At 43.2% G+C, this 144179-nt stretch overlaps 2 protein-coding genes across 6 annotated transcripts; both read left to right on the plus strand.

Moving 5' to 3' along the window:
- Positions 1-34612: 34612 nt before the first annotated feature.
- LOC147443345 (uncharacterized) lies at positions 34613-88339 on the plus strand. Of its 2 annotated transcripts, XM_086529226.1 has the most exons (12): positions 34613-34911; positions 34989-35106; positions 82580-82762; positions 82836-82947; positions 83036-83081; positions 83508-83539; positions 83707-83756; positions 83905-84057; positions 84161-86033; positions 86111-87686; positions 87777-87863; positions 87936-88339. In XM_086529226.1, exons 2-12 carry the CDS (start codon positions 35048-35050, stop codon positions 87995-87997), a joined length of 4233 nt encoding a protein of 1410 aa, XP_086385352.1. In that variant the 5' UTR covers positions 34613-34911; positions 34989-35047; the 3' UTR covers positions 87998-88339. The 2 variants fall into 2 exon arrangements, with proteins under 2 accessions (XP_086385352.1, XP_086385353.1); XM_086529227.1 differs by lacking the exons at positions 34613-34911; positions 34989-35106; positions 82580-82762; ... (2 more) ...; positions 83508-83539; positions 83707-83756 and having other exon boundaries at positions 83949-84087.
- Positions 88340-90251: 1912 nt separating this feature from the next.
- Positions 90252-104529, plus strand: LOC147443346 (uncharacterized). Of its 4 annotated transcripts, XM_086529846.1 has the most exons (8): positions 90301-90324; positions 90405-90577; positions 100128-100273; positions 102585-102852; positions 103259-103443; positions 103536-103627; positions 104050-104268; positions 104416-104529. In XM_086529846.1, exons 1-8 carry the CDS (start codon positions 90301-90303, stop codon positions 104527-104529), a joined length of 1221 nt encoding a protein of 406 aa, XP_086385972.1. The 4 variants fall into 4 exon arrangements, 1 of the variants encoding a protein (XP_086385972.1); XR_015190319.1 differs by lacking the exons at positions 100128-100273; positions 102585-102852; positions 103259-103443; ... (1 more) ...; positions 104050-104268; positions 104416-104529 and adding an exon at positions 99451-99942 and having other exon boundaries at positions 90252-90577; XR_015190320.1 differs by lacking the exons at positions 100128-100273; positions 102585-102852; positions 103259-103443; ... (1 more) ...; positions 104050-104268; positions 104416-104529 and adding an exon at positions 99460-99942 and having other exon boundaries at positions 90252-90577.
- Positions 104530-144179: the final 39650 nt, after the last annotated feature.

The raw sequence follows: 144179 nt of genomic DNA on the forward strand, positions 1-144179 counted from the left end.
GACAACAGAGGTGATGAGGACATCCTCTGCGAAATGGATAAGATAAAGCAAGGAAAATTATTAGCCAGAAGTTATGTTGAGAAAATCAAGGAGCTAACCAGGCAGCTGGTGCAGGAGCCACCATCAAAAAAGAGGTTGCGAGCATGGTTTTTAAATGGGTTCCACAATAAAAATCTTAGGAAACAAGAGGTGTCCGCACCAACAAATAAATTCAATGATTTGGTCTAGCGAGCCCTGAAGCTTGCACAACATGCAAAGAAGGAGAGGAGTCACAAGAAGAGGAGGTCCACTAGCAGCAGTTCTTCCACTGAGAATTCTGATTCCAGTAAGACCTCCAGTAGCTCTAATAGCAGCTTAGATGAAAAGAGCAAAGACAAGGCCAAGGAAGGTTCCTGGTCCAGAAAGATTGATGAGATGGCCCGAAAGATTGCTGAAATAGCCAGACCAAACAACCAGTTAGAAGAATAGAAACCTGGTGATCAAAGCGTAAATCTAAAGATCATGTTTCCAATGAATGTTCACAGTGTACCTATTGCAAAGCATATGGTCATTTATGAAACAATTGCGACATTCGCATTCATCACTTCAAGAAGGGAAAAGATTTGTTTGTAGTTGCATTCACCAATGCTAAACCAGCTAGAGTGGAGACAATCAGTGTACTTCAAGAGGAGAAATCAGGTACCAGTGGTAGTGGTATTGGGCGCGCGGTAGGTACTAGGGACGTATTGGCCGGGACCAGGGTTGTGGTAATTTCTAGAACCGAAGCCTAAACTGTTATTCTTGTGGCAAGTATGGGCATTTTGCGGCTCAATGTCCAGAAAGACCTACTACTGCGACTACTGAGGCAAAGGCCCCAGAGCCAATTCCTGTACGAGCAGTTACATGCAGCAAAGGGGTGGTCATTGAGGAAATTCTAGATGACCCGACAAAACCAATCAGTCCTGGAATAGCAAATGGGCTCAGCAGAGAGAGATGTGGAAGGGAAAGGGTAAAGAAAAGGTAGTTGATGAATGGCAGGAGCAGAGAGAACTAGCTGCTAAGATCATAGAAGATTTAGTCAAGAAGCTATTAGAGCAGCCAAAAAGTTTTGATGTCCGGGTCATTCAGAATATACCAGCTCAGTCTTCTAAGAAAGCACAACCAGATCGGTCAGGGTCTGGGATTCCTGAGACTATGTTGGCTGCAGTCCAAGGACTGCTGGAGGAATTAGGGAACGTTAAATCAAATACAACTGCAATAGGAAACACTGAAAGAGGCACCGTAGGTACCAAAATAGAGGAATGGCACTGTGCAGATAGTTTCGATTCTTCAAGTTTTGATAATAACTATGATCAAGAGAGAGAAGAAATTCATGTCAAGATTTGTGACAAAATTCAGAAACTCAGAGTTCAACTAGATGATATTAGAAAAACTTTGCCTAAAGCAGCGAAATTCATTACACAACGAAGGAAGCCTGAAGCGGAGGCCAGATCAATTGACTTGGTTGCTGTTAGAGATGATGAAGTGCTGGTGATCTAGGTAGACTACAAGGTTAGGAAATAGTGGGAGCCACTATCTGGTGTCATTTATTGGATGGAGGAGCAGGACTAAATATCCTGGGGACACACCTTCAGCAAAGAATGGATATCACAAACCTGAAACCAGCACCTTTCAAAGTTCAAATGGTGGATCATCGAGTTGTGTAGGCAACTAGGATGATAGAGAGTATGCAGATAAGGGTGGGCAAAGAAAAGTTCAAGACCAGCTTCCTAGTACTAGATGTGCAAGGCACATATGGGATGCTACTCGGGTGGCCATGGTTGCAAACAGCACAAGCTATTCATGACTATGCCAATTAGACTCTCACAATACAAGGTGCTAGTAAGCAGAATTCAGATTCAGACGAACAACACTAGGAGCTGGAGAAAGGAGCTGCGACCAGAAGAGCTTTGCCAGAAGTATAGGGTGAAGAAAATTGAGAGGATGCTGGCGGCAATGAATATTTTTCCACTAGCTGAAATAGATCTAAACACGGTATTATTGGACAAAGATTAGGCTAAAAAGCAAAAGAAGCAATTTCCAAATCAGTTCACTGAACTGAACTCTGGGGAACAACCAGTGTAGCTAACTGGAAGGCCAAAAGAACCAGTTAATTCTAGTACGTCAGCAGTCTCTGAACAAGCACACTCTGGAGAAGTTACTAAAAATCAGAATAGCAGTTCAGAGCTCAAAGGTCCGTCTTGGGATTATGCTAAGGATTATGCCTAACTGGTTGCTTCCAGATGATCAAGATATAGAGGAATGGAATCTGGGTTTTGAGAAAAATCCTAGATTGATCAAAGTCAACAAGCATCTGAATCTAGTAGTGAAAGAGAAGGCCCAACACATGTTCCAACAATACAAAGATGTGTTCACATGGGAACATATTGATCTTAAGGGAGTAGATCCAGACGTATGTCAACATTGAATACCATTGAAACTGGATGCCAGACCAGTGCGGTTGCAACGATACAGAATGAATCCAAATTATGCTAAGAAGGTCAAGGAAGAGATCGATAACCTTCTGAAGGTTGGGTTCATTACTGAAGTAGCCAGTAGTGATTGGTTATTTCCCATTGTGGTGGTACCCAAGAAGAATGGAAAGCTTAGAGTTTGTGTGGATTTTCAGAAGCTGAATGCTCGGACCATCAAGGATCCCTTTCCATTACCCTTTACAGACATGCTGCTTGACAAAATTGCACGTTATGAGATGTATAGCTTTATGGATGGTTATAGTGGTTATAACTAGTTACAGATTGCTTCTGAGGACTAGAGTAAAACTGCTTTTATTACTGAGTGGAGAGCATTCATGTCTCTGGTTATGCCGTTTGGTCTTTGCAATGCTCCAACAACTTTCCAATGATGTATGATGGAAATATCCAGTGAATTTCTCCACCAATTCCTTGGCGTATTTATGGATGACTTCATTGTATATTCAACAAAGGATAAGCATTTACTTTTTCTGCAAATGGTTTTCCAGTGTTGTCAGGAAAAGCGAATCTATTTAAATCCATTCAAATCTGTTTTCTTGGTCTAGAAAGGACAACTACTGGGACATGTAGTGTCTAGAAATGGTATAGAAATGGCCAATGACAAGATTCAGTGTGTCCAACAGGCCAAGGCGCCCCACAATGCATCAAAGCTAAGTTCTTTCTTGGGATATGTCAATTTTTATAGAAGATTTGTGCACAAGTTTGCTTCCCAGGCATTACCTTTATATGAGCTCACGAAGAAGAACAGCAAGTTCAGTTGGACTGCTGAATGTGAGGAGAGCTTTCAGAGTTTGAAGAATGCTATTATCAATAAGCCAGTACTTTGACAACCGAATTCGGAGGTCATTTTTCATGTACATGTAGACGCTTTAGGACTGGAGATGGGAGCAATATTAGCTCAGCCAGAAGGGAGGACTGATTACCCAGTGTAATTTGCCATCCGACGAATCAGTCAAGCTGAATAAGGATATACAACTACTGAAAGAGAAGCCCTAAGAATGGTTTTCAATGCTACTAAATTTCGACACTATTTGTTGGGCAAGCTATTTCATTTTTATGTGGATCATCCACCATTATTATTTTTTATCAACAAAGTCATTATTCAAGGCAGACTGATAAGATGGATGATGTTCTTGATGGAATTTGAATTTCGCATTTTTCATAAGCCTGGTAAAACCCATTGTGGTGCAGATTTCCTATCCAGGAGTACGAATGGCTACTCTAAGGCATCCTTGAGAGATGAGCCAGTGGATGCAGGATTGTTTCAGATGACAACTGAGGAAACAATTGATCCTGAGTTGTATGATGTATATCACTTCCTTTCTAAGGGAGGACTCCCAGAAAACTTGACTCAAAATTAGAAGAAGGCTCTGATTATTAAGAGTCTGAAATTCACCATCATTGGCGGATCACTTTACAGACTGGGAGTAGATGGGGTTCTTTGAATATGTGTGCCTATGGAAGGGAGAATGCAAGTTATTTCAGAGGCACATGATGGGGATTCTGGAGGACATTTCTCCACTGATATTACTTATAAGAATATTTTGCAGGCTAGATTGTGGTGGCAAACTTTAATATCTGATGTTAGAAGCTTTTTTGAAACATGTGATACATGCCAGAGGATGGACAGACCCACAGCAGCAGACATGACCTCTAATTTCAATCCAGTCACTAGGAGTATTTATGAAATGGGGTATGGATTTCATGGGTCCATTCAAGAAAATTACTCCAAGGAAGAATCGGTATATATTGATGGCCACCTGTTATGTCACCAAATGGATGGAAGCTAAGGCTCTTCTCGACCAACACCACGAAGTCCACTCTTGTATTCTTATTCAAAATATTATCTGCCGATATGGATGTCCTGTGGAGATTGTGTTTGATCAAGCAACACACTTTATAAATGATACCATGGACATTCTAATGGAAATGCTTTCAGTAAAGCATCAAAAATCAACACCATATTATCCTAGATGCAATGGGCAAGCAGAGAACAGTAACAAAACTGTCAAGACTATTCTCACTACGATTGTGCAGAAGGAGCCACACCAGTGGATTTAAAGCTCCAGACTGCTCTCTGGGCATATAGGATAGCTTATAAGGTCACCACTAGACTAACACCATTTAGAATGGTGTATGGCACTGAAGTTGTCGTGCCTATGGAATTTTTAATTCCCAATCTCAGGATGGCTAGTAGAGTATGGATTAGATTTTAATCACAATCTTAAATAGAGACTGGAGGAGTTAACACAGTTGGATGAGTTAAGACAAAGGGCTATGTTGGAACAAGAAATTGTTCAGCAAAGAAGGGAACACTGGGATGATAGAAGAATCAAAGTTAGGGAGTTTTAGAAAGGAGATTTGGTTTTGCTCTATCAATCTAAACTGAGTCCTAAGAAACCAAACTTAAAGATAGCTTGGGCTGGTCCATATGAAGTCGATTGGGTGTTTTCCAATGGCACTGTAAGGCTGAAATATTTATCTGGATTACTTCTTCCAGGTGTTTATAATGGGGCCAAAGTCAAGCTATATTATTTGAATGACAAAGAGACTTCCAAGCATACTGGTATTCTGGGAACTGAAGGCTAGGAAAATTCAAAATCAGCTATTTTAAGCCTTTTCCATGTACAACTAGTACTAGAGCCAGTCAAAGGGTCAAAAAAGTCTCCGCACGACAAAACCATGTCAGTAGCAGAATCGGTAAAGTGTCAGAGCCAGTATTAGTTTTTATGGAAAAAAGGGCCAATGGGACTGTCTGTGATAATCATTTCAAGGAACATGGAGAGTATTAGCCAATGCATGAATGCCACATCATTAGCAATGCACAGAACTCTAGGAGCGGTAAGTAGTGGAGCTTTTATGGCGCGAACGCGTATAACAGTAAGGGGAGTATGCATTTTTCCTCATAAGTCTCCTACGTGACATCTACCTGCTATTACACATTCGCCATCGCCAAGCTCTGAAGCCTCCATTACAACCACAAATTTCTTCATCCAAAGCATCAGTCGATTGTTGTCTGTCTTTACCAGATACACCTGGATACAGATTTGAATATTCAGGTAAGTCTTCTTCTTCTACGAAGTCATCGTCTTCACCTTGTATTGGCTAAAGAAAAATGTTGGAGAAGATGGAAGACACTATAGACGAACCTTCGGCACTTATCACATCTGTCAAAGCTTCTGTACCACTTATTCCCCACAGTAAGATACAACGGTATGTGTTTACTGAGCAAGCAGAAGCGTTGCTGCAATTGTGGGATTTGCATGTGGTTGTGCAAGCCACAAGAATCAAGTTTGACACGGCTATAATTAAGCAGGTTCTTGATTCCTTTATTGTTGATGAAGGCAGCGCTGTAGTGTATGGTAGAAAAGTGTCAGCAACTCCAAACGACATTGCTTATGCTTTCAAGATGCCAAATGAGCCAAAGCTGACAGTTGCAACTGCAGAACAGATTAATGCAGCTCTTAAGAAGGATGACGCAGCCACAAAAAAACGCAAGGCTAGTGCACAAGGGGTTCCAGTAGGTCTGGACGGACTTGTTGCTTACCGGTTTGTGGCTGAAGCTGTTAGTCTGAAAAATAACCCCACAGATGTCTAAGAAAAATTGTTTGCCATGTTGCTTGCAAAGAGACTAGATGCCACAGCTTTGATCAACTTATGTCAAATTCTGTCTCATAATATGCTTCAACTGACTGCCAAGTTGAAGTCTCATACTGTTTTTAAAGCCTGGTATGTATGGCAGTTTCTTTATTGGGCAACTTCTCCTGATGCTCATGACCAGGTACGGATGGCTTGGAGTCAGAAACCCATCCTAGCGACTAATAATGTTGACTTATTTTCAGATGAAGAAGCCCTAGGTACTCAGCTGGCTCTCATTGGACAGAAGAGAAAGGCCACACAGGTGGAAGCTGGAAGTTCAAAGAAACCGAAACCTACATTGGCCAAGAGTAGTGCTTTCTTGAAGCAACTAGAAAGTCAGGTTAAAACTTTGTCTACTGAAAAATCTTCAGCATGCCAGACTTCAATCGGCTAGGCAGAATAGCTTCCAGCAAAGATTACTGTTGGGACCAGCCAACAAGCAGGGTAGAATCCAGCAAACACTATTGCTGGAAAAGACCAGCCAGAAAACACTGATATTGAGAAGCTGGCAGTTCATACTAATAAAGGAAAAGGTCCAGAATCTGTCAATCCGGCCAGTAAAGTTCCTATTCCTTTTAGCGAATGGGCTTTAGATTTAACCAAAAAGGATAGATTACAATAGCTACAGAGTCACCCCCTCAATGGACAATTAGTTCTGCACAAACGTGACTTTACGACATTACCATATATGGCTCTTGTTTCGATTTACGAGCCAGTAGATTCTGACTCAGCGACAGTAATTGCTCACTGCTTATCCAGTCATCTTGAAATACAATTGTCAATGCTTTGGGACAAATGGTGGATGCCTCAGCGTCCCCACTGATGAAGTGACCAAGTTAAAAGAAGAAATGAGGATCAGTGAGCAGCAAGTTCGTAAGTTGAAACAGGATAAACTTGTCAAAACCCGTCTGACAAAGGGTAGATGCACATTGTATGATCCCGACACCAAAACCTATAATCCTCTCACGCCTTATGAATTGGAGATGTCCACTGCAAGGCGGGATCATCTTGAGCAAGAGACCTGGTAAAAGATATGTCATGGCGGATCTTTTGTCTCGCATACAAAATGGTGAAGCCCCTACTGAGTCGATGATGAATTGCCCAATACTTCTTTATTTCTAGTCGAGACCATGCCTGAATGGAGGTGAGAAGATCGTGAACTTTCTAGTTAATGGTTTTCCACCCAAGAAGCTTCGTAAGGATATAGCTCAAAAACTGTTAAAAGAACGTGAACCTTATTCTCTCATTGCAGGAACTCTCTACAAGCTAGGGAAGGAAGATATTCTTCGATGTTGTGCCCGTGAGGATGAGTTTTTATACATAATCTAAGAAGCCCACATGGGTATAGCCAGAGGACATTTCTCAGGGGAACTAACTGCTAGAAAGGTGTTGCAATCAGGCTATTGGTGTCCTACCTTATTCAAAGGATGCATCACTTTTTGCAAAAGGATGTGATGAATGCCAACGTTACAAGATCACACAACGAAAGGATAAGATGTCCTTACATCCTGTTAAGTCACTCAACCATTTGAAAAATGGGGTTTAGACTTTGTAGGTCCAATTAGTCAGGCAGCTCGTAGCACTCAATCTTGATATATTATCGTTGCCACTGACTATGTGACAAAGTGGGCGGAAGCCAGGGCGACACGTAAGACTGATGCAAGGTCAACTGCCAAGTTTCTCTTTGAGAACATTATTACAAGATTTGGTTGTCCCTTTGAGATTGTGAGTGATAATAGTACTCATTTTATAAATGGAGTGATAAAGGAACTCACGACAAACTTCATGATAGCCCATCATAAGTCCACGCCTTATTATCCACAAGCAAATGGCCAAATTGAGAGCACTAACAAGACCTTCATTTCTATCTTGACCAAAATAGTCGAAGCTCATCACACAGATTGAGATTTGAAGCTGACATCAGCTCTATGGGCTTATCGTACTTCTTACAAAGTGGCTATTAATTGTACACCATCCAAAATGGTATATGGCCAAGAAGCGGTTATGCCATGGTAATTCGTAATTCCTAGTCTGCATGTAGCTTCAAGAGAAGGTTGGGATGGTAACCCTTTAGTTGAGTGCTTATATATCCTTGAGAGATAAGGTGAAGAAAGACAATTGGTTGTGCAAAATGCACTTGTTGGAGAAAGATGGAAGGAAGAAATGGTTTGACCGTCATCTAAAGAACAAAGATATCAATGTTGGTGATAAAGCCCTTATGCATGGAGTGCAAAACAAGAAGAAAAAGTTGAAATATGCGGAAAAGGACCGTATAGAGTATGTGAAATCACCCCACAAGGTACCATTCATGTGGAGACTCTTGATGGAGTTGAAACCATTGGATTCCTCAATGGGAGAAAATTTAAAAGATACTATGATCCTTTAAGCCAAGAGAAGCTACATGCCATCCATCAAAAAAAGGTAGCCAAGGCACAAACAGAATTGAAGAAGATACAAGCTCAAGCTGAGGCTAAGGAGCGACAACAATGCATAAGACGCCAACGAGAGGCCAACCTTGGAGTTACACATGCATTCCACGTTGAAATAGAGGATGATTGGTTGGACTTTGACACACCTCTATGATACCCTATTGAACTAAATAGCACCTATGTGAAAGTGCTATATAACACCTTGCTAGACACGGGTGCTAAATATAATCTGTTGTCATATGGGATGTGGTGTCAGTTGGGAAAGCTATCCCTATCTGAGAGTTCTATCCAAGTCAAGGGTGTCCACAAGAAAAAAGCTGTGATTTTTGGTATCTGGCACACTTCTGTCGGTTATGACAATAGGGTTGTAGCTCAAGAATTTTTTGTCATGCTTGTTGGAACTCTTGAAGGTAATATACACCTAGGACGCACGTGGATGATAGCAACAAAATGCACTATTGATTGGGGGACAGGGAGTGTCACAACGCAGAAACAATCCCTTAGCCCTACCACTCAAGCCATAGTCCTTGAGATATTACCTCCTGAGGAAATAAAACAAAAACAATGCATGTCCAAGAGGTTGAACCATATGTCTATATAGCTCAACTCTCTAGAGCTTCAACTTCTGTAGTTGAAACAAAGCTTGAGACACACAAGACACATCCTAATATAGCAAAGAAAACATACAAGTGGATCCCTAAAGCTTTTTAGCGACCATGGCTGATGCTAAAAAATAGGTGCCTTGTAAGAAACGCCCCACTCGCTCCCAGAAATGTAAGAAAACATTGCGTTGGATTCCTAAACGACTATTGGAGGCCCAAGGCTACTATCAAGAAATGATCAAATTTAGGTGTCAAAATGTAAATTGTGTTCTTACACGTCACCTAACCCATGTGAGTCAAATCCTATGAAGACAAAGCCGATGGAAGATCGTGGAAAAGGAAAAATCACAGAACACTATACACCAGATCCAGAGCTAGTATGGGTTCCTAAGTAGGAAAGGCTTGTTTCACTCAACTCAACTATAAAGAAACTAATGAAGCTTCTTGCTCTTTATGTAGTTCATATACAAAAATAGAAGCTTTGACATAACTTCAACCTACCATTGTACATATCCATACAAACAAGAAAGAGTTTGCACCTCCTGTTGTAAGTTCACCATCTACAACAACTTTGCAAACAAAATCATGGGAGAGTAACTTACTACCTTTGCAACTAGATGAAATGCCTAGGGCAGTCAAAAACTATTGGTCAAAGTCTTCACCCAAAAAAACTTGGAACAATTAGATTCAAAAGGTAACGACATCATTCCAAATGGTATGATCTATCCAAGCAAGGGGGGAGTGTTTGTTGACATTCATCATTCACTCACTCCCCTCTTAACCTTCCTCCTTGACCTCTCAATCTTACAATCTATGTTTATATAAAGCCTTATACACTCACAAGAACAAGATGAAAAAGTAAAAGAGCAAGGGCCACCAAACAATAATCTGGAAACTTACAAGTTCTATATATGACACAAAATCATAAAAACTCATTATGCACAAGGACACAACCTTTTGACACAACTCTTATAATATGTGCACTCTAACCATCATCTATCTATGTGTACAGATATGGCTAGTACGATAGAGTCATCCACTCCTACCTTGGATCAGAGGTATCCTCTTTACTTTTCACAAGTGTTTCAAATAGTCTACCCGGTGCCTGCATGTGAATGGGATTTGGTAGATACACTAGCATGTGAGAGGAGTTTTGAGGAGTTAGAATGGTTCATACGTCTCTTGACCACAACTGATCCATACTCAGTAGAGAGCGTCTCTTCGATTGCACAAACTTACCCTCTTGACCAAGATGACTATAGACATATGACTATAGACGTCTAGTGATGTTCTTAGTGAACATTTGTGCCTCTAATGATGAGGAAGAGTTACATGATTACACAGATGGCACATATGGTCTCATGGATGATGACTTCCTTTTTCTCGATGATGACAAGGATAGGGGTTTAGTCTTAGAGTTACCTCCCCATCTCTACAATATCATGTTCCCTTGACTCTCTAGGGGGGAGTGCAAATAATTAGGTTAGGGTTCCTTATGTTATTTGATTGCGTTCAATAAGGGTTGGTGCCTCTTTCCACAAATGTGCCTCCTAGAGGTATCCTTTGTGTTTCTTAGTGTGTACATGAATGGGTTGTTGTTGTAAGATTTTGAACATCATGGAATCTTTCTCTCATTCATTCTTCGAATTGAGCAATATGTGTTTTTTGACCATTAGCATTGCATCCATGTTTGTCTGCTTTAATTGGATTGGTAGCACAATATTCAGCACATTTGCTTAGATAAAACATTAGATTCTATATAATTTTTTGTCATAATCCCTTGTCTAGGTTTCAGAATCAAGCAGTCTGACTAAGCTAGTTTGACCAAGTTAGGAGTTAAAGATCTTCTCTTAGTACCATGGGGAATGTCTTCCTAATAATCAATGGTTACTTTAGGTTCTTAATCCTATTTAGGCAGCATTGTGTGCAATGTACTAGGGATTTCTAGTGGGCTTAGTCTCTATTGACCTTTAGCTTCAGTATTATAAAAGGATTTTACTAGTGTGATAAACCTGGAGAGAGTAACAGTGTCATATGACCCCCCAAAAGTTACAAAATTCAAATGCTAAAAATAAACAAAAAAATGCCACAATGTAAAATCTTAATTTGATACTTCACTCAGATGCATTACCTATGATACTAGAGCCCTAGAGGTTTCCATTGTGGGCACTTTTCCTTGAAAAGCAAAAAACCCAAGGCATACAAAATAAGCACACACATCAAACTTGATCAATGTGATAAGAGTTTTGGGGTCAAAGAAAAGGGAATAAGTCAGGTGATGATTTCATGAGCAATTCCTTTTATCGTAGCTTAACTACAAGGTCTTCTAGGTATAGCCTCTAGTCAGCCCTCGGACATGAAATACTTGGCTCTCACGATTAAACAGCTAATTGACCATAGAAAATTGAGAAGCTTGTCCATGATATTAATAGTTGACCTCTAGTGCCTTTAGATCATTAAATTAGCAATCCCATACTTGTTTAATTTTTTACCTTTAAACTGTTTATGCATTTGATTATATTACAGTTTAATGTTTTGCTGAGAAATTGTTTAATATTCTGTTACCAATCAATTTGTCTACCTACATATGCTTTTAAATTGTATATGAGAATGCAGTAACTGTGCCAATTTTGGTTGATTTTGCAGTGATTAGAGAAGGCTAAGGAAATTCAATCTTGGATGCTCTTCCACCTCGATGAACGGGCTTCATCTCAATAGCTTCCAAGGACGGAATCTACATCAAGAAGGGGGCCATCTTGACCCTCACGGACACCCTATCACCTTCCACGGACTTGATTGAGTCATGGACCGGGCTTGTTGGTCCAATAGGTGTGTAGGTGATCGCTGATGAGAGGTTCACCACTTATCTTATTTTTACGATAGTGTTGGAACGACCGACCATTGTGGGCGCCCATCTGTGAATGGGTCAAACTCTTATAAAAGGTCCATTTGAGCTAAAAATCCTCATTCTCTGAGGTGTAAGCTAAGAAGTGCTCTTGCTCCATCTCTGTCTCCTTCTCCTTCGTGTGCTCACAGATGTGTGTGTGTGTGTGTGTGTGTGTGTGTGTGTGTGTGTGTGTGTGTGTGCACGCTTGAGAGAGAGAGAGAGAGAGAGAGAGAGAGAGAGAGTGTGATCGAGCATTGTGGCGGCATCGGCAACGGCATCGACGGTGGCTCCTTCTTCTTCATAGCACACAATCCTTCACGGCGGAAGCATTGAGCGGTGAGTGACACACCCATACCCCTTTGAGCTTGCTAGGCTCTTCTAGTTGTGTGTTTGCAGCCTTTCGAGGCTCGCACACAGTACACATGCAAGTTCCCAGCTTCGACATGTACGGCAAAGCATACGAAGATTGATCATATGAAAGAATTTTTCAAATCCTTTTGCATCAAAACGCCCCAAGCATATCAATCCCTACACTTGGGTTGACATAGAAGGTTTCATCCCACTTTGGTGGCTAACACTTCTTTAACTTCCTTGAAATTCTACTCATTTTCTTCACTCCAAGTGAAGACACCCTATGAGTGAGTTGTTGCAAGGGAAGAATCATCTAAGAGAGCAGAGACACAAGGAATTGAATGATCCTTGGTTTGGCCTCAATGAAATGTGACACTTATCTACATTCAATTGCCCACCTAATGATTGCAACCTAATTAACCCTTCACAGACCTTCTCCAAATGCAAGTGATGAGAGCTGTTTTAAAAAATCATTTATGCATACCCTTATGGAATTACCAAGTAAGAGCTTGAAAACATAAATTGCAAAGCGATGAAATGTAGTAGGTGCATTAGTGATCCAAAAGGCATCACTCTATAGGCAAACCATCCCCAAGGTGTGATAAATGCATATGTGAAGGAAATGTCTCTGCAAATCCACAAAATAGCATGCTATAAGTGTTAGAACCAACGAATCTGCATACCTAATGAATCATTCATACACACAATTGGACCTGTATACGATTTGAGAGAGGAAGAGAGTGATAAAAGCACGAAAGTGTGTACATGAACACCTCCTAGAGTAGAGTGCTATGCATCCATGAAAGCAGAGGGGTGTATAAGAAATACACAAAGCACTAAGTACAATCTTCCCTCGTGCAAGGGTGAGAATTTCCCTTTTGCATGTATTTATTTAAACATAACAATGAATGCTAAAAAATGAAGACAGCTATCTTTGTGGACATAAAATTATCCTTGATCATAAAGAGGTGGTCATAAACTATTTATCCATTGTTAAATAATCCAATGGTCCATGATGCTTTCCAATTGTTTACACTAAATAGTTGTTAAAGCATCATAATTAAATATTAGTGCTGCAAACCTCTAAAAATAAAAATTAAAAGGTATTCGTAATGGCTTCAAAAAAATTGAAAGGTGCTCTTAATTCAAAGATTCCACTCAAAAACAAAAAAAACGATGTGTTAATCTATAGCACATAACGACAGGCAATAACAAAGCACATAGATTTGCAACAATATTACCTAAGAAAGATGAATACAACATTTTGAGAGAGAGAGAGAGAGAAAGAGAGAGAAACGCTAACGAGAACTTAGAAAAAAATGCTAAAGGAAAAATGAAGAGTAGAGAAACACCTATTTATATGGACACAAAAGGTCTCTTGACTTTTGATCTTCATATTTCTTTTGACTTTCCACCTTTCGTTTGTCTTTTCATTTCCTAAACTCACCCTTCACTTATACACTTAATATGTTTTGAAATAATTTTTATTTTTCTGAGATTGGGGAGACCTAATGGTTAAATTTATATAATAGAAAAATCAAAATTAAATATTACAAACTTAAAAAATTTAATTTGCCTTATGCCATCAATCATCCATACTACACATTCTCATGTCCCATACCACTAAAATAAGTAGTATGCATCATATCATAGTATATGTGGATATCATTGGTCACAATCATCATTCAATATCCAAGTACATCAATACCAAGTACAAATCCATAACAATGTTATAATCATTATCGTAAACCAAAGCCAATTCCATAGCAATATAGTTCAAATCAGGTCCATCATATATCCGAATTCACAAAACTAGCAACAAACAAGAGTGCGGCACCGTGTAAATGCACAAAATAGCATGTTGTGAGCAATTGAACCAATGAATCTGCATACACATGATTGGAGTTGTATATGATTTGAGAGAGGAAGAGAGCAAGAGAGAGCATGAGAGCACGTGCATGCACACATCTTAGAGTCGATTACTATGCACGCACATGAGCAAAGGTGAGAGGGACGATGAAGAGATATATAAAGCACTGGGTACAATCTCCCCCATTGCAAGGGTGAGCATTTCCCTTTTGCACATATTTATTTATAAATAGCAATGAATGTTAAAAAATGATTACAACTATTTTCCTTAACATAAAATAGCACTTTTTCATAAAGAGGTGTCCATAAACTATTTATCCATCGATAAATAATCCAATAGTCCATGCTGCTTGCCACTTGTTTACAATAAATAGTTGTTAAATCATCACAATTAAATACCATTATAACAAAGGTAGTTAACCATTGATCCTCCTTAGCAATTCTTATTTTAAAATAACCTGAGTAGCCATCACGTGTAGCACTCCTATTCTGCCACCTTGTTTAAGATTTCATCTTGCAAAGGGAGGGAAAAGTGGTCCGTCTTAGTGGCTGCATTTAAAGTTTTGTAATCTACATAAATGTTACCTGGGAGTCCCTCCAAATATACATGAGACAACATGCTACATGCGATAAAATCCATTGATATACATACGTGGTGAACCGTAATTGCATATAATCAAAGCTATACACGATTTGAGAGAGACTAAGAGTGGGACAAAGCATAAAGGCATGTGCAAGTGCACCTCAAATACTGAAGAAACCCATTTTGAATCTTCCATAGGATAAATAAATCCCATGATTAAGTAGCTTCTTACCACATTGAGAAATGTTTCTTGTTGGGTGGACTATGCCAAGTCTTCTTAGTCTCTACATAATTGGCTTGGTTCCTTCCCTCAAGCTGATGTGGTTCTCTACCACTAAAAAAACAATTATCTTCTCGTAGCCATCAATGAAGAGTGTTGAAAGACCCTTCAATATCTTTGTGTCATTTGCTAGTTCCTCAGTATACAAAACATCAAACAACATCTATCATAACTTACCTTCCTCCACCAAAGATTGTATATTTGGTGGGCCTTCCTCATTTCCATCCTCTATTGGTGGTATGTCTGGTGGGTCATTGTTTTTGGGGTCTCTCAACATGACTCCCACTACCTCAATAAAGTTGTCACTCTCATTATTGATATAAAATCCTCCTTTGAAATAGGTGTTGAATCAATGGTGGAGAACTCATCAGTGAAGCTTCCAAGTCTATCTCTTCTATTGATGTACAATCCTCCTGTGAATTAGATGTTGATTAAATGGTGGAGAACTCATCAACAAAGCTTCCAAGTCTATCTCTTCTTGTCTACCTATTTCAAGTTATACAAGATCTCCTTACCCTTGATATGTTTCATCTTGAGCAAACCTTGTAGCCCAGTTTTGTTTTGCCTCCATGGCATTGAGCCATGGTCTCCCTAGGATGATTGGATATCCCTCCCCCTTTATTGGCATTACAAATACATCCACACCTACCTCTATGGAGAAGGCTTTTACTGGAATAGCATTAACTACACCCGCACAACATATCCTGAGGTTAACCATCTTCGCTACTCGACAAGGTTCCAGCCTTCCAAACTCCAAGCCTAAGTGATGCATCATTTGTTCACTCATAACGCAAATATGTGCTCCTCCATCCATGTAGACACTTGAGACCCATTGACCTTTGATGTGGACATCTAAGATGACAATATGTCATCTAAGTTCTTCCCAAAGATAGCACCTTTGATCTTGGACTTTGGTCGTCTACTGATACTCACCATCTTTGTTCATTGCCTTCTGACTTTAAGTGCTAAGTGGAGTAGTCAGGGCCGAGTAATCTTAAGCCCCTATAAAGGTACATCATCAACCAAATCATATGGTCGAGTGATGACTCACCAAGTGTGGTATAAAATTCCTATTTCACATCGTGGCTTAAACTTTCTCTTACTAGACTCGCTTTGAGTCCGCTTCCTTTCTTTTGCTTGAGAAGTCTCCTCTTGTCTAGCCCTCTTTACTTGCATGGCTTCCACTTCATCCATCTTAGCCTTGCCTTTTTCTTGGTACATTCTCCCTTTTCAAACTTACCTTTCATCCAAACTGATGATTCCAATTACTTGGTGTCCAACAGGCTTTGTTGGTGTTATGCATGCTCTTGAAAGTAGAAAAAAATTGTTTGTGTATAGGAATGAATTTATGCCATATACTTACAAAAAGTGATGGGTCCATTCTGTATTAGGTTTATGGTCATTTGGTGACGATATATTATACATGGACCTTAGAGAACATATGTGGATGTGCCGTTTTCCATCTTTCTAGGTCAAACTCTATGTGAAAGGACACTTGAATTGGTGTTTTAAGAAGGTATTTACTCACTAGATGGGAAAATTTTATGCATAGAGACAGTGTCCCAAGAGCCATGTGTGTATTATGAGTCTACTAACAGTGTGTGCAACTAAAATCCAAGTATGGGAGTCATGTCTCGAAGAAGATTTAGTTTATAGTAGCTAAGTTTTGGAGTTCTACTTATGGTTATCGTTGTGATAGCTGGATGTGACTCTTGGATTATTTTTTTGGATATGGTTGTGCTATCATTTTTTTTTAGCTAGGGATGGTTGTGCATCACCCAAAGAAGGGTGGGATGCTTACATTTTGTGATGTGGTTAATAGATTTATGGTTTATGGTTTGGATTATGGATAATGGTTTTGTCTCTTGGCCATATCCAAGGTATGACGATATGAGTTGTGGGAGCCAAACATACGGTTTATGGTTTGTGGTAAGGGTAGAGACATGATTGATTCTCTTTGAAGGAAACGTTTGATGCATATTGTGGTTGCATAAAGAGGACTTATGTTCATATGCAACATTGTTGGATAACCACTTAGCAATCCATGGTGCACAACAATAAAGAGGAGGTTGTTAGCAGGTCATCGTGAGACGGACGTCTGTAGCATAGCTATCTGGCACTATCATAATATTTCAATACTCAGGGAAGTGACTCAAACAGGGTACAAAGACTGTTTGAGGGTGTCAACCTGAAGAAGTGAACCTAGTAAGCAAACCTAGTGAACCTAGTGAATCTATGACAAGTTTTTAATCTACTTAGGAAGCATGCCTTATATGCCAAGAAGAGAAAAATGTTCTTTTATGCAAATAGAGGTGCAATATCTCGGATATATTACTTTTTTCAAAGGTCTTAAGATGGATCCTAACAAAGTCAAAGATATTTTGAAATGGCCTTCTCCCAAAAAATTAAAAGAGCTTCAAATTTTTCTCGGCATGGTTGGCTATTAAGTTCATTCAAAATTATGCAAAGATAGTTGTCCCTATGACTGACTCGCTGAAGGGTCAAGGTCATCTATTTACTTGGCAAAAAAGCAATTGAGTAGCTTCAAGAAGCTTAAGACAGCATTAGCTACCGCTCCCCTATTGAAGTCATTGATCTAACAAAACCTCTTATTTTAAACACCGATGCTAGCAATAAGGTTATTGGTGCATTACTACTTCAAGGGGGTAGACCAATTGCTTTTACAAATAAAAAATTAGATAGTGCTCAAAAGAAATGCTTCGCATATGAGTGCAAGTTGTATGCCATTATACATGCCCTTCATAGATAGAGGCATTATTTATATGGTGCAGAGTTTGAGGTTGTGTTTGACCATCAGAGCATTAAGTGGTTTACCAATCAAAAATAGGTGAGCTAGACCAACAGAGATCCTTCGCGAGTATGATTTCTCTTTACGGTATTGTAACAGTCATTACAATTTGGTCGCCGATGCTTTAAGCTACATGCCAAAGATAATACTCTTTCTTTCACAAAATTGAGAGTGAATTTTTGACCTCTCTTTGAGGGAGGTGCGAGTACAATCGATTGTACAATATGTTGTGGAGTCATGTAGAAATGAGGGATCCTTCTCACACTAATGTAGGTGTAGCAATCAACTCTACACACAATTCTTTTTTTCACAAGCAGAACTACAATGATGGAAGTTTTTTGTCAATGGTGGATATCTACTCCACAAGGGGAGAGTATATTACCCATGGACTTAGACGCCAAGCACCAAATTCTTTTTTGGGCATCATGATAGTCCAAGTGCAAGTCGTCCTGACATTGGGAAGATATATGTAGGCAATTTTAATGGCTAGGTTTACACAAGGCCATACACAAGTATGTGATGAATTGCCAAACATTTCAAGAAAAAAAGGTTGAGCATTTCAAGGTAGGTGTAATTTTACATCCATTAGAGATTCCAAATAGAAAATTGAAACTTATGTCTATGGGCTTTATTGTTGGTCTACCTATGATAGTTCATGACCATGACTCTATTTAAGTAGTTAGTAGACCAATTGACCAAGATGAGTAGGTTTATCCTACAAAGACTATGATCAAGGCTCTAGAATTAGCAAGGCTACTCATGGAGGACATGTATAATTTATGTTCCCTTCCATCTAATATTGGTAGCAAAAGAGATAAGGAATTTGATGGTCATTTTTCTAGAGTAGTGTTCGATAAGCTCATGACTACTATTAACTTTAGCTCAACTGATCATCCTCAAATAGATGAACATATTGAGCAAGTAAATCATGTACTAGAAGATATGCTATGAGCCTATGTTACTAAAAATCAAACAGATTGAGAAGACCATCTGCATATTTTGGAATTTGCCTACAATAGTGCAAAGCATGTTTCCAAATGATTTAGCCCATTTATGTTCACGCATGGTTGTCAACCTCGGTCTCCTGTTGCCATAGGATTAGCGAATGAATGCAAATATCTAGCAAGGGATCTTTTCAAAGAATATTTTTATAAGTTGAGGATTGATAAGAGCAATGTTAAGCAGGCTCAAGACTATTATAGAAACTTTGTAGATGAGAAACACAAACAAGTCTCCTCCGCAAAGGGAGAGTGGGTGTTTTTGACGGTCTGAGAGCATTCAAAAAGTCAAAAAATTGGCCCTATGACTAAAATTTCACAGGTAGTGTGACTTGTTTCAAATTCTTAAGAAGATTGGTGAGCATGCTTACAAATTAGATTCACCAGCGCACTGTTTGTAGCAGGGCTACAATGTCACTTGTGTAGGACAGACAATTAGTTTAGTTGGTCACAGTTGGTCAGAAGTTCACACTAGACGGACATTCGCTTGGACAGTGACATGTGGCATGTGTTACGAGTGGTGGTCCAATGGACACCGTGGCCAGATCGCCACCACCGCAGTTAGCTGGATTGGGATATCTGCCAGCTATTGGTGGCTCTTTAGGAGATACATATGAGTGGTTGGTTCCAGTCGTGGGTACGTATCATTATCGATTTTGTATGGTTTAGCATCTAGTCTTGAGTCCTAAGTCTAGAGTTTTGCACGCCACTGCTGGCACTCTCCCTGCACATTGGAGCTTCGACACCCCATTACCTTGAGTCCTAAGCTTGGAGCTATGTGTGCTACCAGCCAAAGTCGTATATTCTTTGAGCTTCTCGAGTTCCATTGAGTTGAGTCTGGAGTTGTGTTCTCAGTGATATCGTGTCTCAAGTCATATTCCACTTCTGTGTTTGAGTCATGTTCATGTGTGATGTTTCTTCTGTTGGAGTGAGGTTTCATGCATACTGCACTGAGGAGCAGCCACTCTAGAGAGCATGACACCCTTTCCTCTCTACAAGTGCTCTCATTTTTGGCATGCCTAGTGGGACCTCGATTGAAGTCTCACTCCGTTATGCCTACTGGACAAGGAGCTAGCTAATTAAGATTAAGCTCTCATCTGTGTTTGTCTTAGATTTTTGATCTAGTTTGGTCTCGTCCAGATTCCCTTTGCCATCTTGAGGTAGTCTCTTGTCTAGGTCCAGCCTGGTCTCGTCCAAGTCTAGCCAGGGGTCTAGTCACTCGTCCTGGTCTAGCTATCTCTCGTCAAGGTCTAGGAAGGTCTCTTCCAAGTCTAGCCCGAGTAGTCACTCGTCCTGGTCTACGAAAGCCTAGTCCAGTGTTCAGTCAGTTCATGTCCAAAAGCTTGGGTGGACTCTTGGTTACTATATGACACATACAAGGTAGTCAAAGGAGTGACAAAGTCCACTACTAAGTCCTCTGAAGTACTACCACAGAAAGCGTCAACCATTTGTGCCAAGTAGAAGCCCAACAGACCCATTACCCCTACTTTCACCCTCAACCAATTCTACACCTCCCCAGCCACCCCCATCAATAAACTTCTCATCCCCTATGCTACAGCAAGCCCCAGTGCAACAAGTTCCTCCACAGACAGTCATGGAGGAGCTCACAAGCATTCTAGCTAAGGTGACTTTCAAGGGTCTCTCCACAGAGAATGTAGATGACCATGCCAGGAGATTTGTCTCCCTCCTCAGGGTTCTTGGGCTCAACAGAGAAGACGCTTACCCAGTGCTCTTTCCACCAACATTGGATGGCTTAGCCGATAAATGGTATAGTCAGTTTGTTGAAAACAAATTTACAACTTGGGCCACATTACGACGATAGTTTTGTGAAGATTTTAGGCCAGGGGACTTCCAAGAGAAGGTTTTGGATGAATTTTGTCCAATCTGATGCTCCAGCCAAATGAGACTTTTGCAGAACTTGTGGCTAGAACCAAGTCTCTGGTCGCTATGCTTTCTCAGCCAACCGGGTGAATTTATGGTTAAGAAATGGGTAGAGAAGGCTCTTCCCAAAACCTCTCACCAAAAACTCTGACAGAGTCTCCGACCTGAGCCACTCTGGAGGAATTCATCGCAGTGGCTACTCGGATAGAAGGAGCTAGGAAGATGTTCACCGACTCTCCTCAGGTAGAGACCCCCTCAATGTTTTTGGAAAGTCCTTTTGATCCTTTACCTTCTTTACACAAGGAACTGGAAGCCCTAAAGTTACAGCGAGCTATTTAAGAGGAGAGGTCCTTCTCTCTCAGACAGGAGAAGCCTCCACATCACGGGGCTTTGGACCAGATCGAGCGCGAGCTAGAGGAGCTCAGCTTGCAGCAGGAGACTAAGGCTATGGTCTGGTGTAGCTCATGCCGCTCTCCAGGGAACCCTCCACAAGAATGCCCCTTCGGGCTTATTGCCACTTCTGTGAAAAGTCTGGACATGTTCAAAGTGACACCCTTGCAGTTATTTAGTCACTTTACTCAGGAGTAGGTCCTAGTGGGTAGGCACCTCCAAGTGCAACCATGAGAGTCCTATATGATATCACACCCCGCCGCTCCTCTTATAGATTATAGAAGCCCTCATCTCACCGTGTCCATCTTGGGGTGACATTTATTAGGAGTGATAGTGGATAGTGGATAGTGGATCCGACATCAACCTCATGCCTGAGTTCACTATGTTAGCTTTAGGTCTGTAGCCTACACGACCTGCTCCCTTCACAGTTACGTTGGCCAGCTAGGGGACAGTCTACCTAGTGGGTATAGTGGACAAGGTGCCTTTGCAGGTACCAGTACTTCACCTTTACCTTGGATTTTGTTGTGGTTCGTCTTCCGCAAGTTGAGGGAGGATTTCCCTTGCTCATCGGTAGACCATAGCTACGCCACACTAAAGCGCTTCATGATTGGGGAAATGACGCTATGTGGATACACAGTCCTAGATCCCAAATGCAACCTATTCGCCTAGAAGGAGGCATAGATCCCGTAGTGCAGCAAAGTTTCTTGTCAATGAAAACCAACCCTGAACAAGAACAACCTACTCCACCTGAAGGGTCAGATGAAGATCTGTTGGAGTGGTTGGACGCTACCAAGTCTATTCCTTGTTATAGAGTCTCTATTCAATCTCCACCTAAACATACATTCTCCTCCAACACTTCTATTGTAATTGAACCCTATCATCCCCCTGAGCCACTAGCAAGTGTGCCACCCGAGCTAGTAGCCAGTGTGGCAGTCACAGTGGTAGTGGAAGCCTTCACCTCGACCTCCTCGATGTCTGATTCTCCCACCAAACCAAAGCTCTCCTTTGTAAATGATAACCTTCCCTTCGACAAGCTTCCAACAAGATGGTTACAAGAGGTGTATGTAGTCTTTATCTCTATTGCCTTTCTAGTCGTTCTCTGCAGCATACAACGCTTTGGAATTGAGAAGGTGACTTTGGTTTTTGCTTCTGCTCTAAGGCCTTTGTCACCTGGAATCCTACCATTCTGTCACCATCACCACCCCCACCTAGTCCCTTACCTATCTCCATCCCCTCTCAGCTTGCCTGTATCTACCCTCCCCTTGTCCCTACCCCCTCTCCTCTTGCCCCTATCTAGCCCAACCCCCTCGCCCCTACCCACCCCCTCACCCTCGCCCCTCTCCAGCTTTCCCTTGCCCCTACCCACCCCTTCTCACTCCCTCGCCCCTACCCTAATCCCCCTACCCTCCCCCTACTTGCCCCTACCCCCCCCCCCCCCCTCTCCACCTTTCCCTTGCCCCTACCCACCCCCTCTCTCTCCCTCGTTCCTACCTACTCCCTACTCACCCCCTACTTGCCCCTACTCGCCCCCTCCCTCCCTCCTCGCCCCTCTCCACCCCTCTTGCCAAACCCCCCTCGCCCCTACCTAGTTCCCTCACCCCTATCTAAACCCCCTCACCCACTCTCCCCTACCCACCCCCTCCTCCATACCTACTCCCTCTCGCCCCTACCCTCCCCCTACCACCCCTTCTCTCTCCCCTCGCCATATTCACTCCCTAGACCACTATCCACCCCCTCAACCCTCAAGTGTTAGAAGCAACTACTATAGGCGTAGAGTGTGAGCATTGGCTTGAAGAAAACCAAGAAATTTTCACAAAGTTTCATTGCGCTCTTTTGGTTATGTTTACACTAGCGTCGGGACTTGATGGGAGTTGTTCATCTTGGTAACTTACAACATTGAGGCGGGGTTATTGCTTCTTCAACATATCTTGCAAATATCTACATTGCAATCTTCACCGATACCTTCCTCCTAGGAACTCAAAATCTTCTTCAGTCAGAGCGTACTACGTTTTTTCTGCTTGTTCATTGTTCTCTCTAGTTTCAACGTTCTCTCTCACTGGGACGGTGAGTGGTCTTGTGGCGTGCAACATGTAGCAGGGCTACAGTGTCACCAGTGCAGGATAGACAGTTCGTTCAGCTAGTCAGGAGTTCACACTGGACAGACTCTTGCCTAGGAAGTGACACGTGGCAAGTGTTACGAGTGGTGGTCCAATGGACACAGTGGCTAGATCACCACCACCTCAATAGGGAGATAGGCTTAGCTGGATTGGGATGTATGCCAGCTCTTGGTGGCTCTTTAGGAGATACATATGAGTGGTTGGTCCCAGTCATGGGTACGTATCATTATTGACTTTGTATGGTTTAACATCTAGTCTTGAGTCCTGAGTCTAGAGTGCCAGTGGTAGTGTTGCCTCCTTCGACGCATTTCACCTGGACCACTGCCGATCGGAACAACACTCCACCTTATGCCGCTATGCAGGTGACAGCCCCACCACAAGGATGACCCTTGATTCACCACCATAATCATCAAGTTAAGCCTTTGCCTCTATGGCCGCAAGATGCATCCCTTTCTCTTCTGTCCTATTGACCTCCATTAAGGCTGAATGCTTAATCTACTATTTGGTGAACTTCCCATAGTCCCCGCACCCCTACTACAACAATAGTTTAGCACAACCACTTTCTATGGCTAAAGTCACCATCCCAACAACACCCAAATATGTTGCACTCTCCATATTGATTGAACCACAACCTCTAACGCCTGCAACATCGCCAATTAGCCACCACTCATATGGGGACAATTACATGTTTGCCATTCACTTTGCCCCATTCTTCCTATTGTATCAATCAGCCCTACATGCACCCTTTCAAGCATAACATTTTTTTGTTTTCACGTGCATTGGCTTTAGATTCCACCCGTCCTCATTGTGTTGGCCAGTGCCAACCACTTGCACATTGGACCTCTTGCACTAGGAGCGTCCGGTTATGAAGCACCAAACTTCTCTAATGCATGCCTCTGCAACCTCCTCTTATTGGCCCATTTTCACAAGGCATGTCTCTATCGGTTGAAAATAAATTTCAAGTGCTCGCTCCCCAATCCTATGCTACTTCTACTTTTTTTATAAACAATTGTCACCTATGCGCAACACCACCCTCAAGGCCCTGCCACCTAAATCTCTCGATGTTGGATTGCCTCTCTTTGCCTTGACTATTTGGCTACCCCATTGTCCTCTAAGTGCCACCCTGACCTCTACCCCTACTACTCCCATCTCCATTAGCCCTAGTTCACTTCGTCCATCTACTGGATAGTGTATGCAGGCCTCGGGTCACACACTACACATGCCCTACTTGGAAACTGGCAAGTCGCATGTAGCAAAGTCGATGGTTGCAAAGAAGTGTAAGTGGCCCATGGTCGAGCAGGGAGCAAGCTATGGCAGGTGCATGCTAAGACTTAATCCTAGAAAAAGTGAGAGAAAGAGAGAGTTGACCTAGAATAGTTGTGGCAAAGCAGGAGTGTAGCCTAGGAGGGCTCACAAAGTAGGGAACACACCTACACATGCACGCTCAACTCCACCACTCCCTTCTCGAAATCCGTGAGGGCCGCCGCTCGGCTACGTGGGTAAATTTTTCATGTTTTTGACACTTCGTCTTTTTGGCCCTTATCCATGCCCTTAGAGGCAGTTCCCACGATCCCGACCCCTAGCCAAGTATTGTGCATATGCCCTAGCTACTATAGGATACTTCGCAATATTGGAACTTGAAAGCACAACATTAACTTTCCCACATCATAGAAAGTGATCTACTCAGTTGATCCAATATTATTTTTTCTAAAAAGACAAAAATATAATCTCATTTTTCATTAGCAAAAGGGTTAGGGACTCTAAAGCCTTAGCCCTTTGGGTAGGCCAAAAAACCCAACCAAACACTAAGACCTTTGCCACAGGCCGGGCAAAAAACTATATAACTCTATCACCTAGGAGGCTTTCAAAGCTCAAAACCTAAATGAAGTCTTTTAACACCAATCACAAATATCTTACACTTCACCCAATCTTTTAACATTTGAGAGAAGAAATTACATCTCGGATATTTGTTTTCCTTTCATTTGTGAAAGTCTTCTTTGTTTTTATGTTGCATGATATGCCTAACATTCTAATCTCCTCATCTCATCGCAGGAGAGGTTAGAATATTCAATGAAAGTCTCAACAAAAAGCACTTTTTTTTTTTTTTGCATAACTCACAATTGTGAGATCATTCCAAGCCTATATCCATTTTCTCAAACTCATATACAACTAGATTCAAAAGATAGTCGGGTATCATAGTGTTCAAAGTTGAAGCAAAGAAGGTGAGAGCTCACCAAGATCTACCAATATTTGATAGACAAAAAAAAAAGGGAGGTCAACAAAGAAAAAGTAAGGTGAGACACATCAATGGCACGATGTGTTTATGACAACTAGTATTGTCGGCAGTCAAAGCAGAGTCTCTCTCTCTCTCTCTCTCTCTCTCTCTCACTCACACACACACACACACACACACACACACACACACACACACACACACACACAACCACCAAGTTGCAGGGCACACACCATCGGAGTTTACCGATTGAAAGAAACGATGCCGCGTGTCCGAAAGAGGGGGCCAAAATCCCTCCCCCTTTTATAATAGTATAGATGAAATTAGTGGTTGATTGGCCTAATCATAAAACTATAGTGTCATTGTCTCCTCCTCAAATCCTCAAAACATGTAGATTCTTAAACCAAGAAAAAAGTGTATCCATGTGCCTCTTAAGGATGGCCATTTAAATAGGCCCGAGCTATTGCAATGTTACTCAATTGCCAAGTGTTCTAAAAATTTCTTAATGACCTTTAATCCAAGCAAAATGAATTTTCCTCCTTGATTGCTCACTACCAAAACAAACCGTAGGAGCTCCCATTAAAGTTGTCTAATGTGGCAATATTGTCTAGTTAAGGCACCATTTAGATGTCATGTCTTGATAAAAGGACTTTCTATGATTCTACATTAGTATATTTACATCGTATGTAAAGGTGACATTATGTCCACCAATAGATTGATGGCGTAGTTAGATCAAAACCCTTAGCCCATGAGAGGATGGTCTAAGCTTATGCTTTTATTGATAAGAAGGTACCCGACTATTAATGAAAACATTTTGCAATAGAAAATATGCATCATTTAGCAATGGCAAAGTAAAGAAATCACATTGTGAATAGATGGTGCACCACTACCAAGACTCTTATGAGCTAAGAGAATAGGAAGAATGCTTTCCTCAAGCATGCAAGTTGACAATTACATGTGGAACAACACAACGTATAAAAGGAATTTTAAAGTGAAAAGGATAACAAAAGGGTATCTAATTCCTACAAAGATTCTATATCATCAAAAGAATGTATATGCAAATGAATGAAATAGAGAGAGCATGTATTAGCTTGGAGTAGTACATGCTCTCTCTATTTCATGAAGTTGTATACACATTCTTTTGATGATGTAGAATCTTTGTAGGAATTATAGAAGGAATTTAAAAGTGAAAAGGATTCCTTTTCACTTTTCACTTTTAAATTCCTTTTATACGTTGTGTTGTTGTTGTTCCACATGTAATTGTCAACTTGCATGCTTGAGGAAAGCATTCTTCCTATTTCCGTTAGCTCATAAGAGTCTTGGTAGTGGTGCACCATCTATTCACAATGTGATTTCTTTACTTTGCCATTGCTAAACGATGCATATTTTCTATTGCAAAATGTTTTCATTAATAGTGGGGTACCTTCTCACCAATAAAATATAGCATAAGCTTAGACCATCCTCTCATGGACTAAGGGTTTTGATCTAGCTACGCCATCAATCTATTGATGGACATAATGTCACCTTTACATACAATGTAAATAGACTAATGTAGAATCATAGAAAGTCCTTTTATCAAGACATGACATCTAAATGGTGCCTTAACTAGACAATATTGCCACATTAGACAACTTCAATGGGAGCTCCTATGGTTTGTTTTGGTAGTGAGCAATCAAGAAGGAAAATTCATCTTGCTTGGATTAAAGGTCATTAAGAAATTGTTAGAACACTTGGCAATTGAGTTACATTGCAATAGCTCGTGCCTATTTAAATGGCCATCCTTAAGAGGCACATGTATACACTTTTTTCTTGGTTTGAGAATCTACAGGTTTTGAGGATTTGAGGAGGAGACAATGACACTATAGTTTTATGATGAGGCCAATCAACCACTAATTTCATCTATACTATTATAAAAGGGGGAGGGATTTGGCCCCCTCTTTCGGACATGCGACATCGTTTCTTTCAATCGGTGAGCTCCGATGGTGTGTGTCCTGTAACTTGGTGGCTGAGTGTGTGTGTGTGTGTGTGTGAGAGAGAGAGAGAGAGAGAGAGAGAGAGACTCTGCTTCGACTACCAACAGTACTAGTTGTCATAAACACATCGTGCCATTGATGTGTCTCACCTTACTTTTTCTTTGTTGACCTCCCTTTTTTTTGTCTATCAAACATTGGTAGATCTTGGTGAGCTCTCACCTTCTTTGCTTCAACTTTGAACACTATGATACCCTGCTATCTTTTAAATCTAGTTGTATATGAGTTTGAGAAAATGGATGTAGGCTCGGAATGATCTCACAATTGTGAAATTATAGTACAATCACTCACAATTGTGAGTTTTTCCAACAACCAAAAAAAGTGTTGTTTGCTAAGACTTTCATTGAATATTCTAATTTCTCCTGCAATGAGGAGATTATAACGTTAGGCATATCATGCAACATAAAAACAAAGAAGACTTTCACAAATGAAAGGAAAACAAACATCCGAGATGTAAATTTTTCTCTCAAATGTTAAAAGATTGGGTGAAGTGTAAGATATTTGTGATTGGCATTAAAAGACTTCATTTAGGTTTTGAGTTTTAAAAGCCTCCTATTGGATAGAGTTATATAGTTTTTTGCCTTGCCTATGGCAAAGGTCTTAGTGTTTGGTTGGGTTTTTTTGGCCTGCCCACAGGGCTAAGGCTTTGGTGTCACTAACCCTTTTGCTAATGAAAAATAAGATTTATATTTTTGTCTTTTTAGATTAAAAAAAATAATATTGGATCAACTGAGTAGATCACTTTCTATGATTACTAAAAACATAGTGGGAAAGTTAATGGTGTGCTTTCAAGTTCCTCTATTGCGAAGTATCCTATAATAGCTAGAGCATACGCACAATACTTGGCTAGGGGTCGAGATGGTGGGAACCGCCTCTAAGGGCATGGATAAGGGCCAAAAAGGCCAAGTGTCAAAAAGATGAAAAATTTACCCATGTAGCTGAGCGACGGCCCTCACGGATTTTGAGAAGGGAGTGGTGGAGTTGAGCGTGCATGTGTAGGTGTGTTCCCTACTTTGTGAACCCTCCTTGGCTACACTCTTGCTTTGCCACAACACTGTTCTAGGTCATGCTCTCTCTTTCTCCCACTTTTTTATAGGATTAAGTTTTAGCATGCACTTGCCATAGCTTGCTCCCTCCTCGCCATGGGCCACTTACACTTCTTTGCAGCCACCGACTTTGCTACATGTGACTTGCCAGTTTCCAAGTAGGGCATGGGTAGTGTGTGGCCCGAGGCCTGCATACACTATCCGGTAGATGGACGAAGTGAACTAGGGCTAATGGAGATAGGAGTAGTAGGGGTAGAGGTCAGGGTGGCACTTAGAGGACAATGGGGTAGCCAAATAGTCAAGGCAGAGAGAGGCAATCCAACATCGAGAGAGTTGGGCGGCAGGGCCTTGAGGGTGGTGTTGCGCATAGGTGACAATTGTTTATAAAAAAGTAGAAGTAGCATAGGAATGGGGATCTAGCACTTGAAATTTATTTTCAACCGATAGAGGCATGCCTTGTGAAAACGGGCTAGTAAGAGGAGGTTGCAGAGGCCTACATTAGAGCAGTTTGGTGCTTCATAACCGGATGCTCCTAGTGCAAGAGGTCCAGTGTGCAGGGATATAGTAGTGTTGGGCACTAGCCAGCACAATGAGGATGGGTGGAATCCAAAGCCAATGCAGGTGCAAACATAAAAATGTTATGCTTGAAAGGGTGTATATAGGGCTGATACAATAGGAAGTATAGGGCAAAGTGAATGGCAAACATGTAATTGTCCCAATATGAGTAGTGGCTAATTGGCGACGTTGCAGGCGTTAGAGGTTGTGATTCAGTCAATATGGAGACTGCAACATATTTGGGTGTTGTTGGGATGGTATCTTTAGCCATAGAAAGTGGTTGTGCTAAACGACTATTGTTGTAGTAGGGGTGCGGGGACTGTGGGAAGTTCACCAAATAGTAGAGTAAGCATTCAACCTTAGTGGAGGTCAATAGGATGAGAAGAGAAAGGGATGTTCATGGCAGCCACAGAGGCAAAGGCTTAACTTGGGAATAGATGATCGTGGTGGTGAATCAAGGGTCATCCTTGTGGTGGGGTTGTCACCTGCATAGTGGCAAAGGCAAAGTGTCGTGTTGATTGGCGATGGTCCAGGTGAGGTGCGTCGAAGGACAATACCTATGTAGAATGCAATGGTACGAGCCATCTCTCTATACTTTGAAGTAAGCAAAATTTCATATGTGTGAGGTTGTCCTTATAGTATCGCATTTACCTTCATATGCAAGCTCTATATGTCAAGGCTCAGGATCTTCTGCTCTAGCCTTGGGGCCATCTCTTTTGTTGGTCTTCCCTCTACACCTCATGTAGTTCTTCCTTACCTTGACTCTTGCCGTTCTCTATTGTCCATGGACTTTGCAGAGGATTCTTCTCCCATCACGGTTCACCTCAATGATGAATGAATAGAATAATGGCAGGCTACACACAATAAGGATCATAGCCTCCACATGCTTTGCACCATTTTGCAAGACCTTGCTAGCCTCTTTGATGGTGAGGAGCTCTGCACACATGTCTAGAATGCCACAAATCATGAAAAGCATGTCCTGAGCTTGCTTTTTGGAAGTGGTTGCAATTGCTTCTGGCTAGCTGGCCTAGCCTTTCAAGAATATTGTTAGGGTTGTTTCTCAAACTAAGGCTTGCCAGGAAGATGTTGATGGTGGAGCTAATTCAGAACAATCGAATGGTGTGCGAGAACTTGTTGATCACTCTTGAATAACGAATCATCTGCATGATGTGTTTCCAATTGCGTTTCTTGGGGATAGGAATTCATGCAAGTTTGATGTAAGTTGTGTGCGCGTTGAAGTAAATACTACTTTGGTTTTCACAAGTGCTGAAGATTCTCTCGAGGGTGATGACCTTGACAACATTGCACATTGGCTGCAAGTTTGATGTTGCTTGTGTTCGTGTTGAAGTAAATATTGCTTTGGTTTCCTCAAGTAATAAAGATTCTCCCAAGGGTGATGACCTTGACAACATTGCACATTGAATGTTATTGCTGCAAATGATATTGATTTGGGAGCTCTTCAGCGAGTTGTGAATGCTATCCAACCACCTGCAAGGTCTTGAAATACTTGGTTCAAGTTAGTGTTGGCCGACCATCAACCTAAAACACATGCAATCTATGATGATTCCCAACTTGGCTTCTTCACTTCAAGTACTCTCAACCATGATCCAGATGTTAGTGTAGGTCTTAATGGTGACACATGTGCTGTATTTAATGCTTCTTTTGCATCTAATACTACATTGATTGTCCATAAGTATGCATAATTATTATGTTTGTTTGAAAATGAGGCTATTGTAGTTGCTGAGACTTTTAAAGTGGATGCTTGGAAGATTGAAGGCTTCCCAAATAATCCCCACCATATAAATAATTTGGAATGGCACTATAGTCAAGCATTTGGCCATCTTTCATTTCTCTCACTTGTGGGGGAGAAGTGGAGGTGTGATCAAGCTCGAGAAATGAAAGTGGTTGTTGCAACACTTGAAGACCTATGTGTAGCAATGGAAGTAAATAAAAGACTTAACGATAAAAGATGCTATGAAGCACCTACTTTGAGAGATGTTTGATCGCGGTTCAATGTTGGTTGTGTTGGGTTTCAAGCCCTAAACTGGTGTCAAGCCCGTGGGAACATGCCCATGACATGCAAACAACATCAGTTGAGTGAAGTTTTGCATGGCTAATATGTGCCTCTATAAACATGTAAAAAGGCTTTGAATAATTATCAATAGCGTTGCTTTATTGTGTCTAGGCTCATGGAAGCCTATGGAAGGACAACAAGCACAACTCTTGCTTATGCAATTAATGATAGAGAATTTCTCACAACATACAAACACTAACAATTTCCTTGAAATTGTGGTACATGTTGCTTTGGGAAATTCGTCCTCATCAATGAAGGGCACCCAAATCCAAAATTTGCTATGACAACCTGGTATATCGACACAAATTTCAAAACCTATTTTTACATGTCCACTATCATAGATTTGTTTTTGTATGTCTATTGTCGACATAATCACAATGATCTTTCAAAAGCCTTGTTTTAGCCTTAAATCGTCGGTAATTGCCATGACATACATTGTACGGGCTAGACACTGCGACGCATAAGTGGTAAGACCTCCCGAAACATATTTTTAAAGCCTGTTGTCCCACTTTTCATGAGGTTGTTGGGTACACCTTAAACCAAAGGTTTTGAAGTCAACCAAAAACTCCATCAAGTGGTAGCTTAATAGTAGCACCAAGTTATGGGTATACCAAAACCCTTGGTTGTGAGAGAACCTAAAACTCACGATTGACGAGTACACTAAAAATTCAAAATATCATGAGAATGGTAAATCTAGTTTCGGGCTTGAGGGGGGAATTGTTGGGTTTCAAGCCCTAAACTAGTGTCAAGCTTGTGGGAACATGCCGCATGGCATGCATACAACATCAGTTGAGTGAGGTTTTGCATGGCTAATATGTGCCTATATAAGCATGTAAAAAGGCTTTGAATAATTATCAATAGCGTTGCTTTATTGTGTCAAAGCTTCATCTCTCCTCTCTCTCTCGCGTTCATCTTCTTCCTCTTCTCCTTACTCTACACATCGCCATGGTGATCCTTAGATGCCACCCTCCATAGATGTTGCGCCCAACAAGCTGAGTGCACTTCATGATTGTAATGCATAAAGAATTCAGATAATGCTTAATTTCTATGAAGCACAAAGCAAACCCAATAGGGGAATGGAGAGCAACTTATTCTACAAAATAAGACTTTCAACGCTCCTTCCTATACATAAAATTTTCTTATGGGGTAGCATTAAAGTGAAAAATCCAAATGTCCGTTAGATAGGAACGGACACCAAAATATTTATAATATAAGCAACATAGCTATCAACTATGTAGTTTTGTCTCTAGACTGTGTGCGCGCTGACTCTCAAAGAGGCATCACATTGTGCAGGATCATGAGAGTTCTGTTTTCAACCATGATCTTGCTGCTGCTGATGGGGAAGGAGAAGAGTTGTGCTCCCTTGCATTTCCCTGCCATCCCTGATTCTCATCGGGATTGGAATTTCTTCTCTGTACTAAGAATTGGCATTATGTATGCCTCAAGGCAAGACCTACGACCATGTACATTCTCAAGGTCGCCATGAGAGCCTCATGAGAGCTAGGTGTAGGTGAAGTTAAATTCTGTGTTCGCCATCAAGAGGGGGGAAGAGAGGTAGGGACAAAGGCAACGTCGGGGCGAAGCATGTACACATGGGAGAGATTTTTGAGATTTACCTCTAAATTTGAAGGTGAGAGAGAACCTACTAAATTTAGAGAAATTTAGTGTAAAAACCTTCAAATATAGGCAATTTATGTTTACAATTTCTCATACGTGGGTCTTGCAACTTTATGGAGAAATGGTATTTCAAGCATTGATAATGCCCTACTTTTGGGTCAAGTGAGTTGCCAATGATGGAGTGTGTGATCTTAGAGCTTGCAATAGATGCTCTCATGCTATTGCTTCTTGCAGTGCAAAATCCGCAAAAAAGAGAGGGCAACAAAGTAGTCCAAAGAACATTTAACTTGGGATGAAAATTGCATTATTACTTTCAACGACTCTCTCCTCCTTCATATATAGAAGCTTTCCACCAGCTTTATATTTGGACGATGAATCTTTTGCTCAAGCTTGTAAAAGGTAAGGTCCTCCATGAAAGCAAGTGATGAGGAGCGTAAGGGTAAGAGTTAAAGTTCCAATGCTCTCCTTGGGCGCATTTAGCTATCTTCTTCTTACATGTATATCCAATGATTTTCTACAAACATGAGTTTCTTGCATCTTATGCCTATATGTCTTTGCTATGTGTTGTGAAGCATGTGCAATACTTGGTGTTCAAATGGAATAGCAAAGCATGCAGCTTTCACATCAAAGCCTCCTTCATCAATGAACTTTTTTGAAGTTCCGTGGAGTTAACCATCGTATCCTTAAAGGCCACATTTTCCTTGGCAGCTCTATTTTGTGCAAACACGTTGACTTAGAAATAAACCTTGGTACATACTTAGAGCTTAAACATGGCCTAAAGAGCTTTTCGCTATAGTAACATGTTTTTTAAGCCACGTTTCTTATATTAGGTACTTTTGGAAAACAATGATTTTCTCGACCTTGATTGTTAACGCCAAACTAATGAGACAACATAGATTTGTGAAATGCATTTATTGGAATTTTTACCTAAAATGCCCAAATTTTGATCTTGAAAATTAAGTTCCAATGAGAAAATTGTGCCAATGGAGAAAATTACTCAGCAAACCATAATATGGAATACAACTGTGCCAATGTGATGGAACGCACCGCACTTTCTCTTCTTGAGGTAGTTTAAGAGCCAAGTCGTACCTAGGGGCAGCATGATGAAGCAATCATGGAATCTCCGAAATTTAGGAGTCATTCCAACTTCTTGTAGCCATCATGCTATCCCCTTGTTTTTCTACAAGATTACAGTGATTTCTAGTTGAAGCAAGAGAGAGCATGAATCGTGGAGTAAAACACCAATGAGTTGGCAACTACCCTCTGGGTGCGACCACGTCCTCCTACCACCCCACTACCCCACTAGCCCTAGCGCAACTTAGTGCTAAGGCCTTATATAGGAGAAGTTCTGAATTGGGAAGCCAACTTCTAGCTCAGGGGGGGTTCATATTGCTCGCCAAAGAGAAATGTGCGAGGTTGTGGCATGCTTTCATTTGTCCAAAAGAGAAGCAAATTTTTCCGAATCGACCTCATCACCTCGGAAATGCAAGGCATTCATACTCTTTTCCCGCGTGTTGTGTGAATGCTGGAGTGCGAAAAAGGTGGCGACGACTGGCTCACTGCCTATGCGCAGTCTGAACGCTCCCTTATGCCCATTGTCCAGCCTCAACCGGGCCCACTGCGACCCCTAAAATGCAGATGATGATACGCCATCACTAGAGCACTGCATGGCCCGAATTTCAACGCTCTCTCACTCTAGTCTCTCTCTTTGCTAAATTTGGGCTCTCAGAACCCCCGTCTTTTTCAAACATCTAGTTTCAAAATCTCTACTGCACCTCCGAGCTTCCCTCCCTCTGGACTCTCGACAGCGCACGGACCCAAGGACCTCTCTCGCACCTCTTCCTCCTAACCCCTTCTCTCTCTCCTTCCTTCTCCTTCTTACGAGCATCAAACACACACACACACACACGCACGCACGCACCCATGCATTCATTATCTTGCTCTGCATGCATGCGTTCCCGTTCTTGCCAACGATCAATGGCATTTGGTGACCGAGCAGGAATATTGCCTGGTAAGCAGGATTTCTGATTTGTTGCGCGTCCTTTGGAAGTAATGTGTATGCTTATGACATTCTGACTACTTGCGTAGGTGAGTAATTGCAATGCTGTGCTTGGTTCGCCATTACCATCTCAAAAAATTTGTATGCGATGAGAGGAGACACAGTTTTAGACCTGGTGGTCTTTCAGCTTACGGCCCCTCGCACCAGGTAGAGAGAGAGAGAGAGAGAGAGAGAGAGAGAGAGAGAGAGAGAGAGAGAGAGAGAGAGAGCGCTCATAACAATGGCAGCTCTCTCTCAACAATGGCAGTGAGAGGTCAAATTGGTCTACGTGAAAGCTTCTCTTGAAACAAAAAAACTTAAATGATGTGGCTATCATGTGCAGTATGTATAACCCCTGTGTGCTCACTCGTGTCTCCTGTAGCGTGCTACAAATAGAAGAGAATGTTCAACTAGGGAGATCACCATGTCCATTCAAGAGATCTGTTGGGGTGTAGGATAACGTACCTAGACCCATACGGCTGGATAAAAATTAAAATACGTCGACCGTGTTTGACCTGTAGGACCAACAGGATACACAAAGTTCTGCTGCATTCCACTTTGGATTGCCAAAAAGGCACAAAACAACTCAATTTCCAACCACTTCCAAGCTGAATCGTTGGGTTTTGAAATTTTGCAGTGGTTGCCTTTCCGTCTCTATCATTGCCCATTTCCTCTACTTCAAATTACAGGACTAGCATGGTTGGCCATATGCTGGCCAAGATTTATAAGCTAGTCTTGAAGTCCAAGTTAGAGCACATATGTAGATGGAGTGCGAGGGTCTCAGAGCACTCGGACAGGCGAGCCTTAGAGAGTACCTTTCTACGGTGAATTACCTTTTTACACTCAGTTGCATGCTAGAGCATGCTAGGAGCAGAGGCGCCTTCTATGGATTTCTGCAGAGTGTTTTTGCTTCTCGACTCTCGAGAGAGATTGTTCAAGTGGCTCCTATCCTTGGGGGACCCATCAAAGGTGATATGGGGCACATATCTCTTTGTCGGAGAGAGTCACTTGCAGAGTATGCTTCCTTGGAAGACTATCAAAAGGCTCTGCGAGCATCGGTGGTGTCAAGCAAGGCTACCCCTTGTCACCGTCTCTCTTTGGGCTATAGGAGGTCGCAGATTACATACAGAGTAGAGGTGGGACTGGCACTGAGATTAGCAGCACACAGGTCCATATTATGCTGGATGCTGAAGCCTGACGATATTGTTTTGATATCCGAGTTACAGGAGGGATAAGTGCAACATTTACATGCGACACAGGCCTCACAATGAAGCTTGGTAAGATCAAGGTTATGATCTTTCAGGCACTTCAGCTCAAGTACAAAGACGATCATTCTTCACCTATGAGTACCAACAGGTAGAGGTCTCAGATTTGTGTATATCTGAGGATCATCTTTTCCAGCAGGGTAAGGGGGTTCTCTATGCTATAGGCATCTCAAGGCTGTTTGACACGAGTGTACTCTTCATTGACCATGCTTGAGAAGCAAGAGCCACACACGCACTGTGTGTTGGCGCTTAAACACGAGCTTATGCTTCGTTGGCCATGCTTGAGAGGCGGTGTTATTAAACACATTTCCAGGAGCCACGGATGAATTGCTAGCTCTCTTGACACCCAAGGTGACAACAAATTACAACATTGATGTATGTAGCCCTTGTTTGGTCACAAGGACTATCAACGCTCTCATGGAACAGGCTAGAGAGACCCCACATTTTGCTGCTATTTGTAAAGAGTAGCAAATGATGAACCTGACAAAGATAAGGAATCACACTAATGCAAATAACCCTTCCGGTTATCAATGCCAAGAAGAGCGAGTTTTTCTTGCCGGAGATACACTTCTTGGGACACATTGTCTCAGCAGCAGCAAGAGTACAAATGGACCGGGCCAAAATTGAGACTATCCGGCGATTGGCCAGACTTGAAGAATGTTCATGAAATTAGAAGCTTTTTGGGCTTGTGTTGTATAGTTGAGCTAGAAACGCCTTTTTCTTCCGTCGTACCAAACGCAGAGAGAGAAAAAATAAAATAAACTGTTATATTAAATGTCTTCAAAAGGCCAAAATGACCTATGAGACCAAACTGATACAATCTTGGTGGATCTAATCCAATGTCTGGGTACAAAAATAAAATGTTTGGGTACAAAAATAAAATGAAGTAAAAATGAAGTGGAAGTGAAGTAAAGTGAAAGACTAAAATCATCATCCTCATCATCATTATCAGTGCCCGAGGATGCTTGGCATTGGGCGTTGTTCGAGAAAGTACCGCATTGATCCTTGAAGAGCTTCGTCAATGTCCGCCTCTGTAAATACTCGAACTGGACGTCTCCCATGTCGTGCTAGAATAGTCTTGATCCTTTGATGGAGCCTCCATCGATGTCGTGGTCACCCTTGTAGACTTGGGCGTCTAGCTCTCTCAAGCTTAATGGCTCCGTCAACTAATATACCTCTCGTATAAGTGCCCTCTAAAATCTGTTGTGAGGCATACTCATCTCGCTGTTGAGTCCTTGCTTCAAAGAAGTCAATAATCTCCCCCTACGAGTGTCTCCCATTGCGTGATCTCCTAAGAGACTCTCCCTGTGTTTGCGTAGCTCTAGCAAAAACAACCCGAGGCATCTGTGATCTTGATATCTCATGACTCTAGCCAATGGTCCAAAGCTCTCTCTGAATAGACAGTGAAAGTGGCTTCGTATCTCATAGTATATCGGACAATGACAAATGTGATGTAACTGTGTCTCTAGCTCTATATGACACAACTGGCATATCCTGGCCCCTGTTGGTACTCTCCTAAATCTACCAGTCTCAATCTCTAGCCGATGCGATGATGTGCGCATCTGACCAATAGCACATCGTATCCCATAGGATAAATGAGTGTTCATATAGGTCGGTCTGATCACATATCCATCTTTTGTTAGCTGGAGAAGATGCTCTCTATAGAAAGTGTCACAAAATGATGATGTGGCAACACTGCGTGGACACACACACTTTTTTTGCAAATCTGCTTTGATTAATTTACAAGTGGGAAACCTCAAAGCGAGGAAAACCCACGAAAAGAAAGGGATACAAAAGACGGAACACTATGAGGCTCCGAAGGCTAGAAACAGTCAAAGTAAATCCTGTAGGCATCAAGAGTGATGTCTCCAGCGTCATAGGCAAAATGCAGTGCTTGACCAAGAGATAATTTGAAATAGGGAAAGGGGTCAACAAAAGTGCCCTGGAACATTAAGGAGTTCCTATGATGCCAGATGGCCCACATAGTCCAAAATCTGACCCAGGTGAAGAAGACCGCAAACTGAGATTGTGGTGACCGAAGCACCCCAAAAAGCCAAAATCGTTTGTGAAAAGAGCCGGAAGGAAAACGTAATCGAAGAGCAGTCGACACTTGCCGAATGAAGGCTCTGGAGTGACGACAACACCATAGTAAGTGTGGCACGGTCTCCTCAACTTCAAGGCATCTGGGGCAGCGGGAAGGCGCAATATGCCGAGCATGCAACACATTGCCAACAGGTAGAGCTCCCACAAGAAAACACGTTCCTTCAAAGGCAGATGACTGCCAAATGCGAGACAATGTGTGTTGCCACCACAAGGATGACTCGGAAAGCGACCACAATTGATTACCTCGATGCACAATCCATACATTAGACTGAAGGATGGCATAGACACTGGCAGCTGAGATGCAGTCCAATCTGGTAGTAGCTAGAGTCCAATGAGAGAAGCGAGAGTCCACCTCCAGAGGAGGAATAGGTGAATGAGCAGCAAGCATCCTTTGAATCTCCCGCCAGAGAGGAGAATAGTGAAGGCCCAACCGAAAGCGGGAGATGGCATCATGGAAAGAAAGAACATAACCCGAGTCATCCACCTGATGCACCTGACAGATTCCTTTTTGGGAAAGAAAATACGCTTGGCGAGGAGACCGTTGAACCAAAGTCGAAGCAAAAACCCTGCTCCAATGCAGACTCTCCAGGCGAAGATAGTTACCCCTAGAGGATTGTCGACCATCCTAAGCCAAATGCGAAGTGACAACCTTCCAATCAACAATTAGAGAAGAAGTAAATGGACATCCAGGAATGTGTCCTTGAAGCTTCCCAAAAACAACATCCCAATAAGTCGGTTTTCAACGACCAAAAGAAGGGGTGACAATGTGCGCAGACAAATTTGTGACCATAGTTTTTTCTAACGTCAACCATGCGGCATACGCGGGCGGGTATGGAAGCCCGCCACAAGCCCGGTTCAGACCCCCTGAAGATTCCATACGTGGGATACCATACGGCACCCTAGAAAAGACTAGAGAGTAGCACAAAAACCACAGAATACAATAAACCACTCCTTGGTATATTGTAATAGCACTATAGGGCAAAGGGTTCGCACATGGGCGAAATGCCCATCCGGCTCAAAAACACCCAAAATCTGGCCAGTTTTTAAAATCGTTGCCCCACGTATGGAAACCCCAATCATACTTCAATCGGGCTCGTACGCGTCCGGAAGCATGGTTGGCCAATCATGCGCGTGAGAAAAAAACTATGTGTGTGACCATGAGAGCTCAGGGTTGCTGCTGCTCCACCAAAACTGGCAACAACATAGCTTTCCAAGCCAGAAGATGACGTCTCAAGTCCAAAATATTCAGCCCTCCTAGCCGCTTGGGAGAACACAACTTGCCCATAGATAGAAGCCGAAGGCCCCTCTTGCTAGACGAGGTCCGCCAAGAATGCTCTAAAATATTGGACATGAGGGATTGCAAACGCAACCGAGGCCAAGATAACAAAGGCAAGTAAAACTGCACATAAGCCACAAGGATGCATTGGACAATCTTGAGACGCACATGAAGTGGCCACGTGGACAATTTCCAATAATTCAACTTGGAATGTTGACGTTGGATCACCCAATCCAGTTTCTGCATAGCCGATACATTCCAACCTAGTGGATAACCCAAATGGCGAACCAGAACATGTGGAGGAACAATCTTCCCATGCCACAATATCTTATGCCAGTCACACTCTTTCAGATAGCTTGGATTTGCAAAAGTTAACTTTGAGACCTGCTGCCAATCCAAACAAGTGAAGAGTATGCATAATCTGCTGTACATCATCATAGCTATTACGAGGCATGAACAAAGAGTCATCCGCATAAGCCTGACCAGCAAACTGTTGACTAGAAGGTAAAGTCAGGCCATGTAGCCTACTAGTGGAGGTCAAGGAATCCAAATACATAAACAAGGGATGAGTAGCGATCGCATAAAGCAAAGCACTCAGAGGGCAGCTCTGCCTTACCGACCGTCCCAAAGGCCAAGATTCTGTAAGAAAACCATCCAACAAGCCTGCAGAAGTACTGTATGCATACAAGAAAAGCACGACACGGGATAGCCTAGGCCCAAAGCCCAAACATCTCATGGTATCCGCAATGTAATCCCAAAGAACAGTATCAAATGCCTTTTCAATGTCGACCTGCATGATTAAGACATCATGTCGAGTATATTTTTGCATATTCCATACCAATGATGACATTCGCGAGGTTATTAGTAATTTGACGTTGCGGAATGAAGCCATATTGAGATTGATGCAAGCCTTCATGCAGAAAGCACTTGAGTCGGTTAGCAAGCATATTTGCCATTAACTTATATACCACAGGCATAAGCGTAGTAGGCCGCCAATGTGAGAATTCTTCACACAATGCATGCTTAGGTATCAGCTTGAGCAAAACTTCTTTCCAAGAGGAGGGCAGTTCCTGTTTTTCCCAGGCTGTATTCATCATGAACAATAGAGGCACCTTCAAATACTCCCAGAAAGACATGAAAAATTCCACAGAGAGACCATCCCAACCAAGAGCTCTCCATCGACCCAAATCAAGCAAGCTGGCATACAATTCCGACTCAATGAAAACAACTTCCCAGTCTTGAGCCTACCGCATCGAAAGAATGGAAGTAACATTCGATAGAAACATGTGACGTGCTTGGCGAGCTTCTCTCGTAGGAGAAGAAGGGGCCTCAAAAATCTTGCCATAATGAGAGTGTAGGGCTAGTGCTAGCTCTCGGAAAGTGGAGGTCCACTCTCTGACGGTAATTTAACTCTCCGTATAGCTTGAGACTGCCTCGAGTGATGCAAATGCTGAAAGAATTGTTTAGAAGCACATCCTTTATCTGCAAAAGCCTGTTGATGAGCTCGAGTTTGCCATTTGGCCAATTTCTTGTAATCATTGTGCCTTAATATAGCGCGAGCAGAAAACAACTCAGTCATTTGGGCTTCAGTAAGAGAAGTATGATTAGCCAAGTGCATTAATCGGCTACAAGCATCCTTTGCCTGGTTAACCTGATCCCTTAATTGTAACAAATAATCCCTGCCATAATCTTGTATAAATGATTGAACACGCATAACAAAACGGAACCAGGCTATGTCCATGTCAACATACATTTGGGAGAGCAAAGGCGGGATGATATTCACAATCATAGTGCGAGAAGGCTCATGCTTGAGATAAGCATTATTGATATGCAAAAGTCTCTTCTTGGGTAGGTGATCATTGACATCAAAAGAGCCAAAACGAAGTTTCAAGCATACGGGAAAATGATCCGAGAGACACATAGCATAATCAATCCTCATCTCGCATACAAAGTCATCATACTGTTGCATGTGAAAAAGATACCAGCGATCCAGCCGAGCGCGATACATAAATTGAGCATTGTGTTGAAAAGTGAATCCAGGATTAGTTGGATGCAAAAAGGGCCACAAATCAAGCCCATTACAGGTCGACATAAATTGGTCCCATGATTGTCGTTCCATATGAAGCATGTGAGAATGGCCAGTAGTATTATCCGCAAGGTTTAGTGCATTATTAAAATCTCCGCAGAGAAACGCATTGGAACGCCAACAATAAGAATAGATAGCACTCCACAACCGTGCCCTATCTGCAGAAGCTGTGTATGCATATAATCCTCCAAATTCGATAACTTCCCCATTAACAATACATTGGATGACCATCCATCTCCCAGCCGGGTCATTAAAAACCAAGGTCGGGAAGAGTTCATGTCGAACAAGCATAAGCACTCCAGAATGGCCAGCTGATCCTGCATAAGCTATCCAGTAGCCTGCAAAGTAAGAAGTCTGTCTTGCAAATTGATGCTGTTATGCTCTTGAAGAACCACAATATCTGCTTTACATGTATGTACATAGTGCCAGGTAAGCCGCCATTTGTCTTGATTACATAACCCACGCACATTATAGGAGATGCAATTCAAAGAACTATGCATTCTATATGGTATATATAGTGGACGAGGAAACAGGAAAAGAAAGGGGGGAGAAAACTCAAGTATCAGTGCCCATCGACACATCCTCCCCAGTTGTAGGTGTCTGAGAAGGTGGGTCAAGACCTGGACGTGGATAGTTGAAAGTAAATGCACCTTGCGATGAAGAAGCTTCTCCGGTAACAACTTCCTTGTAAGAGCGAACCACCTTGTTCCAGGCTCCAGTCAAAGAAGTGTTGTCATTACAAGGGAGTTTTTTCCGAGCAACATTCTTCAAAGGAGGCACATAATTACGAGAAGATGCCGGAACACGAGGTGTAGCAGCTTTAGTGGGTTTCTTGGGTACTAGCCAAGTTTGAGAGGTCGAAACCTGTTCTTTTCCTTTGTCTTTAATATTTGGAGAAGTAGCAAGTGCAGACAATTGTAATTGTTTCGCCTTGCCTTTAAACGCCCCAGTTGTGGGGGAGGAAGGTGAAACTCCTTTAGTTTGAACCTCAGCAAAAGATTTCGGAGGCGAGCGAGGTTGAGGAGCAGGGACGGTTGAAGGAGGTGGTTGCAGATTTGGTTCCGGACATTCGGACTGCATATGACCAAATTTGCCACATCGGAAGCAAGAATTTGCAAACTTGCCCCATTTAAGCTTAAATGGGTGCTTTCCAACCACTACATCCCCGGAATCGATCAAAATACCTGTTGGAGTGGGGATATCCGTGTCCCACAGAATACAAAAACGGTTTGTGTTTGCTTCCAGCTTAGGAGGGAAAATGACTTTGCCAGTTGAGCAGCCAACAAAGGAAGAAAATGACGCCAAGTGCGAGGAAAGTTGATCACCTCAACCCAGACGGGACTCTTGTGACGAATGAGACTTTGATAGTCCTTGGTAAGGGCCCAGGGCAGCACATGAGTCATTTGCGTATTGAAGAAAAGAGGAGACATTTCCAACAGAGCATCCCGAGCATCCATGTCAGCCAGCAAGACTTCGTAGAACCCTCGTACGCCAAAGTAAACCCTTCGGACTGCTTGCCGTTTGAGTAGGAAATCAACCCATTGGCCTACATCCCGAGCCGCAGGCATTCTACCCGGAAAAAAAAAAATCACCGTATTAAGTGCATATTGAGCAACAGGATCCATAAGCTCCTGTATAGGGATGCGCACTTCCATGACAGGAGCGGATCCTTCCCAGGCTTGACGTGCATCCTCGAAGTCCTCATGCAAACATTCTGTGATAAGACTCAAAGCATCCATCTCTGAAGTTTCCATGGCTTTCCGACGCTTATATATACACTGATCAGTTGAATCCATATGAAGCTCTCTCACACACACACACACTCTTTCTTTTGGAGGTTTTTGATATATTACTGCTAGAAACACAGACAGACACACACACCGGCTAGCTGTACAGAAACACTCACATCTCTCTCTCTCACACAAGATGATGGAAGGATCGTGTGCAGGCGAAATCAAACTTCAACCCTCGGCGCGCTGTAAAGGGCCTGAACAGGGTAGATGTTGTGCAGAACAGGGTCGCGCGACAGACGAGTGGCCGAAGGATTCACCACACACCCAAATCCCCCACGAACATACACACGCACCCGACACACACACACACACACACACACACACACACACACACACACACACACACACACACACACACACACACACACACACACACACACACACACACACACACACACACACACGCGCGCACAGGCTAGCTATACAGAAACGCTGTCGTTGGAGAACCTTCGGCCCCTCACACATACTACACACACAGTAAATTTAACCCACACTATAGGTATCACACATTGCACGTAAAACACCTGTAGGTCTACAACCACGCAGGGGTACCCAACTGTCTTCTGTAGCAGGAGGTGCCGAGTCAGAACAGAAGGGTGCAAACGCTGCGACACATGCTAGGCACTTGTAGGCAGCAAGATCGCATTAGTAAGTACGCACAGGCAGGACTGAGCACTCTGAGGACAAACTGCTGTGCAGATGGCGATCAACCCATAGGGGTGCAGGCTGAGCAGGGCGTAGGGTGCTGTTGCGCGCAGGAGATCCACGCTCCACTGTCGCTGACGAATTGGCTGACAGTTGCTCGCTACTTCAGCTCTGAAGGGTCGTGTTCTCTCTCTCTCTCTCTCTCTCTCACACACACACACACACACACACACACACACACACACACAATGAGCCTACGGCAAAACTGCCACGTGGCAGCAATACGGACTCCTGCAAAAGGCGTTGGCAGGTGGATGTGGAAGAATGTATGGAAACCCGTATTTTGTGCTGGGTGATGACTTGCCAGTCTGCACGGATTTCCACAATTTGCGATGGTGTTTTTTGGCAGTTTTTGAGGACCAGTTGCTTTTGGAGCAGTTTGCTTTTGAGTTTAACGGCTTTAGGGGCTTTGCTTTTGGCATCCCTTGTAAGAATAAAAGAAGCCCAAGGACTCACTTTTCAGGGCATTTGGACGCAGAGCCTGAGAGGCGAGGACCCACGGGAGTTGTACTTTGATCAAGCATTAATATAAAAAGAAATACCGAAAGGGGTGCCAATCTTTGGGGCCAATCTCTTTGGCCACGGGACTATGTCGGGCCGTGTCGACCAAAGTGAATTGTGATTCTTAAAGTTGTGAAATATTTCAAGTGATTCTCTCGTGTGTCGTGCCAGATTCTCGACTTGGGGTGCCTACGCCTGTGAGAGTGGTATCAGAGCACGGCCGATTTCTCTTCTATTGGGAAATCCGATCCTCTTACCACGACACACATGGGCTCAAACGACAAATCCCACAAGGATCATACAAACCCTCCTGATACTTTCGAAGCGAGAGGCAGTAGAAAATATGAATGGATTAGCAGATTATGAATACGGGCCATGTCACAAGATGGGCACCATGTGCCAATAGAAAAGAACAGACTGAACAAACTTTTAGCACTTCAATAACAACTGAACTGAGAGAGAGAGAGATGACACGCGACACAGAGTGGCGAAATTCCACCCCAGAGAGTATTCGCTCCAAACCTTGGCGCCCCTTTCGGTATTTCTTTGTATTGCATCAACACAATACAAGCCAGTACTCCACGCTTTGCACCTTCTCCTAGAAGAGTGCCAGAGAATGTAGCCCTAGCCTCATATTTAAAGACCCTAGGCCCAAAAGGAGTTTACATGAAAAGCCTTGAACTCAAAAGCAGTTGGCCCAAAAGCAGGTGCTCAAAAGCTGCCAGCGTAAATCACGGAAATCCGTACAACTGCCATTGTAGCACAAATAGTGTGTCGTGCTCTCTACAGTGGGTGCTCCTCAGTGCAATGTGCGTGACAATCTCACTCAAAACAAACTGGAAAACAGGAAACAATAGACACAACCGAGCTCATAGAGACACACAACAGCAGAGCAGACCACAACAAATGACTCGACTATCTCAAAGAACTGATACAGACTCTGGCGTGGCAGCACACTCAGCTCCAGCCTAAGACTCTCAGGTACAATGGGGTGTCGAGGCTCAGATGTGCAGGGATGGTGAAGACGTGCTGTGTGTATCGACTCACTCTAGACGACTCCGTAAAGATGCCCATGACCAAACCGCTACTACTCATATATACAACCCTAAAGAGCCACCAACGGCTCATAAATGACCGCACCTAAGTCTATCTCCACTGAGTGGTGGTGGTGACCTGGCCACGATGTCCGGTAGACCACCGTATCCTTGCCACGTGTCACTGCCTAACGAGTCCGTCCAGTGTGAACCGACCAGACCAAAGACCTACTGTAAAATCCAAACTGTACTAACTGTCGTGTGAAAGTGACACTGTAGCCTACTACAGCCACGTCAGCAGTCAGCGCAAAACTTGAAAATCCGTACCGTCTGCCAGGTCATCATGTCGGCGCAAAATCCGGGTTTTTCCTATAGTTGTGCCACGTCATCAACTCTCCACGTTGTCTTCTGTGTGTGAGGGTCCAGCTTTATTTAAATGCCTTTATGTCACTTGGGCCCCATCGGACGGGGTGCCATAAGTTGGTGGGAACTTCAACTTCTTCAGCTGCTTCTTCTTAGGGTTTAGGCCCCTCAACCGGGATGTGCACAGTGGCTCCGTTCTTCAGTGGCTTGACACGTTAGTAGTTTGTGACATCTCCCCTTCTTGAAAGAAAGTAAAACAACTCAAGTCAGCTCAAAAATTTTTGAGGGTCATTCCGAGGGACAATTAGTTTGCTCTTTTTGTTAAGGAGTTGGCTTCTCCTTTCGGGCTCTTTTGATGAAGGAGTTGGCTTCTCCTTTCATCCAGATCGGAACTCTTGATATTCCGGCGTATTAAAATTGGCCATCACACCCAGACGACACTGATCTTCCACGGGTGTCTTGATGCACTATAACTACATACTCAGGCAATCTCATCCAATTAGGAAAATTTAGTGGTTGGCACATCACAATGCAACACAAATGCTCACATATGCATGTTACAAGACACAGAAACATAAAGTCGCCGATGAACACTCCCCCCGCAAATAACTATTCAGGTCTGGGCCACGAGTTGTTCAACGACTCCCTGATCACTCCTCTCGCAAATAACCTAAAAAGGTCCGGGCCATGAGATATAGAGGCCTTTTACAACCAAACGCCCCCCAGATCGTAGTATGCGTCGCTTGGAGGTGCTGAGAGGAACGACTTCTCAGACTTCTTAATACCCCCCCCGTAAATAACCACAAGGGTCCGGGCCATGAGTAACAACAATAATACTCCCCTCCTAAATAACCACAAGGGTCCGAGCCATGAGTAAAAACAACACTTTTCAAACATTTCAATACTCCCTCCGCAAATGACCACAAGGGTCCGGGCCATGAGTATGAACAAGCATTCTCAAACATCATTTCTCAGTACTCCACCCGGGTGTAAAATCACCAATCATTGCAACTAGTATTAAAACCAGAGTCAAACAATTCAAATGGGCACCAAAACAGGTTTAAAACAGATACCATCCATTCCAAACAGGATCACCAAACAAGTTCTCAAATAGAATTCAAACCTAAAAAGCAATCTCGACATCAGTCGAGCTCGAAAAGTCGGTTGACTTTCCATCCTGAAACCTGCACCAAAAATTAGGGTTAGGTTTCTTCCATAGGTCGTAGCCAACTGCAACATGATCCACAAACTCTTGAATAGTCGAAACAAGCCTCGACAAGCAATGTTCCTATGGCGGTGATGGTAGTCCCAAGACCTGGCAATCACACTAGACCTCCAAGGTTTTTAGCTTGAAAAGAGACACCTACTTAGAGATGTCGAGAAATTTCAAGTTATAATCTGCTAGGGTTTCCATGGCAAGCATTTCAAGATACCGCACTTTGCCAGAAGTTGCACTTCGAAGAAAGATGTAACTTTGGGCAATTTTTTTTTTGAAAGCTTGCCAAGTCCTTGGAGTGTGCGGCTTGGTAGCTATAGACTTCCACCGCTGCATGTTACTGCCTCTGAGAAAAACAGTAGCTCGAAGTTTCTATGGCAGGCATTTCAGGGTACTCCACTTTGCCAGAAGTTGCACTCGGAAGGAAGATGTCAGAAACCATATAACTTCGGGCAAATATTTTCTTGAAAGCTTGCCAAGTCCTTGGAGTGTGCGGCTTGGTAGCTATAGACTTCCACCACTGCATGGCACTACCTCTAAGAAAAACAGCAGCCCGAAACAAATCTTGGATCCTTCTCTTGCAAGTGATCTTTTTGGCTTATGCCCTAAAAGACACGAGAGATGCAAACGGAAGCGCACGCGATGCGCGATGAAGTAAGGGTGGGGGGGACTCATTCTCTAGCATGCTTCCTGGAGAAGGTGCACAGCCTGGAGTACCGGCTTGTACTGTGTTGATGCAATATAAAGAAATAGCGAAAAGGGCACCAAGGTTTGGGGCCAATACTCTCTGGGGTGGAATTCTGCCACCTTGTGTTGCGTGTGCTCTCTCTTTCAATTTAGTTGTTATTGAAGTGCTAAAAGTCTGTTCAGTCTGATCTTTTCTATTGGCACGTGGTGCCCGTCTTGTGATAGTGGTATCAGAGCATCAGGCGTATGCTTTTCTGAAAGCATACCGGTCCTACAAAACAGCAGACAGAGCAAACTAGAGACTACTGGAATTTGATTTGAAGTATCTTCGTGCTTCGACCCTAGACTGTCGACCCTAGACTGATTAGCCTCTCCCACCCTTACTTCATCACGCATCGGGCGCGCTCTCGTCTTCACCGCTCATGTCTTACAGAGCATAAGCCATAAAGATCACTTGCAAGAGAAGGATCCATATTTGTTTCGAGTCACTGTTTTTCTTAGAAGCAATGCCATGCAGATGTTGATGTCTATAGCTTGTCGCACACTCCAAGGACTTGGCATTGGGCAAGCTTCCAAGAAATTGTTTGCCCGAAGTTGTATGGTTTCTGACATCTTCCTTCGGAGTCCAACTTCTAATAGAGTGGGGTATCCTCAAATGCTTGCCACGGAAACCCTAGCAGGATACAACTTGAAGTTTTTGGACATCTCTCACCAGGTGTCTCTTCTCAAGCTAATAACCTTGGAGGTCTGGTGTGATTGCTATGTCTTGGGACTACCATCGCCGCCAGAGTAAGATTGTCTGTCCAAGAGCTGATGGACCATGCTACGGTCGACTACGATCTTATGGAAGGAACCTAACCCTAATTTTTGGTGCAGGTTTCAGGATGGAGAGTCAATCGACTTTTCGAGCTCGAGTGATGTCGAGATTGCTTTTTAAGTTTGAATTTTGTCTCAGAATCTGTTTGAGAACTTGTTTGGTGATCTTGTTTGGAATTTGTTTGAAATGGATGGTATCTGTTTTGAACTTGTCTTGGTGCCGATTTGAAATGTTTGAATGTGGTTTTAATACTGGTTTCAATGATTGGTGATTCATTTGGTTTCAATGATGCGTGGAGTAGTGAGTCATTTGGTCCAATGATCAGCAACTTATCTACATAAAGAACCACAATGAGAAGTACATCACCCTCACGCTTTACATACAATGTGCTTTCTATTGGACTGTTATGAAAGCCTTCTTTGACCCAATGGTGTCAGCTTTCGCATACCAAGCACGAGGAGATTGCTTCAACCCATACAAAGCCTTGTTACATTTGCACACTTTGTCCTCTTGTCCTTTCTTGACAAAACCGCGAGGCTGCGTTACATAAACTTCCTCAAATATGTCACCATTCAAGAAAGCAATAACAATGTCTGATTGATGTACATCCCAACCAAAATGAGCTGCCAATGCACATAGAAAACGCACAGTAGTCATACGACAAGTGGGAGCAAAGGTCTCTTCATAATCTATGCCTTTTTGTTGTGCATAACCCTTTGCAACAAGTCGAGCCTTATGGCGATCGATCTCACCATCCAGCTTGCGTTTCAACTTGTAAACCCACTTTGTACCAATGGCCTTTTTGCCAAGAGGCAGATCACATAAAGTCCACGTGTCATTTTCTATAAGTGCATCATATTCTGATTACATGGCAGCCATCCAATTTTTTGAATTCTGTGCTTCATCAAAAGACAGAGGCTCCGCAACATCATGTAAGCTAGACACAGCCAAAGCATAACAATTTGATGCATAAGATGCATGGCAAGAGCCTGAACGAGTACGACTAGACAAAGGTGCATCCAATTTACTGTCACGCAAAGTGTGCATCAGCCATTTTGGCATACCTCTAGCCTCCTCATTTTCAGTCCTTTCCTCATCAAGTACATCATGTACATTTGCATCGGTAATAGGCTGATCTGTAACATTTTCAGAAACCCCCATAGGCTGTACATTTGCCTCATTGGAACTTACATTCGTATTTCCACCACTGAAAAGAGGCAACAAAGTGTCATAAATGTCCTGTGAGCTTACATTACTGTCTCTAGTACATGACAGCTAGGGCTGAACAGAATCTTCCACAAACACTACATCCCGTGAAACCAGAATACGTTTTGTTTGCTGATGATACAATCCGTAACCTTTGCTTTCAGCACTATAACCAACAAAAATACATTTGACAGCCTTATCATCCAATTTTCTGCGCTGTGTTTGTGGCACCAAAGCATATGCCAAACAGCCAAAAACACGCATGTGCTCAATAGAAGGCTTTCTATCATGCCATGCTTCATATGGAGTAATAGACTGCAAAGCTTTTGTAGGACACCTGTTTAGTACATAAGTGGCACACATGATGACCTCAAGCCAAAAAGAATGCGGCAAAGCTTGATTTTTGACCATACATCGTGCCATTTCTGTAAGTGACCCGTTTTTCTCTCAGCAACACCATTTTTCTGAGGCGTATAAGGCACTGTACATTGGTGTTTTATCCCACGCTAGCCAGAAATGCATTAAATTCATGAGACATATACTCCCCCCCTCTATCGGAACGGAGGGTGCCCATAGTACATTTCGAGACATTTTCAGCCATAGCCAGAAATTGTTTGAAGCACATAAACACTTCGGACTTCGCTTTAAGCGGAAATACCCATGCATGCATTGAGTAATCATCAACGAAAGTCACGAAGTAAAGGTAATTGCCCAAGGATGGAGTTTGCATGGGCCCACAAACATCACTATGCACAAGCTGCAACCTGCATGTGGCCCGAACTGAACCATCCTTTGGAAACTTAGAACGCTGTATCTTACCCAAAATACAGCCTTCACAAACATGTTTTGACAGGTGCTTCAAGAGGCGCCAAAGAAGCAACCATATTAGATTTTTGCAAACGTAGCAAACTGGCAAAATTCAGATGACCAAAACGTGCATGCCAAAGTTTTGCATTTGAAATAGCCCTTGAATCTGCAATTGCATTTGCAAAATTTTGTCCACACTTGTCATACAAAGTGAGCTTATACAGCCCACGGCACAAAAGCCCAGATGCAATGATTTCATCACAAAAACGGAGATCATGAATTGTACATCTGTCATCCACAAATTTGACTACAAGTCCAAGTCTAGCAAGTGCAGATACAGACAAAAGATTCTTCTTGATCCCAGGTACATAAAGTGCATCAACAAGTGTGAAAGAACTGCCATTAACAGCAATAAGCACAATCTTTCCAACTCCATGAACCGGATAAGAGGCATTGTTGGCACAAGTGATTGAATCCCCATGAGGGACAGACTCGAGAGAGGTGAACAATTTACGATGTGAGGTAATGTGCTTTGTAGCACCACTGTCGAAATACCACACATGTGAATTTGCAGCAACTGACATGCATCCATCATGGATAGCAGGATTGTAAGTGCACTCTGCATCAACATCAGCAACACAGTCTCCTTTTACAGAAGACTCAACAATGGTTGCATTTGTAGTAGAACCAGCATTTGCAGTGGAAGCACCCTCTTTCTTCTTAGCCTCTTTGGCCTTTAACTTAGGACACTGCTTGATCAAGTAATCATTAGCTTTACAATAATGGCAACACTTCTTTGTTTTGCCCTTATCACCAGAATTGTCAGACGATGTGCTGCCAGTAGAAGCATAGAGAACAGAAGTTTTGCCACTCGAGTGTAACTAAGTGAGACTTAGTAAATAATTAATTTATTTACGAGAAAAAAATTATCTAATTAGTTGTGTGCACATCAGAATAGATTTAGCAATTCTGGGGTCTCAGGTTCGCCCAAGTTTGGGCCAGTGCACCTCAGGGAGACCCTAGCAAAAAATACCCTGAAGCCCTAGCGATTGGGAAATCGGGTCTTCAATGAAGGGGTAGATAGTAGCCTCAGATTTCAGGCTCATAAAATTACGCGCGCTAGTGCAAGCACAGGAATGAGATGGGGTCCTTAGACTATTAACCCTAAGGCTTGATTATTTTACGGCCTTAGGATAAGTTAGTTAAAAGTATTCTTAAATGATTTGCGTTGGACCAAATGGCCGGACAAGTGCGAACAGGTAATGCCAGAGCATTGCTGGCACGGCAATGCGCTAGGGAGCAGCTAACGTTTTCATTTGTTGCATCTATGTGTGCAGTTGTGCACTTAATTGCACATTGATTTAACTAGAAAAGCACTATGAGGAACTAGAGCTAGATCAGCCCAAGGGTTTCGTACCCGAGTTTGGGACGTAGATACACGGATCTGAGAGTGGTAGACTCTCGAGTTGGGATCCGAAAGTTGAGATTCCCAAGGAAGGACATCACGTCCGAGAAAGCGGAGTTATTTTGCACGAGGAAGGACTCTGTAACAGAGTCGGGAAAAGAGTTGGAGGGATGCCATGCTCTGAGTCTAGAAGGTGAGATCCAGAGGCGAGAACCTTGGTTCTCAAGGATTTGTATAAGGAACGGAACTTCCTTGTGATCCGAGCCTATCACAAATTTTTGTTTACTATATTTTGTTGGTTTTCCTTGCTTCTAGAGGTTTACAATAAAAGAAAGAGTGAGAAGAACCTCTTGGAAAAATTAAAAAAATGATTTGATGGGAATTTTTTCTTGACTAGTTTACCGGAGGTGAAAGGTAGAGGGAGAACCTAGTGGTAAAGGGAAGGGAAAATATGTAAATGTGAAAAGAAAAGATATGATGTGGTTGTGGAGCCATGCACCCATGATTCAAGGGTCATGAGTGGCTCATATCATCATGGCTTTGGAGCCATATGATGATTCAAACAGATGGGACCCAAGTGGAAGACTTGGTAAAGGAAGGAACCAGACATATGATTTTGCTGGATTTTTAAAAAATACTTCCACTCCGAACCAAGAAAAGTTGTCTTCATCAAAGTTGTAGCTGATGAGCTGGAGATTCTGACCATATTTTTTTTATAATTTTTGCATCTACGGTCTAGGAGATATGGCCAAAATGGCGGACGCTAGTTTTTTCAACTGTGGTGGAGACCACCCCCTCTACCTTTACACACACACCCTTCCTTTTCCACATTGAGACCTTCTCTAAAAATCAGCCATTAGTCTTCTCACCCTCCCCTCCTTCCTCCTCTCTCTCAAGCTCAAAAAACCATCACAAATTCCTTTTCTAATCACCTCTCAAGTCAAGCTTAATCTTGTTGTAATTCATAAGTTCTCATTCAACCCCTTTCTATTATTACTAAATATGTATTGATTTTATTTAGATTCTTTACAGTTTAAAATAAGGAAGCTCTTGGACTCAAGCTATGGAGGAAGGAGTGAAGACAACACAAGTGATGATGGAGCCAATTAGTTGCAAATTGGTCAACAAATCACTTGGAAGGAGCTTCTTCATTGGTTGAATGTCCCTAATCAAGCTTCATTTGTACAAATTACACTTGGATCTTAACCTCACTCCTAATCACTCTCTTTCCTATATAAAGAGGCCTTCCCCTTTGTAATTTCAAGCCTTCCTCAGTCCCATTGAGTCTTTGTATCACTCACCATGAGCCCATAAAGCTCATTCATTCACTCTATTCTTGCACATTCTAGAGTGCAAATTGGTTCATGCTAGTAACCTCCCCTCCTCTTACTTATGTTAATTAAGAGAAATCTTTTATGTGTGTGTGAGAGTGCTTGATGTGATTTTGGCTAATCCTTGAGTGGTTGTTTAGTAATCTACATGCTATTTGTGTTGGAAGTGTTTGAAGTATCCATTCCTTGTACACACACTAAAATTAATGCTTCATTCATAGTGATCTCTCTCTCTCTCTCTCTCTCTCTCTCTCTCTCTCTCTCTCTCTCTCTCTCTCTCTCTCTCTCTCTGTGTAGCGGTCCTAGTCCACGCTTCCAAGATTAGGTGGTGCCCTCATCTCATTTCCCTTGTGGCGCAACGGAGTTTGTTTTGGTGTAGAGGCCGCCATTCCAAATTTCCTTCGTCATAAATTGGTGCCTCCACTGAGGAGTTCTCAAGCAGCGCTCTGTCAATCCTATGAAGGAAGATCCATCAAATTCTCCGAGACTTTCACTATGGTCTCCCCAAGAAGCTCGAGAAAAGAAGTGTCTTTATCGACAAACGGCACGCATGCGGGTAAAGAGAGTTAACTACACACACCCTTCTTTGCTTCAAGGAAAATCTTGTAGTCATCAAGTCCCTAGATCAAAGCATTGTGTTGAGTGCTTTGTGGCTAGTGTGAAGACACTTTCTTTGAAGCCTCGACTTCAGGTGGTGAAAGCACTCTCAAACTCGGGTATTAACAAGGTTTTGGAGGGGGAGCTACACATCAATGGGGTGCGGTATTGGCAAGAGGCTACATATGGTGATGCACTCCAACTACTACTAGCAAGAAGGCTCAAGGTGGTTGAGAGGGTAGCCATTGAACCCTATGAACTCTACAAAGCTGAAGATGGTCACACCAAAGCTAGGCTAATCACTGGTGAGCAAATTCTTCGCATCTCTCAAATGGTGGGATCCAAGAGAGCTCAACTTCAATGAAGTGCTTCATGGAAGTTTGTATTTAATGCACCAATGAATAATCCCATTTTCTACAGCTTTCAATCAGTTCAGAATATTAGGGTGAATGTGCGCATTGATAGAAAGATTTTTTTCCAACAAAGATTGGTCTTCTATTTTGGAGCTGAGAGGTTGAGAGAGATATTGTTGTCCCCTGACCCTATAATATTTCCTATTTTGGAGTATAATGTATCTTGTGATGTTCACATCTTCATCTTGCTTTAAGCATACTCCATGAATCATAGGGATTTATATGGACCTTTCCAACCTCTTGCTAGACAAACTGTGCATATAATAGCTAGCACAAAGCTTAGGTTCCAAAACATCATAAAGAACTTACTAGGCCCTCGTCGTCTAGCTGAGATTAATGCATCTATCAATCCATTTATTCTACCCTTAATAAGATATGATTTGGGCCTAGACGTTTTCATCTTTGTGCTGTATTGAGAGGAAGGCAATCCATTTTATGATGGCTTTCCCTAATTTTTTTGGGCGTAGTGGGGAAAATGCTGGGGATTTTTTGGATAACTTGGAGATGGCTTTCCTTGTCTCTGGGAGGGATGATGAAGCATTGAAATTGAGAGCTTTTCCTTTGGTGCTCAAAGAAGAAGCTAGGGTATGGTTCTAGGTTCTAGATCCAACCCAAAGAGCTGATTGGGAGGGATTGAAGGCGGCTTTCCTACGAAGATTTCAACGAGCCAATTCGGCAGAAGAACTATGGCAACGGCTTCTGGCCCTTCATCAAGTTGACCCTCATGGTTATGCAACCTATGAGGAAGGTTTTCTGAAACTTTGGGGGCAATGGTCAGACTCACTAAACCCTGGTGAGCGAGCTCCCAATTGCCTCCAAAAGGATCGATTTATCTCAGGATTGTACCCCTTGCTAAGGGAGAAGGTAAAGAGCAAATTTCCAAATACTTTTGAAGATGCCTTAAGAATTGCTAGGGAAAAGAATAGAAAGATTCTCTATCAAGCCCAAGCTGGCCAGCTAGCTTTGGGAGGCAATATCACAACTGTGGAAGCTTCTCAACATACCTCCAAATGTGCCTAATGCACCAGACCTCGATAGAGGTCAACAAGAAGATATGCTCCAACAAATAAACAATCTCACAAACCAGCTCGAGGGGTTGAGAGTAAATCTTGTGCAGGGTGCAAGAAGGCCTATTGAGGGAAATGGTGGGAATCGGCCACCAATGCGACGTCAAGCAAGGGAAATGTTGTGTTACAATTGTGGGGAAAATGGCCACGGCATGTATAATTGCCCTCATCCCAGAAGATATGACTACCTTGTCAGAGGTCCTCGACAACAAGTAAGTCCTCCCCGTGCTAGAGCTCAAGCACAAGAGCAACCGCAACCTCAAATTTTGCAGCCACCTCGTGCTCAAGCTCAAGCCCCTGCTACTCAACCAAATGTGAGCATCATAAGGATGGAGGAGATCCTCAAGGGCAGAAGCAACCAGGAAGAAATAGCTAAAGGGAAGATGAAGATAGATGAAGTGGCTACAATGCCTATCAAACGTGTGCGTGTCCAAGATGAAGTAAGTAAAGAAACAAGCAAGGATGCAAGCAATGAAGCAAGTACATCTCGGGCAACTAAAGATGAAGCCAAGAAAAGAAAGACCCGTACTAGGTCTCAAATTGACATCTCTGATTTCCCTATGGGATCTCGGACACAACCTTATGACTTGACAGCTGATGTGAGTTCTCAAGGACCAAAGATTACTTGGCCACAACTACTTCATATCTCCCTAAAACTTCGACGACAATGGTCAAAAATGGTGAGCACGAGGGCAAAGCGAAGTAAGCTAGTAAGTGTAATCAAAGCATATGGTCTCAAGGATATAGTGTCTTTGGTGGAGGCTCAAATCAAGGGACAACGGATTCCAAAAACTTACATTGACAGTGGAGCAGAGGTTTGTGTCATGACAGAAAAGCTAATGCATCAATTGGGTTTAGAGATAATGGAATCATCAAACTTTAGGGCAAAAATGGCCAATAATGTCTCTGTCACTTGTGTGGGTGTAGTGAAAGCTTTGAGAGTTTCTGTTTTTGGAATCACTACAGAGGTTGATGCTTATGTGATGCCAGTAAAGGGAGAAGGATACCCCCTTATTTTAGGACGACCTTGGCTCATGGGTATAGGAGCTAGGCAAGATTGGGCAACAGGAGACTTGGAGTTGAGGCCTCGCGTGGGTGGCCATAGTCGGAAGGTGGTTTATAACTTGAAGAATGGGCGACAAGAGAACCTTGAACTAGAGACGTCAGCTGATGAGTGGAGCTCAAGTGGATGCTCCTCATCCATGGACAAGGAAGAGAGTTCAAGTGAAGAGAGTGATAGCACTCTCGAAGTCATGGGCGTCACTATAAAGGAAACTACCTCATCAGAAGACAACCCAAGGATCCAAATGGAGAATGTGTGGGATGCCAGCCTAGAGAAGATGTTATCCAAGAATATAAAGGAAGAAGAAAAGGAGGATTATGTAAATGTTCTCAAGAAGCATGCATCATTGTTTATTTCTGATTACACTCACATTACAGGTGTCACTGTAGTGAAGCATCATATCCATCTAAAAGAAGGGAGCAAGCCATTAGTACAAAAACTAAGAAGATTAGGAGTTGTGCAACAAAATGCACTGTTGTCCGAGGTGAAGAGACTCTGAGAAGCAAGATTCATATACCCAGTAGAAGATTCAGAATGGATCTCCCCAGTAGTGGTGAGGCCAAAGAAGAATGGTAAATGGCGAGTGTGCGTGGATTACAAGCCACTAAATGTTGCAACAAAGAGGGACCACTTCCCTCTCCCATTTCAAGATGAGATTCTAAATGAAGTAGCAGGCCATGAGCGATACACAGTGTGTGATGGCTACTCTGGCTACTTTCAAATACGCATTGCAGAGGAGGACCAGAAAAAGACTACTTTCATCACACCATGGGGCTGTTTTGCATTTCGAGTCATGCCTTTTGGTCTCACCAACGCTCCAGCCACCTTTCAACGATTCATGAACATGGTCTTCCAACCTTACTTTGGTAAGTCCATAAGGGTTTTCATAGATGACTTTTGTATTTACAGCTTCAAAAGTATGTATCTCGGCAAGATTGATGAAGGATTTACTCGTTTAGCTAAGTTGGGTGGACAACTAAACAAGGACAAATGTCACATTGGGGAAAGCAAGGTTACACTATTGGGGCATGTAGTGTCCATTGATGGAATCGAGGTAGATTCTGAAAAGATAGAAACATTGCTAAATCTACCTTCCCCAACTTCCATCAAACAATTAATCTCTTTCTTGCAAAAGCTAAGATATTTGAGTAGATTCATACACTTACTCTCCCAAGTGATATTTCCTCTACAACAGCTGACTCGTCAAGAGACGCTTGTTTGGAGTGAAGAAAGTGATGGGCATTTTAGAGAGATTAAAAAAATGTTAGGGTCACTCCCTGTAATTCTCCAACCTTGTTGGGAAGAAACATTCTTTGTAAATCCTAGTGTGGGAGAAGAGGCCATTGGTGCTGCCCTCCTACAAAAAGATCCAAAAACATCCTTTATGAGGCCTGTGTATTTTGCTAGCCGCTTCATGGAAAACACAGAGAAGGCCTACACCTTGATGGAACAGCTAGTGTTAGCTCTCATGTTTGCGGTAACCAAATTTCGGCCATATTTGCTGCCGAAGAGGTTTGTAATTATCACCGTGGAGGATATGTTTCCCTATGCACTACAACATATGGAAATCTCTGACGAAATAGCAAAGTGGGTGGTGCGACTTCAAGAGTTTGATTATACAATACAGGTTGAAAGAACAACTCGAGCATGCTTAGCCGACATTTTAACAAACAAGTGCTATGAAAAAGTTTTCCATTTGAAGATAAAGGAACTTCCACCACCTCCAGCTCTAGAGGCTTTGGTCAATGCTTATAGCCTCTACTTTGATGGAGCATACAAGAGAACCAAGGATAAGGCAGCTGCAGGCATCGTGGTCTTATCTCCATTGGGAGAGAGGATCCATGGTGAAGGGATCGCTCTAGAAGATGTCCACTCCAACAATGAAGCAGAATATCAAGCTCTAATTCATGGCCTTTGTTGATGCCTCGATAATTCAATTAAGAGATTAAATGCTTTTGGTGACTCCATGCTTTTGGTAAGGCAAATGCAAGGTACATGGGCTTGCAAAAATGCCAGTCTCTCTACTAAAATGAGAGAAGCCAAAGCTCTTATGAGGAGATTTAGGGAGGCACAAGTACATCATGTGCCAAGAGACCAGAACAAGGATGCAGACCACCTAGCATCATCGAAGTTAAATGAGTCAATAGTGGAAGCAGTGGCCATCAAACTTCCACTTCAGCAAGGCAAGGAGGACTTAGAAGATATTATGCACATTCTGGAGCAAGGAGAGGCTCCTAAACACTTGAATGCAGGGGAAAGGCGATGGTTAGCTAGGAAGGCTACCAGGTATCGCATAGTAAATGATAACTTGTATTGTCTTGGTAAGGATGGTGTGCTTAGGAGAGTGCCTTTGAAGAGTGAAATTGAAGAGATTTTAAAAGCTTGTCACGATGATATGTGCGGAGGACACTTTGCACACGACGTCACTAGTAGAAAGGTTCTACAAGCTGGGTTTACTTGGCCAAGTCTTCATCGTGATGTCAAATACTGGTGTCAAACATGTGATGAATGTCAGAAAGCAGGACCACGACGGCTCATAGCTGAACCTCAGAACCTAATAAAGGTATATGGGCCCTTTGAGAAGTGGGGAATTGATGCCATAGGGCCTCTACCACGCACTCAGTCAGGTAAAGAGTACATCATCATGGGAGTAGACTACATGACTAGATGGGTTGAGGCTATGCCGATCAATAGAATTACTGCTAAGGATGTAAGTCAGTTCATCTTTGATCACATCTGTTGCCGGTTTGGCACCCCTCTTGAAATACTATCTGATAGAGGACCAAGGTTTAGAGTAGACTTGGTAGGAGAACTCATTCAGAAGCTAAATATTCAGCATCAACACTCTACTCCTTACTACCCTCAGTGCAATGGTTTGGTGGAAAAGGTAAATGGAATCATTTGCAAAATTCTCACCAAACAGGTACATGCCAGGCGCCAAGATTGGGACAAACACCTGAATGGAGCTCTATGGGCCTATAGAACCTCCTTCAAAACCACATTAGGGTACACACCCTTTCATTTGGTTTATGGAAAGGAGGCTCTTTTGCCCATTGAAGTGAAGTTAACAAGTCTTCGAATATTGGGTAGCCAGGTAGGCTCTCAAAAGAAGAAAGTACATCAAAGGATCATGGATCTAGAGAGGCTGCAATTGGGAGGCTGCAATTGGATCGTGAAGAAGCCATCAACCACTATTCTCAAGAAGCATAGAAGCGCAGAGAAAAGTTCAACAAAAAGCTAGCATCCAAAGACATCAAAAAGGGATCTCTGGTGCTTTGATATGACAATCGCTTCGACACTCGTAAGGATGGAAAGTTTCTTTTTCGATGGGAAGGCTCGTTCTTGGTCACCAAAAAGTTCAAAAATGGCTCTTACAAACTTCAAGACATTGATGGTAAAGTGCACAAGACCAGGACAAATGGATGGCGTCTAAAGCCTTATCACATCAGGATAAGGTCAGCTCAAGATCAAAGAAAGTAGGCTAGAGGCATAAATATCCCTAGCCAGGTTTGGGGGGGCTATGATCCGAGCCTATCACAAATTTTTGTTTACTATATTTTGTTGGTTTTCCTTGCTTCTAGAGGTTTACAATAAAAGAAAGAGTGAGAAGAACCTCTTGGAAAAATTAAAAAAATGATTTGATGGGAATTTTTTCTTGACTAGTTCACCGAAGGTGAAAGGTAGAGGGAGAACCTAGTGGTAAAGGGAAGGGAAAATATGTAAATGTAAAAAGAAAAGATATGATGTGGTTGTGGAGCCATGCACCCATGATTCAAGGGTCATGAGTGGCTCATATCATCATGGCTTTGGAGCCATATGATGATTCAAACAGATGGAACCCAAGTGGAAGACTTGGTAAAAGAAGGAACCAGACACATGATTTTGCTGGATTTTTAAAAAATACTTCCACTCCGAACCAAGAAAAGTTGTCTTCATCAAAGTTGTAGCTGATGAGCTGGAGATTCTGACCATATTTTTTTAATAATTTTTGCATCTACGGTCTAGGAGATATGGCCAAAATGGCGGACTCTAGTTTTTTCAACTGTGGTGGAGACCACCCCCTCTACCTTTACACACACACCCTTCCTTTTCCACATTGAGACCTTCTCTAAAAATCAGCCATTAGTCTTCTCACCCTCCCCTCCTTCCTCCTCTCTCTCAAGCTCAAAAAACCATCACAAATTCCTTTTCTAATCACCTCTCAAGTCAAGCTTAATCTTGTTGTAATTCATAAGTTCTCATTCAATCCCTTTCTATTATTACTAGATATGTATTGATTTTATTTAGATTCTTTACATTTTAAAATAAGGAAGCTCTTGGACTCAAGCTATGGAGGAAGGAGTGAAGACAACACAAGTGATGATGGAGCCAATTAGTTGCAAATTGGTCAACAAATCACTTGGAAGGAGCTTCTTCATTGGTTGAATGTCCCTAATCAAGCTTCATTTGTACAAATTACACTTGGATCTTAACCTCACTCCTAATCACTCTCTTTCCTATATAAAGAGGCCTTCCCCTTTGTAATTTCAAGCCTCCCTCAGCCCCATTGAGTCTTTGTATCACTCACCATGAGCCCATAAAGCTCATTCATTCACTCTATTCTTGCACATTCTAGAGTGCAAATTGGTTCATGCTAGTAACCTCCCCTCCTCTTACTTATGTTAATTAAGAGAAATCTTTTATGTGTGTGTGAGAGTGCTTGATGTGATTTTGGCTAATCCTTGAGTGGTTGTTTAGTAATCTACATGCTATTTGTGTTGGGAGTGTTTGAAGTATCCATTCCTTGTACACACACTAAAGTTAATGCTTCATTAATAGTGATATCTCTCTCTCTCTCTCTCTCTCTCTCTCTCTCTCTCTCTCTCTCTCTCTCTGTGTAGCGGTCCTAGTCCACGCTTCTAAGACTAGGTGGTGCCCTCATCTCATTTCCCTTGTGGCGCAACGGAGTTTGTTTTGGTGTAGAAGCCGCCATTCCAAATTTCCTTCGTCACTTGGAATAGGGGTTTTCACTAGGAACAGGAAGCCAAGGCTTCCGGGAACCATCAAGTATTATTCTAGAACGAATGTGGTTATACGTTCGGTTCAAGTGCTTGTATAGACTTCTCTTGAGTAGTAAAGATATTATTACAGCGGGGGGGGCGGGGGGGGGGGCAAGCCCATCTTCTGGTCGCCAGTATTGTGTCGATCTTCTCACTCTCTATCTATTTTTTTCTATATCCTTTGGCTTCAATATTAAGTGATGAATTCTATTTATCTGAGTATATTTTATATTGCTATGCACTCCCGTTTGTAATAGTGGTGTGAGAGCATGGTCTCCTCTCTTTCTCTATAAAGGAGGACAACTCTGGGAAGATACGGGAAGAAGCCATGATAAGCCAAGAGAGAAGTAATCAGGCGGAACCCTAAGCCCTACTGGAAGAGTTCGCTGAGTTGCGAAAATTTTTCTCTTTGCAAGAAGTCGACAAGGCTTGGGGTTCTCTGAGAAGGCGACAAGAGCATGATGCTCAAGAACCTAGAGAATCCGAGGAGCAGAATACTCAAGATACTTCACAACCCAGAAAATATCCAAGAACATCAATCCAGAACCACAGCCAAGAATACCCATCTTTTCATGAAGGATATGAAGGTCTTTAGACCTCAGAACACTCCGGTCAAGTTTGATACTTTTGACGGAAGGGAAGATGCCCCGAAAGCTACCGCTTTCATACAGTTTGAAGTTGCCTTTGCAAACGGTAATTTCTGAAGGGCGTCGAAGGTGAGGCATGTGACCAAACACTTCAAGGGTATTGCAAGTACTTGGTCGTATACCAAAGCTCTGCAAGGAACTTAGAACAAGACTTGGATTCAATTCAAGGTTGAATTTTTCGACAATTTTTTTTTTTCTCTACGCTTTGAGGAAGGCATCCAAGAAGATTGGGTTTGGTTTGCCCAATAGGAACACGAGCGACACAAAGCAAGTAGTGGTTCACTCTTGCCAAGGTAGCTCCACTCTTGACCCTCTCTGTGGCAGGAAAGATTAAGAAATTCAACGAAGGACTTTTGCCCGAATTTTCTAGATGCATTTGCAAGATACTTTGCAGCAGATGATGGAGTGAGCAATAAAAGCTGAAAGTGCACACTTCAGTGTATGAAGCATCTAATCCCCATGGTGGGATGAGAACCATCGAAGGATACGTTGCTATCCAAAGCAAGTTTTAGAGTACAGGAATTGAGTCTAACTCCTGTGATTTTGAACAGAAGACTCTCAAACTTTAAGTGAGAGGGCAAGTCTTTGATGAAAGTTAAATCTTTGAGAAACTCATAAACTGCATATTGCTTTTACGCACGAGATATGCAGGACAATCACTCTCGAGTATTTATGATAGTAGAATTGAGTTGAAACATTGCTTTATGCGATGAATTGGTTTGCTCAACCATCCGGAAGGTTACTAATTGATTTAGTATCCGATTGTTTCCTAACACATTACCTGCTATTGCGGGCAGGACATTATGAAGGAACCATTCCGAGTTTTCAAGAAAATAAATTTTTTTATCAAGCTTGAGTACCCTATGAGCCTACACCCCTTACTCGGTAAGGGGAGATATGGTAGTGCTTTTGGCACAAGTGAATGAACACTCTCTTTATGAGGGAAGGAACAAGAGCCGCCTACGGCATGTGCTCGTGGAATTTGAGATTTGAACTCCCAGTTTCTCTAGTGAGCAGGTTTGCTCTGGAACCAAGTCAAGGAATCATCTGGTTGAGCTGCTCGCTCTGAGAATCTTTACGAAAGCAAGGAAGTTTTCCGAGTTCATAAAAGCTCTGACTCTAACACAACATGAGTATTACATACACTTTCGGGTACACGGACAACGTGTTGGGTTAAAGGCCCAAATGGCCCCCTTTAATGTATATTTTAAAGGTTACTAACCTTTGGCCAAGTTCCCATTGAACTTGGCCACTAACTTATAAATTGGTCCTATACCTTTTAATAAAGGGAATGTGAGTTCATTAAAAACTCACTCACTTATTCCCCCAGCTAACGAGCGTGCTCTCTCTCTCTCCCTTCGTTCTGCTAGCGCTACCTCTCTGCAGGCCTTTGCCTCCTCTGCAAGCCACACACCCTGCACTTCCTCGCATGCTCTATCACTTGCATACACCGCCGCGCACTCATCAACTAGTATCAGAGCCCAATTAGGGTTTGCTCCCAAACCTGCAAACGCTGATTTTCAACCAAGGAGGTCAACTTTCTCGCGAGATTTTGCAATTTTATCGCCAAAGGATTCGTCCCCGGACACTAGAGAGCTCCCGGCAAGTGAAATTGACCTAAAACAGGCTGAAATTAGGTCAAAATCAGCAAATTACAGGTTATGACAGCAAAATATAGGCTTTGCAAATGATGTATTAAGGTGTGGGAACACTTTTTCTAAGTCCTCGCTACCCGAAAACACTGAAATTGCCGCAAAACAGGTGTTTTCAGCAAATTTCAGATTTACGCAGGTTTTTGCAAGTGTTTTTATGATGCGACTACATTGGGGAAAGTGCAAATTGATGCAATCTACGCACGTTTGACAAATTTTGGCTATGTATGACCATTTATGGCTCATTTTCATGCAATTTGATGTTACAAATTGGGGCTTTTGCTCTTACATGCTTCTAAAGGCTGTGTATTAGCCTTATATATGTTTTGTGTGGCTAAAAACAACTAAATTTGTTGTTTTTGAGCACAAATTCGCTCTCTGAAATTTCTTGCGTATAAATTTCAGAAATTGTTTTTTTGTGCCCAAATCGACCTATTTTGCCCCAAATTGCTCCTGTGACCATTTGGAGCTATAGTGTATATCTCTGTGAGGCTATACTCCGGTTTTTGTGCATTTTGTCCAAAAATTCAGCGTATTAGCCCTCTTATTCGTGCAACTATGGCCTCATCTTCTTCGGATGTGAAGAATCTCTTTGAGATTAGGAGGTTCGATGGAACAGGCTTCGACCTTTGGAAAGACAAGATTCAGGGAATCCTATTTCTTAAGGATTGTGAAGGGGCACTTGAACAGGTAAAGCCACAGAATATGACCAGCGTAACCGCGAAATGTTTCACCATGAAACGTGGCGTATGGCCATGACCGATGAGACAGTCATTGATGTGAAAAGTCTCACAACTGCTTTTGATGTGTGGGAGAAGTTAAAGGGAATGTATGAGAATACAATGTGTGTCAACCAACTGCATTTGATGCGAAAACTTGTTGGCATGCAACTAGATGAATCCAAGAGCACTGCAGAGCACTTGTCGTTGTTCGTAGGTACTTTGTCGCAGTTACAGAACTCAGGCTTACCTCCTTTTGATGATAAGCTGAAAGCTATCTTCTTGCTTATGACCTTACTTGAGTCATGGGAAACTTTGGTGGTTTCATTTGTTGGAATTAGGGTTGCAGAGAAACACACAGCTTGGAGAAGACGAAGGAAGCTCAAGGCACACAATAGAGAGTGTGTTAGTTAGTGTGCTATGGAAAGATAGATAGCCCTAGAGTGATGGGCGTATATACAATGCACGGAGGAAAAAACCTCCTAAAGAGGGAAAAAATGCCCCGGCGGTCCTAGTGTGTTCACACACATCACTACCACATGTATATGGTAACAAATCCCCCCTGGAGTGATGCGGTGAACGAGAGCTGGCACATGAGTAAAGGGAAGTGCCATGCCCTAAGGACATGATCAGTCCACAAAGGGGAGTAAGCCCAAAGCTTTGCGGAAAGCTTCAAGCTTCTCACGAGACAATGCTTTTGTGAAAAGATCTGCAAGGTTGTCCTGTGTTGGCACATAAGCCAAGCTGATCTCTCCTGCTGAGAGCCTCTCCCTGACATAGTGGTAATGCACCTCAATGTGCTTTGTGCGAGCATGAAAATCTGGGTTCCTTGCAACTGCCAATGCGCTCTGACTGTCAGTGTAGATAGTGTTGGCAGTGTCCTATCCAACACCCAAATCAGCCATAAGGCGTCTGAGCCATACACACTCAACCGTAGTTGTGAAGACTGCCCTGTACTCAGCCTCGCAACTCGAAGTGGCCACAGTAGGTTGCTTCTTGCTCAACCATGATATACATGAACTGCCAAGCATGAAACAAAAACCACTTGTGGACACTCGCGTGTCAAAACAACCAGCCCAATCTGAGTACGAAAAAGTATGTAAGTCTGGCGGCAATGATCCCCCCTTGGGATAAAACAAGCCAAGATGTAAAGTGCCACTAAGGTAGCGGAAAATCCTCTTGACAGCCTGCCAATGCTTAGACCCTGGGCTATGCATAAATCTGATGACCTGTGAGACTGTAAAGTGAATATCTGGCCTCGTGTTGCATACATAAATGAGGTAGCCAACAGCAGTTTGGTAAAGAGTGACATCAGCAGGATCGCCAGCATCATGTAGACTCAACTTCAAACCTGTTTCCATGGGAGTGGCAATAGGTTTGCTATCCTCAAGTCCAAACTTACATACCAATGTCTCTATGTAACTTTTCTGACACAAGGCAATACCACCATCACACTGCTTAAACTGTATACCCAAGTAATGATGCAACAGTCCCAAATCTTTCATCTTGAAAGTAGCATTCAAATCAGCCTTAAATTCAACAATATGTCTCTCATTTGGTCCAGTGATCAGCAAATCATTGACATAAAGAACCACAATGAGAAGTACATCACCCTCACGCTTTACATACAATGTGCTTTCTGTTGGACTGTTACGAAAGCCTTGTTTGACCAAATGAGTGTCAGCTTTCTCATACCAAGCACGAGGAGATTGCTTCAACCCATACAAAGCCTTGTTACATTTGCACACTTTGTCCTCTTGTACTTTTATGACAAAACCGTGAGGCTGCGTTACATAAACTTCCTCAAATATGTCACCATTCAAGAAAGCAGTAACAATGTCTGATTGATGTACATCCCAACCAAAATGACCTGCCAATGCACATAGAAAACGCACAGTAGTCATACGACAAGTGGGAGTAAAAGTCTCTTCATAATCTATGCCTTTTTGCTGTGCATAACCCTTTGCAACAAGTCGAGCCTTATGGCGATCGATTTTCTGAATTTTGTGCTTCATCAAAAGTCAGAGGCTCCTCAACATCATGTAAGCTAGACACAGCCAAAGCATAACAATCTGATGCATAAGATGCATGGCGAGAGCCTGAACGAGTACGACTAGACAAAGGTGCATCCAATTTACTGTCATGCAAAGTGTGCACCAGCCATTTTGGCATACCTCTAGCCTGCTCATTTTCAGCCCTTTCCTCATGAAGTACATCATGTACATCTGCATCAGTAATAGGTTGATCTACGACATTTTCAGAAACCCACATTCGTATTTCCACCACTGAAAAGAGGCAACAAAGTGTTATAAATGTCCTGTGAGCTTACATTACTGTCTCTAGTACATGACAGTAAGGGCTAAACAGAATCTTCCACAAACACTACATCCCGCGAAACCAGAATACGTTTTAATTGCGGATGATACAACCTGTAACCTTTGCTTTTAGCACTGTAACCAACAAAAATACATTTGACAGCCTTATCATCCAATTTTCTGCGCTGCACTTGTGGCACCAAAGCATATGCCAAACAACCAAAAACACGCATGTGCTCAATAGAAGGCTTTCTATCATGCCATGCTTCATATGGAGTAATAGACTGCGAAGCTTTCGTAGGACACCTGTTAAGTACATAAGTGGCACACATGATGGCCTCAAGCCAAAAAGAATGCGGTAAAGCTTGACTTTTGACCATACATCGTGCCATTTCCGTCAGTGGCCTGTTTTTCCTCTCAGCAACACCATTTTGTTGAGGTGTATAAGGCACTGTACATTGGTGTTTTATCCCACGACTAGCTAGAAATGCATTAAATTTATGAGACATATACTCCCCCCCTCGATCGGAACGGAGGGTGCCCATAGTACATTTCGAGACATTTTCAGCCGTAGCCAGAAATTATTTGAAGCACATAAAAACTTCGGACTTCGCTTTAAGCGGAAATACCCATGCATGCCTGGAGTAATCATCAATGAAAGTCACGAAGTACAGGTAATTGCCCAAGGACGGAGTTTGCATGGGCCCACAAATATCACTATGCACAAGCTGCAACCTGCATGTGGCCCGAACTGAGCCATCCTTTGGAAATTTAGAACGTTGCATCTTACCCAAAATACAGCCTTCACAAACATGTTTGACAGGTGCTTCAAGAGGTGGCGAAGAAGCAACCATATCAGATTTCTGCAAACGCAGCAAAGTGGCAAAATTCAGATGACCAAAACGTGCATGCCAAAGTTTTGTATCTGAAATAGCCCTTGAATCTGCAACAGCATTTGCAAAGTTTTGTCCACACTTGTCATACAAAGTGAGGTTATACAGCCCACGGCACAAAAGGCCAGATACAACAATTTCATCACCAAAACTGAGATCATGAATTGTACATCTGTCATCCACAAATTTGACTACAAGTCCAAGTCTAGCAAGTGCGGATACAGACAAGAGATTCTTCTTGATCCCAGGTACATAAAGTGCATCAACAAGTATGAAGGAACTGCCATTAGCAGCAGTGAGCACAATCTTTCCAACTCCCTGAACTGGATAAGAGGCATTGTTGGCACAAGTGACTGAATTCCCATAAGGGACAGACTTGAGAGAGGTAAACAATTCACGATGTGAGGTAATGTGCTTTGTAGCACCACTGTCGAAATACCACACATGTGAATCTGCAGCAACTGACAAGCATGCATCATGGACAGTAGGATTGTAAGTGCACTTTGCGCTAAAAGCCCATTCTGCATCAACATCAGCAACACAGTCTCCTTTCACAGAAGACTCAACAATGGTTGCATTTGTAGTGGAACCAGCATTTGGAGTGGAACCACCTTCTTTCTTCGTAGCCTCTTTGGCCTTCAACTTAGGACACGACTTGATCAAGTGATCATTGGCTTTACAATAATGGCAACGCATCTTCTTTTTGCCCTTGTCACCAAAATTTCCAGACGAAGTGCTGCCAGCAGAAGCATTAGGAACATAAGTTTTGCTACTCGCAGCAGAACCATAAGAAGTGGCTGCATTACTGTTACCACCCTTTCTTTGAGAAGCAATAAAAGCCTGTTCAACTGCACGTTGCCTAGTCCTGTTTTTTTTGGAAAGTGACTCTTACAACAGCAATGTGCATAATGCATCAAACTTGACAACTTCAGGATTTCCTTGGGTCATCAGTCTCCAAGTACTAGCAAAAGTTTGGTAGGAATCTGGTAAGGCATCAAGAACAGTCTGCACAAGGGAACTGTCTGAAATGACTTCACTTGCAGAAATAAGCTGCTCATTGATATCCTTGACACTAGCAAGGAAAGTGTCCATATCATCTTCCTCATTCATAATCTTCGACTCCAGCTCTTTACGCAGCAAAGCAATTTTAGCCTCATTGCGGCTTGCATAAAGACCTGCTAAAATATCCCAAGCTTGTTTTGCAGATTTTGCTGAACGGATGTGAGGAACAATGGTACGCTTCACAGACAACGCAATCAATGCATGAGCCTGCGTATCCTTAACATCCCAACGAGCTTGTTCTGCCGTAGGCAAAACAACTCTAACAACTGCAATCCTTGCAGCAAGACCTGCAACATCCTCAACATCGCCTACATCCTCAGAACCAGGACGTACATCAATGCCCTGTACAATGTTCCAGACACCTTTTGACACAAGAACATGTTGCATCATATAAGCCCACATAGGGTAGTTGTCCCCATCCAACCTGTCCTCAGCAGCAAACATCTTGAACACATCTGTGTTGTTGTTGTCAGCCATGTTAAATGCTGCACCTGATGTGAAAACTGCCCAAAAATAGGAGAAATGGAGCGGGAACAACCTGTGCTATATAGCACAAACTGTAGAAGACTATAAGGCACCTGTTATGCAAAAAACGGCACTGACAGAAATTTTGCACAAAATGACGAAATAGCCTGTGCAGTATTGCCTGTAGTGGAAACGGAGGCCAAAATGAGTCGAAATCAAAATTCTGAGCAGACCAAGCTCTTCGAGCTTACCCAAAATATTTGTCGACCTGCGAACGCTCGCCAAAGCTCACTGAAATCGGAGAAAGTGAGCAGGCGTGTGCTGGAGCAGCTGGCGACTAACCCCGGGAGGACGTGACCTGCTCTGATACCAATTGTTGGAATTAGGGTTGCAGAGAAACACACATAGCTTGGAGAAGACGAAGGAAGCTCAAGGCACACAATAGAGAGTGTGTTACTTAGTGTGCTATGGAAAGATAGATAGCCCTAGAGTGATGGGCGTATATACAATGCACGGGGAAAAAACCTCCTAAAGAGGGAAAAAATGCCCCGGCGGTCCTAGTGTGTTCACACACATCACTACCACATGTATATGGTAACATCATTGTCCAATAACCCAATTTAACATTTGATGGTGTTAGGGGTTCTATCTTGAATGAAGAAATCAGGAGGAAAGCAAGTGGAGAAGGAGGCAGCTCTGCCAACATGGTTAGAGGCAGGACAGAAAAGAAGAATGCTTATGCACAAAGGAGTAAGAGTAAGAGTAAGGAAAGGGCAAATTCCAGCAAAGGCAACGGTGATGTGACTTGCTATCAGTGTGGCAGGAAAGGTCACAAGAAACCCGATTGCAGGTACTACAAAGCCGAGTTAGAACGGAAAAAGAATGGCGGAGACAAAAGGAAAGAGAAGACGGAAGTCAAGACAGATGCATAGGATAGCTCAAAGGACAAAGAGAAGGCCAATGTGGCTTCTAGTGTTGTGATTGAGGAGCTGTCAGATGTAGAGAACATCTTGTGTGCCACTTTGTTAAATGATGATGCTTATGACATTGATGCCTCTCTTAATGTTCATTCACAAGACATGCAGATCACCAAGAGTGATCTTATTGATGCTTTGTTGACTGTCAATGATGCATTATCCCATACTTGGATTGTTGATTCCGGTGCTTCATTTCATGTGACTCCTATAAGGAGTGTTTCTCTACTTTTGATGCAGGCAAGTGTGGCCATGTATACCTTGGAAACAATCATGCATGTTCCATTGAGGGTATTGGCACTGTGCATCTCTCCATAGATGGCACAAATAAGCTTGTCTTGCATGATGTTAGATATGTGCCGGGAATCAAGAAGAGTCGCTTTCTGTTGGTCAAATGGACATGCATGGTTACAGTATCTTGTTGGAGAGAGGATCATGGAAAATGACTAAAGGTTCAAGGCTGATTGTAAAGGGCACAAAGAAAGGGACACTTTACTGCATGCATGGAAAGGTAGTGTCGGGCAAGTTTATTACATTGGTTGAAATTAACTCTCACATGGAGTTGTGGCACAAGAGGCTTGGCCATATGAGCGAAAAGGGTCTTTCTAAGCTTTGTACTTTGAACAAGCTTGATACTAAAGGCACAAAGCTTGACTTTTGTAATGAATGTCAATATGGCAAGCAAGTAAAGCGTTCTTATTACTCTGGTGTCTCTCGTAAATCTTGTGTGCTTGATCTTGTACATTCTGATGTATGTAGCATGCCTACTAAGTCTATGGGAGGTGCATGTTATTTTGTCTCCTTTGTTGATGATCATTCTAGGAAAATTTGGGTTTATTTTCTTAAATCTAAGGATGAAGCCTTTGCTGTGTTTAAGAGATTTCATGCATTTGTGACCACCCAAACAGGTAGAAAGCTAAAATGCTTGCGTACGGACAATGGGGGAGAGTTCACAAGTGCTGAATTTAACAAATTTTGTGAAAATTTGGGCATCAAGAGGGAGCTTACTGTGCCATACAGCCCCTCTTCTAATGGTGTGGCTGAAAGATTCAATAGGACACTTTGTGAGAGGGTGAGATGCATGCTGTCCACAACTAATCTCTCTCATGGATTTTGGGGAGAAGCTTTGAAAACTGCAGTGCATATATGCAATCGATCCCCTCACATGTCTTTGAAAGGTGACATCCCTGAAGAGGTTTAATCTGGTAAGCCTGCTTCATATGATCACTCATGCATTTTTGGTTGCGAGGCTTTTGTGCATATTAGACCTGAGTTGAGGAGTAAACTAGATGCCAAGTCCATTAAAGGCCTCTTCATGGGATATGGTGAAGAAGGCGAAATGGGTTACAGGATTTGGTTACCTCAGCTCAAAAGGGTTGTACGCAGCCGAGATGTTGTTTTTAATGAGGCAAGGCTGCTTCAAAACAATTGTGCCTCAAAGCATGACCATAAAAGGGTGAAATTTCAGCATGACCAGCCACATGTTAGGCTTATTTTTGACCTCAGGATGCACCACAATTGGCTGAAAATGTAGATGATCGAGTGGTGTTTGAGCCAGATGACGTTGGACAGCAAATTGAGGCTTCTGAAGGGCATTTGCAGCCAAGAAACAATGCTGAAAATGGTGCTGAAAATGATGTATAGTAGCCCATTGTTGATGATTTTATCATGCCACCTGATGTAAACCCATTGCCGGATAATGTGGATCATTGGGTGAGGCGGTCCACTCGTCAAAGACGGCCCGTGAGCAGATATGACCCCTCTTTGCATTACATTATGTTGACAGATAAGGGAGAGCCTCTTACGTATAAAGAGGCAAAGACATGTGAGCACAGCGACAAGTGGGAGTTTGCTATGCAAGAAGAGATTAAAGCTTTGCATGCTAATCATACTTGGGATTTGGTTGGATTGCCCAAAGGAAGGAAGGCTATTCCTAACAAATGGGTGTATAAAATCAAGACTTTTGATGCAAAACCCAAGTATAAGGCAAGGCTTGTAGCAAAGGGATATGTTCAAACCATAGGCATAGACTTTCAGGAAGTGTTCTCTCCCGTTGTGAAGATGACCACTTTGCGTGTATTGTTTGCCATAGTGGCTGCTCTTGATTTGGAAATGGACCAAATGGATGTACATACCGCTTTCTTGCATGGTGATGTGGAAGAAGAGCTCTACATGAAGCAACCCGAGGGTTTTGTTATTCCTGGCAAGGAACATATGGTATGTATGCTCAACAGAAGCTTGTATGGGCTGAAACAATCATGTAGACCGTGGTACAAGAAGTTTGATCGCTTCATGCTTAAACATGGTTACAAAAGAAGCCATGCAGACCATTGTTTGTATACCAAACGTGATGAGGATGACAGCCCTATCATTCTTGTGCTCTATGTTGATGATATGTTGATAGTTGCAAAGAAAAGAAGCACTGTTGATGCTCTTAAAGGGCAGCTGAAATCTGCATTTTCAATGAAAGACCTTGGGGCAGCTGAACATATACTTGGAGTGCGTGTTACAAGGCAAAGAGACAAGCGCCTATTGTATTTGTTGCAAGAAAAGTACATTGAAAAGGTGCTGGACAGATTTAACATGGCTAAAGCAAACCCTCTTGGTGTGCCATTACAACCATATGTCAAAATCTCCAAGGATGATTGTCCTAAGTCAAAGCAAGAAGCCAATGACATGCAAGGTGTGCCTTACGCTTCAGCTTGTGGTTCACTTATATATGCTATGGTTGCTACTAGGCCTAACATAGTCCATGCAATGGGAGTTGTGAGCCGGTTTATGGCTATTCCAGGCAGGTTGCATTGGGATGCAATGAAGTTCATTATGAGGTACTTGAAAGGGACTAAAAACAAATGCCTCTGCTATGGTAAAGGACCAATGGAGTTGAAGGGATTTTGTGACTCTGACATGGTTGGTGATGTGGATACACAGAAATCAACAAGTGGCTATGTGTTTACTCTTGTGGGAGGTGCTGTTTCATGGTGTTCTAGATTGCAAAAGATTGTTGCATTGTCTACGACAGAGGCTGAATATATATTTCAGCCACTGAGGCTTCTAAAGAGGCTATTTGGTTAGCATGCCTATGCAGTGAGTTTTGTTTTCTTGCCAAGGCACCTATGCTTGGTTGTGATAGCCAGAGTGCCATATGCCTGGCAAAGAATTCCATGTTTCATTAGGAAAAGTTTGGACTAAAAAATGGGCCTTGTGTGAATTGTTGATGTGGCATAGCTTTCAAAAAGTGGGGATCGGTAAATTTTTTGCAAATAAGATCCAAACTTGTCGGAGGTTGGATATTTAGAATCTACTCTTCAAATGCTATCTATTGATATATAGCATGCATGTATCGGCATTGCCTTCATGTAGATCTAGAAAAAGGTGATTTTAGATTACCGTAACGGTAAAAAAACCTGGTTGATTGAAAAAAAATGGCATAACTTTCATAGAAGTCATCCAAACTTTTCGGACCTTGGCTCTTTAGAATCCATTTTTCAAGAACTTTCCAATGATAGGTCATATCATGGGGTTCTAAGCAATATTTAGAGGGGTCTACCGGGTTGCTTTCTTTTGTACAACTTTGATGATGTGGCACTCATCAGAACGCATGAAGATGCAGACCTTGTTGTCAAGGAAGTGGAATGGCATACCTCTCTTGAGCGTCTTTTTGCGCGCAATGATATTTTGACACAAGAATCTCTTTGTCAAATGTGTTCGGTTGCTTTGAATTTCTCTATTGAGAAGGGGTATTCTGATGGTCGATGATCAAGTATGCTACTACAGTAGCAAGTTATAGCTGTAGCATACGCTTCTCCATAAGTAGGTCAAGTACCATTAGCATACTGCTAGTATGAACATGAGCTATTCTGTCTGTGCATATATTGATCAGCCAATTGTTCCAAGACGAAAAGAAAGACATCGAGATTAATGGTCTATGACTTGGGTATCCCTACACAAGAGGTTTAATACCCTCTAGACTAACAGTGCAAGATTATGCACAAGGACAGATACCTAGATTGATTTCTAGGAGGATTATTCTTCTCGAGGTTGAGAAGGCGAAAGTGAGTTAACAAATTCTTGGATGGGGAAACTTCCGATCTGTTGGAAAGACGCGAATAACGAGTTCTTACATGGCTCGTAAGTTTGATAATTGGTAAGGATATCCTTGAGGTACTAGAGAAACGACATGAACCGATAAGGTAAGTATTGAAATTATTGAATTTTTGTTTGATTTAATTTTTAAGTTCTCTTTTGAGAAAGGACTAGGTCAACTCACCATCAAGCAAGATTTGAAATCTTTCCGATTTTTCCCCGGCAGTTCAATTAGATCTCTAAAGTTGGTGACAATTGTTTCTAAGTAAGAGGAATGTTGCCAAATTGGCTTTATCTGACAGAAAAATAATTCTAAATGAATTATTGGATTTATAAGTAAGAGGGTTTTCTCGTTTGGAACACCAGAAAAATAATTCTTAATGAGCTAAGTGAGAGGGTTTTTCTCACTGGAGACATCCGAGTACAGATACTTCTAGTGCGTCATTCAAAGTGATGATGGGAGCACTTTGAACGGGAATATTTGTAAGGCCACAAGGAACGGGTACTTCTGATGCGTCACATCGAATGGGTGACAGGGAGCATCGGGAAGAAGTATCCGACCATCCGGGAACGGACATCTCTGATGCGTCATAGGATGGGTGACAGAGCATCGAGAAGGAGATTGTACCGTAAATTCGGTAGGAAAGGACTAGGTGATGGGTATTCCTAATGCGTCACAAGGAGGGCGACGGGTATTGGAAAGGGAATATCCATAGTCAGGAGGACATTCCGAACTGTGTTAGAATTGTGCACAAGGAAAAGCAAGCACTTGAATGAAGATGGGTTCAGAGGAAACTTTGAAGAAATACCGTTGCTTTCTTGCGAGGAAGTCTATGTTTGCATTGCATCTGTGCATGTGATTGCATCCAAGGACGCTTGGGAAGTGCTGTGAAAGCATTGTTTTTAACTTATAAGGTTTATTGAGTTTTTGGGCAGATTCAGACTATTTTTAAAATAGGCCGGCTGCCCACTTTCCATAAGTGGGCAGCCACCTGGAAAATAAAGCAACAAAACCAGCCACCGTTTTCTCTCTCCCTTTTTCTGGCAGAAGAGCAAAAAAATAAATAAAAAAAATGCCGTGATCTCTATGCGGGCAGTCTGCGCTTAGCTATTCCTGCCATGGCCAGGGAGCTATAAAAGCATCACGCCCTCACTCAGGGTAGGAGTTGCCAAAGTCAGCAAGAGAAGACTCTGCTGCGAGAAGACGCAAGAGATCACAAGACTACGAAGCACGGAGGTCGCTTTTCCCGCGAAAAGAGCGACAGGGTATCAATTGTGAATACGCCATGCGAATTGTTGTCCTATGTTTGTGTGTGTTTGCAGGTGTACTACCTCTTCACGAGGGAGTAGGAGCAGAGGAAGGCATGAGCCTCTACAGGACAAAAGCGCTCTGAGGAACTAGAGCCAGATCAGCCCAAGGGTTTCCCGAGTTTGGGACGTAGATACACAGATACAAGAGTGGTAGACTGTCGTAAGACGGGCACCACGTGCCTATAGAAAAGAACATACTGAACAGACATTTAGCACTTCAATAACAACTGAATTGAATGAGAGAGCACACGCAACACGGAGTGACGGAATTCCAGCCCAGAGAGTATTGGCCCCAAACCTTGGCGCCCCTTTTGGTATTTCTTTATATTGCATCAACTCAGTACAAGCCGGTACTCTAGGCCCTGCACCTGCTCCAAGAAGCATGCTAGAGAATGAGCCCATGGCCTCATATTTAAAGGCCCTAGACCCAAAAGCAGTTTACATGAAAAGCTTTCAAACTCAAAAGCATCTGCTACAAAAGCAATGCCCAAAAGCTGCCAGCATAAGTCACGAAAATCCGTACAACTGCCACGTTAGCAGTCAGCGTAAAACGTGGAATCCTTACAGTCTGCCACATCATCATGTCAGCGCAAATTGCGGAGATCCGTACAGTTGCTACAACGTCATCAACTCCAAGCAACGCTCTATGTGTGTGTGGGTCTTGCTTTATCTATATGCCTTTATGTCACTTGGGCCCCATCGGACGGGGTCCCCTAAGTTGGTAGGACTTCTTCTTATGTTGTTGCTTGTTCTACTTAGGGTTTAGGCCCCTTGGCCATGATTTGCAAGTTGGCTCCATTCTTCAGGGCTTGACACGTCAGCAGTTTGTGACATCACCCCTTTTTGAAAGAAAGTAATCGTCCGCGATTACAGCATATCTGCAAAACAATTCAGGTTAGCTCAAAAATTTCCGAGCGACAATCGGTTTGCTCTTTTTTTCTTTAAGGAGTTGGCTTCTCCTTTCGGCTTTTTTGATAAAGGAGTTGGCTTCTTCTTTCGGCTCTTTTGATCAAGGAGTTGGCTTCTCCTTTCGTCCAGATCGCAACTCTAAATATTCCGACGTAGTAAGATTAGCCATCACACCCAGACTGCGTTTCTTCCACGGGTGTCTTGATGCACTAAAATCACATACCCAGGCAATCTCATCCAATTAGGAATATTCAGAGGTTGGCACATCATAATGCAACACAAATGCTCACATATGCATGTTACAAGACACAACAAACAGCGCCGTTGAGCACTCCCCCGAGACAAACGGTCTGCCGTATGAAGCTACTCAACGAGTACCTCGTCACTCCCCTTGCAAATAACCTAAAAAGGTCCAGACCATGAGCTCAGAGGATTGTACAACCAAACGCTCCCCATACCGCAATTTACGTCGCTTGGAGGTTCAAGCATACAACCAAACGCGCTCCCCACACATCGGCCTGCATCGTTCGGAGGTTTCCTAGCATACAATGGAACGCTCCCCAGACATCGGCTTGCGTCGTTCCAAGGTTTTCAAACATACAACAAAACGCTCCCCAGGCATCGGCCTGTGTTGTTCTTGTTGAATTTAAGGCTGATTTGAATGCTACTTTCAAGATGAAAGATTTGGGGTTGTTGCATCATTACTTGGGTATACAGTTTAAGCAGTGTGATGGTGGATTGCCTTGTGTCAGAAAAGTTATAGAGACATTGCTATGTAAGTTTGGACTTGAGGATTGCAAACCTATTGCCACTCCCATGGAAACAGGTTTAAAATTGAGTCTTCATGAGGCTGGTGATCGTGCTGATGTCACTCTTTACCAAACTGTTGTTGGGTGCCTCATTTATGTATGTAGCACGAGGCAAGATATTCAGTTTGCAGTCTCACAGGTTAGCAGATTTATGCATAGCCTAGGGTCTAAGCATTGGCAGGCTGTCAAGAGGATTTTTCGCTAGCTTAGTGGCACTTTACATCTTGGCTTGTTTTATCCCAAGGGGGGATCATTGCCGCCAGATTTACATGCTTTTTCGGACTCAGATTGGGCTGGTTGTTTTGACACGCTAGTGTCCACAAGTGGTTTTTGTTTCATGCTTGGCAATTCATGTATATCATGGTTGAGCAAGAAGCAACCTACTGTGGCCACTTCGAGTTGTGAGGCTGAGTATAGAGCAGTCTTCACAGCTACGGTTGAGTGTGTATGGCTCAGACGCCTTATGGCTGATTTGGGTGTTGGACAGGACACTGCCAACACTATCTACACTGACAGTTAGAGCGCATTGGCAGTTGCGAGGAACCCAGTTTTTCATGCTCAAAGCACATTGAGGTGCACTACCACTATGTCAGGGAGAGGCTCTCAGCAGGAGAGATCAGCTTGGCTTATGTGCCAACACAGGACAACCTTGCAGATCTTTTTACAAAGACATTTTTTGTGAGAAGCTCGAAGCCTTCCACAAAGCTTTGGGCTTACTCCCCTTTGTGGACTGATCATGTCCCAGCTCTTGTTCACCGCATCACTCCAGGGAGGATTTGTTACCATATAGATGTGGTAGTGATGTGTGTGAACACACTAGGACCGCCGGGGCATTTTTTCCCTCTTTAGGAGGTTTTTTCCCCGTGCATTGTATATACGCCCATCACTCTAGGGCTATCTATATTTCCATTGCACACTGAGTAACACACTCTCTATTGTATGCCTTGAGCTTCCTTCGTCTTCTCCAAGCTGTGTGCGTTTCTTTGCAACCCTAATTCCAACATAGCTCATGGCCCAGACCGAGATGGTTATTTGCGGGGGAAGTGTTCATCGACGACTTTATGTTTCTATATCTTGTAACATGCATATGTCAGCATTTGGTGGCAGCTTTTACGGATTTGCGTAAAACGTGTTGGTAGCTTTCTGGGTGTAGTGCTTTTGGACTTGATGCTTTTGAGGCCAAGGGCCTTTAAATATGTGCAAAGGGCTTAGTCTCTCTGGCACTCTTTCGGGTGAAGGTGCAGAGTGCGAGCACCGGCATTGTACTGAGTTCAAGTAATAAAAAGAAATACTGAAAAGGGTGCCAAGGTTTGGGGCCAGTACTCTCTGGGTTGGAATTCCGCCACTCTGTGTCGCGTGTGCTCTCTCGCTCTTTCAGTTTGGTTGATATTGAAGTGCTAAAAGTTTGTTCAGTTTGTTCTTTTCTATTGGCACGTAGTGCCCTTGTCGTGACAGCTGCTCTTCGTACCTTGGAGTGTTTTGAGAATCGACCTCTTGGAAAGGCCATGTCAAATTACTATATGAATTCAAGGGCTCAATGGGTGTCCTGATAGCTTGAAAACGTGTCAAACTTGGCTGCTTGACTCCCATCCTTGAATTCCTTGGTCTTCGTATTCTGTATCTCACTGTTTGAACCGTAAGAAGAGGACGAGAGAGGACGACAAATTGGTGGAACTCATGAAAGGCGAACTTTTTTTTTGGGTCATCCACGAAACGAATACATTTCTTGGATCTTCTAGCCACCTCAAAAGTTGATTTTGGCCCAAATAACCAGGAAAATCTGTTGATTTGCTCTTCTTCGAGAGTGCTTTAAGCTTTTCATCAACTGGTCTGTCTTCTTTTCAAGGCTTTGTCAAACTGTTTCTACGAGTATAGTCTCTTCTTTTGGGCACTCGGCTTTGCTTTCTGCTTCATCACCGACTTGAGAGGAGAATGAATGGCCTCTCGCCATCTGGAGTGAACCTCGTCAAGCGGGTAATCCTTGAGGTGATTCACATATTTCGGGTCCTTCGAGTACTTGATCAATCTTTTCATGCATGTGTCAAGTTGCAGTTGATATTTGCCAAAATCTTCGGTGGTTTCATTTGTTCCTCCTCCAGATTTTAGCTTTTCTCATCTCCTTGCAAACTGACTGTCGGAGGGGTGTAACGGACGTGCCAACGGAAAAGATAGACTGAACAACTTTTAACACTTCACGTAACACTGAACTGAAAGAGAGAGAGAATGCACGACACATGAGACGGGGAGTGACAGAGTTCCACCCCAAGAGAGCCTTGGCCCCAAACCATGGCGCCCCTTTCAGTATTTCTTTAGATTGCTTCAACAAGGTACAACTCCCATGGCTCTGCTCTACATCTTCCGTCGGTAGACTTCCAGAGTAAGGGCCCATGGGTCATGTTTAAGAAACCTTGGCCTCTAAAAACAGTTGACATGAAAAGCTTCAAGTTCTAAAAACATCTGGTCCAAAAAAACTCACGCCATAAGTTGGTAGCTACCACATTATCAACTTAAAACGCGGAATTCTGTACACTTGCCATGTCAGTAGTCTGCAACGCGATTGGCGGGCGTCTGTATAGCTGCCACGTCATCATCTTTTACGCAAGGTTTTTTTGAGTGTCTTGGGTCCCATTGAATGGGGTCCCATAAGTTGGTGGGAATTGGTCTTTACCAGCGTCTTTGGAAGAGGGTATCATCAAGTTATTCCCTAAAAGAAGCTATGTGAGTCACTTACAAATTGGAGACCGATTACTCTTATGCCAGTAGCTTATAAATTAGTCACCAAAATGCTTGCCCTATACTTGAAAGCCGTTCTTCATTTAGGCTTGCATCAAGCTTAGTATGGTTTTATTCCTCATCGTCAGATCATTGATAATGTGGCCAATGTCTACTTTGGTATAGAATATGCCAAATATATAAATCAAGATATTCTCCTGTTGAAAGTTGATGTAGGTAAAGCTTTTGATTCTGTGCTTTGGGACTGTATCTCTCAAACTATGGCAGGGCTTGGATTTGGGCCTAAATTACAAAATGTCATTTATTGGTTATCTCAAGATAGTGATGTTGCATATATTTTGGGTTCTGACCTCACTCGCTCATGGTCTTTGGGAAAATCTGTCCAGCAAGGATGTCCCTTGAGTTCAATGCTTTATGCTATTGCAACTCATCTCTTGCTCTGTTATCTGACCATCTATTGACCACAAATCAACTTCATGAATTGCATCTTGTAGCATGCTACAATGTACACGTTTCTTGCTACACAACTCTATGATGGATCTACTTTTGTGATGCAAGCATATGCGGATGATTCTTTTTTCCTTTCTCGAGATGATCAAAATGATCTCAAATGTATTATGAAAGCCTTAGAAATGTTTGCATTAACAGCTGGGCTCAGTGTAAATCTTAAAAAATCCAAGCTTCTCCGTTTGAATGAAAAGCGATGGCATTCTATATTCTATACTTTGGCGAGGACAAATCCTTGATTCTACTTCAAGGCATTCCGGATACCCTATTGGTTGGAATACTACGCTTCAACAGATGACAGGAAGGGTATTGGACAAGTTGAGGGTGAAATGCGATTACTGGAAGCTCTCCACTTGGCCCTTGCATGTTTGGCTCAGAATTGTGCCATTTATTATCATGGCATACATCTAATTTTTTCTACCTTTGATCATCTGGACCAAATCTGATATTCACAGTTTCATGTCTCTTGCTATGGAGTTCTTATGGAAAAAAAACGCCATAAGAAAGGGATTCGATTGGCCATGAACAGGGTTTGCTCACCAAAATCTCATGGTGGCCTCAGTGTGTTGAACATTCAAAACATGTTTTGGTTCGCAAAATCTCTCTGTTTCAACGCTTTATGTAAGGTCAGCAAACTTGGGCCAAAATGCTAGCTGCTTTGGGAACAAATCCTCGCACCAATGCATTTGGAAATTGGATTATTCATACGGAGGATTGGATTTAGGGTCATTTTCATGGTTCAGTCCCAGTTTATCCTTTCACTACTGGACTACTACAAAACTGGAAGAAAGCTTTAGTTCAATCTAGATGGAATAGCAGAAAAGGACCAGATGCTCGAGCTGAAAATATACATTGGAGCAAGGTATTTGACTTGCCCTTGGCTATGGTAGAGCCTCGTAAAGCTCACTTTCTTGCTGCCAGAGGTATATCTCGAGTTAATGATGTTCCGGATCCTGAGGGCAATGTGAACTTTCCCTCTTGCCCAAAGGACTATGGTCTGGGGCATCATTATCCGCCCCTATGGCATACAATTCAGCAAATGCTACAGCCTCTTCAACCGGTTCCTCTGTTGCAAACAAAAGATAGATTGAGAGATTGGTGCATCTGGCATGGGGATAAGAACTACTCTCTGTATGATATGACCGCCAAACACATGTACTTATTGTTGCAGCCTGAGCCTTGGCTTGAAGTACATGAAAATTCTATTTGGCATTGTACCGAATATCTCACCATATGGAAAAACAGGCTCTTGAAAATATGGAACAGCAAGCTGCCAGTAAAAGAAAGGGTCTTCCTATGGAGATCATTTGATTCATCGGGTGTCATCTTCTCTCCGGCTCAGATTTCCATCTTCAAGCTTTGGAAAAAAGTTATTGATGTTTGGCTCACTTCCTATGCGTTTGAAGCCTCATATGTTCTTTGCTTGGGTTCGATTTTGGCTTCTCTGGACTTTACAAGAATTACGAAATGCTGCAATTTTTGGCTCTTCCACTTTTGTTGTATCAATCCTTGTCTGACAGCCTTGTCACTCAAGGATTGCATAGACCTCAATTAGTTTTGTTTGCAGAATGTTTTGGCTACTGGCTGAACCACTTCCTGAGTTCAGCAACTTTGTACATTTCTTTAATACATTTCTTTTCCACCAAAAAAATTGTGTGTGTGTGTGCACACGCGCATGCGTACTTGCTATTATCAACAGCATAAATTATGAAGATGGAAAATGTTCCCTGGCTTCTTTTGGCTTTAACTAACCTCTAAATTTGATTTCGCTTCTTATGCAAATAGGTGCGAACTGTATGTCTCAGCAGATGGTATGACTGAAAAGTTAGCCTGTGGCTTTCTAAAGCCATTTTTGAACCATCTACGAGCAGTGGAAGAGCAAGTCATGGCAGGTTGTGAGTCTGTAAAGCTTGAACGCCCACAACCTTACCATGGTAGATCTTGGTTTACAAAGGGGACCCTAGAGAGGTACGAAAAGCTTTCATTTTACTGCTTCAGTTTTTTCACAATCCATATTTTGGTCACAGTGTACCATTTGCAGGTTTGTGAGGTTTGTGAGCACGCCAGAAGTCCTCGAACGAGTGAAATTTATTGAGGATGAGTTAGCACAGCTAGAGCAAGTACGAGGTATTCAAGCAAGCAGTCTCCTTCAGGTTGGCCCTTTCATTTATGCTGGAAAAGTATCTCTCAATGAGCATTGTGTATGTGGTTCCAAGTGAATTGAGAAACTGATTTTTTCAGGTAGAGGATTCTAATTCGACTGCTGAACCAGTTTATCAGAGAAATGGTACTTTGGTCAATGCTTGTAGAAGCTTGCGAAGAAGCATGATTTGTTACTCTGCTAATCATGTCTCTGAATCTAAAACCTGAGCAATTACTCATGCACGTAGGATTCTTGATCATATCATCTAGCATGTATAGAGAATGTTTTTGTATGCCTTGCATAATGTCATAACCAGTTGTGGAGTATAAAAGTTGAGCTATTACTAAAGGATAGATGTTCCTTTTCTACGTGACCTACTTATTTGCAACAGTGATGAGTCCTTCATAGACTCGGTTTTCACTTCTATTGAGGTATAGAAATGGCACATAACTCATGCTGACAATAAATCGATGCTGTTTTAAGTTCATCTCCATGTCCCTGCATTCCTGAAGTAGTGTGTTCTGAAAAAAAAATATATCTTATTTTATGCTGATGGCAAGGCTTTTGCAGGACCAATGGGAACATTTGGAATTGCCAAGCTGGTAGGAGCCTAATTAAATCATTAGATAATAGATTTGAGTATCTTTTTGTACTGCAAAGAACTTTGCATGCAGTAGGGATCGTGTTGTTGTCAATTCAAGCATTTGACAATGTTTAGGGGCTTTACTGAAGAAAAAGCCATAATCTTATGCCTGTTTGCTTCTTGCAGGCTCAAAATTATCCACATGATGCGGTTGAGAGTCGCAGAGAGGCATCAAAGTGAGTGCTTTTGGTGGATTTGTCCTCATTTTTTCAGAGAGTTTCGATGGCCATTTTCTTTGGGGTTTGATGCCTTGGAAAAGCTAGTTTATAGCAGTTGCTTGATAAAAAATATAAACTTGTTTACATTTAATTGTTAAAATATCAGGGTGGAGCTCCTTAGGGCTATGGATGTGAGATTACTTGCTCTGAGACAGGAGCAGAGCATGGCCTTTAGTCGTGCTGCTGCGGCTGGCTTTAGTAGGGATAACATGATGGACCTCGTAGCCTTTTCGGAGTACTTTGGAGCAGATCGTCTGCGGTATACTGTTACTTAATGTAGCTCATTAAGGTTATTATCTGCTAAACTTCAGTTGTTTGTATTTTTGGGTCCTTTTAATATATTTTTGTAATTGTATTTTCAGAATGGCATGCTTCAACTTCTTGGTGGTGCTTCAACAAAGAGTTATGGAACCTATGAAGCTCAACCCTCAGGCAGTATCCAATAGTTGTGGTGTGTCTGTAAATCTGAGCGAAGTGAGTATGCTACCAAAACAAGAGGTTTTACCTCAGTCCAATATTAAGTCCACAAAAGGAAGCGAGGCCGACACTCCAAATGGTGCTCATCAAATTAAAGAAGAGAGGAGATACATGATAAATAATGGTGTTTTGTCCATTACAGACGGTAAGTCAGGTTTTGATGGCATACAGAGCAGAGAAGCAGTTGGTTCTGATGATCGGAAAAGATTGTTACTCCCTAAAAACATTTGTGAAGAGCTATTTGCTGATCAGGATAGAATTGACTCAGCCTTGCCCATGCAGAGAGAGAACTCTGTTAATAATTATCAGAGAGTCCATAGTACATGTAGAAATCCTTCCAAAGTTTCAAAAGCACTCTCCACCAGTGAACCAATTTCATTGAGTCACTTGCCACTGGAAGGTGGCAGCACATTTGACTCTGAAGGGCCAGTCAATGGCCAAGAGCTATCCTTAAACCGTGCTCCAGCTTTGGTGCTGCCAAATAATCGGATGAGAAGTAGCATAAAACCTGTAGATGGGACTGTTGAAGAACAAACTGATGATAGTCTTTCCACAGTACCATCTGCAATTTCAGCATCAGCCAGGAGGCTTAGTGTACAGGATGCCATCAGTTTGTTTGAAAACAAGCAAAGAAAGGAGTCTGTTGAAGTACCAAGGAAACAGCACACTGGAAAACACGAAAGCGGCAGAGCATCTTTGGAAGCCACAAATGCATTGTCATCCGCTTGCATAGGTACAAGAAGGTGGAGTATAGAAACCAGTAATGCAGTAGGCAAGTTTCTTCAGGAAAATTTGCCATCAAGTAAGCAAGGGGCTCCCACAATACGCTCCAAAGCTGTGAGAAGTGATGTGAACGTTTTGTTACCAAAACAAGAAGAGGATGGAGTTGGTCTGCAATCAAAGGTTTTCCTCCAGAAAGGTTCAAATGTAGCTTTATGCCAACCTTCCCTGGATGAAATGTCTGTCAAAGAATCCAATAACGAGAAGCAAGTTTCAGGGGATAATGCATTGGAGTATGAATCTCAAGGTCCAGTCCAGTTCAAGCGTGGGGGAAGCATAGCTCAAGGGACACTTTCAGAGATGCTAGTAGAGCAAGGCTCTTTGAAAGCAGAGTCAAACATGACCATAAGGCCTACTAATTTCTTAAATATCGAGACTGATGGTACTAGTCTCACTGAGATTGGAGATAAGGTACCTGAAAAGGTGGGTGTACGTAAAATTTCTTGGGAACCAATGGCCATGCAAGATAGCTCAGTCATGCATGCTTCCTCTAAAGGGAGCAACGCAGGCTTGGAAGTATTACCATCTTGTGATAGACAACAAGAAGGTGGTGTAAGTGAACAAAACGGTAAGAACTCAGCAGCAACAGTTTTTGTTGTCTCAGAACTGGCTACCATGCAAAGCAGCGCTAGAAAGTCGTTTGAAAGAATTAGGGCTGGCTCATTGCAATTGGATGTGCAAAATCTTGTACAAATGCATTCCAATGAAACACAAGGCGATGCTGACAAATTAGAAAGGAAGAAAGGCAGGTTTTATGAGCAGTACACAAAGCTCAGAGATGCCAAGCTGAAGGACGAGAATGACTTTAAGAAAGCTGAGAGAGAAGCCAAGCTGAGGTTGATGGAGGAGACATTATTATTAAGAAAGGCTGAGTTAGATGCTCAAATAATGAAACTATCAATGAGGAACCATCAGCAAACCCGTGCTATCAAGCTTCACGCTCGGAAGGCTGACCTTCAGGCACTGCAAAGAGCAAAGGTAGTGATGTTTGCTCCTTATTCTTTTCCCCTTTGCATGTATAAACTGATAAGTGGTGTTGATTCGGTCATTTACAGGAGGATGCTGTTGATGAAAGAAATAAAGAGATTAGGAGCTTCTCAAAAGGCCGAGCAAGGTCACCACCACTCACATCGTCTTCAGGAAAGGAAGAGGTTTCAACTTCCAAGTCCCAAGGTGGGAGAAAATCTTCTGTAGCTTCACAGAAAGGAGCAACCCCACCTCGGAGCTCAATGAGAGGAAGCTCTCTTTCACCCAAGTTAACACCTCGGAGTGTAACAGGCTTGACCATGAAACCTCGAAAATTTGTTGCTTCTGGTGTGAATGATAATCCCCTTGCAAAGTCAGTTCCCTCTTTTGCCAATCTGAGAAAAGAAAATACAAAGCCTCTTGCTGGATGCCCCTTAGGCAACAATAGCTTACAGGCCAAAGATGGGGGTGCTGGACGCTTTTGTGCACCAAGTGAAGCTCAGCCTCTTGAGACCAATGAAAATATACCGGTTTGTACGTCTGTCTGTGGACCTGCAAAGGAGGACAAAGTTCTTTCTCTTGTTTGTAGGAGCCGCTGTGATTTAAAGAGGATATCAACATCAAGTGATGAAGGTGCCTCGGCTCCCCTTGTATTGCAGAGAGAGGTGGGATCTGAGCCTGGAGCTCTCAGCACTTTGACATGTGATGATTCAAGCCAGGAGATTCAGCAGATAGCCAACGGAGGGGAGACACCTGAACAAAAGCTTGGGCATCTTACTATCCAACAGACGCCATCGCCTCTTGTTGGATCTCTCGGCTCTTATGAAGGGAGATCTCTATACGCTATATCCTTGGAACCTGAAAGGACAGATGGTTCTAACATGTTTCTTGTGGACACCGATCCAAAGGATGCTTTTGGAGAACAGAGTATGGAAACTGATACCGGTGAATCTGACCTTCTCATAGATTCAGGACCACCAAGTGTTTTAGTGATGCGAACAGTTACTATAGCTGCAGCTTTAATGGAGGAAACTGCCGTGATAGATGCTAAAACTGCTTATCGGACTACATCCTTCCCTACTGACATGGAGTCTGCCCAGCAGTTTGCCGCTGGGGGCCTGTTAGGGAGACGCGAAGTAGACTCTAATCCCCATTCGGTTTCTGGACAAAACCTTGAAAGCCTGTATGTGGCTGATGCCTCTACATGTCGAGCCGTTTCCTTGCCTCATGAGCATCATTTACCTAGGTTTTCACATGGTCCTGCTTCTCCACCCAATTCACAGGTAGAAGTACAAATCGACACAGCATCTGGTCACTTCAGCTCTTCATTGGCTAGTGGTGTTGAGTCGCCAGTCCTGAGTCCTGCCTATTGGAATTCCTTACAAATGCAGTATCCCCCTGGACCCCAAAAGCTTGCAACGGCTCTATCAAACAAAGAGTCTGCCAAGGGTTTCAAAAAACTTCTGAAGTTTGGGCGAAAGAACCGTGCTCCTGATGCTGCTACTGCTGATTGGGCTTCAAGTTATGCCACATCAGAAGGTGACGATGAGTCGGAAGACCAAAAGTACTCAATTGACGAGCGTAATGCCAAAGGAAAACTAGATGAATGCAAAGCAGTTAACATAAAAGGGGATCAGTACATTACTGCAGACAAGACATTAGCAGGTACTCCTGGAACCATTTAGGTTGAGGTACAAAATAATGATTTAATGCGGTTTTCTTGGTGGAACCTTAACATTGATCAAATCTTGCCAGCTCAATCTATGAGAAGTTCAATTCCAACTCCTCCTGCCAATTTCAAAATTCGAGATGACCAGTTGATAGGAGGAACAATGCTCAAAGGTAAACTTCAATGATCTGATGTTGAAACCTCTTTATTCCTCTTGCTTATGTTAAGATCTGTTGATTTTGCAGCACCCAAATCTTTCTTTTCGTTCTCCTCTTTCCGTAGCAGAGGGACTGAAGGGCGAGTGTGAAGATAGAGAACTGTGGCAACCGTGGCAATCCACACGGGACAGTCTCTCACCCTTCCCCAGCCCACAGAAAAGAGTTGCTCAATTTTTCTAGATGATAGATACCTTAACGTTTCTGAGCTAGGACAAAGGAGATAGCATTGAGGGGATGCGTTCCTCTTCTCTGATCATCTTCAATTGGCCATGCTAGCTGAATAACTGGGTATGGCAGATTGAGTGAGTCAGATGTAGTCTCCTTTTTGGGCTGCAAAACGGTCACATGTAATTTGAGTTGCTCTTCTAGGAGCTCTATCAGCTCAGCCTTTGTATCTTATGTGTACTAATAAGGAAAATTCTCTGATTTTTGCTTATTGTGTCACTTGTACTTCTTTCCAGGTTTGGTTGAAGCATGTCATCATTTTTTCATAGATCGTAAAGTTTGCAAGTTCGAGGCAGGGTAAAGCACATACAAAGAGTAGACCTCCTGCGAGATTTGAATCGTCTACGGTCATCATCTCATTTGACTTAGGGTAGTAAGCTAGCCTATCAACTGAACTTTGGTAGTGTCTATACTAATGTAGTGGGAATAATGTGTCGTGCTCTCTATTGTGGGTGCTCCTCAGTGCAATGTGTGTGAAATCTCACCCCAACAGAATGAAAACACTATGGACAATGAACAATATAGCAAACAAGCAACTCAACAGTAGAACCCGAACAACATGGGACTCGAATAACTCAGATGAACCAGTACAGACTATGGCATGGCAGCACTCTACTCCAAGCCCAGAACTCACGGGTACAATTGGGTGTCGAGGCTCAAGATGTGCAGGGAGGCTGCATTGTGATGTAGACGACACGACGCTAGACTCAAGACTCATAAACCACCTAGAACAGTACATCCAAACTCAAGCAAGTGTGAGCATATATACAACCCAAAAGGGCAACCAACGGATAACTCAAATATCTCAGACTGTCAAGCTGCACCTATCCCCAAATTGTGGGGGAGAAGAACTAGGCACGGTGTCCTCTAAAACACCAATATTGCCATGTGTCAAGTCCACCAAGTGTGAACCCACAACCAACGACCAACTGTTATTGTCTTGTCTTTCCGTGTAGAGTGACACTGTAGCTCAGCTACAAGTTGCCCGCCACAAGACCACTCACCGTCCCGGAGAGAAGTGGAGTGAAAGATTTGCAAAAAGCTCCATTGGTATGTACACTGGAGGGTGAAGACGCCCAGCTCTACCGGTGGTCGGATGATGGAGGTGGAGGTGGGTAGTACATTGGAGGGTGAAGACGCCCAGGAGCTGCTAGCTACTGGTGGTCGGATGATGGATGTGGAGGTGGGTAGAATGGTGGGTAAGGAGAGGGAGGCCAGGTGTATGGCGGAGGGTAGTGGCCGTATGTATGACGAGGATACATTGGATAGGGAGCACCAGCCCCATGAGCAACAGATTGGGTAAGGTGAGAAGTGGTAGAAAACCGGGAAAGCCGTTGTAAAAGGAAGGATGATGGGACAAGGGAGGTTGGGAGAGTGAGGCCACGGAGGGTCCTCCAAACTGTGAAAAAGCAGATATCGGGTGTCGAGACTCCATAGTAGGTGGTGGTGGTTTTGCTCCCTACGAATCCCCCAAATGAGCTTTCGAAGCATCCGCTTGGAGTGCCATAGCAGCAACGTTAGTAGAACTTGGAGCTATAGTTGTTAAGTTGTTTGTGAAATGGCTATTGATTGAGATTGGGCGCAGAAAGGACACATTGGACTGACCACAGGGGAAAGTTTTTGAACTTCAGCCATATCATTTTCTTCTCCTAGCTGCATTTGTAAAGTGCGGACTATGTGTTTGAGATCCTGCACTTGGCAAGTGAAAATTCTAATGCGATCTTGAGCTTGAGCAACTAACAAATCTCTATCCCTCGATCTTTGAAGGTGGCTTTGTACTTCCCTTTGCATACTGTCATATACTGCGCAATGCAAGCCGTTAGTATCCTGCAAAGGCTATCATTTTGTAAGCTGATTGTTAAGGGTTCTAGAGTCAAGTGCTAATCTTACTAGCTTGACTCTTCAACCCTAAACTATTCATGTTCTCGATCCACTCTCATATCCCCTCTTCTTCTCTTGCTCTGGTAGGCGCTGATTCTAGCTTTTGTATGGGATCTCTCCATCACTCCTTGTGTGGTTCGCATTGAATTTGATCACTTTTGATGTGGTTTCCTTTGAGGTAGTCAATTGTATTTGGTTGTTCCTACCGCCTTTTGTTTTACTTTTCCCACTTCTCTCTCAACTCTTACTAACGTTGTGCAACCTTGTGCTTGCACTATCCAAATCAATGTTCGTTAGAGCTACTCACAGGGTACTAGGTCTCTCTTTGCTCTTCACCTTAGAGCAACTCTTTGCTCTCTCTTAGTCATTCGTTTGCTAGCTCTACTGCAGGTCGACATAGCAGAAAGTGCCCAATCTCCCCTCACCTCTCTCCCTCTGATTTTACAATTCCCATCGATACCCCCATCGCTGACTCTTGGAGAATTGGCACGACAACAATACAGCTATCAAATTCCTGATCTCGAACTGCAGGCCAGCGCCACAGCCAAATCCCTCTTGTGCGGGTATGCTCTATGGTCATTGTGGAAATGAATCTTATGTATCTCAATGTCTCTCGATGTTGCAGTTTCGGATGTAAATGTATGCTTTTGTAGGCAGTTTAAGAGCTTGAATAAAGGCTTTGATGTCAGGGCCGCAACTTCAACAAATGTGAGCATGGCCACTTCCGTGGCCACCTCTACCTTTACTCCACCTATTGTTAGTGTTGCAGCACCCAATCACACGCCCGAGTTGTGTTGGTAGTACCACCTACTCCTACTCCTAGTGCACGGGCACCTAGCTTTGGCAAGGTGACCCATTGGTCAACTTTTCGCCCTAGGCCGACAGACTTCTAGATGCAGATTGAAAGGTAATTCAGACTATTCTAGATGCAACCATCTCTTTGCAGGATACTAACGGCCTGCATTGCGCAATATGTGACAGTATGCCAAGGGAAATACAAAGCCACCGTCAAAGATCAATGGATAGAGACGTGTTAGTTGCTCAAGCTCAACAACTATTTTCAAACCTAGAGAGCAAAGAGAGACCTAGTACCCTGTGAGTAGCTCTAACGAACAGTAATTTGGATAGTGCAAGCACAAGGTTGCACAGCGTTAGTAAGAGTTGAGAGAGAAGAGAGAAAAGTCAAACAAAAGGCAATGAAGCGAGCAGAGTTAAGTGGTGGGAACAACCAAATACAATTGACCACCTCAAAGCGAACCACATCAAAAGTGATCAAATTCAATACGAACACAGAAGGAGTGATGGAGAGATCCCATACAAATGCTAGAACCAGTGCCTACCAGAGCAGGAGAAGGAGAGGGGATATGAGAGTAGATCGAGAACATGAATAGTTTAGGGTTAAAGAGTCAAGCTAGTAAGATTAGCACTTGACTCTAGAACCCTTGACAGTCAGCTTACAAAATGATAGCCTTTGATTCGAGACCCAATGACGAGGGATAAAGGAACACTTGCTAGTGTGGATAATTGTACGGCTCCTTGGGATAGAATCTCTTGCACTCGGTAAGGGCCTTGCCAAGCAGGAATGAGCTTTTTGGACTTCCTTTGGTAGCGAGCCTAATAGAGTAGCACTAATGATCCAAGCTTGAATTTCGGTTGGCGAAGTTGACGATCATGCCAAGCCTTACGACGAAGCTATTCCGTTTGGAGTGCATTGGAGGCTAACAATCTACTCTCTTCCAACTGGGAGAGACGAGAGATGTAGGCAGAGCTCATACCCCAATCAATACGAAGATTGCCTACTCGAGGGGGGGCTCAATTGAATTCAAAAGGAGCTATGGCTTCCAAAGTGAAGGCTAGTTGGAAAGGGGTGTGAGTGGTTGCCGCTTTGAAGGAACTGCGGTATGCCCAGAGGGTGTCGTGGATAGTTGGAGCCCATGAAGCTGGATGAATATGGCATGATTTTCGTAGAAGGTTAATAAGCTCAAGATTTGCGATGAAAAATCTTGTAGTTGGCCAGCAAAATTGAGATCAACTCATTAACAAAAGTGACTGCCCCGATCACTGGTGATCTCCAGGGGACATCCAAACCTGCACAATAAATTTTCGTATAAAAACTTTGCCACAGTATTGCTAATGCAATCAGTTGTTGCCAAAACCTTTGTCCACTTGGTACCGTGATGTGTAGCCACAAGCAGATACTTTCGATTACCTGGTTGAGATGGGAGGGAGATTGGACCCACAAAGTCTAACCCCCATCTCTCGAATGAGATGGTAACCATGCCATCGAGACTTGCAGAGGACGGTTGGACTGCTTACTTGGATTCGGTTCACAACGTTGACAAACATCACAAACTTTGACATAAGCAATTCCATCCCTGAATACATAAGGCCACCATAGACCATTCTGTAGAATTTTATGGGCGGTGATGTGACCAGGGTAATGGCCACCAGTGGGACCATTGTGGGCATCCTCAAGAATATGCTCAACTTCATGGGGAGAGAGACACCGCCTCAGAATACTATCCGGACCTGACATGTAGAGCTGGCCTCCAATGAGAGTGAATGGTCGAGACTTCAATAGCAACCTTCTCTTCTACAAGGGAGATGCATTCTCTGGGGACATGCCAGTGGATAACAAATGCAAGACATCGCCGTACCGTTCCGGAGTTGTTTCCACCTTAAAGAGATTGCTATCTGGAAAGTCGTCCGCAGTCCCTGTAGCTTCTTCTCCTATTTCAATGCGAGAGAGGTGGTCAGCCATGACGTGATGCTTGCCGAGATGGAGGACCACCTCGAAATCAAACTTCCGAAATAGAAGTAACCACCTCCACACTCGACCTGCAACTTGTGGCTTATTAAGAAAATAGCACAGGGTGTTTTCTAATAAATAGTGACGAAATTTTTGTAGAGCATACACAAAAGCCATATCTTCCCTTTTTGTCGTGCTATAGGCAACTTCATGATGGCTACTATCTTTTTGGGTGAGGCGCTAAACCTTTAGCAGACACCACATGGCCTAAAAGTGTACCTTCAGTGACCAAAAAATGGCATTTGTTCGGATTGTGCTTCAGACATGTCTCCCTGCACCTGAGGAAGACGATAGAGAGCTGAGCGAAGCATAGAACGGGGAACGGGAACGAGAGGGTCCGGAACGAGATGGGAACAGGGAGGAGGAGGGGGGGCCGGAACAGGAATGGGGCTGGAACGGTCCACCTAAAGTAAGGATTGAATTACCTCCATTTAGCTTAGTCCCAAATAAACTCCTAAACAACCCCAAATCTTCCCCCTAACCTGCCCTCAAATTGCACCAAGTATGTTCCCCGAACAGCCCTAAATCTGCCCCCAAAAGCTGACTTTTTTTTTCCCCCAAATGCCTACTTTTGCCCGTTCCGCCCCGCGTTTCACCATTCCGCCTCATGTTTCGCCCATTCCGGAACACCGTTCCGGTTACACCATGTTCCGGAACGGCGTTTCGTTCCCATCTCCGTTTCGGGAACGGGACTCGTCCGGAACACCGTTTCGGAACGTTTGGGCTGTGTTCCCCCCGTTCCCTGTTACAGTGGAGCGAAGTGCTCCTCTAGACTCTCCACTGGGGTTGAACATTGAGCACCCGCGAAGGTTGAAAAATTGTCCATGAATATTCGAAGATGATCCATGAGCAAAGGACAAAAGATGACATATACTGTGCAATTGAAAGACGGTGGAGCATTTTTCAGCCCAATAGACATTCTGGTGTAAATGAAAATACCCCAAGGAGTCACAAAAGTCGTTTTAAGTTGATCACCCGGATGGATGCCTAATTGATTGTAGCCACTGAACCCATCCATGAAATTGTAAAGTACGTGTCTTGCCACATCTTCGAGCACACGCTCAGTGAAGGGTGTGGGGAAACCATCTGGGATAGTTACCTTGTTCAAAGCGCGGTAGTCGATGCACACAGATTTTATTGGATTGCTTCTTAGGCGTATGACCATGGGTGATAGCCACTCAAAGTGCTCCACTGGAACAATGATTCCAGCTTCTTGCATTATTTTCTAGCTTTTTCTTGACAGTTTCTGTTTATTTAGGGTTGAGCTTGTAAGCTCGGCATTTGGCTGGTTTAGCCCCTTCAACCAGATGGATAGTATGGACACCCAATTCTTGTGGGATTCCTTCCAAATCTTTGTAAGACCAAGCAAAAACATCTTTAAAGGAGTGCATAAAAGAGACTACTTGATCGAGTAGCGTGGGATGATCCCATAACAAGGAGGCTAAGAGGATGTGTTGAGGGTCGTTAGGGTGTCCAGGATGACTTCTTTGACTGGGACATGAGGTATATCTGGTGAGGGTGCATCAGAAGATGAAGATTGAGCCACCTCTTGTAGCTTTGAGACATCATGGGCTGGTGTCTGATCAATGTGAAAATCAACATACTCTTCTTGTAACCATCCAGGTGGAAGCTCCTCGAAGGGTAAGTCCTCATACACAACAAAGTGCTTTTGCGTGGAGGGGGAGCCGGCGGACACAGAGGAGGCTAAGGGGAGGGGTGACACATTGGTGAACCCTTGCAAAGGAGATTTCTTCCCCCTTCTATGATGTGTTATAGGTTCACCAAGGCCGATGGCTTCCATCACGGAAGCAACAAAAGTATGATCCTCAGTGATTGTCACACTTGCTTCTGGATGATGTGGCTCGCTAGTCTCAACTAGAAGAGCAGGGGAAGAGGATCCTCTGGAAAGGGTTGAATAGAGACCACATAGCATGGCAGCAATGTGGTAGCCTCCAACCATTGCAGTAGATCTTCGTCGGACCCGTGAGGTTGGGTAGGCTACTCCAAGTCGGGGTTGGGGGTTGGACTCCATTGACAAAGAACTATGATAAACTACTGGTGGATCCATACCTCCTTCGAGTTGAATTGGTTTCATTGGGGAGCAAGGAGTATGTATCCACATGGCATCGTTTCGCCAATCATGAAGTGATTTAGTGTGCTGCAGCCATGGTCGACCAATGAGCAAAGGAAATCCTCCCTCAACCTTGGGGAGACAAACCACAACAAAATCCAAGCTAAAGGTGAATTCTTCTACCTGCAGAGGCACCTTGTCCACTATGCCCATTGGGTAGACTGTTCTTTGGTCAGCCAATGTAAGTGTGAAGGAAACAGGGCAGGTAGGCTGCAGACCTAAAGCCAACATAGTGAACTCCGGCATCTGATTGATGCCAGATCCTCCATCGACTATGACACTGGAGAATTGGTGCCCAAGAATAGATACAGTGAGACGAGGATTCCTATAATTGGTGAGGGGAGCGGCGGGATAGAAAATCATGTAGGGCTCTAAGGGTTGTACAGGGAGGTGCCCGCCACTAGGCCCTGCACCCAGGTACAAAGATTGAATGATTGTAAGGGTGTCACTTCTTAGACTTGCATCGAGCTTTAGCATGTCATAAAGGGAAACTTGTTGAAAGGTGTTCTTCACGATAGTCTCTGATGTAGGCTTCTCACTTTTTGGGCAAGGCGTGTTCCGGGACTTTGATCTGCTGCAAGTCAGCTACCGCTTCCAAGACTTTTTCCTTGTCATGAGTTCTGCAAAAGTCTCATGTGGTTGTAGCACTACGTTGGCCAACCCATCTAGAACCTGCTCTTCGAAGTCCCTTGGTCTGAAAGCTTCACAGAATTGCTTTCGTAATGTGGCCCAAGTCGTAAAATGGTTCTTAGCAAACCGACTATACCATTTATTAGCTAAGCCATCCAACGTTGACGGGAAGAGCACAAGGTAGGCGTCTTCTCTGTTGAGCCCACGACCTTGCAGAGAGAGACAAATCGCCTAGCATGGTCGTCTGCATCCTCTGTGGAGAGTCCTTTGAAAGTCAGAAACTTTATGTTCACCTTAGTCAGGACGCTTGTGAGCTCCTCCATGACTGCATGTTCAGGAGCTTGTTGCAAGAGCTTGCTTTAACACAGTGGGCGAGAACTGTACTGGGGAAGGTGACTTGGGAGGTGAAGAACTGGAGGGAGTGGAGGTAGCCATGTAGGAAGGTAGGGGTAATAGGACTGGTGGACCTCTACTCGGCACAAAGGATTAGCGCTTTCGATGGTAGTACTTCAAAGGACTCAGTGATGGACTTTGTCGATCTTTGGACTGCCTCGTATGTGTCATGCAGTAATCGGAAACCCACCCGATCTTTGAGCTTTGGGCACTAAGACTTTTGACTTAGCTGGTCCAGACTCCACTGAACCAGTGTGAGTGTAATGGAAATGGCCTATGAACTTTGAAAGTAGCGAAATTAGGAAATTAGGTGAAGCACTTTTGAGACATTACTTTGTGAGCATAGCGGGTGAACTTGATTGATGGTAGCAACATAAACATGGTACTTAGTTAACTTGGCATGAACAATACTTTTGCAAGAGAGAGAGTTTAGAGAACATGACAATAGTTGAGGACCGGATTCATACGGAGTCGGTCCCCCCTCCAATAGGCATTTGTATTATAGTTTCTCCCATCAAGAGAGACTTGGTACAATACAATCTTTGTGTTCCTTGTGACCTAGGTGGTGCAATGAAGATGGAAAGCTTCATGCATCACAAGCATAACATAAAATTTGTAGAAAGCATTAACTATCCCAAGCCTCACTCCTAAGGCCTCAAACACCTTCGAAGGTGGAGAGAGCTAGGGGGGAATGAGGATAGGGAAGAGGAAGAAGAAACAGTCCATAGGAGAAAGAAATAATTCCTCACTTATCATCACTCTTCTTGCTAGCATACATAATAGCATAGTAATGAAGATGGAGAAGATGGCAAGCTTAAGCATTGAAGTATGGCTCTTGGTTGGATTTGCATTCCATAGCCAAGAGTGTTGAAGTAGGCTCTCACTTTTCACAAGCTTGGAGAAGGAGGTGGTGTTCCTCAACTTTCACCAAGTGAGAATGCTTCCAAATGAGTGTGTGTGTGTGTGTGTGTGGTGTATATCCCCCTAGCACCCTCCCTCCTTGCTTTGGGCGAGTGGTAGCTTTTCCACATGCTTCCATCTAATTGGACCCCTCTCCCCCTAGCCAATCACATGCAGCATGCAGTCAAGTACATGGGTAGTCTTTTTATAAGTGTCCTCCTTACCCCTTAGAGAGAGAGAGCTTGAAAATATCTAGATATTTGTTGGATGGAAGTAGAAGCTCATTGGACCCCTCTTTAGCCCAACCAATAGCATTCAAGCACACCATGTGGTTAAACTTAGTGAGAGTCTGACATGTGTCCCATGTGTCCTTTTAGAAAAGGGGTGCCCCTTGGGTGAGTGGAAGGTTAGGTCAAAGATTCCCTTAACTTTGGGACTTTTATGCATAGGAAGCTTCTCAAGAAACTTCCTCATTAAGTGTGTAGGGTCTCTTTTTGACTCAAGCATCTTACCCCCCATGCATAGGAAGCTTCTCAAACAACTTCCTCATTAAGTGTGTAGGGTCTCTTTTGACTCAAGAACCTTACCCCCAATGCATAGGAAGCTTCTCGAGCACCTTCCTCATTAAGTATGACAAGTACCTCAAGTACCTTAGTCATCAAGCATGACAAGCACCTTAGGTGGAGTTCCCACCTCAAGCTCAGCCCTAGCTTGCCTAAGGTCAAAGGCAAGTTTAGGTCGGGTTCCCACCTCAAGCACAGCCCTAGCTTGCATAAGGTCAAAGACAAGTTTAGGTTGGGTTTTCACCTCAAGCTCATTGCTTAAGATCAAAGGACTTTTAACACTAACCATTGGAGGTCTTTAATGAAGCTAACCCTAAGGTCTTTTAATCTCCATTAGATGCACATTGCTCTTTGATAGACTACCTCCTTATTGAGATGTAACCATCTCTCCTCTTGGTTCCCTGCTAAGGTAAGTTTAGAAGCACTTATTGCACATTTCTCTTTGACAGACCATCTCATTTTGGACCCCTATTGAGATGCAACCATCTCTCCTTTTGGTCCCGTGTTGAGATAGGTTTAGAAGCACATGTCTCTATTCCAACTCTTGTTCCCCTTTATTCTCCCACATTAAATGATCAGTTTAATATGAGAAAATCATTTGGTAAAGTTAGATATCATATTTTATGACAATGAGTGGCGAGGATGAGTGACTAGACCAGGACCAGTGAGCTAGACCGGAGGAAGAGAGACTAGACCAAGACGAGTGACTAGACTAGGACGAGTGACTAGACCAAGACGAGTGACAAGACCAAGCTGGTCCAAGACTAAGTTGAACAGACCAAGCTGGACTTCTCTATTCAAGACTAGCAGATCGACACAGGCAAGAGCTTAAACGAGCTAGCTCCTCGACCTGTAGGCACAACGGAGTGAAACTTTAGTTGAGGTCCCACCGGGCGTGCCAAAAATAAGAGCACCTGTAGCGGGAATAATGTGGCATGCTCTCTACTGTGGGTGCTCCTCAGTGCAATGTGCGCGAAATCTCATTCAACAGAATGAAAACACTGTAGACAATGAACAATATAGCAAACAAGCGACTCAACAGTAGAACTTGAACAGCATGGGACTTGACTAACTGATCAGTACAGACTCTGGCATGGCAACACACTTTGCTCCAAGCCGAGAACTCATGGGTACAATGGGGTGTCGAGGCTCAAGATGTGCAGGGAGGGTGCAGTGTGTGATGTAGACGACACAATGCTAGACTCAAGACTCATAAACCACCTAGAACATTATATCCAAACTCAAGCAAATGTGAGCATATATACAACCCAAAAGGGCAACCAACAGATAACTCAAATATCTCAGATTGTCCAGTTGCACCTATCCCCAAACTATGGCGGAGAAGAACTGGCCACGGTGTCCTCTAAAACACCAATCTTGCCACGCGTCAAGTCCACCAAGTGTGAACCCACGACCAGCGACCAACTGTAATTGTCTTGTCTTCCGGTGTAGAGTGACACTGCAATGTAGGTACAACTAAGTGTTGAGATTTCTTCGACAATCGGCACCCTTCGTTTAGTAAGTGCATCTTGAGCTGTAAATTCCTTTCACGTGTTCTTTTAGCTCTATGAACTTGTTCTATGCACTTGATAACATGGAGGGCAACTTGTGTTAAACAATGGCAACATGTACTATTGCTACACTAAAGCAACCTGCTTAAACTACTCGTTTGCTCTACTAAACCAACGGGATAGTACACTTGATGCAACCAATGCTCCCAGTTTGAACAAACTCATTGAGCATACAAAATTAAATTTTGATCACAAACATTAAAACATACAACACCTTTTTATTATGGGTTACCCAAGAGGAAAAGCATGATACATCACCATGGAAGGTATAAAACTTAAAATGAATCAAAGTAAACCTCAAAATAAAGGATGGAGAGGTCGTCCAAGTCAAAAGTGAAGTGAGTATGTCCCAACAATTTTTTTTGTTTATTTGTTTTGATAGGAATATGTGGAGATACCTTTGTTTCAAGGGATGTCTAAGTAAAGCTAATTGTTTTAGTTTGAATAGGAAGCAAGACGGGACATGATGACAGGTGTCATGCAATGGGTGCGTCACAGGTGGCACAGGAGGGTGTGGACAGAAGGGCAAGAACAGGTTGAACTCTCGCGACCAATAGGTCAATAGGCGAAGCAACGAGGCCATCGCAGATTAGGCTGAACCAAGGAAGCCGGAGTGGTTTGACAACCGAACCAAGGGAGTGAGGAAGGAGCCTACAAGGCAAGTCTCCAATGAGGCAGGTCGATTGGCGGCATGGAACGGAATACACAATGATAAGGGAAAGGAAAATCGGGACATGACGGGTCAAACAACAGTGGTCTCGTCTTCCCAACCTAAAGGTGGGGTGTAATACAAATAAATGGAAGGAAAATTATCGAAACACCCCTCGAATTTGTGAAAATTTCCAACATGTCCCTAAAATTTCTGAAATTCCCAAAACACCCTTGTATTAGTTTTGGTTGGATTGTTCAAGATTTTTTTAAGTTTATTCGTTTTTCGCAATCGATCTCCAAAGTCTGGATAACCAACTCAAATTCTAGTTTTATCATCTTGCATTGATAGACAATCAGCAGTCTTCTTATGAAAAGCTACAATTTTTCTATCTTACTTTTGGAAATTCTGGGAAAGTTGAAGGGCGTTTTGGGAATTTATGACAAAATATCGAGTATGCGTCACAGTCTTGTCGCGCAGCAAACCAACAGCAGGCAGACGGTTAGCACGTGGACGAAGGGGATGGAGGCGGTGGCGCATATCCTGCGATGCAAGGCAAGGCCGACACGGCGTTGTGCAGGAGACAGCAAGGGCAAGAGCGGACGGGACAGAGGTATAGACTTTGCTTTTTGGTGATTAGCTTACATTTAAAATGACCTTGGTCCAAAATCTCAACTCGTTTGAATACTTGTATGAAAGATAGGTATAGACTTGACCCTTTGAGGATGCATGAACTTTTACAAAATCTAACCTTAGGAGGCCATTTTTCATAAATGGGAATAACTTTTCAGGATTAGTGGCAAAAATATGGTTTCTACAAATAGAGACATTTGTTCAAAAATCTTCATATTTGATTATTTTGTGGTTTCTAATCCAGTCATGCTCTGATATTAATGTGGCCTTTTACTTGGTTCGTCCGATTAATATTAATTTGAAGGCTATAGGAGCCACAATTAATCTTTTTTTGTAAAGTTATCTTTTAAGCCTTGTCTTTAAAGTGCTTGTTTGTTTGTTCCAAGTCTACTGCCAAAAAAATGAGTGTCATTTATAGCAAAGCATTAAAACAAAGATATTTCTTACATTCATGAACCTCCAACTCCATTTGGAATAAATCTTTTATCTACACAAAATCATTAAAAAAATAACCTCTGTATAGATTTTGATTTGTATGAAAATTTCGAAATCTCTCTTTATGAAAATGCTTGGCAATTCCAATGGCACCTATTTTGAAGGCTCGCCTTTTAATTTTATGATATGTCATTGATTTCAAATCATCCAATCCAATAATTTAGTAGCTTCTATTAGCACCTATTACGTAATGGTCACCTAACCCATTATAAGGAATCTCCACCGGATTCCTTCTCTCCCTCTAATGAGTAAAGAATCACGCTTCCTTTCTCTCTCTACTCTCTCTCCTCTGCTTCCCTCTCTGCACGAGCTGGAGCTCCCGCTCAGTGCCGCCTGCCTCTCCATCTTGCAGTGCTCTATGTCTGCAGCTGCCATCCTCAAGGTTATCTTGCTTAATGGGCCGCTCCCCCCACCCCCACCTTCTCCTCCTCCACGCACCCCTGTCCGATGAACCCCTTTCTCTCTCTCTCTCTCTCTCTCTCTCTCTCTCTCTCTCTCTCTCAGGGCTTGCGAATGAGTAGATATGGTGCTGGATATGGCACGATTGTCCCTTTGCGCCATAGCTCAGCCTGCATATCCCCAGCTGCAATAGCTCAAATCAATTGCATCCGCACTGGCTCAGATGACAGAGAGGAGTAGATGCATCATATATCCCCCCCTCTTCTTTCATGCGAACAGGGTGGCCCTACAGCTGCAAGCCCTAGCACAAGAGATGCGCTCCCAGCCTATGATGTGCCTCCTCCCCTGTGCATAGGTGGCGCGCGCGCGCGCGCACACACACACACACAGGTCTCCACAAACATTCCCCCAACCGTGTTCTCCATGTGCTTGGCCGCCTCGTCCACCCCTACTGCCCTCGTCAGACGCGATGCAGACAGGGAGAGACCTCCCCCTGCGCCAGAGAGAGAGAGAGAGAGAGAGAGAGCTCTTCCTAGTACCTACACCTCCTGCTACTCTGCAACCCTGCCCCCAACACACCTACTGTGACTGCGCTCTCTCTTTGTGTTACACCATTGCCCCTAACCACATTTCGGTGACGAATGCCAGTAGCAGAGAGAAACCCAGGGTCACATGCACGTGCATTACCACCTCCCTCTCTGCAGAGTCCCCTCCCCCCCTTCCTCTCCTGTTGCCGTCTTCCCCTACACCATCCCTCCCTACTCATGCATGCGTCCAGCCTGCGCACACACAGAAAGGCTTGTTGTCGTGCACTCAACGGAGGGGGAGAGAGAGAGAGAGAGAGAGAGCATTCCTTTGCATACGAGTCCATCTTCCCCCTTCGCTCCCAACTTGCCCCGTCCATTGATACAGCCGGTTAAATTCCGCAGTACCACAGATCTAATTCATATGCTCATAACCACATTCTCCCCAGTCCCTCCAACCCGACTTGCAGACGCAATGAGAGAGAGAGAGAGAGAGAGAGAGAGAGAGAGAGCTCATAGAAGCAAGACCTGGCAGTTGCACACAGAAAAATCTGTCTCTCTTCTCGAATCGTGACGCATGGCATCTTCCACAAATGAGAGGGATATTTTTCACAAATTAGAGAGATATTTTGGTAATTTTCCCAAGAAAATACGCCTTGCCACGATGCCAACCATAGGGTATTTTGCGAGATTTTTGAAATTCGACGGATATTTTGGGAATTTCCACAAATTAGAGGGGTATTTTATAAGTTTTTTTTTTCCCCTTACTTTTTCCTCCTCAGGCCCAAGTCCAGGATCTTTGTTGATTCCCCTTAGTGATTAATGATACATTTTCCACTTTGGGTCTAACATTGCTTTCATTAATTAATTAAGAGCCGAGATTCCCTCCACCCCAACAGGCTAATGCACTCCGATCTAAGCTAGAAGCCATGCACACGCCGCATTCCCCATCTTGCCATCGCTCTGTGCCCATCGGCTTGCAGCCTGCGCGATGCGCGTTGTTGCTCCCTTCCCGGGACACCCATCCCTTCCCTCAGTCTGCTCGTCATGCTGCATTGGATGTCTCCCTAGCAGCGCCACAGCTTGGCCTCATCAGGAGGCGCCACAGCTTGCCCTACCCACAGGAGACGCTCCATTCGATGTCTCCCCAGCAGCGCCACAGCTTGGCCTACCCACAGGAGCCGCGAGAGAGACAAACAGAGAGAGAGAGAGAGAGAGCAGCCCTTCGCCACAGCATTGCCTACGCACAGGAGCCGCAAGAGATAGGGAGACAGACTGTTCTGCGCCTCTCTCCCTCTTTCTAGCTCACCTGCACCCGCGCGACTGCGTCACCGCCTTCAGAGCAAACAAGATAGTCGCCTTGGATAAAAACTTCTCTCTCTCTCTTTCTCTCTCCACCACGTGCCCCCCACCCCTCTTTTCCCTCAAAGCCTCAAGAGCATCTACTAAGATTCCCTTTAATTCACCCAGAAAAAGTCCTTTTGGGGACCTACTACTACTACTACTACTGGGTCTATCTTCGTAAAACGCATTAATTTCCAAGCCAGATTCTTCAAAATCTCTGAGAATCTAGCAATTGTTAAGGCGAAGTCCCCCTTTTGCACCTTTGCACCTACGCCTGCCTCCTCTGCACATGCGTGCACGTGTCCCAAGGTCCCCTTTGCACCTCTGCGCATATCTCCCATCGCCCCCTCTGGAGCACTGTGGGTGCTGGTTCACCTTGTTATAGCAGGTCAGACACACCACGATGATGAACACCCCTCGTTTCTTCTCTCCTGCATCACTGGCTCTGACCTCATGCCTCGTCGATTCATCTCTGGCCAGGCGAGGGCAGCCCCCTTCACTCGCACGAACTGCGGCAGGGCAAAGCAGTGTTCCTGTCGGTGTGTTCGCTCTCTGCCATGCAAGGCCATCAGGTCCGCCGCTCTGTGTTGCCTCGTAGCATGCAAAATATGCAAAGCCACAGTTATTGCATGCTAGTCATCTGCATCCTCTGAGGCGCCCAATGCTTGGCGGTCGAGACAGATGAGAGAGAGAGAGATATATCTACACATGCGCGGTCAGATTTTTCTAAGCCTTACCTTTTGCCTACCACTCCGCTCTTCCACTCACTTTTACAAAATGGGATCTTTCCAGATACCCCTTAAAACACCCCAAAACCAAAATTGGCCGCGCCTACTAGATACATTAACTACTGGGTCTAACATTGCTTTCATTAATTAATTAAGAGCCGAGATTACCTCCACCCCAAAAGGCTAATGCACTGCGATCTAAGTTGGAGGCCATGCACACGTCGCATTCCCCATCATGCCATTGCTCTGTGCCCATTGGCTTGCAGCCTGCGCGATGCGCGCTGTTGCTCCCTTCCCGGGACACCCATCCCTTCCCTCAGTCTTCTCGTCGTGCTGCATTGGATGTCTCCCCAGCAGCGCCACAGCTTGACCTCAGCAGGAGGCGCCACAACTTGTACAATTCTAAACTCATTTGTTTAAAGAGAATCAAGCAACATGCTATTGGAAAAGCAAAGGGAAATAAATCAAAAGATGAAGGAAAGTGGGTGGGTTGGGTGGGGGGGAGACGAAAGGGAGCTCCGACACGCCGGTTGAGCAAGGCAGTGCCATGACGGATCCCAGGTGGCAGAACTAAGGGGAGATAATCCTAGTGCATTTTTTTCTTTATATGCATCACTTCGTGTATGCGACAGGCCTCGCGGTGCATCAACCTGGCTCAAGCTAGTGATCGACCGGGATTTTGGGTGGAATTGAGTCGAATCTTCATTCGAGTGAAGATTCGACCTAATAAAGTGGAGTATAGCTAGTATGGTATTGTGTTTGTTGTTTTGGCAAAAGGTAGCATCTTTCGCAAAACACCTACTATTGTGAAGGCTATCAAAGTATTCCATTGTTCTAGAAGAAAATTAACATTGCTTCATCTTGGACCTACGGTGTCTAAATTATTATAGCTTTTTGTAACATGAGCTTTCCACCAAGTGATGGATACCTGATTTTATAGTAAGAACTAAATCATTTGTGGCATTTGTTGGGGTTTAGGCCAAGTGGCCGGACGCTCACATCGATTACTAACCCATCTAACCTTACTCATTGCCACAATAGAATAAGGAGCAGTGAGGCATTCTCATGCTCACTTTGCGCTCCACCCAAACTTTGTGCTCCTATTCCTCCCCCTGCCTTGCATGCGTGCGCACTACACAAATGGTATCAGAGCTTCCATTTCTCTAGCACTCGAGTATTCAACATGTTCTAACACTTTTGATACTCATACCAAGAAAGTGATTTGCATCTCCCAAGTCCTTCATAGCAAACTGTGTGCTAATTGACTTCTTCAAGATGGCAATCTCGTCTTTAGAGTTCGAGGCAACATGTTATTGACATAAAGTATCAAGATGATAAGTGAACCATCGTTCAACTTCTAGGTATACAAGCAATGATCTTCTTGGCTTCGTAGCATGTACTTGTCAAATTTCTGGTACCATTGTCTTGAGCCTTGCTTTAGGCCATTCAATGCATTATGTAGTCTACACACCAATTATGCCCTTGTAAGCTTTTCGGGTTTAACTTCAAAATATATGGTTGTTTCATGTAGACGTCTTCTTCTAGATCCTCGTGAAGAAAATACGTCTTCACGTCCATCTAAACAAGTTATATGTTCTCAGTGGCTACTAGTCCAAGCACAAGATGCAATGTGGTCATCTTCACTACTAGAGAAAAAATATCATCAAAGTCCACACCTTTTTTCTTCTTGAAAACCAATCTAGTCTTATCCTTAAGCTCAAGATCTTCTGCTATGTATTTCTTCTTGGCTCTAGTGATCGACAAGCATGCGTATCCAAGCTAGAGCTTGCATGTAAATCCCATAGAAAATTTTGTATGGTCTGCAAAGCTCCAGAATGTATCTTGCTAGTGTCAATCACTGTATGACTGACAATCCCTGCTGCAAATGCTCTCACTGCAGTTTCTAGGTTGGCTCTAGTGATCGACGAGCATGCGTATCCAAGCTACAGCTTGCATGTAAATCCCATAGAAAATTTTGTATGGTCTGCAAAGCTCCAGAATGCATCTTGCTAGTGTCAATCACTATATGACTGACAATCCCTGCTGCAAATGCTCTCACTGCAGTTTCTAGGTTGGGCCTCGACACTAGTAGGTCGCACATGAGACGCCCGAACGTTGATAAAATTTGCACAAACCTGGCTGTCCTAGCCTCCTGTGCTCTATTTGTAGGCATTGCATCATCAAGACTACTCATCGCGTATGGATGTGTCATCTCCAACATTGAAATGGCTACGTCTCTCTCAACCACATGTGGAACCATGTATCCTGGCATCAACTCATCAACCTCTAGCATGAGCATACCAAAGAGCTCCATGTCCATTATCTCTTCTCTATCTGTGTCTCTAGGGAGCAGACCTGCTCTACCTCTACCTGAACAAACTTTGACAACACCTGATGTGTCTCACAAGAGCACTGTCGCTCTACCTCTGTCTCTACAAAGTCTACTGGCGTGTCTTGTGTAGCTAAATTCTCTGTCTCTTGAGCATGATGGAGCTCACTCATGAAAGAGACACGTCTCGTCTCTCTCTCAATGCATGTAAGCAACAAAACCGAGACTATGTCATTTCGTACCTTAGATACATGCATATGATATACCAAGCCACTACAGGCTTCCCTGGCAATCACTAATGATCCGCAATGCATCTTGAAAGAATTCTCTCTAAGCAGTGTCTGGCACCCACAAACTGCTAACTACTGAGATCAAGCTTTGTCTTAGCTAAGGAACATAGTGCACATGTTGTAGAATATAGGATGCACCAGTGGGCAATGACAAGAAAACATCTCTTGCACTTGCGATATCAAACGTTGAACCATCGGCGAAGTGCACACAACCAAAGCTCCCACTAGAGAATGTGCTCAACCACTCACGATGTGGGGTGATGTGGAAAACTACATCCTCATTTAGCAACCAACAGGGAGAATTGTCACTTCTCAAAGACATGTAAGCAAGAGGAATGTTAAAGGCAAACATGACATCATCATCACTGGCATATGAAGCCACCACTCTAGTTTGTCCAAACATCATCTGCATCACACATAGACCTCCATTGCTGCCTCATACACCTGAAACAACGGCGCCTAATATGCCTTGTGTGACCACAATGCGAAAATCGCATATATTGACAACTATGAGACCGTCGTCTCTCACGAGTCATCACTGTAGACGTTGAACTATCACACGTCTGCTATATGGCTGTCAAGAAACTATGGTGAGAAATCGCGCAAGAAAATTGGAAGAGTCTCCCCTGTAACCTGAGCAAAACCGCATTAAAAACGCATCCAATCATCTTGTAAGATCCACAAAACCATCATGCCGACCAATATGCACTGACGAAAATCAAATAACAAGCTCAAAGCAACCAAGTCCAAAAGGAGCATCAAGCCCACACACAAGGGTATCCAAAGTGTACGTAGAGATTGTGCGTGTGTGTGTGTGTGTGTGTGTGAGCACACCTTTACACACACCTTAAACAAAATAAAAATTTCTTAATTTTAACTTTTTGTCAAAGTACTCATCTGCATGTGAATGCTCACAACCTTTAGGTTTGCTTTTGAGCTGCTCAATTCAACGCTTGTGAGTCCTGATCGATGCAACCCATGAGCTCCTCCTGATGCTCATGGTACTTGTGTGTGTGTGTGTGTGTGTGTGTGTGTGTGTGTGTGTGTGTGTGTGTGTGTGTGTGTGTGTGTGTGTGTGCGTGCGTGCGTGCGCGTGCGTGCGCGCACCGCACCACACAATGGAAAAACTTCTTCTACTATTCAATGATGTTTATTGTTATGGATAAGGGATATGCAAGAGGGAAATGCATTTCCCTCTTGCACATATTTCATTTTTAGATTCTTCAATGCTAAAAAATGAATACACATTGGTCGGCCGGCACGAATGACCATAGCTCCTAATGAGCACTTGAGTAATAAATATACATATCCTTTATCCATAACATTTACTTGTTGCCAAGCAGATTCAAATTCTATTTTCAATTTAGTTGTGCCCAAAATGCCTGCAACTCCCTGATTGCTTGCGACTCTGCAAAGTTTTTACACAACTCTTTCCTCCCTTGGAAGCTCCAATGCTCACAAGTCCCACAACCCGATTTTGGCAGGGCTTCAAAAGAGGAACCTTATCCCCTTCTTGTTGCTCGATCCCCCTCTTGGCTGCTCGATTTTCCTCACTATTGGTGTCGACTTGAGCTTAATTTTCTTTGAGCAAATGCCTTCAATTTTGGCAGACTCGCTTGGATGTCAGATCCAACAGTGTGTGTACACACCCACACACATTGTGTGCACACATGGTGTGTGTGCTCGCTTTGCTCAATTCTTTACAGCTTTTGAGCTCTCCAAGAGCAACGACTTCAATTTTGGTAGACTCGCTTGGATGTCAGATCCAACAGTGTGTGTGTGTGTGTGTGTGTGTGTGTGTGTGTGTGTGTGTGTGTACACACCCACACACATTGTGTGCACACATGGTGTGTGTGCCCGCTTTGCTCAATTCTTTATAGCTTTTGAGCTCTCCAATGCTAAGGGCTTCAACCTCAATCTCTTGCACTCTCGACAGAGCTCCCCAACCAAATTTGATTTACTAGAGATCTTCGACTCTCCTACACTTTCCCAAGCTCTCCAATGCTCGCTCGAGCTACTACTTCTCACTTGCTTTCGACATACAGATCCTGCATGCTTTCCCTTGGGCTTCAAGGGGGAGCAACGCACGAGTCGATCAACATGCAGTCGATCAGCTTTGATCTGGTTCTGTCGTGTTAGATCTCCTCCCCATGCAGTCGATCAGCTTTGATCTGGTTCTGTCGTGTTAGATCTCCTCCCCATGCAGTCGATCAGCTTTGATCTGGTTCTGTCGTGTTGGATCTACACCAAATCGCGTTGATCCGGTGCCGCTATGCATCGACCTCCGTTCGAACTCCATGGTCGATAAGGGAGCACCACCACCGATCGTCGTAGCTTTGATACCAGTTGAAAGTGCGCTCGTGTGCAGATGCGTGTATGCACGGTGCAATGCGTTACGTGCGGGGAAGAGGAGAAGCAAGAGTGCACAATTGTGTGGGTGGAGAAAACCTCAAGAATGAGAGGAGCTCTTTATTCTTTGGTATATCAAGAATAAAGTTAGTGTATGTACACATAGTGGGCGGGTGTATGCACAGTGCAATGCGTTGCGTGCGGGGAAGAGGAGAAGCAAGAGTGCACAATTGTGTGGGTGGAGAAAACCTCAAGAATGAGAGGAGCTCTTTATTCTTTGGTATATCAAGAATAAAGTTAGTGTATGTACACATAGTGGGCGGTGGGAAACCAGACATCCAGCCTTTACCCCAATAGAAGTTGCATCTCTTAAATAACAACTCAATAGACTAAAAGCTAATGTCACTCGTTTAAACAACATGAGTATTAGAATTTTTAGTTTTACGTGCAATGCAATTTCTCTATTTTCCATCTCTCTAATGTCGCTATGGTTGTGTTATATTTCAGTCGTTAATCGTCTTCTTCTCTTTGCCCTCCAAAGTTAGGACGTTCTCCTCCTATTATTTGCAAACTTCCCTCCCCTTGTTCATCAACATTATATTGTACCTTGGTAAGATACCAAGACATATTTGAACACATGAATTTTTTAAAGTCCCTACCACATTAGAGAGTATGGAGGCACTCTAAAATATTTAAAATCAGAGAGTACTTAGTTGTATGTTTGCAAATGGTTGCCAATCCACGTATGGGGTACAAAAGCAAAGTTGAGTCTAGCGATCGGTGGGGTAGATTGGCATGCAAGAAGCTTGATTTTTTACTCCCAAGCTCCCTTTTCCAAATTTTGAGTGGCAGTCGACAATATGGTTAGTACACTTGCAATGGAATTGATCACACCTTTAATAAATCCTTTTTTTTCAATAACCAGCCTTTAAATTTCAGAATCATTCATTGTGTTTTTTATGAGCTTCACTAAAAGCAGTCGACTACTCAACATTGGCTTCTATTTGCTTTATTTCGGAAGAATTTAAATTTTTGACTTGTGCGCGTATATCGCACGTGTCAATGCAAGGAACTTGTCGATATATTGTGTGCGAGCCACAAATGGATCCAAGCACATAACAAGCCTAAACTAGTAAGCTCAAAGATGGTGATGGTGTGTCACTCTCCGACAGCGGCGCCAAAAATGTGCGCGTCTGTCGCACGTGTCAATGCAAGGAACTTGCCGATACACTGTGTGAGAGCCACAAATGGCTCCAAGCACAAAACAAACCTAAACTAGTAAGCTCAAAGATGGCGATGGTATGTCACTCATCGCTCTACGCTTGCTGTCGTAGAGGATTCCTTGCCGCGAAGAAGAGGGAGCCGCCATTACACCGCGCTCAACCGCCTCCGCTCCGTCATGCCACCGCAATGCTCTCTCTCTCTCTCTCTCTCTCTCTCATGCATACACACACACGCATACACACACACACAAGGAGATGAAGAAGAAGAAGATGGAGATGAAGCAAGAGCACTCTTCAATTGCACAAATGAGAGAATGACTGAATTTTCGGTTTAGTTGACTTTTATATGAGCTTGCCCCATTCACACTTGGACACCCATGCTTGGTCAACTAATCCCTTGAATGTTCTAGTTAGAGTGTGCCTCTCATCAGCGATTACTCTTACCCTTTTCCTATTGGACCTACAAGCCCGGTACCTGACTCTACCAAGTAAATAATACAATGTCCGTCGTAGGTGATAGAGTGTCAGTGAGCCGTGAGGGTTAACATGCCCCCCTTCCTGATGTAGATTCCATCCTCGGAAGCTATTGAGTTGAAGCTCGTTCGTCGAGGTGGAAGAGCATTTGAGATGAATGTAGATGAATGTCCTTAGCCTTCTTCAGTCACTGCAAAATCAAACAACATTGGCACAGTAATTGCATTCTCATATACAATTAAAAATCATATGCAGTTGTAGGCAAACAATTTGATTGGTAACAAAATTTTAAACCCTTTGTCAACAATAAACATTAAATTGTAATATAATCAAATGCATAAACAGTTGTAAAGGTAAAAAATTAAACAAGTCTAGGGTCGTTAATTTAACGGTCGAAAGGCACTAAAGATCGACTATTAATACCATGGGTAAGCTTCTTAATTTTCTCTGGTCAATTAAGTTGTTTAATCGCGAGAGCCAAGTATTTCATGTTCGAGGGCTGAGTAGAGGCTATACCTAGAAGACCTTGTAGTTAAGCTACGATAAAAGGAATTTCTGATGAAATCATCGCCTGACTAATTACCTTTTCTTTGATCCCCCAACGTCTTTTCACAGTGATTCAATTTTGATGTGTGTGCTTATTTTGTATGTCTTGGGTTTTTTGCTTTTCAAGGAAAAGCGCCCACACCGGGAACCTCTAGGGCTCTAGTACCATAGGCGATACATGTGAGTGAAGTACCAAATCAAGCTGAGATTTCTCTTCCAGCTTAAGATTTTACATTGTGGCACTTTGATTTTTTATTTTTATTTTTGTACGTTTTCAGCATTTTCATTTTGTAACTTTGGGGGGTCATATAACACTATTATCCTCCTCAGGCTCATCACACTAGTAAACTCTCTTTATAATACTTAAGCTAAAGGTCAATAGGGACTAAGCCCACTAGAAAGCCCTAGTACATTTCACACAATGCTGCCTAAATTGGATTAAGAACCTAAGTAACCATTGATTATTAGGAAGGCATTCCCCATGGTATTAAGAGAAGATCTCTAACACCTAGCTTGGTCAAACTAGCTTAGTCGGACTGCTTGATTTTTAAACCTAGACAAGTGATTATGACAAAAAATTACATTGAATTTAATGTTTGATACTAAGCAAATGCGCTGAATATTATGCTACCAATCACAATTAAAGCAGACAAACATGGATGCAAAAAGATAAGGGGCAATGCTAATGGACAAGAAACACATGTTTGTGTTGATGGTCGCGCTTGATTTGAAAAGTGGATGAGAGAAAGATTCCATGAATGTCCAAATCTTAACCACGGCAACACTTTCCTGTACACACGAGGAAACACAAAGAATACCTCTAGGAGGCACATCAGTGGGAAGAAAGAACTTTTTTAATCACTAAACTCTAAAACAGAAACACTCCTATCGTACTAATCCTACCTACCCTCCGTCACTCGAGTGATCAGGATCAAAGGTGTCTTATGACATAGGTTTCTGTTTCAGTGTACCGGATGTGAATGTGTGTGTAGGTATGGGTCAATGTTTTGACTTTATTGTGCATACTTGTTTGCTAATTGCTCTTGCTCTTTATTATTTTTGTTTTTTGTGAGTGTAAGGCTATATATATACTTTACCTAAGATTGGGAGATTGAGAGTTCAGGGAGGAAGGTTGAGAGGGGAGTGAGTGAATGATGACTGTCAGCAAACACTCCCCCCTTCCTTGGGTAGATCATATCGTTTGAAATGTGCTCGTCACCCTTTGAAACCAATTGTTCTAGTTGGTAATAGGTGAGGATTTTTGCCAGTAGTTTTCTATTACCTTAGGTGCCTCGTCGAGTTGCAAGGGTGGTAAGGTACTCTCCCACGATCGAACTTGAAGTGGTTCATCGGGTGATTCTTGAACACTGGGAGGTGTGGATTCGTTTGTAGCTTCATGGAGGTCCACTATTGTAGGTGGAGGCTGTGGAGAAGCTTTTACGTCTATGGATGCATTACATGAGGAGCTAGAAGCTTCATGGGACTCCCCCCTTCCTGAGCTAGGTGGAACAAATTGTTCTTTCTTTGGTACCCAAACTAGCTCTGGAGCGGGTATGTAGCATTCTATGATTTTTTTCTTTCCACGATCGTCAATTCGTTTTGGAGCTACAGGATTGGGCACACATGGGTCCGGTGACAAGTAAGAACACAATCTACGTTTTGGCACCCAGTTATGATCATTTCCTTGATAGTAGCCTTGGGCTTCCAATAGTCATTTAGGAATCCAGTGCAACATTTCTTTACATTTCTTGGGGCGAATGGACGTCTCTTACCAGGCTCCTGTCTTTTAGCACTGGCTATGGTCGCTAAAGAAGATTTAGGGACCCACTTGTATGTTTTCTTTATTATATGAGGATGAGTCTTGTCAAAAGCTATATGCATTGCTTCTAGCATATTTAAGGGTACGGTCATTTCATCCCCCTCATGTGTTACCCAGGTCGTCCCCCTATTTCCCCAAGTGTCTATGGTTTCTGCTAAGTGGACCCAATCCACATTGTCCGACTCAGTCATCCTAGGTAGTACATACATATAAGGAGAATCTTCCCCAACATCAGTGTCCGCTTTACACGTGTAACAATACTGCAATGGGGCCGAGTGAACCGTGGTGTCAGATCTATGATCAATTATAAACCTGTTTCCTAGAGGATGTGCTCGACCAGTTACAAGATCCACTCAAATGACAGAATCTTGGAACTGCAAGTAGACATGGTTTTTAGACCAGTCATGCACCATTTTCGCTTCCCTCATGAAAGGACGTCTTTAGATCATCTCCGATGCCATAGTGTGTTTGGAGAAATCCATAACAATGAAGGTCATTCTTATTTTATGTCCAAAGACCTTGATCTTGAGATCTTCTAGCATCCCAATAGGTTTAACAATAGACCCATTGGCCATCTTCACTACTATGGTTGTGGTCGCAAGGTGAGGTCTTCCCATAGTTTCCCAGCACTTTTAGTCACAATGCTAACCCCAGTGCCACCATCAAGGATTCCCTTCACAATTAATCCCTTAGTAGTGATTGGTATGGTTGCATTGGATTCATCACCCTCGAAGTATTGTCCCAACTTGTTAATAGGTATTTCTATAACAAGGTTCTCATCTAGGTTGGGTTGTGGATCTAAGGTTCCTCCTCTATTGGCATCTCCCCAGCTCCATCCATCTGTGAAAATTGTGGTAGCCCAAACTTTAGTTCTCCATTGAGGAAGGCTCGAAGAGCTGAGACTAGCACAGGGTCTTTATATAGTTTGGACATGATGGTGGTTCTGACTTCTGAAGACATGAAATCCATCAATTTGGCAATGTTTAATGGCACCTTTTGGGCTTCATTCCCTTGACGTGGGAAAGATGGGATTTCCATTTCTTCGATAGGATGAGGTAGTCCCTCTGTAAACATTCTTTTCATCAAGAAGTGAGTACGCCCACTTTCCTATGACTTTAAGTCACTTTCTTCTTGGATGACACTAGGTATCGCTAAGGGTCTATGGACTTGGTGATGTTGTTGTTGTGTAGGGAACACTGTGTCTATAATCTGGATCTGCCTAGGTGCTGGTTCTAGATTCCTTTAGGTATCTTCTACCAAACTCCTTAATTGCTTGACTCGCTCAATCTCCTCTATAGGATTTGGATAAGTTCCTATCTTCTTCTTGGATCCTAGCCATTGTGGCTCATGAAGATCTTCCTTGTTGGTTTCTATCTTAGTGTCGTTTTGCTCTCCATGGTTTCACCTGAATCAAAATCCTCTTCAAAGTCGTTCATATATACGGGGTCGTCACCAGTCCCTATGTTGGTCTTTGAACTAGGGTCTGACTTCGCTGCTTTTTGCGATCTGTTCCTGCGTGTTTTCTTCTTTTTTTGAGATTGGGCAATTGATGCCGTGTCTCCTTCCTCAAGAATATAATTTTGTTTTTGGAGCATCGATCATGTGAGTACGTTTACTAGTACCACAGGTGTACTTTGTGATGGCTCCTCGGTAACCTCAATCAAGTTTAATGGCATGATCTTTGGTGCATGTGGATTATTTGGACATTGGGCAATCAAATGATCTATGCCACATCGATTACACATGAGTATCGGCATTGTAGACGTGCTCGCTTGATTGGTTTGCATTAGTGTGGCGTTCTTTTGTAGCCTAATAGGTCGGCTACACGATGTGGACCTCCACACTCGTAGCATTGAAGTGGTGGTCTCTTGGCAGTGTAATTGATAAGAACAGCTACTTGATATACAGGTTTGACTTGTTCCCAATAGTCCTCCATGTAGTATTGTGGACTTTCTTCAAGCACATCCATCCCATAGGAAATATTAGGGTCTATATCTTCCTCAGAGCCTTCCAAACAAGCAATAGATGACTCACAACCCACTTGATTCACATAAGTGATTCTCGGATGTGGTGGTTGCAGTCCTAGCACTGGAGGTGGTAAGGGTGTTGTTTGAACAACATTTTGGGCCCTAGGGACCATGTGTTGTGTTGTTTGTTCAAGAGGTGGGGCCGGCATCAATGCAGACACTCGAGGTGTGTCTGTCCATGCTAAGGTTGGTCTATTGGCCATCGCGCGCTTAAATACTATGCAATCCTTAGCTTGATGACCATACCTTCCACAGGCATTGCAATTCCCATTGAATTTTATTCTAAAATTAGGGCATTCACTGGTACTGTGTGGTCCATAGCATATATCTTTGGCTCCTTAGCAATAGGCTTTAGGGTCATTGGCTGATGCCCTGATGCTTGCGAGCTAATAGATTTAGGCTCAACAGACACTCTTTCTCCTTGAATCATTAAATTATCCTCCAATTGGATCGCATTGGTGGTGATTGCTTCCCAAGTGGTGATACCTCTAATGACTAGGCCATTGTAGATATCCTCATGTCATAATCCCCTAATGAATCTATCAAGCAATTGATTATTATTGAAGCGCTCATTTGGATTACAACGAGGATTCAAATGCTTCAAGTGACTAATAAAGTCTCTCACCGACTCTCCTTCCTCTTGTTGGGCTTTCTGGAGCTGAGAGGCTACACCCCAAAACACTCCCTCTCGTATGTGTTCTTTTAAGAACAGTCTCCTAAGAGTAGGTTAAATCGTTTTTTCTTCCACCGTTAGGGTTCTATACCAATCCCTAGCCTTTCCACTTAACGTTAGGCTTAAAGCATTGCTCTTATGTAGGTCATTGTGTTCTCCTAGAGAATCGCATATTTGTTCAAACACTTCGATATGCTTTCTGACATCTCCGTTTCCACTAACTTTTTGTGTGAGCTTGGCTATTTGTACTGCCTTACTTCTAGGCTCTCTATCAGGCGTGTTACGCATATTCCCAGCAATAGATCGACCAATAGCTTGAGCAAATGTTGCCAAGTCACCTAAGAGAGCAGGTAGCGTGGGTGAAGGCGCTCCAGAGACTACATATGGAGTAGGTATTGGCATTGGGTTTGGCGCATAGGAAGCCCTTGGGCTCCACGTTGGGTACAGTGTTGTGCCATGTGGCAGCCTAAAGTTCATATGTATGGCCCTAGGCATAGCAGACGTCGTATGTGACATGCTAATGCTAACCGGTATGGTCCCATGGAAATAAGAACTTGGGTGTTGTGGTTGTGGAGCATAGGTAGTTGAAACAATGGGAGGGGTAGGGACTACATGAGTATGAGGACCCATGGGTGTATACGATTGGTACACACTTATAGGTATTGTTGCAGGCATTGAGCTACCATGTGGCGGTACTTTACTAACAAATGAGGTCCATGGCGTGTTTCTTGGCATGCCCATCATTGGGGTAGGCATGGTAGCCGTGGTGTCATCAAGGAAAAGATGAGCTAAACTTGGAAAGGTAAAGCTATCACTTGTGGGCTTAGATTGCACCGAGATCCCTGGCAAAACAACATATGGGGGATCCATCGGACTTACCGAGGGAGTCTCCATTTGCAATAAGGTGGGTTGTTTAGCCTTTCCTGCATCCAAGAATTTCATGAGACCCGTTGAAGGCATGTTGATCCCCTTGTTCTGTCTCTCTAACTCAATGACCTTATGGATGACCTCACAAACTCTTTGTTGTTGATCCTCCACACTAGTAGCACCCATTGTGGATTGTAGGACATCTAACCAACCCACGTGATAGGTGTGACCTGTGTATAGGTCGGTCAGAGTTTCCATTTGTAGTTCGTACTTCCAGTTCTCATTTAAGAACGCTCCATCTAGAATTGAGGTGCTAGGGGTGTCCTTTGAGCTAGATACAATGTTGATCTCTATGGGTTGACCCTTAGTGGTCGCTAATTCAAGAGCACTCGATTGCTCTCCTAGCAAGGATATTGACATAGGGGCTTTCGCTTTTAACTCTCTTTGTTGCTCCGCCTTGCGTAAGCTCTCGATTTCCTTTTTCCTAGCCGCAATGATATATCGCTCAACCTCTTGCACTTCGGCAAGGCTTCTACCATCGGGTAATATGACCTCGGAGGGGAATAGCTCTAAAGAGTCGGGAGGTGCAGTGAATGAAGTATTGATGTGCACATTCTCTAAGGGCATAGGGTCTACGTTGGTCATGAATGGATAATTTACTTCCTCACCCCCCTCATTTACATCATTAGCTCCATGTTCAGATCGAGTGGCTCTACTAAAGGTTTCCTTCAAGCGGCTAAGCACGCTCGGCCCGGACCATGGGCCCATGGCATGCATGTCTTGGCTTGAGCTATTGGGATTAGGCATTGGGAAACCCTCCATGACGTCGTAGTCGGAGGAAGAGTCACTAGCCGCTATGTTTGGGTCTTGGTTTGTACTACCTTGGGTCCCTGTCGAGGGCCCGGAACCTAAGGTAGGTGGATATTGAGAACTCGCGTCAGTCGAAATTCTCTTTAGTTGCTCCGTCTCTAGCACACGACCAGAGCGCAAATTCATGTGCCTTTGGCACCCTACAACCATCGGTGAATAACCTCAAAGGTTAACCGCTTACTTTTTTAGGCATCCGTTTTCACTCGTTTTTTATAAATTTTAATGTTTTTTAATGATCGGTTTTTCTTATTAAAGTGTGTGATAGCTTGAAACGAGCGTATCACTCAGAGAGTCGCGGTGTGCTTTACAGCACAACGTTCGGTCACCTGAAACTCCGTTGGTCCTCAAAAAAGTCAATTTTTAGCTACTTGTGAAGCTAAAATACGTAATTTTAAAGGGCGATTGAGGCCTGAGCTTGGGCTTGGGTCTGGGCTTGGGTCCAGGAGATATTCATGATCCCGATCCTACCTTTAAATTTATTTTTTATTTTCATTTTTTTGGGATAAGGCCGCCGCGGCCTGCGAGCGAGCACACACACACTCTACCTACCTACTTACAACTAATACACCTATTGTTATACACTAACACACTTCATTAGCTCTCACAGATCTACTTCCTACTTATTGTACTTTGCATTACACATAACTAACAACCTTAATACTAAGACCTTATCATCACAGAGAAAACACAGTAACTTTTCAAAACTTCATTAACAAAGAAATACACAGTAGCAACACAAAATCCTTCTTCGACACACACCTTCCTTCCCTACCCTTCCTACAATTGAAATTGCACCACAAAAGAAGCACAAAGTGCCATTCAAGCTTAGTGTCTGGTGTTTCCCAGCAGCGGTGCCAAAAATGTGCACGTATGTGGCACGTATCAATGCAAGGAACTTGCCGATACACTGTGTGCGAGCCACAAATGGCTCCAAGCACACAACAAGCCTAAACTAGTAAGCTCAAAGATGGCGATGGTGTGTCACTCACCGCTCTACGCTTGCTGTCGTGGAGGATTCCTCGCCACGAAGCAGAAGGAGACTCCTCTACGCCGCGCTCAACCGCCTCACCGCCGTCGTGCCGCCGCAATGCTCGATCGCACTCTCTCTCTCTCTCTCTCTCTCTCTCTCTCACACACACACACACACACACACACACACACACACACACACACGCGCGCGCATACATACACACACAAGGAGATGAAGAAGAAGAAGATGGAGATGGAGATGGAGATGGAGCAAGAGCACTCTTCAATTGCACAAATGAGAGAATGATTGAATTTTAGGTTTAGTTGACTTTTATATGAGCTTGCCCCATTCACACTTGGGCGCCCATGCTTAGCCAACTAATCCCTTGAATTTTCTAGTTAAAGTGCGCCTCTCATCGGCGATCACTCTTACCCTTTTCCTATTGGTTCGACAAGCCCAGTACCTGACTCTACCAAGTAAATAATACAACGTCCGTCTCGTAGGTGATAGGGTGTCCGTGAGCCGTGAGGGTTAACATGACCTTGTGATGGTTGTCGATTGATGAGAGATTTGAAGCTTTGAGGGTTTCGTTGTGAGGTTTTTAAAGATTCCGGTTCAAAGGGCTTGAAGAGCTTTAAAGAGCTTCAAAAGTGTGTGTGTGTGTGTGTGTGTGTGTGTGTGTGTGTGTGTGTGTGTGTCACACACACACACTCTCTTCTATAGGCTTGCGAGCGATCACCGATGAGCAAAGAAAGGTGAGAGGATTTTGGCTTGGTTTTTGAGAGTCCTTTAGATATAACAGTGACCAAAAGAAGGATGTAAAAATATTTTTAATTCAAGGGACACTTGGAGTATTGGTGGGCGGTCGACCAATGTTCACTAATCGCCCATCTAATAAAAAAGGGTATGAAGGCAATGTAAAATTGAATGGAGCAACGAGAGCAATGGGTAGAAAGAGATTATGCAAGAGGGATTCAAGGTGATGGGGCAACTTGCAGATAGTATTTTGGGCCATGAGCAAAAAGGAAAAAATTATCAATCGTTCAACGCGTTATGTTTTGAAGCCACTTGCAGCACTTTTGGTTGATGTCAATGTCTTCCTTATTTATGTGTAGGGGCTTGTTCCCATATGAATTTGCCAATATGCCTTTAGCAAAGAAGAAAGCCAAAAGAATGCCAAGTTTAGTCAATTGGCTATCCCACCGTCCCTCCTTAGGTAGATCTTTGACGACTCTCAAAATTGGGATGAAGCTTGTCACAGGTAAACCTTGGTGGACAAGCTTCGGACGTTGAAATAACTGAAATTTGCCTTCAAGATCTCCTAGTTGTTAGGAAATAGGACGTAGCTAAATAGATATTTGAATAGCTTACTTAATGGAGAGAGACATACTTCCACACACGAGATTATAGAGTAGAGAGAGAGAGAGAGAGAGTACACGATATACGTGGTTCATCCAATGTGGGTGTTAACCCTCACGGCTCACGGACACCCTATCACCTACGAGACGGACGTTGTAACCTACGGTGGACATTGTATTATTTATTTGGTAGAGTCAGGTACCGGGCTTGTCGGTCCAATAGGAAAAGGGTAAGAGTGATCGGCGATGAGAGGCGCACTCTAACTGGGACATTCAAGGGATTAGTTGGCTAAGAATGGGCACCCAAGTGTGAATGGGGTGAGCTCATATAAAAGCCAACTAAACCTAAAATTCACTCATTCTCTCATTTGTGCAATAGAAGAGTGCTCTTGCTCCATCTCCATCTCCATCTTCTTCTTCTTCACCTCCTTGTGTGTGTGTGTATGTGTGTGTGTGTGTGTGTGTGTGTGTGAGAGAGAGAGAGAGAGAGAGTGCGATCGAGCATTGCGGCGGCACGACGGCGGTGAAGCGGTTGAGCGCGACGTAGCGGCGTCTCCTTCTTCTTCGCGGAAAGGAATCCTCCACGGCAGGAGCATAGAGCGGTGAGTGACACACCATTGCCCTCTTTTGAGCTTACTAGTTAAGCTAGTTGTGTGCTTGGAGCCATCTGTGGCTCGCACACAGTGTTAGGCAAGGCCCTTGCTTCGACAGTGCGGCAAGGAGCGCACATTTTTGGCGCCGTTGCCGGGGAATCGCCCTGCACTAAGCCCAAGAGGCACTTTGTGCTTCTCCTATGAGTTGTTTGTAGTAGGAAAGAAGAGGAAGAGGAAGAGGAATGAGTTATTTTTGTGCAGGTTGTTAATTTCTGTATTGTCTGCAAGTTCTGTGATTTCTGTATAATGTTGTGTTTTCTGTTTGCACACAGTCTTTGCACAATTAGTAGTCGTTAGCTTGTTCGCAGTGAATGAATAAGTAGGTAGACAGTTAGCAATTTATGTTTGCACACAGTCTGTACACAGTTTTCTGTCAAGGTTTGCCTGCACACGGTCTTTGCACAGTAAGGTAGTGAGAGAGGAAGTAGGTGGACAGTTAGCCCACTGTCAGCAAACAGTTAGGAGAGTGGTTAACAGATTAGTTAGTAGATTAGTGAGTGGTTAGCAGCACTGTTAGTAAGTAGATAAGGTAGTGAGCTGTCTGTGAGCTGTGAGCTGTTGACAGTAAGGTTAGGTAGGTGTTTACAGTGTGTGTGGCCAAGAAAGGGTCACCTAAACCGCGCGCGGTCGTCGCCTCAAAAAAAAAAAAAAAAAAAAAAACCGAAAATATTTAAGCGTGAGTGACTGGGGGGCTACACTAAAATTTTGATCGGGATCGGGATCATTTCCATTTCCCCAGGGCTAGGCCCAGGCCTCAGGCCTCAGTATTATGATATATACTAGACTCACTCTTATATATATACCCTACCCCCTCAAGAGGGAATGAGAGCATGTGGGGCAAGTCCTCCACTCTCCTCCCTTCTCTTCCCACTTACACCCTTAGACTTTCTAATTTGGGCCTAGTTCCCTACTAGAAATTGACGGTTTTAGGGATTCTGAGGGCATAAAGTGACCAAACGGAGGGCTGTAAAGCACAGCACGTCCCTCTGACCGAGACGCTCGTTTTGAGCTATCATACGTTCTATTCTATAGCTGGGTCAGAAAAAAAGGACCAAAAAATCAAAAAATAAATAAATAAGAAAAGACTTGGGTTGCAAAACACCCAAAATTACTAGGTGAGCAGCCTTCACGGGCACTCACTGACACTTCTAGGGGATCCAAGTCATATGAACCTACGCTCTGGACGAGTGTTAGAGCACGAGCATATTGGTAGTGCCTCCATTTATGCGGGCACCCATTATTCCTCCACCCTAGGTTCTGGACCTTCGGCTGGGACTCAAGGTAGCGCGACCCAAGATCCTCATATCGCGTCTAGTGATTCTTCCTCTGACTACGAAGTCATGGAGGGGTATCCTACACCAAACCCTGATAGTTCAAGTCAAGACATGCATGCCATGGGCCCACGGCCCGGGTCCAGCGTGTTTAGCCGCTTAAAAGAGACCCTTAGTAGAGCTACTCGCTCTGAACATGCGGTTAATGAAATAAATGAAGGGAGTGGGGAAGTAAATTCGTCATTCATGCCTAAAATAGACCCTATGCTTCTTGAGAGTGTGCATGTGAATGTTCCATCCATTGCACCTCCTGATCCTTTAGGACTATCTCCCTTTGAGGTTCTACTACCCGATGGTAGGAGTCTTGCCGAAGTGCAAGAGATCGAACGCTATATGCAAGCAACAAGGGAGAGGGAAATTGAGAACCTACGAAGGCTAGAACAAAGTCGAGCCCTGAAAGCAAAGGCTCCTATGACAACAATCATGCCAGCCGAGCAACCGAGTGCTCCCAAGGTAGCAGTCACGGAGGGGCAAGCAATGGGGAGCAATAATGCTTCCACTTCGAGGGAAACCTCCAGCACGCCAGGCCTAGATGGGATATTCCTAAACGAAAATTGGGAGTATGACCTACAAGCAGAAGCTTTAACTGATCGGTACACAGGACACACCTATCTTGTGGGTTGGTTAGATGTTCTACAATCCACATCGGGTGCTACTAGCATAGATGAGCAACAACAGAAAGTCTGTGATGTCCTCCATAGGATTGTCGAGTTAGAAAGACAGAACACAGGGATCAATATGCCTTCAACAGGCCTAATGAGATTCTTGGATACGGGAAAGGCCAACAAACCAACCCTATCACAAATGGAGACTCCCTCAGTGAGCCCCATTGATCCTCCATATGTTGTTTCGCTAGGAGCCTCAGTACAATCTGAGCCCACAAGTGGCAGCTTTACCTTCCCAGATCTAGCTCATCTTTCTCTTAATGACACTACGGCTACCATGCATATCCCAGTGGTGAGCATGACAAGAAGTACACCATGGAGTTCATTTGTTAACACTGCGCCGATGCCTAGTAGCACAGTGCCCCCAACTATACCTACATGTATGTATCAATCATGTGCACCTGTCGTACCTCAGCCTCATGTAGCTCCTACACCTCCGATTATTCCAAGAGCTTACAATCCACAATGGCATTATCCAAGCTCTTATACAAGTGGAGCCATGCCATTTAATAATAACATGCCATATCAGGCACCCCCTATGCCTAGGGCCACGCCTGTAAACTTTGGACCACCGTCTAGTACACCACCATACGAAATATGGGACCCAAGAGCCGCGCGTATGCCAAGGCCAAGGCCAACTCCCATCTCACATGTGGTTCCAGGAGCACATACACCCATTATACCTGCTCAAATAGGAGATTTGGCAGCATTTGCTCAAACTATCGGTCGCTCTATTGCGGAAAACATGCGTAGTGCACCTGATAGAGAGCCTAGGAGCAAGGCAGTTCAAGTAGCTAAGCTCACACAAAAATTCAGTGGAGACGGAGATGCTAGAAAGCATATGGAAGTCTTTGAACATGTGTGCGATTCCTTGGAAGAGCACAATGAGCTACATAAGTGTAAGGCTTTGAGTTTGACCCTAAGCGGAAAGGCTGGAGATTGGTATAGAACCTTAAGAGTAGAAGAGAAAACGATCTACTCTACTCTTAGGAGACTGTTCTTAAAAGAATACATACAAGAGGGAGTACTTTGGGGTGTAGCCTCTCAGCTCCAGAAAGCCCAACGAGAAGAAGGTGAATCCGTGAGAGACTTAATTAGTCGCCTAAAGAATTTGAATTCTCGATGCAATCCAAACGAGCGATTCAACAACAACCAATTGCTCGATAGATTCATTAGGGGACTACGACATGAAAGTATCTATAATGGCCTAGTCATTAGAGGTATCACTACTTGGGAAGCAGTCACCATGAATGCAATCCAATTGGAGGATAATTTAATGATTGCAGGAGAAAGAGTGTCCGCCGAGCCGAAGTCTAGTAACTCGCAAGCGTCAGGGCATGAGCCAATGAAGATAAAGCCAATCGTGAAAGAGCAAACGATATCTGAGATGACTTTGGAAGATCTCACCAAGGCCATCCAAGAAAGCCTTAGGGGTAATCGTGCTCCACAAAACACTCATATGTATCCAAGAATGGAGCAACAATGGTGCTCAATTTGCTTGGGCCCACACTCTACGAGTGAATGCCCTACTTTCAGAGTAAAGTTTAACGGGACTTGTAACGCGTGTGGTAGGTATGGCCATCAAGCGAAGGATTGCCTAATGCTTAAACGCATCATGGAAAATAGACCGCCTATAGCTTGGGCAGACTCACCTTGAGTTCCTGCATTGATGCCTACCCCACCCATGGAGCAACAGTTGCCATTACAGCACATGGTCCCTAGAACCCAAAATGTGGTCCAAACCACACCGTTGCCACCTCCAGTGCTAGGACCGCAACCCCCTCATCCAAGAGTTACACCTATGAACCAAATAGGTTGCAAGTCATCTAGTACTTATGTAGATTGCGAAGAGGACATAGACTCTAGTATCACCTATGGAGTCGACATGCTTGAGGAGTGTCCCATGAACTATATGGAAGACCATTGGAGACAAATCAAACCGGTATATCAAGCTACTGTGCTAGCAGCAAGACGCCAAAACATTAATAGTTTTTCCAGGAGACCACCTCTTCAGTGCTACGAATGTGGTGGACCACATCGAGTAGCTGAGTGCCCCATTAGAATGCAAAAGAATGCTGCACTAATGCAAACAAGTCAAGGGAGTGCATTGGCAATGCCAATACTCACTTGTAATCGTTGTGGCATAGATCATTTGATCGCACAGTGTCTTAACAATCCAAACGCACCGAAAATCACACCATTGAACATAATAGAGATTGTTGATGGGACACCACCAACTATAAACATAGCACCAGTGAATGCACTCACACGGTCGATGCTCCAAAAGCAAAATTACATCCTCGAAGAGAGAGATGCTGCATCCATTGGCCGAGCGAGAAAGAAGAAAACACGAAGAAAGAAATCCCTTAATGCTTCTAGCTCAAAACCTAGTTCAAAGACTAACATAGGGACAGGAGAGGATCCCGTGTATATGAATGACCCTGAGGATGACTCAGATTCGATAGAGACCACGGAGACCAAAACTGTTACTACAAAGGAAAAAGCCAGTGAGGAGGATCACGAGAGGGAATTACGACGAACACCAAAAGAGTATTCAAAGTTAAACCACCCAGTTGCGAACCCCCAAGATAAGCCACGAGAGACAAAAAATGAGGATTGCAAGAGAAAGATTGGAACCTATCCAAATGTTAGGAAATAAGACGTAGCTAAATAGATAATTGAGTAGATTACTTAATGGAGAGAGACAGATTTATATACATGAGATTATAGAGTAGAGAGAGAGAGAGAGAGTACACACGATATACGTGGTTCACCCAATGTGGGCTACGTCCACGGGAAAGCAGCCACTCAATGGCTTTAGTACTTCAAAACAAGAAGTAGTTTACAAAGGGATTATACCCTTAATGGAGCTCCCGCCTTGCTTCACTCTCACCACCTCACACTCACCTTGTTGCATCAACTTCACACTATGAAATGTGTGTAGAAATGGCCTCCTTTTATAGGCCAAAAAGGCTACCCTCTCTTATGAGAGACAGCCATGTGTAGCCGCCCTTGTGTGAATAAGTCCAAATCGGACCCTCCAATCCGCCCATGTGTGGCCGCCCTTGAGAAGACAAGTCCACTTTTGAATTCGGCCACCGGCCACCGGCCATTGACTTCTGACCACCGGCCACCGGCCACCGGCCATAGGCCATTGACTACCGGCCAATCGACCGGTTGTTTTCCGACCACTTTCCAGCCGCCGTCCGGCCATAATATTCCGGCGAAAAGGAATATTCCGCCCCTGATTCTTGTCCGTGAAAATTTTGGTTTCCGGTGAGTGATTTTCCTTCACGCACGATGGCTTCTCCTCATAATGGGGGCTTTACAAATGTGCGCTTTTACCACAGAAAATTACAAGGGTAAATCAGGCTCCATACTTAACAATCTCCCACTTGGAGACTGATCTCCAAACCAAACCTGTGACTGCTTTCCATTCTTGCTTCTTATCCTTGAATGCCGATTGAAGATGAGCAAAAGCTCAACTTCTCCTTGTTGACCACCTTTGTAAACATGTCTGCAGGATTTTCACTTGTATGCACCTTTCCTAGCTTTAGTTGTCCCTCTTCCAAAAGAGTGCGTATGAAGTGATATCTCACCTCAATGTGCTTTGTCCTTGAATGAAAGGCTGAGTTCTTCGCAAGATGGATAGCGCTTTGGCTATCACTGTACAAAACACAATTGTCTTGTTTGAATCCAAGCTCTTCTAAGAATCTGTGAAGCCACAGAATTTCTTTGCTTGCCTCTGTCATTGCTACATACTCTGCTTCCGTGGTAGAAAGTGAAACCACTTTTTGCACCTTTGAAGCCCAGCTTACTGCTATGCCTCCAACCGTGAACACATAGCCAGTAGTGCTCCTTCGAGTATCTTTGTCACCTGCCATATCTGCATCAGCATACCCTTCTAGAAAAATATCAGTTCCTCCAAAATACAAAGCATTTGTTGTTGTCCCTTTTAGATACCTAAGTATCCACTTCATAGCTTGCCAATGCTCTTTACCTGGGTTGTCCATGAACCTACTCACAACTCCCACTGCATGTGCAATGTTTGGCCTTGTCCAGACCATAGCATACATTAGAGAACCTACTGCTGCAGCATATGGAACTTTAGACATATAGGCTATCTCCTCTTGTGTCTTTGGACACATATCCTTCGTTAGTTTAAAATGACCAGCCAAAGGTGTAGAAACTGGTTTTTCATTTTGCATTGCAAACCTTTCTAGTACCTTCTTGATGTAATCTTCTTGAGATAGCTTTATTGTCTTCTTCGTCCTATCCCTTGATATTTTCATACCAAGTATCCTCTTTGCAGCACCTAAATCTTTCATTGAAAAAGATTTGGACAGCTCCTCTTTAGGTCTTTGATGTCCTGCATGTTAGCACTTGCAATCAACATGTCATCAACATACAACATTAGGATGATGAATTTCCCATCTCCCAAATTCTTCGTGTAGACGCAGTGATCCGAGTTGCATCTTGTGAATCCATGATCCAACATCCATCGATCAAACTTCAAGTACCATTGTCTTGATGCTTGCTTTAAACCATACAAGCTCTTCTTTAATCTGCAAACCATTTTCTCCTTACCTTTTACTTCATACCCCTTTGGTTGAAGCATGTAGATTTCCTCCTCTAAGTCACCGTGAGGGAATGCCGTATTTACATCCATTTGCTCGAGATTTAGATCATGAGCAGCCACAAGGCTTAAGACAAGCCTAGTTGAGTTCATTTTTACAACAGGAGAAAATATTTCATTGAAGTCAATACCTTTCTTTTGAGAAAAACCTTTTACCACAAGCCTAGACTTGTACCTTTTCTTCCCACCTTCTTCTTCCTTTAGCTTGTACACCCATTTGTTTTGAAGTGCCCGCTTACCTTTAGGCAACTCAACCAACTCCCATGTTTGGTTGCGATGTAGTGAGTCCATCTCCACTTGCATGCTCTTCGTCCATTCTTCTTTGGATTCATGTTGCATAGATTCTTCATATGATTCCGGCTCTCCAGAATCTGAGATCAAGAGATGGTTGAAGGAAGGAACAAACCTTTCTGGAGGTCTACTTGCTCTTGTAGATCTTCGGGGAATAGGTTGAGGCTCCTCATTTGGTTGACGTTGTTGCACATTGTCACCGTTTGCAGTCCTTGAGTCTTCACCGTCCTCAAGCTCCATGTACTCATCACCTGTTTCTTTTGTTTGTTTTCTTTCCACGTAATCTTTGTACATATTTTGTTCGTTAAAAATTACATCCCTAGTCCTTAAGATTTTACCATCTTCAGGATTCCATAGGCGATACCCAAAGTCTCCTTCTCCATAGCCAATGAAGAAACACTTTTTGGACTTTGCATCTAACTTTGATCTTAGGATTCTATCTATGTGCATGAAAGCCTCACACCCAAATACTTTGAGAAATGCATAATTCACCGGTTTACCTGTCCATGCCTCTTCTGGAACTCCCCCATCCAATGCCGTTGAGGCTGACCGATTGATTAAGTACACAGACGTACTTACAGCTTCCGCCCAAAGCTCAAGCGGTAGGCCTGCATGTAGCCGCATGCTTCGTGCTCGTTCCATGATTGTCCTGTTCATCCTTTCCGAAATCCCATTTTGTTGAGGTGTCCTTGGGGTTGTCCTTTGCCTCCGAATGCCATTGCTAGCACAAAAGCTTTCAAAAGCTTGGCTGCAATATTCGCCTCCATTGTCGGATCTGAGGCATTTAACCTTGGTACCTATTTCATTCTCCACAAAGGCTTTCCACCTTTGAAATATGGAAAATACATCGGATTTATTCTTCATGACATAAACCCATGTTTTTCTAGTCGCATCGTCTATGAATGTTACATAGTACAATGAGCCACCAAGTGATGGTGTACTTGCAGGACCCCAAACATCAGAATGAACTAACTCAAGTTTTTTATTTTTTCTTTCATTTCCTGATTTTTGAAATTTTACCCTCTTTTGTTTACCATAAACACAATCTTCACAGAACTCTAAGTCCACTTCTTTCAAACCTGGTAGAAGCTTCTTTGTTTGAAGGATTTGCATTCCTTTGGCACTAATATGCCCAAGTCGGTAGTGCCACACCACACTGTCAACTTCTGTAGTTGCTGCACAAGCTGAAGGTTGCGTGCTAGCAGTACACAAGTAAAGTGTACCGACTTTTTCACCCTTGGCAACCACCAAAGATCCCTTTGAGATCTTCCACCGTTTGTTTTCGAATGCAATGTTGTGACCTTCATCGTCCAATTGTCCTGTAGAGATCAAATTTTTGCGAAGAGAAGGAACATGCCTAACATCTTTAAGCTTCCATTCATTTCCATTAGCAGTTTTGACAGAAACTGTACCTTTGCCGACAATCTCACAAGCTTCATCATCTCCCAAGTATACATACCCAAAATTACCTTTGGTGTAGTCTTGGAAATGTTGCTTGTGTGGTGTCGCATGGAATGAAGCCCCGGAATCTACTATCCACAAATTAGACACATTGTCTAATGAGAGAATTAGAGCATCTTGCTCTACTTTACCTGCCACATTGGCCTCCGATGTTGGCTTGTTGTCTTGAGACTCTGTCTCCTTCTTCTTCTTGGACCAGCAATCCTTCTTGACGTGGCCCTTCTTGCCGCAGTTCCAACATTCAAGAACTGACTTTGTGCGTGACTTGCTCCGCCTTGAGCGATCACGACCCTTTTGGTTTTTGAACCTCTCCTTAAGCCTTCCTCTTGTTTCCACTGATAGTGAAACACTTGATGATTCTCTTGTGCTTCTCCTTCGCATTTCCTCGCTTAGGAGAACACCCACAACATCATCAAACTTAAGAGTATTTGTGCCAAAGATAGAATTACTTACAGCCATCACAAGGCTGTCCCAACTATCCGGTAGAGATGATAGTATAAGGAGAGCTCGCACTTCGTCATCGAAATTGATTTTCACTGATCGAAGTTGACTTATGTTTGTGTTAAAGTCATTTAGGTGTTCTGCAATTGAACCATTCTCTGCCATCTTTAGATTGAACAAGCGCTTCAATCCGATGGTTTCTCGTAGAAGTCGTCAAGTGACTTCATCAAGTCCTCCGTGGTCTTCATCTCCGAAACATTGAAGGCCACCATTGACGCCAAGCTTAACCGGATTGTTCCCAGTGCCTTTCGATCAAGGACAATCCATGCTTCATTTGCCATTGTTGCGGGCTTCTTCGCAAGACCGCCTAGTGGCAAATAGAGGTCCTTCTGGTAGAGATAGTCTTCAATCTGCATCTTCCAATGTTGGTAGTTTTTGCCGTTGAACTTCTCAATCTTGAGCTTCCCTTCCTCCGCCATAACTCCCACTCAATTCAAAGAATCCTTTCCTTGAGATAATTTAGCTACGAGCAAACCTTGCTCTGATACCAGTTGTTAGGAAATAAGACGTAGCTAAATAGATAATTGAGTAGATTACTAAATGGAGAGAGACAGATTTATATACATGAGATTATAGAGTAGAGAGAGAGAGAGAGAGAGAGAGAGAGTACACACGATATACGTGGTTCACCCAATGTGGGCTACGTCCACGGGAAAGCAGCCACTCAATGGCTTTAGTACTTCAAAACAAGAAGTAGTTTACAAAGGGATTATACCCTTAATGGAGCTCCCGCCTTGCTTCACTCTCACCACCTCACACTCACCTTGTTGCATCAACTTCACACTATGAAATGTGTGTAGAAATGGCCTCCTTTTATAGGCCAAAAGGGCTACCCTCTCTTATGAGAGACAGCCATGTGTAGCCGCCCTTGTGCGAATAAGTCCAAATCGGACCCTCCAATCCGCCCATGTGTGGCCGCCCTTGAGAAGACAAGTCCGCTTTTGAATTCCGCCACCGGCCACCGGCCATCGGTCATTGACTACCGGCCAACCGACCGGTTGTTTTTCGACCACTTTCCGGCCGCCGTCCGGCCATAATATTCCGGCGAAAAGGAAGTCTCAGGGGCCTCCGCCCCCGAGGCCTTTAAAGTTGCCCCTGATTCTTGTCCGTGAAAATTTTGGTTTCCGGTGAGTGATTTTCCTTCACGCACGATGGCTTCTCCTCATAATGGGGGCCTTACAAATGTGCGCTTTTACCACAGAAAATTACAGGAGTAAATTAGGCTCCATACTTAACACCAAACCCAACAGTGGAAATTGAACGAGTCCAACAACTGAGGGGTTTGGTGGAAGAAACTCAACTAACATTAGAACCTGAACCCAAACATATCCAGATGTCAGACACAGTGTTTCCCACACAAGTTCAACCTCACAAGAACTACAGGCCGTTAGCTATACCCAGTATCATTCGGGAAGAGAGTGAGGGTAGGACATCTGAAAGTGGACACACACCTTTCCTACTAGAGAGAATGTTTGGTGAGGAAATGCCCGACCCCCTTGAGGAAGTGGAGATTCCATCTTCACCATTCTCTTGTCAGGTTCCTACGTCCCACAAGATGCCATTAAATGTTGCCAAATTGATGGATTTCATGTCTTCAGAAGTTAGAACCACCATCATGTCCAAACTATATAAAGACCCCGAGCTAGTCTCAGCTCTTCGAGCCTTCCTCAATGGAGAATTACAGGCCGGATTACCACAGTTTGCACATATGAACAAACCTGACTCGGTAATGAATGATGAGGAACATTTAGCACCACCATCTGACCTAGCGGGACATGAATCTGCAATTAAAGTACTCGTTAACAAGTTGGGGCAATACTTTGAAGGTGATGAATCTAATGCTACTCTATCAATCACTACTAAAGGATTAACTGTAAAGGGGGTCCTTGACGGTGGTGCGGGAGTCAGCATGGTGACAAAGAGTTGTTGGGAGTCTATGGGGCGACCTCACCTTGAAGCCACAAGCGTAGTGGTAAAAATGGCTAATGGATCTATTGTTACGCCTATTGGAATGCTAAAGGATCTCAGGATCAAGGTCTTGGGACACAAGGTAAGGCAGACTTTCATTGTTATGGATTTTTCCAAGCATCCTATGTCATTTGAGATGATCTTAGGGCGTCCATTCATGAGGGAAGCAAAAATGGTGCATGACTGGTCCAAAAACTACTTCTACTTACAGTTCCAAGACTCTGTCATTCGAGTTGATCTTTTAAGTGGTCGAACGCATCCTCTAGGAAATAAATTCATCATTGATAATCGATCACACACAACAATTCACTCAGCTCCATTACAGTATTGTTACACGTGTAACGAAGACACGGATATTGGGGAGAACTCTCCTTATATGGATATCCTACCCGGAATGGCTAAGTCAGACAATGTCGATTGGGTACACCTAGCGGCTACTATAGATACATGGGGAGCTAGAGGAACAACTTGGGTAACACCAGATGGGAAAGAGATACCACACATTGCACCAGTAAACATGTTAGGTGTAGCGCATGTAACATCCGATGATAAGAAAGAGGCACACCTACCTGAGAGTGAAAGTGATGATTCCTCAAAGGCTTCAGGCCAATACACATCGAAAACGGAATCTCAGGAAGAAATAGATTCAGAACCTGAGGAAAAATCGAGTGAACCAAGTATAGAAAATAAATACTCAAGGCCTAGTACGACCGTCTATGGTAATTTATATGAGAGTGAAGAAGATACAAGCGAAGACCTATCAGGCGAGTCGAGTTCAAACATTTACCAAAATCAAAACCTTAACAAGAAACAAAGGTCATATAAGAGACGACGATATCGAGCAAATGTGAGAGCTAGGATAAACAAGGAAAGATCTACTGCAGAATGGCTTAGCTATCTAGGGGCATGTGATGCTCATCCAAAGGTAGTAGACAATTGGGGTGAACATCTCCAGAGTGTCATGTGGTGCAGCCCGTGACCCATTGACCTCGCTCAATTGGAGGTTACAGAGCCGAAATTGAGTCGAACTATAAGAAGACGTTAAAACCGAGAGTTAGCTCAACAACAAAAGGAGGCAGAACTAAAAGAAAGGTCTCTGTCAGGACAAGAGCCTGCTGACTTACATACGGCTCCTGAACATTTTAAATCTTATACCACGGGGGAGCGAAATGTTGTGTATGCCAAAGCCCAATGAATACCTACCAATGGAAGCAGGGGAGTCTATGATGGTCCAGCGGTAGTTAAAGAGATAGAATTAGCAGAACCAGGTGAGGAGTCTAAACCAATCTTTATTGCTCAAGACCTTACCGAAACTGAAGAGGCTGTACTTAAGGAGCTCCTCAAGGAATACAAGGATATCTTTGCTTGGACATATCATGACATGAAGGGCGTTCCACCTTCTGTGGTGCAACATACAATTCCCATGATCAACACTGCTAAACCCGTCCAGCAACGACCCTATCCAATGAATCCTAAGTACGCCAAAATTGTACAAGAGGAGATTGAAAAACTTATCCAATGTGGATTCATATACTCTATTGAGCACTCAGAATGGGTTTCTCCAATAGTCATTGTGCCAAAAAATAATGTAAAACTAAGAGTGTGCGTGGACCTCAAGAAAGTTAATGCAGCCACTAGGAGAGATCATTATCCCTTGCCATATTCAGAACATGTGCTTGAAAGAGTTGCGGGCAAGGAAGCTTATAGCTTTTTAGATGGGTACTCTGGTTACAATCAAACCACAATTGCATTAGAGGACCAAGCTAAAATTGATTATATCACAGAGTTTGGAGTGTTTGCATTTCGTGTTATGGATTTTGGCTTAACAAATGCCCTTGCTACATTCCAACGATTAATAAACACTGCGTTTAAAGAATTTCTAAGGGAGTTTTGTGAAGCTTTCCTATACGACCTTTGTGTTTATTCTTCTTGGGAGAAGCATTTGTTATATCTACGAAAAATATTTGAAAGGTGCAGATTTTATCGCATCTCATTGAACCCTTTCAAATGCCAATTTTGGGTTAAGCATGGAGTCATTCTAAGGCACATAGTGTCCAAGAACGGGATATCCACAGATGAGAGTAAGATTAAAGCCATTGTCGATTTGCCACCACCTACGAACTATAAAGGAGTTCAAAGATTTATGGGCCATGTTGGTTATTATTGAAGGTTTATTTTAAACTTTGCCGAGATAGCGCGTCCATTGTACAAGCTTCTTATCGAGTTTCACTGGACGGAAGAATGTCATCAATCTTATGAGTTATTAAAGAAGGCCCTAACAAGTGCTCCAATCCTGCGAACACCTGATTGGAATGTACCTTTTCATGTGCATATTGATGCATCAAACTTTGCTATTGGGTGTGTTCTAACTCAACCAGGAGAACATAAATTGGACTACCCTATTAGCTTTGCAAGTCGCCAATTAAATGATGCCGAGATGAACTACACTACTACAGAGCGCGAAGGTCTAGCTATGATTTACGCAGTAAAGAAATTTCGCTATTACCTTCTTGCTACCAAGTTTGTGTTTTATGTGGATCATCAAGCATTGCTATATTTGGTAAACAAGCCGTGTTCCACAGGTCGAATTACACGATGGTTGTTAATTCTTCTTGAGTTTGACTTCACCGTTGTTGTGAGGCCTGGGAGAAAACATTTCATGGCGGATCATTTATCTCGTATCCGTAATGGCGAAGCTCCTACGGGGGTTGATGATGAATTGCCTGATACTCCTTTGTTCATTGTTGAGACAATGCCTGAATGGAGTGAAAAGATTGTTAACTTCTTAGTTAATGGTTTTCCACCCAAAGAGCTGCGAAAAGATATAGCTCGAAAATTAATCAAGGAATGCGAACCCTATTGCTTACTGGCGGGAACTCTCTATAAGAGAGGAAAAGATGATGTTCTTAGACGTTGTGCCCGCGAGGATGAGTATTTATATATTCTACAAGAGGCACACATGGACGTAGCTGGTGGTCACTTTTCACGAAGGTTGACTACCCGAAAGATCTTACAGTCAGGCTATTGGTGGCCCACTCTGTTTAAGGATGCATCACTTTTTGCAAAGGGATGTGATGAATGCCAACGCTTCAAGAAGCCACAAAGAAGTGATAGGATGCTTCTACATCCCATCAAGGTAACCCAACCATTTGAAAAGTGGGGCTTAGACTTTGTAGGACCGATTAGTCCGGCTGCACGTAACACGCAATCACGATATATCATTGTGGCCACCGACTATGTAACCAAATGGGTTGAAGCAAAAGCAACACAAAAGGCGGATGCAAAAGCAACAGCTAAGTTCCTCTTTGAGAACATTATCACACGTTTTGGATTCCCCTTTGAAGTTGTGAGTGACAATGGAACTCATTTTATAAGTGAAGTAATAAAAGAACTCACATCAAACTTCATGATATCTCACCACAAGTCTACACCCTATTATCCCCAAGCAAATGGCCAAGCTGAGAGTACCAACAAAACTCTCATCTCCATTTTGACAAAGACAGTTGAGGCTCATCTCACTGATTGGGACCTAAAGCTTACATCAGCTTTATGGGCTTATCGTACTGCGTATAAAGTTGCTATTAATTGCACACCGTTTAAGATGGTGTATGGCCAAGAAGCAGTTATGCCATGGGAGTTTGTCATTCCTAGTCTTCGAGTAGCTTCTCAGCAATTATATATCCTGGAAAGGCTAGATGAAGAGAGGCAATTAGCTGTGCGAAATGCTCTAGTGGAGAAGGATAGGAGAAAGAAGCGGTTTGATAGCCATTTAAAGGATAAAGACATCAAGGTTGGTGATAAAGTTCTTATGTACGGGGTACGTAATGAAAAGAAGAAATTGAAATACGATGGTAAGGGACCATATCGAGTGTGTGAAATTACCCCGCAAGGTACCATTCGTGTGGAGACTCTAGATGGAGTTGAAACCATTGGATTCCTTAATGGGAGTAAATTCAAAAGATATTATGATCCTCTAAGCCAGGAAGAGTTGCAAGCCATCCATCAAAAGAAGGCTGCCAAGGAACAAGCAGAGCTTTAAAAAATCCAAGCAAGAGTTGAGGCTCGATAACGACAACAACGTCTTAGGCGCCAACGAGAGGCCAATCTGGGAATCACGCAAGCATTTTTCGAGGACACAGATGACGACTCATTAGAATCTGAGTCACCCCTACGATACCCAATTGAATTAAATAGCCCCTATGGGAAAGTACTATACAATGCCTTATTAGATACGGGAGCTAAACACAATTTGTTGTCCTATAGAGTTTGGTGTCAATTAGGGAAACCGACCCTATCCCCGAGTACGATACAAGTCAAGGGCATTAATAAAAAGAAAACTGCTATTCTTGGAGTCCTTCAGACCCTTGTTGTCTATGACAATGGAAGCATAGTGCAGAGGTTTCTAGTCATGCCCGCGGGAGCTATGGAAGGCAACGTAAACCTGGGACGCACGTGAACGTTGGCAACCAAATGCACTATTGATTGGGATACTGGTAGTGTCACGACACGACCACCGACTCTTACCCCTATCATTCAAGCAAAGTCACCTACGTTGCAAACTCTAGCAAAGTTGAAGGATAGTCAATATTCACAAGCCAAGGTGGTTAACTCGTCTTTGCCGGCTACCCATGAACCTAGCACTTCAACACTTGTAGTTGCAGCAAGCAGTAATATTGCAAGTACTCAACCTGCACAACCTAAGAGTACATATCAATGGGTCCCCAAGGCCTTACTTCCAACTACCTCAACCCTCCCATCCATTGCAAGAAAAAATTTCCCCGGAAAACCAAGAGCGCACCCTAAGAGAGTCAAGACCAAATCACGATGGATTCCAAAACAACTATTAGAAGCCCAAGGCTACTATGATGGAAATGAGCAAATTTGGGTACCTAAACGTAAAATGTGTCCTTCCCTATCGACAACAAACCCATATGAGTCAAAAAATGTAACGCTAAAGCCAATGGTAGACCGTGGGAAGGGAAAGATCACAGAATGCTACACACCTAGTCCAGAGCTAGTTTGGGCTCTAAGGCAAAACCAATTTATTCCACCTAGCTCAGGAAGGGGGGAGTTCCATGAAGCTTCTAGCTCCTCATGTAATACATCCATAGAGGTAAAAGCTTCTACACAGCCTCCACCTACAATAGTGGACCTCCATGAAGCTACAAAGGAATCCACACCTTCCAGTGTTCAAGAATCACCTAATAAACCACTTCAAGTTTGATCCTAGGAGAGTACCTTACCACCCTTGCAACTCGACGAGGCACCTAAGGTAATAGAAAACTACTGGCAAAAATCTTCACCTATAACAACTTGGAACAACTGGTTTCAAAGGGTGACGACATCATTTCAAACGATATGATCTACCCAAGGAAGGGGGGAGTGTTTGTGGACATCCATTATTCACTTGCTTCCCTCTCAACCTTTCTCCCTGACCTCTTAATCTCCAATCTTAGGGAATGTATATATAAAGCCTTATACTCACAAAAACAAGATAAAAAAGTAAAAGAGCAAGAGCCATAACACAAATCATAAAAACAAAAATTGGACAAGAACACGACCCTTGTAATATTTGCACTCTAACCATCATCTATTTGCATGTACAGATATGGCTAGTACGCTAGAGTCATCCACTCCTGCCTTGGGTGAGAGGTACCCTCGTTACTTTTCACAAATATTTCACATGGTCTTTCCAGTGCTTGCATGTGAATGGGATTTGATAGGTACGCTAGCATGTGAGAGGAATTTTGAGGAGTTAGAATGGCTGATACGTCTCTTGACCACGTCTGATCCATACTTAGTAGAGAGTGTTTCTCCCATTGCACAAGCCTACCCTTTTGACCAAGATGACTATAGGCATCTAGTAACCTTCTTAGTAAACATGGGCACCTATGATGAAGAAGAAAATTTATAGGACTACACGGATGGCACATATGGTCTCACGGATGATGACTTTGTTTATCTCGACGACGAGGATAGGGGTTTAGCCTTAGGGTTTCCCCCCAACCTCTACAATATCCTATTCCCTTGACTCTCTAGGGGAGTGCAAAAATTAGGTTAGGGTTCCTTATGTTTTTTGTTGTGTTCAATAAGTGTTGGTACCTTTTCCCACTAATGTGCCTCCTGGAGGTATTCCTTTTGTTTCCTAGTGTGTACAGGAGCGTGTTGCTATTGATAGGATTTGGACCTTCATGAAATCTTTATCTCGACTCACTCTTCAAATCAAGCGCGACCATCGACACAAACAGATGTTTCTTGTCCATTAGCATTGCCCCTTATCTTTTTTGCATCTATGATTGTCTGCTTTGATTGTGATTGGTAGGATAATATCCAGCACATTTGCTTAGTAACAAACATTTAATTCAATGTAATTTTTTGTCATAATCACTTGTCTAGGTTTAAAAATCAACCAGTCCGACTAAGCTAGTTTGACCAAGTTAGGTGTTAGAGATCTTCTCTTAATACCATGGGGAATGCCTTCCTAATAATCAATGGTTACTTAGGTTCTTAATCCGATTTAGGCAACATTGTGTGAAATGTACTAGGGATTTCTAGTGGGCTTGACCCTATTGACCTTTCGCTTAAGTATTATAAAGGGAGTTTACTAGTGTGATGAGCCTGGGGAGGTGTATCAGTGTTATATGACCCCCCAAAGTTACAAAATTAAAATGTTGAAAATGAACAAACAAAAAATCAAAGTGCCACAATGTAAAATCTTAAGCTGGAAGAGAAATCTCAGCTTGATTTGGTACTTCACTCACATGTATTGCCTATGGTACTAGAGCCCTAGAGATTCCCAGTGTGGGCGCTTTTCCTTGAAAAGCAAAAAACCCAAGGCATACAAAATAAGCACACACATCAAATTGAATCACTGTGAAAACACTTTGGGGGGTCAAAGAAAAGGTAATCAGTCAGGCGATGATTTCATGAGAAATTCCTTTTATCGTAGCTTAACTACAAGGTCCTCTAGGTATAGCCTCTAGTCAACCCTCGAACATGAAATACTTGGCTCTCGCGATTAAACAACTTAATTAACCAGAGAAAATTAAGAAGCTTACCCATGGTATTAATAGTCAATCTCTAGTGCCTTTCGATCGTTAAATTAGCGAGCCCAGACTTGTTTAATTTTTTACCTTTACATATGTTTATGCATTTGATTACATTGCAATTTAATGCTTATTGCTGACAAATTGTTTAAAATTCTGTTACCAATCAATTGTCTGCCTAAAATTGCATATGCTTTTTAATCGCTTATGAAAATGCAATTACTGTGCAATGTTGTTTCATTTTGCCGTGACTAATGAAGGCTAAGGACATTCATCTCAAATGCTCTTCCACCTCGACCAACGAGCTTCAACTCAATAGCTTCCGAGGACGGAATCTACATCAGGAAGGGGGGCATGTTAACCCTCACGGCTCACGGACACCCTATCACCTACGAGACGGACGTTGTAATCTACGGTGGACATTGTATTATTTATTTGGTAGAGTCAGGTATCGGGCTTGTCGGTCCAATAGGAAAAGGGTAAGAGTGATCGCCGATGAGAGGCGCACTCTAACTGGGACATTCAAGGGATTAGTTGGCTAAGCATGGGCGCCCAAGTGTGAATGGGGTGAGCTCATATAAAAGCCAACTAAACCTAAAATTCACTCATTCTCTCATTTGTGCAATAGAAGAGTGCTCTTGCTCCATCTCCATCTCCATCTTCTTCTTCTTCACCTCCTTGTGTGTGTGTGTGTGTGTATGTGAGAGAGAGAGAGAGAGAGAGAGTGCGATCGAGCATTGCAGCGGCACGACGGCGGTGAAGCGGTTGAGCGCGACGTAGCGGCGTCTCCTTCTTCTTCGCAGCGAGGGATCCTCCACGGCAGGAGCATAGAGCGGTGAGTGACACACCATTGCCCTCTTTTGAGCTTACTAGTTAAGCTAGTTGTGTGCTTGGAGCCGTCTGTGGCTCGCACACAGTGTTAGGCAAGGCCCTTGCTTCGACAGTGCGGCAAGGAGCGCACAGTGGGCTACATCCACGGGAAAGCAGCCAGTCAATGGCTTTAGTACTTCAAACAAGAAGTAGGTTACAAAGGGATTATACCCTTAATAGAGCTCCCGCATTGCTTCACTCTCACCACTTCACAACCACCTTGTTGCATCAACTTCACACTATGAAATGTGTGTAGAAATGGCCTCCTTTTATAGGCCAAAAGGGTTGCCCCCTCTAATGAGAGGCAACCGTGTGTAGCCGCCCTTGTGTAGACAAGTCCAAATCACGGACCCTCCAATCCGCCCATGTGTGGCCGCCCTTGAGAAGACAAGTCGCCTTTAAAATCGGCCACCGGCCAAACGACTGCCGTTTCCCGACCACTTTTTTATCGCCATCCAGCCATAATATTCCGTTGAAAATGAATATTCCGGCAAAGTCAACACTAGTAAAGCCTTTGATGCCTTACAATTGCTTTCAGATCATTTCCCAAGCCAAATATGAAGCCTTGTACTTTTCCTTTCTCTTCCTAAGCTGAGATCGGCTCTTCCAAAATTTGTTCTTTTAAGACATACTAATTTCAAACTTGATCATAATTAAATCAATTTTATTTTATTTTTCCTCAATAGCTTCTTCTTCTCAATTCCTCACAAGGCCTTCTTCATAGATTCAACAAAGATTAGCAATTTTTTGAATTCAGTGTTTGTCACACCGGGTTATGACTATTGATAAGCGCAATTTGATGAAAATTTGTCGATGGTAATCAGCTTAGTTCCAATTGAAACTCAATTATTTGAGTCTCATATTTTTCAATTTGATCCTTGTATTTAAAAGTTGAAATCACGTTGCCCATGCTTTGAACCAAGTCTTTGATACTACTGTAGGGAGATGTAGGAGAACATGTGCCAAAATCCTCATCCTTTCCACACACACATACACCTATCATACCTCTCACCATCTCTCTCTTTCCAAGTACACACACCTGCAGACAAGGAAAAAAACTTTTACACATACATGCACATAAACCAAAGCTTGTAACACACAATGTAGACAAGATTACATTACAAAGCATAACATGGTGAGAGAGAGAATCTTGGAAACCAATGGCCTGAAGTGATAGCCCGCAAACTCCATTGCACCTCTTTTGGAATTGGGTATTTAATTTCTTTATGAAAACTAAGTTGGCATTTCTTTGCACTTGAGCTTATGTGTGGTTCCTATCACTTATTGCATAAACTCTCATGGGATAGGTTCTCACTAGCTTTGTACAATTGAGCCGTGTAGACTTATTGAAAAAATATATATAAACAATGATACTAATAAATGGCCAACAAAAATAAAATAAAGGGCCGAGAAGTGTTATTGGTTTTATTACCAATCCCTTCTCCTCAGTTTCCAGAGTTCCAATCCATATGACATCAACTCACTATTAGTGAAAAATGCCAACCAATCAAATCAAGGAGATATCAATATATAAATAAAGGTCTAAAAATTAGTAAACCAGGCTACTATACCAAGGCCTATATGGGAAATAAAGAAAACAATGAGTCTTCAAGTTCAAGAAGGAGAAGACACATATCCTTTGCAAAATCAAAGACAATCAAACAAGTATGACAAAAGAAGCTTCCTTGCCACTTTGGTCCTCCAAAGATCCTCTCTTTGAGGATCCTACCTAGTAAATTTTTTGTTAATCTTTGTGGGTGTGCAAAGCATTTTTGGAAGGAGATGAATGATTCTTATTAGGTGAGGCAAGTAAATTGGGTCTCTTCATTGTTCAGGTGACATCCTCTTCAATACATGGACTTCGAAGATTATTGATAACCTTAGCACCCTTGAAGCTTCCATAAATTGTTGAAAAGTTCCCAAAGCTCCTTGAGAACTTCTAGCAAATATGTTCCTGAGAGGACTAAAAGCAATACTTGTTGTCACAAGTGACTATGCTTGACCTTCTAGCCAAGAGACAAATGATACCCCAAATATTTATCAAGAAAGAGAAGTTCTAAGTGATTAAGGGTATAGCAAATAGCATGGTAACAAATCCAACAATACTAGGCTCCCATAGTACTGCAGAAATTTACAAGCATGTTTGAGGGAGGGTTTGTGAATTTTCCATAGTATCAGAACAGTATTCAATCATAATCTTGGAGAATAGTGTGAAGTGTGTGTGTGGGTGTGGGTGTGGGTGTGGAGAAGGGGGAGGAGTAGGAGCACAATTTTTTGGTGGAGTGTAGAGTAGGGATAAGAATGTCTCATCGCGCTTTTGTAAGAGAGCCGACCCAAAAGCTACTGATCTCAAACTAATAGATACATAGAAAACGTTTTCCAAGTCATGAGGATTCACTGTTAGTAAAGTACACAACGCCTCCTTTATACCATCAAGAGACTATTGCTTGTCGTCATTCCACTAAAACCCTTGAACTCTTTGGCTCGATTCTAGAGAGGATACACATATTGGCATATCATCCCAAAAAATCGTGCGAGGTACCTAAGCTTATGCACAAATGATGCCAAATCCTTTGTGTTGCTTGTTGGATCCATAAGTAATAAAGCCTTAACTTTCTTAGGGTCAGACTCTATTCCAGTTTGTGAAACCACATGTCCTAGCAAATGAATTATGGCATGAGAAAACTTACACTTCTTTGGGTTGAGTTGCCCACCTCTTATTGAAACCTTTAAAAAATTAGTCTCAACTTCTCCAAATGTGTGACCCTAGAGCTATAACATCCAATGTTATCCAAGAAAACTCAAATGAACTTACCCAAGTAGGGACCAAACACTTTATTCATCCACCCTTGAAAGGTAGCATATGTGTCTACTAGTCCAAAAGGCATTCTCTTGTAAGCGAAACAATCCCAAGGAGTCATGAAGGTAGTCTTCAATCGATCTTCAATTTTCATCAAGATCTGAAAGTAGCTAGAAAATACATCCATGATTGAGTAGCGTTCATGACCTACAACTTGATTGAGGATTATATTCTGAAAGGGTAGTGGATAATGATTCCTTTTCGTGGCGGCATTCAAAGGTTTGAAATTGACACATACACTAAATCTTCCATTCTTCTTGGGCATAATAACTACTAGAGAAACCCATTGAGACTCCTCCAATTGAAAGATAAAATCTGCTTCTAAAAGCTTTGTCACCTCTTCACAACGTTGCCTCTCATGAATAACCCCCAACCTCCTAAGCTTTTGGACATTCGGCTTGGCACATTCTTTTAGGTTGATTTTCTCCTTACAACTCCGTATATTTAGTGGTAAATAGCTTTGGAAACTCAACAAACATACTCTTTGTTCTCTTTTTCCATCAAGTCTTCTCCTAGCATGCTTCTTACGTCCACTTCAGCAGGCTCTATGATTGCTTTTGGATTCTCTTTCTCCTCCTTGACCTCCAGATTATGCAAGGATGCTTCCCTTTCAACACTTATTGCAAATACATCAGGACACAATTGCATCAAGCCCTCCTCTACACTCTTATTGATGATGTAGATGAAGCATCATTGTCATACAAGCCACTTTCTGTTGAATCCGTATCTTGCATCTCCACTAAAGACTGTGTATGGCTCTCGTGTGTCTTCATGTTGTAGACTATGGTCCTTCCTTTCTCTTGGTCGGGGATGGTGATCAAGCCTGTGCCCCAATCCTACTTAGCGCCAAGGGTTATAAGCCACGGTCTCCCTAAAATGATTGGGTATGATTTTCACCCACTAGCATCACGTAGCAATCAACCAAGCACTCAATCCCCAAGACTTTTATCATGAATCTTTAACTATCCCTTTTACCATATACATGTGTTAGTGATGTGTGTGAACACACTAGGACCGCCAGGGCATTTTTTCCCTCTTTAGGAGGTTTTTTCCCCCGTGCATTGTATATACGCCCATCACTCTAGGGCTATCTATCTTTCCATTGCACACTAAGTCACACACTCTCAATTGTATGCCTTGAGCTTCCTTCGTCTTCTCCAAGTTGTGTGTGTTTCTCTGCAACCCTAATTCCAACAATTGGTATCAGAGCAGGTCACGTCCTCCCGGGCTTAGTCGCCAGCTACTCCAGCACACGCCTGCTCACTTTCTCCGATTTCAGTGAGCTTTGGCGAGCAATCACAGGTCGACAAAACTTTTGAGGCAGCTCGAAGAGCTTGGTCTGCTCGGAATTTTGATTTGGGCTCATTTCGGCCTCCGTTTCCACTACAGGCAGTACTGCACAGGCTATTTCGTCATTTTGTGCAGAATTTTTGTCAGTGCCATTTTATGCATAACAGGTGCCTTATAGTTTTCTACGGTTTGTGCTATATAGCACGGGTTGTTCCCGCTCCGTTTCTCCTATTGTCGGGCAGTTTTCATATCAGGTGCAGCATTTACCATGGTTGACAACAACAACACAGATGTGTTCAAGATGTTTGCTGTTGAGGACAGGTTGGATGGGGACAACTACCCTATGTGGGCTTATATGATGCAACATGTTCTTGTGTCAAAGGGTGTCTGGAACATTGTGCAGGGCATTGATGTACGTCCTAGTTCTGAGGATGTAGGCGATGTTGAGGATGTTGCAGGTCTTGCTGCAAGGATTGCAGCTGTTAGAGTTGTTTTGCCTACGGTAGAACAAGCTCGTTGGGATGTTAAGGATGCGCAGGCTCATGCATTGATTGCGTTGTCTATGAAGCGCACCATTGTTCCTCACATCCGTTCAGCAAAATCTGCAAAACAGGCTTGGGATATTTTAGCAGGTCCTTATGCAAGCCGCAATGAGGCTAAAATTGCTTTGCTGCGTAAAGAGCTGGAGTCGAAGATTATGCATGAGAAAGATGATATGGACACTTTCCTTGCTAGTGTCAAGGATATCAATGAGCAGCTTATTTCTGCAGGTGAAGTCATTTCAGACAGTTCCCTTGTGCAGACTGTTCTTGATGCCTTACCAGATTCCTACCAGACTTTTGCTAGTACTTGGAGACTGATGACCCAAGGAAATCCTGAAGTTGTCAAGTTTGATGCATTATGCACATTGCTGTTGAAAGAGTCACTTTCTAGAAAAAACAGGATTAGGCAGCGTGTAGTTGAACAGGCTTTTATTGCTTCTCAAAGAAAGGGTGGTAACAGTAATGCAGCCACTTCTTATGGTTCTGC

Source organism: Adiantum capillus-veneris, chromosome 14, assembly GCF_014529385.1.
Source record: "Adiantum capillus-veneris isolate H3 chromosome 14, ASM1452938v2, whole genome shotgun sequence".
In the NCBI taxonomy this organism is placed as follows: Eukaryota; Viridiplantae; Streptophyta; class Polypodiopsida; order Polypodiales; family Pteridaceae; genus Adiantum; species Adiantum capillus-veneris.

Bases quoted from the DNA above. Each gene is read 5' to 3' on its own strand.
- LOC147443345 (XM_086529226.1), top strand. From the start codon at position 35,048: ATGAGAGGAGACACAGTTTTAGACCTGGTGGTCTTTCAGCTTACGGCC. The intron at 84,058-84,160 runs GTATACTGTTAC...TTGTATTTTCAG, and splicing joins TTTGGAGCAGATCGTCTGCG to AATGGCATGCTTCAACTTCT. The intron at 87,687-87,776 runs GTACTCCTGGAA...AAATCTTGCCAG, and splicing joins TGCAGACAAGACATTAGCAG to CTCAATCTATGAGAAGTTCA.
- LOC147443346 (XM_086529846.1), top strand. From the start codon at position 90,301: ATGTTCGTTAGAGCTACTCACAGG. The intron at 103,628-104,049 runs GTCCGCCGCTCT...ATTGGCTTGCAG, and splicing joins CTGCCATGCAAGGCCATCAG to CCTGCGCGATGCGCGCTGTT. The intron at 104,269-104,415 runs GTGGGTTGGGTG...TGTATGCGACAG, and splicing joins CAAAAGATGAAGGAAAGTGG to GCCTCGCGGTGCATCAACCT.